This window comes from Esox lucius, chromosome 25, assembly GCF_011004845.1.
Source record: "Esox lucius isolate fEsoLuc1 chromosome 25, fEsoLuc1.pri, whole genome shotgun sequence".
NCBI lineage: Eukaryota > Metazoa > Chordata > Actinopteri > Esociformes > Esocidae > Esox > Esox lucius.
The window spans coordinates 13,043,766-13,173,746 of record NC_047593.1 but is presented as its reverse complement, the minus strand read 5'-3'; the positions used below and the strand labels follow the sequence as shown (position 1 = coordinate 13,173,746).

The 129,981-nt window shown below is 45.6% G+C and overlaps 4 protein-coding genes across 19 annotated transcripts; 1 reads left to right on the top strand and 3 right to left on the bottom strand.

Annotated features, from left to right (window-relative positions):
- The first annotated feature begins 53,287 nt into the window (after positions 1-53,287).
- On the top strand, positions 53,288-101,163 carry lef1 (lymphoid enhancer-binding factor 1). Of its 12 annotated transcripts, none has more exons than XM_020043960.3 (12): positions 53,288-54,274; positions 56,208-56,274; positions 57,855-57,979; positions 80,590-80,722; positions 83,848-83,938; positions 84,426-84,545; positions 85,167-85,332; positions 86,683-86,790; positions 89,197-89,245; positions 90,595-90,660; positions 91,304-91,347; positions 99,706-99,795. In XM_020043960.3, exons 1-11 carry the CDS (start codon positions 54,074-54,076, stop codon positions 91,336-91,338), a joined length of 1,161 nt encoding a protein of 386 aa, XP_019899519.1. In that variant the 5' UTR covers positions 53,288-54,073; the 3' UTR covers positions 91,339-91,347; positions 99,706-99,795. The 12 variants fall into 12 exon arrangements, with proteins under 12 accessions (XP_019899519.1, XP_019899518.1, XP_019899514.1 ...); XM_020043959.3 differs by having other exon boundaries at positions 85,158-85,332; XM_020043955.3 differs by having other exon boundaries at positions 53,291-54,274; positions 83,818-83,938.
- Positions 101,164-102,409: 1,246 nt separating this feature from the next.
- Positions 102,410-107,573, bottom strand: hadh (hydroxyacyl-CoA dehydrogenase). Its single transcript, NM_001303795.1, is given in 8 exon segments — positions 102,410-102,892; positions 103,107-103,223; positions 104,966-105,038; positions 105,243-105,332; positions 105,620-105,746; positions 106,223-106,380; positions 106,627-106,755; positions 107,384-107,573. Coding segments are annotated over 8 exon segments (930 nt in total). The 5' UTR covers positions 107,501-107,573; the 3' UTR covers positions 102,410-102,773.
- Positions 107,574-107,686: 113 nt separating this feature from the next.
- On the bottom strand, positions 107,687-112,750 carry LOC105020991 (cytochrome P450 2U1). The gene is made up of 6 exons (XM_010888414.3): positions 112,142-112,750; positions 110,722-111,040; positions 110,194-110,528; positions 109,825-109,986; positions 109,447-109,614; positions 107,687-109,010 (listed from the first exon to the last, which is right to left on the bottom strand). Exons 1-6 carry the CDS (start codon positions 112,578-112,580, stop codon positions 108,829-108,831), a joined length of 1,605 nt encoding a protein of 534 aa, XP_010886716.2. The 5' UTR covers positions 112,581-112,750; the 3' UTR covers positions 107,687-108,828.
- Positions 112,751-113,582: 832 nt separating this feature from the next.
- sgms2a (sphingomyelin synthase 2a) lies at positions 113,583-129,321 on the bottom strand. Of its 5 annotated transcripts, XM_010888417.3 has the most exons (7): positions 120,665-121,141; positions 120,136-120,262; positions 119,392-120,008; positions 119,018-119,135; positions 118,502-118,655; positions 118,260-118,426; positions 113,583-114,505 (listed from the first exon to the last, which is right to left on the bottom strand). In XM_010888417.3, the coding sequence occupies exons 3-7, from the start codon at positions 119,859-119,861 to the stop codon at positions 114,338-114,340; spliced, it is 1,077 nt and encodes a 358-aa protein (XP_010886719.1). In that variant the 5' UTR covers positions 119,862-120,008; positions 120,136-120,262; positions 120,665-121,141; the 3' UTR covers positions 113,583-114,337. The 5 variants fall into 5 exon arrangements, with proteins under 5 accessions (XP_010886719.1, XP_010886718.1, XP_010886717.1 ...); XM_010888416.3 differs by lacking the exons at positions 120,136-120,262; positions 120,665-121,141 and adding an exon at positions 129,119-129,321; XM_010888415.3 differs by lacking the exons at positions 120,136-120,262; positions 120,665-121,141 and adding an exon at positions 121,229-121,395.
- Between the last annotated feature and the right edge of the window lie 660 nt (positions 129,322-129,981).

Below are 129,981 nucleotides of genomic sequence, written 5' to 3'. Positions count from 1 at the left end.
ATTTCCTAACCTTAACCTCAATAACCCAACTTTTATGACTCAACTTAACCTTGCAATAAAGCCTGACCCTAACCATAACCTCATAAACCTAACTTTTATGGCTCAATTTAACCTAGCAATAAAACCTTAACCAGTAATATCTAGACCTAAAAAAAAAAATGCTAATTCTAACACTATCCCCAATTTTATGTTTTTCCCTAAACCTAACCCCGTTTCTCAGCCTTTTGTGCACCTACTGTACAGGGATAAACATTAGGCCTTGCCGTCAGTGTGCCTCAGTCATGACTAACTGGATGCCATAAAGTACCACGATATTGTGGTATACTGGGATGGTCAATTTGGACAATGAGTAAGACAACAGGTTAGTAATCGACTACATGTAACTTAATCTGATAACACAAATGATGTAACTATAATCAGCCAGTATAAAAATAATAATAATGATGGGATCTAAATCCTGCCTCTGGTTCGAGCCTGGGTATCAGTGTGGTTCGAGCCTGGGTATCAGTGTGGTTCGAGCCTGGGTATCAGTGTGGTTCGAGCCTGGGTATCAGTGTGGTTCGAGCCTGGGTATCAGTGTGGTTCGAGCCTGGGTATCAGTGTGGTTCGAGCCTGGGTATCAGTGTGGTTCGAGCCTGGGTATCAGTGTGGTTCGAGCCTGGGTATCAGTGTGGTTTGAGCCTGGGTATCAGTGTGGTTTGAGCCTGGGTATCAGTGTGGTTCGAGCCTGGGTATCAGTGTGGTTTGAGCCTGGGTATCAGTGTGGTTCGAGCCTGGGTATCAGTCTCGTTAGTTTACACCCCACTCTGTACTCCCTGTCATGGGCCTAACAGCACGGCCTATCATCGGTTTTCTGAAATGAAAACGTTATCATTAATGAACTTGAGGTCTCCCGCTAAGCAAACCAATGTTGTTTTGTTCCCCAGAGGAAATCAAGCTGTCAAACGTTGCCTTGTCACAAATAAGTTCTTGTCACAAATTAATACATACGGACGTACAACCACAAAATGTCTTAGCTCCAAATAAAACAACTTGCCTAGCTAACAACTGAAACGTTTTCACTGTTACTTATATTTGAGGCATGATGTTGTCAAAAAACATGAATGTTATGAGTACTTTCCCCCCCTGTAAATTCATTCCAAAATGAATGAATTCCAATACACACCATTAATACATTTATTTTGAAGGATTGTATTGGCACTGACATCCCTTTCTGCATTATACTCAGATATGTATCAGATACATATCCCCAAATACACATCGTATTCCATCAATAGACTACATGTATATTCACATTGATAGGGGTGAATGAGGTGCCACATTCAGAGGGCATTTATTATTTGAGCTGTGTTCATTGCTTTACTGATCTCCAAAAATCAGAAGACCCTGGAACCCTGTTTGACAGTAAAATACAGTAGCATATATTGAAATATTGCTAACTGTCAAACCTAATATCCCACACACACAATGATGGATTCAACTATTTAGGTTTTGAATCACACCGTTTCAATAATTTCAAATACTTTTTAAGTTATTTAAAAGCAATCGAACTACGTTACTCATTCTGGGGAACCCAAGGGATTACGTTACTGATTACCAAACATTTCACATTACTGTAATCAGTAACGGATTACATTTTTCAAGTAATCCGCCCTGCCCTGACGACAAGGTGCGGCCCGGTCCGCGGAGGCCGTCTTCTAAAGGTCCCCTACAACACGTGGGATAATCCCTTCGAAAACGAGGAGCCTCCATAAACCCGGGCCGCGCTGTGTTTCCTCTCCATCCTCTTATTGGCTGGGATGGGAAAGGGCAACACACCAACACGTCGATCGGCACCAGCCGAGTGGAGGATGGGGAGGTGACAACGGCTCCAGCCAACACCGCATTACGCCTGCTTACTGTGCTGTCGACTGAAAGGGGGAGACAGAGGGAGACACACAGAGAGAGGGGGGAGGGAGGGAGGGAGGGAGAGAAGGAGAGAGAGAACGAAGGAGGCAGAGAGAAAGAGGGCAATGGAAGCTCCCGGTCAGTGGTGGAGGGACTGCGTCTGGAGGAGGTAATCCTCAGTGATCTGCCCTAATCTGTCACAGATACGCGGCTGAATGGCAGCGGAGAGGAGAGGGGGAGAACTGGATTACAGCACCACGTCTGCATTAACTCAGCGGTCTTATCTATTAAACGCTCCGCTGCAAAAAACAGCTTCAGCGCGTACATCGGAGTGTGGTGGCGTACGCGTGAGGGAGTGAGTCTGTGTGTTTGCATGTGTGTCTGTGCTGCGCGCGTGTGTGTGTGCGTGTGTGCAGATGAGCTGAGCTCATTTTATGCCAGCAACACAGTCTCCAGACAGGCGTACTGCATGCACATACTGAGGAAATCAGCAGCACCATTCCCACTCAGTCTCCCAAACACTTTGGAAACTGAGCCTACATTCTGGCTCAACCTCTCATCAAGCCCCAACAATGACCATTCTCTCCAGGTTTCAAGGTCCTTCCCAGGGGATACAGTTTCCATCCTCACTTCTCTGATAGCAGCAGTGAGTGATTGGGCTTTTTGGAATTTGTCTCAACTGATGGGGAAACTGAGATATCAAATCTGTAGCCATTCCCTGTATCTCTCTCTCACTCCCTCTCTCTCTCTCTCTTTTCTACCACTGAACCCCAGCTGTAATTATGGTTTACATGATTAGTGTGGAAAAATAACTAATTGTCGGTTGTTGGGGATGAAAGTGTCTGCCTCACATGTTGAGTCACGCCCCAGCTCAGAGCGCTGAATTACATAGCAGTTAGCGCTGGGACACACACACACACACAGGTCACAGACAATAGACAGTTACTCAACATGACTCACACACACACACGTACAAACTTATAGAGATGGTTAAAATGTTATTTGTAGATTGATACTGTGTGACTCCCTAAAAATAAACAAACACTGAGGCCATTTCATGCAACAAACAGAAAACCAAACACACACACACACACATACATACACACACACACACACGTACACACACACACACACACACACACACACACATGCTCTCATGTTTATGTTTGAGAGATTAGCAATGATGAAAGAATGCCTTTTCATGTCTGGGCTAGAGGGCCTCCTCTGACGAACCCTCCACCCGTGCACCACACACACATACACACACACATACACACACATGCACACGCACTCACACACACACACATTTTAAGAATCTCTATTTTTGTGGGGACACTAAAAGTTATTCCCATTCAGAGTCTTCTTTTCTCTCAAACCTAACCACAAACAACTACACTTACCTTAACCCTTAAAACCCACACACAGACACACACAGACACACACAGACACACAAACACACCGGATGTTGTACATTCATATGACTCCGTATCAGTACATGTCTTTGTCATTGTAGAACAGTGGGGTATCACATAACGTCGCCCCCCCTGGTAATGCCAGGGACAGAGGGTACTGCCCGTCTGCCTTTGTTGGCAGAGTAATTGCACATGAACGCCCAGTGCCCAGGGATGACATTTGACCTCTCCCTCATCTCTCCTTCACGCTGTGACGGGCCGTGTTCATGAGGGTCAAGTGAATGCAGGTGGCTGTCGACGTCCAAGGTGATTTGTAGATAAGTGTCATGAGTAACAACACATTATAATTTTGGAGATCAGTCGGTTATCCACAATTTACCCAGGGTACATTGCTGGTTGTTTCTTTTAAACACAGCCAATATCTCTTCATCAGCTATAGGCCAAATAAAAGGCTGGCGGTCTGTGGTCTCTTTCCTTCTCAGTCATTCTGTCTTTCTCTCCTTCTCTGTAGTTCTCTCTTTCGCTTTCTTCTTTCTGTTCCTTGTTCTCTCTCGCTGTCTTTCTGTCTCCCAGCCATATGCTTGGCCATATTATTTTTTTTTCTCCCTCCTTTTTGTGGTGACAAGGATTATAATGTGATTTATTTATGTTGTGGTTTCCATGCCAGGAGCCAATGGTATCTCTCTCTATCTCTCCGTCACTTTATTCCTCTCTCACCCTCTCTCTCTCTCACGTCTTTTTCTCCATCCTTTTCCCCATCTCTGTCTTGGGCCAAGCGACAATCTATGTCTGAAGCCACTGGTGACTTTGTTCTTTTCCCCTTTCTCAATGTCAATTTCTGTCTTCCACTACATTTACTTGGCTCTCCTGCCATCTCTTTCTCCCTCTTTCAGCGGCCTGCTGATAGACAGGCAAAGTAAGAAAGCTGACTTATTTTGGTTGGGTCGTTACATCAAATCATGTCAAACTTTCTCATGCCCACCCCATTAAAAAAGTCTCTCCCAAAAACACACTAGCTGTGTTTCAAAAAGCATACTAAAATCCTGCATTCTCCCATTCTTTTATATGAGATCATCTAAGAACAACCAAGAGAGCATACTAGGTGAATGCAAAGCATTTAAAATCTGTTACATTTGAAACATACCTGTAAAGTTATTTCCTCATGACCATGCCAACTTGGCAGCATTTTTCTTCCATCATTTTGCGCTTGCCAGTGAATACGGCTATCAATGTCCTGCTCATTCCCTAAGACAAACAATGTCTACATTAACTTAGCTATAGTTAACTAATATTTACAAATAATGCTGTCACACTAGAGAACTTATGGTTAATGCTAGCTACCTTTAACAACATTAGCAAACGTAGCTACCTTCATTGCTAACATTAGCTACAGAAAAAAAATTGCTAACATTAGCTACAAAAAAAAAATTTAGCAAACAAAATGTAACCAGCCAATCTAGCTAATTATGTGAATAAAAGGGGACAATAAATATTAGGTTAATGTGCCCATTAGGTTGTTTGGGGAGGAAGATGCCCTGAACTCTAGATTTAGTTGGGCTAGAATTAGTCACAGTTATTCTAAACTTGTGTTGATGTAATAATGTAATAATGTTGACGTAATAATGTTCACATTTACATTTAAATAAATTGATGGGTCACATAGGATGGGTGACATAGGATGGGTACCTGGAGGCAAAAGTTATGACAATTTTGGCTGGAGTGAACCAGCATGTGACCTGTGGAGGGGCAGGTGGTGTAGGGCTGGACATGGGACCAGAGAGGCTAAACAGTAATATTTAAGGCCTGGCTGCCCACAGGATACCTGGGCCAAGAGCGTGGAAGGAGCCAATGGTCCGCGGGTCCCACAAACACTGTACGGCTAGCAAGAAGGAAGTGGGAGAGCAACGGATCCCGGTGCTATTATTTAAGGGAACAGTCTTCGCATGCCTTGTGGTCAAATCTGAGTTTTACAAAATAATCACCGATGTGGATTTGTATCAGAGGGCTTGGTGAGAGGTTAGATATACATTTTTGAAGTGGTGTTCATTTGTGTATTGCGTTGTATGTTGCAATTTGTTTGTGTACTGTGGAGGGTGTGACAGTGATGGTAAGCAATGTGGTTTTATGTCTCATTAAAGTAAAACAAAAAGTCTCCCCCTCGCTGTCTGACACTATTGGTGGTGGATAAAAGAATCTGGTGGTTGGAGAGGAGTGACATGCTCTGGCAATTTATTTCCTTTTAGAATTAATAGGAGGAACTTTTCCAAACAAAGCATGATTACTACTGGCCCGAAGATCCCTGACAGTTCCCCTTAAGTTCTTAGAGTTCCCAGAAATGTAATCTAAATCAATGGCAGTCCCACACTCACCTATTCAAACGAGGGAATTGGTCATTGTATTCGTAAACGTAAATCACAGATTTGTTTCAACGAGTGTTGTAGACACTATTGTGTTTAATGTACTTGAACAGTGAGCTCTTGTGTTTTCTTTGGCTGTCTGAGGAAACTCATGAGAGTTCCACTCAGATTGATAGACTGAGTGAAAGACAGGGAGCTAGTCACCCGTCCAAGTCATCCATTATTTGACTTTCGCCTCAGGACTTTTCAAGTCTATCTTCACCTCCTTGCCTTTGTGAATGAAAAACTTTCTTTGAAAAACATTCTTTAAAAATAAGAAAGAAAGACTACAACACAATGCAAGCAAGATTAACTAAGCCTAACCCTTTTATTTACAGGGTTAAATGTAAATAAAAACAGAATGCAAAGATGTGCACATCATTTAAACACAATTTTCAATAGAAAATAGTACAAAGACAACATATCAAATGATGAAACTGAGACATTTGATTGTTTCTTGAAAGATACATGCCCACTTTGTATATGATGCAAGCAATACATTTCAAAATAGTTGGGACAGACACAACAAAAGACTAGAAAAGTTGTGTAATGCTAATGTTTGGAGATCTCATCCTCTACAGTACCTAATATAATTGAAAGATTTAGAGAATACAGAGAAATCTCTGTAAGCAAGGGCCAAGGTCGAAAACCAATATTGGATGGCCGTGATCTTTGGGCCCTCAGGCAGTACTGCATTAAAACAGACACAATTCTGTAGTGGAAATCACTGCATGGGCTCAGGAATATTTCTGAAAACCATTGTCTGTGAACACAGTATGTTGCTGCATCCAGAAATCCACAAACAACCATGCAAAGAAGACACCATATATAAACAAGATCCAGAACCGCCGCTGACTTCACTGGGACCAAGTTCATTTAATAAGATGGACTGAGGCGAAATGGAAAACTGTTCTGTGGTCTGACAAATAAAAAATTTACATTATTTTGGGGATTTATGGACGCCACATCCTCCAGACTAAAGAGGAGAGAACCATGTGGATTCTTATCAGCGCACAGTTCAAAAGCCAGCATCCATGATGGTATGGGGGTGCATTAATGCACATGGCATGGGCGACTTGTACATCTGTGAAGGCACCATAGATGCTGAAGAACATATACAGATTTTGGAGCAACACATGCGCCCGTCCAAATGTTTTTTTCAGGGATGCCTTGCTTATTTCAGCAAGACAATGTCAAACCACATTCTGCACGTATTACAACAGCATGGCTCAGTAGTGAGAGTCTGTGTGCTAAACTGGCTGCCTGTAGTCCAGACCTGTCACTTATTGAAAACACTGAACTGTTGAGCAGCCAAAATCCTATATCAAGCAAGAATGGGAATACATTTCACTTTCAAAACTACAGCAATTGCTCTCTTCAGTTCCCAAATGCTTACCGAGTATTGGTAAAAGAAGAGGTGATGCAACACAGTGTTAAACATGCCCCTGTCCCAACTTTTTTTAAACCTGTTGCTGGCTGGGTATTTTCCCCCAATTTTTTTATTTCTGAGTTTCAACATTTGTCTTTGTGCTATTTTCAATTAATTATGCGTATGAATTATTTACACATCATTACATTCTGTTTTTATTTGCATTTTATACCGCGTCCCAACTTTTTTTGAAACGGGGATGTAACCAACATTACAGGATGCAAAAGATTTACCACATTTTATTACACCCATTTACATTAATTTGCGTTTGTTGTTGTTCCTGGGGAAAAGAGCCCATTAATCTATCAAACAGTGACACCTTTAGTATGATCCCATCCACCTCATCGATTCCGGGGCCCCTTCCTGTAAAACGTGCCTCAGGTCTTACCCCACGCTGTAAAATGGAAAGTACCTTTCTTTGTGTGCCTTAAGTTGCTGTGGAGCGTCTCTCTGCGGTTGGAGGCGATTGAAGACAGAAGAAAGAGGGTTGTGTTTGTCGGGATCGTGCGGGAAGCCACTGTTTAATTAACCAGGGATCCAGGCGGCAGCCATTACCTGTTGATTGTCTTGATAATCTCTGTAAACCGGGAAGTAAGGGAGGTGAAGTAGTCAACCTGGCAGAGAGAGACAGAGAGAGAGACAGAGAGAGAGAGAGACAGAGAGAGACATAGAGACAGAGACAGAGAGAGAGAGACAGAGAGAGACATAGAGACAGAGACAGACATAGAGACAGAGACAGAGAGAGAGAGACAGAGAGACAGAGAGAGACATAGAGACAGAGACAGAGAGACAGAGAGAGACAGAGAGACAGAGAGAGACAGAGAGAGACATAGAGACAGAGACAGAGAGAGAGACAGAGAGAGAGAGAGACAGAGAGACAGAGAGAGACAGAGAGAGAGAGAGACAGAGAGAGAGAGACAGAGAGAGAGAGACAGAGAGAGACAGAGAGACACCTCCCACTGAAACAACAGCCCAGAGGGCTTGGCCTGGTCCGCACAGTGTGATATACTATCCCTGACAGGTGATATAGGATCTTTGGCAGGTGCCGACCCTTTTGGATGTGTACAGCTGCATTGAAATGGGGGAGTCGAACGAGGGGTCTGGGGAGAAGGGGTGGGCCCTAACCAGGCCACAAGGCTGGTGAATCGCCGCCGCTGCCGACAGAGTTGGATTACAAACTATTCACCAGTCTGAATCCAAGAACGGGGGAGTCTTGGCGGAGTCGTGTTGCGCACGTGTAAACCCCCCCCCCCCTTTCCCCTGGCGACACCTCCACTCGCTGCCAGCGACACGTCGGAATGTGATGTTGTCTGACGGGCGACCTTCTTTCAGCGCGTCGTCAACGCCGACCGACAAACACAGAGTGGGTCGGGTATATGTGTAATGTGTGTTACACCCGCGGTGACCCCTGGGTCACAGCTTCAGCATTCCGTTGGTCTTTTGAGACCATGCCAGTCACGTTCTGGTGGATGTGCGCACATGTGTGTGTGTGTATGTGTTTGCAGGCCAAACTTCCATTAAGTAAATGTTGCCTTCTGGAAAGACGTCTTTCGTGCTTTGTGAGGACACAGGCCCAACACGTGTGTCCCAGTCATTCACAGCCAATGACTGCTACAACATGAGAAACAAACTCATTTGAACAAACATATTTCCTTTCAATCAAACTCCACCTCAAAACGTATAAACACATTCAGTCAACAATCTCCCCTTTAAAACCTATAGAAACAGTTAACCACCTCCCATTTAAAACCTATAGAAACAGTCAACAACCTCTCCTTTAAAACCTATAGAAACAGTCAGTCATCGACCTCACCATCATCTTCTAAACAACATACAAACATTTCTAAACATATTTCCCTGTATATACTCAAATATAAACTCCAATGATATGGCAGCAGCCTGAGAGTTCGAATGTCACCGAAAGATTGCTGGTTTGAATCCCAAGCCAACAATCTGTCATTGTGTGAATGAGTCAAGAGCTTCTGATTAATATATAACTCAAATGAAAGGTTTGCTCATTTTCTGAAGTGGAACACCATACAGTTTGATTCACAGACAAGATAGCACGCTTATTTTAGTAGAGTACACACAGACATGCACGCACACACACACACACATACACACGCACACACACACACACACATACCCACACAGTGTGTTGACATCTCTGGTATACCCAGGGAGCAGATGACACTAGCGCTGACCTCTCTGTAGTCTTCCTGTCCGGTAGCTGAACCTTGGCCTGACCAGCCTTATCTGGTCAAACTGGGCGGCAGGGGAACGGACAGACAGAGGCTTTGAAGCCACGCTTGTGTTGCGATGCAATCAGGCAGACCTCTTTGGGCTACAAACACCACCACCCCTCCCCACCCACCTCTGACACACAAACACAGAGACAGGCACACACACCTGACATTGTGGACTGAATAATATATTTCTATTTCTCTCTCTCTTATATATATATATATATATATATATATGTTATAGTATATTTATAGTAATAGGGAGAGACACAGGGAATGGACACAGTGCCAGTGTTCTGGGCCCTGGAGGATGTTTTATGAACAAAATAACAGAAAGAACATAAAATATAACTACAAATCGCTGGTTGGGGTAGAGTGTCCTGCTCATTTGTATCCCTCTTCGGCCAGAGCTGCTTTTCTGGGGCCCTTTTATCAAACCCCTGACAAGACTTGATTGGGGGCAGGTGTGCCATATAAATACATACCAATGTCCGGTAGCTGAACCTTGGCCTATATATATATATATATGGAGTTATATATACACATATACAGTATACATTTGGTGTCATCGCTCTCACACTCCCTCATACTGGTCACTGGAAGTTAAACATGGTACCTCATGGCGAAAATAATTGTTGCTCTACATAAATATGGCCTGGGCTACAAGATTGCCAAGATCCTGAAACTGAGAGGCAGCACGGTGGCCAAGACCATACAGCAGTTTAACACGACAGATTCCAGTAAGAACAGGCCTCGCCATGGTCGACCAAAGAAGTTGAGTGCACGTGGATCATATCCAGAGGTTGTCTTTGGGAAATAGACGTATGAGTGCTGCCAGCATTGCTGCAGAGGTTGAAGGGGTAGGGGGTCAGCTTGTCAGTGCTCAGACCATACATTGCACACTGCATCAAATTGGTCTAAATGGCTGTCATCCCAGAAGGAAGCCTCTTCTGAAGATGATGCACAAGAAAGCCTGTTTGCCGAAGACAAGGAGACTAAGGACACGGATTACTGAAAATAAACTTATTTGGTTCAGATGGTGTCAAGCATGTTTGGCGGCAACCAGGTGAGGAATACAAGTAGGCAAGTGTGTCTTGCCTACAGTCAAGCATGGTGGTGGGAGTGTCATGGTCATGGGATGCATGAGTGCTTGCCGGCACTGGGGAGCTACAGTTCATTGAGGGAACCATGAATGCCAACATGTACTGTGACATACTGAAGCAGAGCATGATCCCCTCCCTTTGGAGACTGGGCCGCAGGGCAGTATTCCAACATGATAACGACCCCAAACACACCTCCAAGACGACCACTGCCTTGCTAAAGACTCTGAGGATAAAGGTGATGGACTGGCCAAGCATGTCTCCAGACCTAAACCCTATTGAGCATTTGTGTGGTATCCTCAAACAGAAGGTGGAGGAGCGCAAGAAAATTATGGTGGCCACACAACATATTGACACTTTGGGCCCAATTTGGACATTTTCACTAAGGGGTGTACTCACTTTTGTTGCCAGCGGTTTAGACATAATGGCTGTGTGTTGTGTTATTTTGAGGGGAGAGCAAATCTACACTGTTATAGAAGCTGTACACTCACTACTTTACAATATAGCAAAGTGTCATTTCTTCAGTGTTGTCACATGAAGAGTTATAATCAAATATTTACATAAATGTGAGGGGTGTACTTTGTGAGATACTGTATATATGTGTGTGTGTGTATATACAACTCCACACCAAATTCTAGAATGTTCCCTGGTACACAAATGACCAGGAGACAAAAGGGGCCTGGAAGGTTTAGGGTTGAGGAGTGTGTTGAGCGTGTGTCACGTACAATCTTCTTCCTCCACAGTCATTTACAATCACAGAGGACATGTGAGAATCTCCCATGAAATCTGGAGTTGATAAGACTTCATCGGAGAAACCCAGGGGATTGGCCTCGTATTTTCCACCCTGGACAGTCAAATAAATAAAGATTATCTGAGAGACAGAGCATTTCCCATGGGCCATCCACTTACGGCTAGCAGTATGATACGCGGAGTCGAATATGCCGTCCAAATACTTCTTACTGGAAGACACCTGGACCATTTTCATATCTCCACACCAACCCCAAACAAATGGTACTGGTGCAGTTATTTGATCTTGGCACTGTCTTTTCCAGGAACCATGAGGCACTAAGACTGACCAGCTGGGTCTGTATAGTGCGGTCCAGTAGTGCGAAAAGCCTTTCTTTGGGTCCATCAATTTGATCTGTAAATGTTTTTTCTGGCGGGAATTATTAGACACTGATGACATAGTCATGGTTAATACCAAATGTACATTTAACATGTGTGTGTGTGTGTTCCAGAGGGTGGTGTGTGACTGGCTCTAATGCTGAATATCTATGGGACCATTTTATTTGGCCGAAATGTTGGGACGAGGTTCAGATAGTAGATGGGTTGTCTATTATTCAAGGACAAATATAATTGGGGCAGTTCTCATACGGACTGTCATTCTTTGGTGCCAAAATACATTACAGACTCTACAAATCTTACTTCTAGTGTGGCCGGTAACATCTAGATCGTCCTTAACAAAGAATCTACGAGAAATTTCCAGTTGGCCCAGTTTTTTTCTATTATTTCCCATTATGTAAAGTACTTTCTAATTTCATCTGTAGCGAACCACTTTGACGCTTTCATCCTCCGCTAACAGCTTCCACTACACGGGGAGGGAAACAATGCCCTGCGACTCACAGATATTGATTTGGATTAGTCTCTGTCACGTTCGAAGATTGCATAAATGAGAGCTCCTTCGCCCCCCCTCCACACCCATGCTGCACCCCTCCCTCTTCCCACGTGTCGTCCCCCCCCCCCCCCCCCCCGTGTCACGTCTCCCTGCTTCATCTTCCCTCTCACCCTTTGAAGTGTCTCCTTTCATTCTCGGCTTAATGGAATCCGCGGTGCTGCCGTTGCCTATCGCTGGCAGGATCACAGATCCGTCCTGGGGGGGTTCAGTGCGGTGCGTGCCTCCCGTCTGGCGAGTGGGTGCCGAGATACGGGCCGTGAAACCACGGGAGCCATCTCGAGGGGCCTCCGAGGGAACTCGTCTCCCACGCCCGACCCAGAGAGGCGGCTGCCAGGGGCCGCGCGGAAAGCGACGGGCGAGTGTTCGACAGCATCGTCCATCGGTGGTGCCAACAACGCCGACCTGCAGCGGAGGAGAAACCACCAGCAGTCGGCAATGAAAAAAATCAAGCTGCGGATTCCATCATCCTCAGTTTGACAGTTGGTTCAATATCTCCTCTCCCCGCCCCACCTTCACATCCACAGCCACGTGTAAGGAGGATTGGGTTGCATGTGGTAATGTCTGGTGGATACGGCAAGTTCCCACAGACCAAAGTGAAGGCTTTTAAATTCAGGTTGCATTGGGGCAATCAAAGGAGGATTTACGCTGCGTACGATCCCTTGCAACACCGGATGTCTTCTGGTAACCACGGCACCGGGGCAAGCCTCTGTGTGGTTTATGTCAGGCTTCAGGGCCACGACGCGTTTCGCCATTACAGGCCCAGCTAGACGCACACCATCCCGATCCAGGAGGGCGGTCCCGGCACATAAATCAAAGCAGGTGGTTTCCTCCTTCCTCCCTCCTCCCAAAATGTCTCCACCACAGGAGGGAGGGAGGAAGCGAGGGAGGCAAAGGGAGAGAGGAGGGAGTGAAGGAGCGGCGGAGAATGGAAGGCGATGTAGAGCAGGGAGTGAAGGAGCGCCGGAGAGTGGAAGGCGATGTAGCGCTCGCGGGCGCCGGGCAGGGTTATAAGAGCGCTGATAAAAGTTGGCCTGTAAATCAATTCCTCATCCCTTATCAAAGGCATATTTCAATCGGTGTGTACCATTTAACTAGCATGCTAGTAAAAAAAGAAAAGGAAAGAAAAAGACGGGCTCGGGGCTTCCATCTGTGTTGAAACTAAACACACACTCACACACTACGAGAACTGATCTGAGGCATGCTCTGAATTAGCCCTCAGCCATGTATTAATACAGCATTCAAAGACACAGGGAGTCATGTTCAAACACAATGCTATGAAGGGGAAAGCCCCTGTACTCTACTGAGCTTTAGGCCTATCCATCCATCCATCCATCCATCCATCCAAAGATACTCCAGGTTAATGAACCGTCTAATGCACATGTAACAGCACATACTGTGTTTTACAGTAGCTGTGGTTAGGTCCATAGGTGTTTTCCCCTGCTCGACTGGGCGTTTGCATCTATCTATGTTTTCTGTTTGTTTGATGTATGATGGATTTGATTGTTACTGCATAGTTAAGTTTTGTCCAACATTTCAAAGCGAGGGCATGGTGGAAATCTCTCTCTTCTGCCTGACTGGAAATGTTTTAGGTAATTCACTTGGCAACTAATATAACTTGGAATTTTTTCAATGAGGCACTTTGGTTCATATGAACTAAAATTTTAGTTGCTATATGATGTTTGCACAACTGCTAGATAGAATTACTAGGAGTCTATGGAAACGGTTAGCATGCTAACTATTCCTGTGTAGGCTTCACGTTTTTGTACATTTACTGGGCACAGATACAAAAAAATGGTATCCCCATTTTCATCAAACTCTGGAATGTACACCTCCGGAAAAAATTAAGAAATCACTGCACCTTTTTCTTTCTTTTCCAAAAAAGTCAAAAAGGAAGGTTTTGAGTGAGTAATAGATGGGTTAAAATTAAGAGACCACTGCAAATTGAACGCTTCTGTTCCTCACTCAAAACTTTTTTGGAAAGGAAAGAAAAAGGTGCAGTGGTCTCTTAATTTTTTCCGGGGGCTGCATATTCACTTCCAAAATCCTAAACTATACCTTTACATCCATCTGCTTGAGTGTGAGAGGGAAAGAGTGAGACTGCATGCATCCTTGCACCACTATGCTTGTGAGGACCAAAAAATATCTCCACAGGCTCATAAAAATGTGGGTACATTTCCCCAGGTTACATGGAAAAGAAGCCTATTTTAGGCTTAGTTTTAGCGTAAAAGTCAATATTGCGTTTAAGGGTTAGATTTAGTGTTACGTAAGTGTAATGTTAAAGTTATGTTCATCTTAGGGTTTAAGGAAAATACGATTTTAAAGAGATCAAATGTGCGTGTGTGTGGCCTATCTAATAGAACTATAACAGGGGCATTAGTGTAAAGAGATACTTGGTTCCCTGGAGACGTACTACCTAGAGGACCTCCTGCTTGGTTTGGAGCTTTGATGTTTCCGTCTGACCGATACACCCGGTGTGACGGTGAGGTGACAGACAGCCCCGCCATCTCCCGCTTTACTTTTCCTTCATGAACACACCCTGGACTTCTCTTGTGTCTGTGATTATCACTCACACCTGCTCCCAATCCGATCATTTGTATGTGTTTAAATGTTGCTCCTCATTTGTCGGTCATTGTTCCACGTCTTCCATGGTGCATGTCAGTGGTGCATGTCGTTTTGTACAAACCTTTACTTTACACTCAGCTTGTTTAATAGTGCTCTGTGTTTATGTTCTTATTAAACATCACATCGACTGCCACTCCGCATGCGCCTGGTTCCTCAATCTCCACCGCTACATATCTGTGGCACCCGGAGCTCAACGACATACCACTTCAAGACGGACTTCGACACGATATCATAAACACATCGTATGTGATCCCTGAAGACAGTGAATCCACAATGTTCACATTGAATACGGGATGCATCTCCCCAGGCGTCTGGGGGGTTTTCGACATCTAAAGGGACTTGACCCTGGAGTTGGATGTCAGAGCTGTACTCCCTCCGTCTCCATTTGGGTTTTCACCCGTTTGATTTATATTGTAGTGGTGAATTTGGTAACCGCTGATAATTGCGAAAGGATATTTCATTTTACTCGGATGCGCCAATCTAGAGTACGCATTCCCAACAGTCATTAAAAACAAGAGGTCAGAGGAGGCGTGAATTCTCACCTACACACCAAGTGAACTTTGAACCCAGCACTCAGAACTCACCAGTTTGTGAAAGACACACACCAAACACAAGCAAACACGCACACACACACGAGACAGAGCTCCCTTTCCAAAGCCCATCTGACTGCACATCCAGGCAGTAAGTGCTGGGTTTGAAAAGCCGGGTGGTTCAGGGACAAACACAGAGGGGATTGGGACCAGGCAAATGGGGGAACATTGAGCAGGCTGGCAGGCTTCTCCCCCCGTCCTGTAGCCCAGTATCAACAAGCGGGGCCCAGCTGTATTCATGTGGGAATAGAGGCCACCTGCCGTCTCGTCCTGCAGGCTTATTCTACTGCACTGCAAACATACCTGCACCGCTCAGGGAATGGGACAGTGGGGGGACAGGACACACACACACACACACAAACTTGTATGCACAAACGCACACACGTGCTCTCTCACGGATGAGCGAAGACACAGGCCCGGCCAGCCGTACTGAGGAGACGGATTCAATATTTGTTTTATTTTTTCCCCAAAATACCCTGAGATTTTCACCGGGCTGGTCTTTGAGTGCCGTTTGGGAGGGGTTTGCTTTTGAGACTTATCCCCTCTGTTTCATTTTCATCAGTTGAGCTCAGTCAACGACACATCAATCAGCCACGCACTCAGGGCGGCTACAGCCGGCAAGTTAGCCTGTATGGCTCACAGGTGCTAATGTCAGCGATAGATGGTGATAGGCTAGCGAGCACAGCACAGCAGTGCCTCGCCTCCCCGGTATTTTGGTAAATATTTGGGCCGGCGGTAACTGCCAGGAAGAAGTGAGTTTACAACTGCTAGGAGATTATACAGCACCGTACAGTTAGGTGATTAACCAGCAATTGAAGGGATACCTTTTGAAAATTACACTTCAAAGTGTCAGTGATTCGAATCATAGCGTGGTCACTGATGCAGATTTGTGGGTAAAAGGTTGTTGATATTGACCTCATATTAATCACAGTTCGAAGCTCCAGACAGACAGGCAGACAGACAGGTAGACAGTCTCCAGCCATAGCATTTAATCTGTCACCCTCTTTGTAGTGAAGACATTTTGTGTACTCTAGACTTTGCCGTCATCTGCAGGGTTCAGTTAATGGTTGGATTCATTTGGCCCCGCGGTGGCTTGGCAAGGGGTTTTGTGGGTTGGAAAAGCATTTAAGCTGGATTCACAGTGGGAATCCCCACAGAGCGAGAGGCCTAAACCGAGCATTACGGTGACTCTTTGAAGAGTGGGAAATACCAGTTGTTATGGTTCCCTAAGATGCGAGGCAGGAGACCATTGCGGGTTTGGACCTTTTCATTTTTGTCCTTGTGCAAATAAAACGGAATTTGAACCAAACACAAACATACACACAGGTACGCACACAAACACAAAACACTATGTATTGCAAATCCTGTGTGACATTCTGTAGATGTAACTGACAGACAGACACACACACACACACACACACACACACTGCGTTGAAGTGTAGAAGGCGGCCCGCCTCAGTTCTCCGAAGGCACTTTTCCTAATCTGATCCATGCAGCCGGCTGTGGTGTCCACTCATAACACCGGACCCCTCCAGAAGACACCGCGCAGGAGCTCCTCACAGGTGGCTGGCCCTCTGCCAGAACAGAAACTTACAGATATGGAAGCTGCCTACCTCTGAATGAGTCACACTCCGTTGGAGACCGTACAGCTAATCACACACACACACAAACACACACAAAGAGGGATAATTCCCTGTAGCCCACATGAAAGAGCGTGGCGGAGCGCCAAGCCTGGGCTACCTGGAGACAAAGTAGGGCATCACCTCTGGGGGTTTTGATGTTCATCTGGGACCCAGCATGCTGATGGATGGGGGCTACATGGGCCGGGCCTGATGTGTGTTTGCGCGCGCGCACCACATCTCTGCCAATGTGTGTGTTCTTACATCTGTGTGTGCATGTGTGCATGCCTGAATGTAAACCTGTGCCGACATCTGTTTGTGTGTGTGTGTGTGTGTGTGTGTGTGTGTGTGCATGTGTGTTGGAGCCTGCAAGCGGTGCTGCTCCCAGAGTGCCGCCTCGCCACAGACCTGCAATTAATCTCTTCGACATGCCTGTTCCCCCTGGGGGGGGGGGCGTGCTGTATTGATCCTGCCTCCCCCGGGGGGTCTGTACGTGCGTTCTGGGAGGTGGAGGCACCGGGGGGAGAGGGGCAGAGAGACGGGATCCACCGCTGGGAGAGCAGAGAGGGCCCCACGGACACAGGCGAAATCACCGGCAGAGACCTGGAGCCAGTCAACTCCTCCTTAATACAGCACAGTAGACTACAGTGGCAAACACACACCGGCAATAAGCTACAGGGTGTACAGCAACATTGAGATGGGTGAAGAAGGCAGTGGTGTCGACAGGCAAACTGTACTGTATGTAAAATCCCAGATGTCAGAGCTATATTCTTATCACCAGTTACAACAACACAAAACCCTCAGACATGGTGCGCAGCAACTGATATCATTAGCTTGTACTACCACACACCCACACACACACACACGTTAGTATTCAATGTTTGCCCAGGAGTAAATATCTAGCTGTAGGTGAGGGGAAAACTCAAAGAGGTTAGATATAAAGATCGGGGTCGGGTATTGAGGTTAAGGTATTTTCTTTTCCGTTATTATTCCAGATAGGTATGCTAACAACACGTTCGTATTTACCTCAACAACCTGGTAGCAGTTCAGGTTAACGGTCACGTTCACACGACAGGTTTTCACCAACGCTCTTGTCCAATAACCTACCATGCCGCCCAAGATATTGATTCTGAAAGGTAAAGATAAGGGGTTAAAATTGGTGGCTTAAATAAAGTATTTTCAAGGGTTGGATGCTCCCGATATCCCGCAACGGTTGGTTTTGAAACATAGGCGTTTTACCTACCTAGATCGAAGTCAGATAAGTACCACGCCCCCCCCCCCCCCCACCCCCCACACACGCACCTCATGTGCTCGGGGTACATTGGTTGTGAGGTGCACTACCAACGGGGTACAGTGGTAGCACGTGCTAATGATCTCGTCTGGAGGGACTGGGGTGGGGTGGGGTGGGGTGGGCGAGGTAGGAGAGGAGGGGATGCTTATCTTCACCCTGCCGCTGTGTTGTTCTTAATTAAAACTCCTATCAGTGGCTTTGAAGTTAATGAGTCAGTTTGGTTAGGAGAAAAAAGGAAGAGAGAAAATGAAGGGCTGATATACAGTGGTGTGTATTTGTAAGGCGCCACATACAGAACCGTTTTGGAATTCTCCGTTATTCGACACCATGTTCAACGTGCGTCGCTGAATGGAAGAGAAGGAAGCGGATTGTTGTCGCAGCAGCTGCGCGAAGAGACGCACAACGTCTGTCTTGTGCGTTATTAAACAGCCAACCAACCCAGAGGTGAAAACAAGTTAGAATATGTAATGTAAGTGATAAAGGAACGCAGCACAGCTCCTTCTACATTGTGGAACTTGAATGGGTTTAATCTTATCACTGGCTGGTGTTCACGGTTCCTGATGATTTTTCTCTCTCTTTTGCACCCTAGTCCCTCTCTCTCTCTATCATTCTCTCTCTCTCACTCTCTCTCTCTTTCTTTCCCTGCTCCCGGTGCTTTCAGTCCTCTCAGATTACAGTCAAATATTACAGTCCGTGACCAATCTCCAATTAACCAAATGTTGCTGGGGTACAGTATCGTCCGTGACTCCTTTCATGGCCCTTTAAATGTATTTTCAGGCACTGGAATATTTTCGGTGCATCTCAGAGTATGGTTGCTTGTTAAAACCGAACCCACTCACTTTTTGACTTGGCACCAATGTAAGCTTAACCCAAATATATCAATCTCACTGTAATATATTCGAAATAAGTGAAGACGAATTAACGGGAGCCTCGAAATCTATTTTATTCAAGTAAATTCTCACCGCAGTTCCACTTTTGAAAGACTGACCGATGCGTTTTATTTTTCATACGTGAGGAATTTGCAGTAAGACGAATGAAGCTTTGACCGGCCTTGACGACATCCCACAATCCGCCGGTCAACACGCCCAAGCCGTAGCCAATCCACACATTTCTTCCCTTTGGATGTTTTTTCCCTCCGACATGCCTTGGCAGCCCTGCCGGAGTTGCGTGACATGCGTTACGTGTCTATTATGATGTTAATGGGCCGTGTCTCATGCTCACATCCATATGCCGTCATTCTTTTAAATGCTAATTGGAAAATAATTAGAGGCTAAAGGTTTATTCTCTCTTCAAACAGCATGGGCTGAATAAATCACGGCCTGGCAGTAGAGCTGGTCATGGTTCTAACCACTGCCACAGTGCCAGAACCTTGGAGAGATCTTTCTTTTTCATTTTATTCAGATCTCCGTAATTTTTTCACATTTATTTTTCTTTAAATAGCATCGGGGCTTTTCCATCAATAAGTTGTGATTAGATTTTTTTGGGAGACGGTCTGAACAAATGTGTTAATGCAAGTCAACGGGCATCTGGATGGGACTTCTCCTCATCACACACAAACTTCTGTCAAGTTGGGAAAGTGCCATCAAAACTCAATCCCAATCTAGGCCTTTTTTTCTATTTTGGTACATGGCTCTGAGTTAACTTCTACTGCTTGTATTCAAGTGTACCTTTTATGTTGCCTTTGCATTGTTATCTGTGACATGTCTCTCGCTCTCTCTGTCTCTCTCTCTCTACCTCTCTTTTCCAGTCAGAGATGAACTTCAGAGATAGCCGAACGCTTCCTTCATTCTTCAACACCCCCCCCACCCCCCCAATTGTTTCTTGCCTTCAAAGTCGGTTTACCCTCTTTCACACCAGCTATCATTCACACAGCGATATTCTCTCTACATACCGTATTTTTGTACTTCAATGTTCATTTTCTACAAAAGGTGTTATTTTGGTGGAGAGTTGATAATGTCATGTGATTGATGAGAATAAGATGGATGACACTATTTAAAGCCAAAAGGACTCTACAATACAGACACCTCCAAAATGCCTGACATCTTTGGTAGAGATGAGAATAAATAACACAATAGACTATCCACATTGTACATTTCCAACATTTGTAATATAATGAGCTTTTCCTGATGCAACGGCATTAACTAAATTACACATTCCTAAATAAATACCTGTGTATTTGGTCAGGTGCAGATGTCTTGCTGCAGTATGGGTTTGAATATACCATAGCTTAGCACTATATGTCCAGGCACTCGCAATGGGTTGTGTGTATGAATAGCTCTTAGTTGTGGTATATAGGGCGTATATACCAAACACCTGTGTGCCTTATTGCTTACATATACCACAGCATTCAGCCAATCAGCATTCAGGATACAAAAAAAAACTTTTATAATTAGATTTTTAACTATTTTAAGACTGGTAATCAGATAATTAAGTCCGGGTGTGTCCTGGTGATCAGGAAGCAGGTTTGCATAATGGAGATGGGATGGAGCCGCATGGAAATGGAACCAAGCCGGAGCCACCAATCGCAGCAGGTTTAGAGCACAGGTGGAACTACAGGTACCAATCATTTGAGAAAATAAATGTATTATGTTTTCTCAGAGCAATTTTATTAGTATAAAATAATATAGTATAATAATGTATATTCATAGTAATATAATAACATATATTTGCTTTACTGGTGCAGTCTGGGACTTTTTCAATCCAGCTTGTAACCTTTTGTTTAATTCATAGAGCCTTTTTGTTCAGCTTTGTGGCAACCATTTGGGGTGTAATTGTATGCTAAACAACATTTCTGCAAAAAGAATATAGTACATTATACTGTATAATATTATTTATTAAGTGCATTTACTCATTTTAGAATGGAGCAAAGATACAATATGTAACAACTTGGAAACATTTCTGTTCATGTGTGAAAACTAACACTATGGACAATCTTGTTGTTAAAATAGTTTTTTGATAGGTCCGCAGCTCATAAATTCCATGTTACTTCCATTCAGAATACTTTTTCAATTTAATATATGCTTTTCTCACTGCTGGAACATCATTCGTCAGCATAACATATTTTCAAAAGAACAACAACTAAGGAAATTTAAAGATCTAAGAGAGAGAGGAACTTAGGTCATAGAAGACTTTGTTTTTATTTTTGTTGTTCCTGTAGTTCTTCAAAGGGCTAGCCGGGGCTTTAAACATCCCCAACGTTTCCTCCAATCGAACTGATAGCTATTTCCAAAACGAGGCAACACTGCACCTGGAAATTGGTTGTCTGGAGGCCGAAGGTGGAATATAATTCGCCTGAGCATCTTGAGAAAATGCATCTGCCGAAGGACACAAGGAGTCTTCACTAGGGTTAAACCTTTGTTCCTTAAGAGCCCCCCCCCAAGCCCCTCTCTCGGGTCCTGGCATCAGCGTAATTGGAGATCATTACGGTCCCACAATGCAACCCTCTCAAAGCTCTGTCTCCGTAATGGAAATGAATTGTGTTGTTTGGAGCATGGCAGCTTCTCGCAACAACAGAATGAAAACGGGGGGTATGGAGTGGCGGAGATGTAGAGAGGTGCGTCCTTTTCCCCAAATTGAAACAGAGTGGAGACATCACGTTCCGGGCACCTATTGGTTAGCCGAGCAGCCAAAACGAGACATATTATTGGCTTACGTTTGTAGCCCCGCGTTTTTGTTTTGTTTGGCTGTAGTGTGGTCGGGATAGTTTGGGGGGGAGGGGAAGGGGGGTCTCCCCTCTGCACACTTCAAAAGAATTTGTAACAAACCTAATTCATCACAAGCGTAGGATGAGCTTGTAAGAAAGATGAAAGTCAGTTGGCATGGAAACTGAAAGCACATCAGCGCTCGGGCGGGAGCACAAAAGACTGTCGGTGTTGCATTTTCTACGACAGGAAAGGATCCAGAATGGTTTTAAGTGCTATCATGACCTTCCCAAGAAAATTACCCAATCATGGCTAATTAGAATGCTCAATTTATATTTATTCTAGACTAGACCATGTTCATTATAGTTCTCCATGGATTATCAGTGTTCTGTACCAGGTGTATTGTTGCTTATACTGTTTTTCCCTATAGAACATTTTAAAACGTATGTGGATGGAAAAGGATGGTTCCCGATTACATTAGATTAATTAATAAAATAACCAATATCTAAATATATGTATAAAACAATATGTATCTAACTCTCTTAAGCATGGCGCGCAAACAAACACACACGCACACACACACACACACACAGGGTAGACATTAATTGGAGAGTAGTAAGCCAGCAGTATGTGTTACTTTCATCTCATCACAGAAAGGGGAATTCCACACATCACAGCTGCATAGACCTCCAATGTAGCATAACACACACTCACACACACACACACACTCACACACACATACTGTACATACATACAGCCTTGTTTCCAAAAAAGTTGGGACACTGCATAAATGCAAATAAAAATTGAATGCAACGATGTGCAAATCATTTATCCCTGTATTTAATTGAAAATAGTACAAAGACAACATATCAAATGTTAAAACTGGGAAAATGTATTGTTTTTGGAAAAATACATGCCATATTTACAATACTTTACAATACTCTGTATTGCTGTAGTTGCTGTAGTTTTCAAAGTGAAATGTTTTCCAATTATTGTTTGATACAGGATTTCAGCTGCTCAACAGGTCAGGGTCTTCTTTGTCGTATTTCTCAAATCATGTCTGTTTTTAACGGAGTGCTACCTGAGGGCCCAAATATCACGGCCATCCAATACTGGTTTTCAGCGTTGTCCCTTGCATAGAGAGATTTCTCCGGATTCTTTGAATCTTTTAATGATATTATGTACCGTAGATGATGAGATCCCCAAAACCTTAGCAATTTTACGTTGAGAAACATTATTCTTAAATTATTGCACTATTTGTCCATGCAGTCTTTCAGAGTGGTGATCCCCTCCCCATCCTCACTTCTGACAGACCCATCCTCGCTGGAATGATCTTTTAACACCCAATCATGTTACTGACCTGTTGCCAATTGACCTAATTAGTTGTGTAATATTCCACCAGGTATAGTTTTTTAGCGTTACACAACTTTTCCAGTCTTTTGTTGCCTCTGTCCCAACCTTTTTGACATATTGCTGGCATCAAATTCAAAGTGGGCATATATTTTTCAAGAAAAAATTAAATGTCTCAGTTTCAACATTTGATATGTTGTCTTTGTACTATTTCCGTTTGAATTTAGAGTTTAAAACATTTGCACATCATTGCATTCCGTTTTCATTTACATCTTCGCAGCATCCCAACTTCTTTGCAAATTACACATTGAGCAACAGAAAGGGTCATTACTGCACACTGAAATTTGTTTGAGAGTAAAAAGAATGTGAGAACAAAAAGTGAGAGAAAGAGTTTCTACTCCGCAAGCCAAACCAGCATACTGTAAGCATTTCCTGAACAAAAAGTGAAACACCAGCATTTTAAAAACAAAACCGCCAATCACTACCACTAAGTGCTGCCATATGAAAACACTATGGCCTCAAAACATCTACGGTCAAAACAATTCAATTGGAACTCTGAGCCCCTCTAAACAGGTAAACCACTAGCACCCCCCCCCTCTCCTGCTCAGACTCTCTCTCTCTTTCCCTCTATCTTTCCTCTCTCTGGAGTTTGATCTAACAGCACGCTGTATCCCGCAGTGTCACAAACACACAGTGGCGGCAGCTTGGCGGCTTCAAAGGGCATCAGAGACAGGTTTTTAAAAGGAAAATATGAAATATTCATTTTCCAGGACATAGAATGAAAATATAAATGAAATAAGTGTGGGGAGGGGGGGGGGGGTGGAGAAAATATGTGTATGTGTCATATGTGACAGTAAATTGCTCAAAACTAAAACCTTTGAGCTTGTCTATGTGTCAGTCCTTGTTTTTTTTCCCTTTTATTGTCGGATGCTAACAACTGTGAGGCTTTAGTAGATTCATGCAGTAATGCTCGGTTGGTTTGATCATTGTCTGAAATTTTTGATATTTCCAATGTTCAGACATCACAATGACCCAAGAATGAGTGAATGGGTGACAGAGCAAGGAGCCGAAAGGATTCAAAAAACAATTCTTACATTTCACACGTTGGTTATTTTGCAGACTGACTACAAAAAAATCTAAGAAAGTAAATGAGTGTCTAAATATAACGTTCTATACTTCTGAATATGGATTTTCATGTGAATCATTGCGGTGTGTTTCCAGACGTGTAAAAAGTACACAATAAAAGTATCTGTGTTCCACTGTGTTCACCAATTTAGGGAAGCTCATCTCTAAGTGATCCATTAAATAATGAGGGAGAACTTCCCTAAACTGGTGAACACAGCCTAATAATTTTCCTTTGTCCTCCTTACTCCACTGTGTATTCCTACCAGACTAATTGGTTACGGATAAAAGGAAAGTGTTATGACACAGTACAGATAAGACGGTAGGCATATGTTTTCCTTTAGTCTTCCAAATGAAAAGTGACACAGTTTTGTCTGAAAGAAATGTTGCTATAATAAATGATATATGACTAGGTACCTAGCCTACATCCTGATTAAATTGTTATCGATAAGAGTAAGGATTTATTTGTCAAACAGTAGCCAACCCCATCAACCCCATCCCTGTGCACTTTCACCACTCTAACAATCTTAACTTATTTAATATGAAGCCAAATATACTACTTTGGTCTTGGTGGGAGAAGAACGTATCAATGCGTGACATAAACTGTTTTTTTTATAATTTTTTTCGAAATGATGGTTATATTTGATCAATATTTGCTCAGTCAATTCCTCTGCCCTCTCTCGCACGGTTAATTTGACAGTCACAAAAAGACACTGCAAATTTTCCGTTGACATGACGTCTTTCTTTATACACTCTGACTTTACAAGCCTAACAAGGGGAGATTAAAAAAACATGGTTATTGTAGAAAAGGAATGACGCAGAAATGTTAAAAAATGTGGGAGTGTTGGATATTCTGAGTATCTAAAAAAGTGTTTTTCCAGTCACTTGGTTTGGAATCTTCTGCACACAAACACACATACACCCTCTTAATCATTAGACATCTCTAAAACTTCTTACTGTATGAGACCTCAGGGAGTCTTGCGCTGGCCAACTTTACTTTGTACGATCGAGACTCTTTCTGCCCTCAATTAAAAGTTTTTTCATTTCGTAGCTCGTTACGGCTCGGCATGAGCTCCTCGTTTTATTAAACTCGAGGTTCTCTGCCTTTTCCACAGTCCGTAATGAACTATCAACAAAATATCCCATTGGGTCTCAGTGTCAGGAGCAGCTTATCCTCACACCCTATTTAAAATAGGGCACTAAACAGGAAGCAGGCTGTCATTTGGGAGGAAGCCTTTGTGTCCCCCAACAAACTGAGGAGCGTTAACATCCCTCTCAAGTGATCTCATGTTGTTGATTATCAACATGATCTGGGATATTGATCTCACCCACTTAAAAGAAGTTACTGGATGTTGTTTTCTTCTTCTATCGCCTCATCCGTAAGCCTCTCTCTCATGGTCGCTTGTTTACAGCCGAATCGCTTCATAAACACAGATAGCCAACTCCAACTGAACACACACACACACAAACGCATACAAGCGCACACACACAACATTAAAAATCCCAAAGCAATTTGAAAACCAAACGCACGCAAACATCACTTTTTCTCTTCCCCCAACCCCCCCCCCCCCCCCCCCCGCTTCTTCTACTATGCACTTTGAAAAGGGGACAACTTAATCCTCCCCCATTTAAGAGGAATCACTTGTAAAACCCGAAAGACGAGAGTCGGGCTTCAAACTGGTAGGGGGGCAGGATGCTTCTTCGGTGTGACGGTGGTGACAACAGCTGGGGGCCGGAACTCCGTGAGGTCTCTTCAACGCGACATCAACGCACGACACCCCCACACTTGTCTCCTAAGTATCTGAAGGGGTCGAAGGACTTAGGGGATTACCCAGGGTGCCCCTGGTGAATACCGCGAGTGGGGGGGGGCGACCGCGCTGAGAGGAGGGATCAGGAGGGTAGATTTGGCAATCTTGGGGTACTGACGGCCCCATACCCCGAGGGAAACACCACCCTACGGCCCATCGCACTGCCCCGTCGGAGGGGTGTCAGCGTGTTCAGAGTGGTCAGGCTTGGATGAGCGTCATCACGTGATCGATCAGAGTGCAGAGTTTCAAAAGTTTCTTCTTCGTTTTTTCTCCCCATCAAATCCCAGTGTTGGTTTGACTTCGTTTTGACCTGCCATCAAATCCTGTTGCGCCCCCGACTTAAACACCTCGGACTGAACTAACAGACCTCCCATACCTGCCCCCAACTGACTCTTAGTGGGGTTTCCCCAACTGAATACTGTGACTACATGCCTCGCCAAACACCCTGAAACCATGGATTATGGGAGTTTTAGTCTATATTTCTCCCTCCCTCGCTTCCCCCTCCTTCTCTTTTCACTTGTCCCCCTTCCCTCTCAAACCGGTCTCTCCCTCCATCTGTCTATCTCTCTCTCTTCCCTGTCTCTCTCTCTTCCCTGTCTCTCTCTCTTCCCTGTCTCTCTCTCTTCTTCAGGAGACGCTCCAGGTCCAGTGTATTACTAGGCCAGTCCATGGTACCAGCCGGCACACGTTGAAAGGCAGGGTTGATACTCTTTAATGTGGCTCCAGAACCTGCTATCTGGTCCTCCGGGCTCCTAATGAGGTGCAGAACACACACACACATGCAGCCGCCAATGATCATTATCAGTGAAGGGGCATTATCCAAACACCCCCTAAGGAGACAGTGCTCCCACCCCATTCACCCTTCCACCACACCCCCCCCCACCCCCCCCTCCGCTACCTGGAAGTCATTGTAGCTCAGCAGGTAAACACCCGTCCAGTCTGGCCTACTCCCGCCAGTCATCTCAACCCTGGGCGACGACCCAGTCCACCACTTCACTGTCTGTCAGGGGACAGGGACTCACACGCCACACAGCCCAGAGGTGGACAGGTGCCATGGAAACAGTAGCTAGCTGATGGGCCGAGGTAATAACAGTAAGGTTTGATTGTAGAGCCGGGAATGAGAAGGGGATGAGAAGGGAATGAGAAGGGAATGAGAAGAGGGTGCCTTGGCTGGCAGTTTAACAGGGCAGGTAAAGGAAGCGGTCGAAGGAACGGATTGATGGGTTTGAAAGACGGTTGCGGTTAAACGGAGAGAGGGACGGGGATAGCTTGGAAGCCTTTTCACTTTCTGCTAACTAGCTCTGACAGAAATGCTACGGTGTTACACTGTTTGGTTTCAGATGTCGGCAAACCACGTCTCTGTAGCGTGAAGATCAGGTACCCCGGCTCCTCATCTCCCCACACACGCAAGATTAAACATTTTAGTTTGTACTCCTTCAAAACGAAATCAAGCCTTTCAATAACCGAATCTGGGCTTCCAGTTGCAGGCAAACAGAGACCAAGTGAAACGTCTGGGGAAGAGGTTGTTGCACACCACGCTCCCGAGGAAACCTTTGGGTCCGTCTGGGGAGCGAAGCTTAGCGAGGTAGCTAGACGTCAAGGGCATGCCCGAACTTGTAGTTAAATGTTTTATGTCGGCACACATTTAGCTTTATAACTGTTTTGATGACATAGATGCTTAGAACTCCCCAGAAGTGATACTGGATGATGAAGATTACCTCATAAAACCAAACATATAAAAGCGCCTAAGCCTGTCATTACCACACACCTTATTTTCCGTGTTCATCCCCAAAAACCTTTTTTGACCAAAACGAAACAAGGTGTGGTAGGGCTCAGTTAGCGCTTCTATAAAACGCCATTGCTTTTGCTATCAATAGCAGTTTCCAGCAGAATAGTCCTGACTTGATCAGCATTTGTGCCCTTTTGAAATAGTAAAGGCCTCCACTAGCAGAGATAGTGTGTGTGTGTGTGTGTGTGTGTGTCAGCGGTACTAATCCCCAACACCATCAAAGGAGTCAATAAACTGCCCTCCCCCCTGGATAGAGGAAAGTTGAAGGGAGGAACGGAGTGACACGAAGAGGAGCAGAGGAAAGGTTATGGGAGGAGAGGAGGAGAGGTGGAGAGAGGAGGTTAAGAGAGGAGAGGAGGAGAGGAAGGGAAGCGACCATTAGTTATCAGTCTGTCGTCCGACAGGCAGGGAGCCAGTGAGCGAAGGAGGTGGATCAGAGCAGAGCAGGATAATCTGATCTCATGCCTCCACTGGGTAAGACTACTAGATCTGGTCTGCTCAGGTCTTGGGCTGGAAACCAGAAGGACTTACAGTTGATTGCATTCATCTCGAGCGGCGAAAGAGTTGGGAATACACAGTGTTGCTGGTTCAAATCCCTAAGCCAAAAAGGTGAAAACAAATGTCGTCGTGCCGTTGAGCAGCGCATTTCAACCGAATTGTTCCTGTAAATTTCAGCAGACGGACAGAGACTCTGCTGTCCTGGCTTCAAGGTTCCACCACCGCGGACCCAAGACAGAGAAGAGCTTTGAAAGGGTCTGAGTGGGAGCTGCCCTCCTGTAGAGCTGGAGGCCAGGGGTGGCAGGACAACGTGTCTGTAGAGTTTGGACCTAGCCTGGAGGTAGAGAGGGGCAGTTCGCCCCGCTACTGTGGAAGTCAGCGTTGTGCAGACACGAGCTTCAGCTGGAAGCCAGTGGCCTGGAGTAGGGAAACCGGGGGGGGGGGTTGAACACCAGCGAGTTGCGATAGCCTGGACGTGAGACGGACGGGTTTGTGGCGCATGAACCGACCGGGGCGTCGCCACTCTGACGCCCTCCCGTCCGTCACCCCGCCCGCTGGCGGCAGTCTCTCTGGACCACAGCGAGGTAGAGCCGGCCTGGCTGGGCTCCTGCTAGATAGAGCAGAGCCTCACTAACATCCCCACACCAATGCGTCTGATCCTCCGCCAAACCAGAGACAGGGAGCCACCCCAGGGACCGACCTCCCCCCCCCCCCCCCGCCCCATGGCCCAAACGCCAGGGGGCGTGGTGCCCAGAGCTGGCATGAACACACGCGTGCAGATGTACATGTGCGCACGCGTGCACACACACACACACACACAGAGACGCACATGCCTGGCTCTGCCATGTCTCCCTCTGCCAGCAACCAGTACATAAACACAAGCGAGAGAGAGAGAGAGAGAGAGAGAGAAGACACAGAGAGAGAGAGAGAGAGAGAAGACAGAGAGAGAGAGAGAGAAAGGAGACACACAGAGAGAGAGAGAGAAGACAGAGAGAGAGAGAAAGAGGGAGAGAGAGAGAAGACAGACAGAGAGAGAGAGAGGACAGAGAGAGAGAGAGAGAGAGAGAAGACAGAGAGAGAGAAAGAGGGAGAGAGAAGACAGACAGAGAGAGAGAGAGAAAGAGAGAATCTCCATTGTGATGAGCCTAGTAATTAACGTGCAGCTGTGCATGTCGACCCTATGTGAGAGCAGAGATCAGGCGAAGTAGGCAGATTTCCCATCAGTCAGTGATTATGACACAGCAGGGCGAGTACTTCATTTAGCGCCATTAACCTGTGTGACTCGTGATCATCACAGTGTAGATTCAGTATCACAGCATTCAGGCACTGTTGATTAGAAGACGCTTCTACTACACACACGCAAACACGCACACATGCAAACCGTTTGGTGAGGGGTTTGGTAGCTCAGTCGTTGCTGCTCTCTCCGTGTTAAGACTCACCAAGCCAACGGTGTTCAGAGTTCACCTCCACTGCAAATAGGTACTCGTTGCTTTTTAATACAAGTCCCCATTTGGCCAACAAAGATAGTCGAAACACCCCCCCCCCCCCCCCCCCCCCCCCCGCCTTTTCTATTCTCACTTTGTTTACCGCCACTTACATGAAGCTGGAGCTGCCTGCCGCTAGGCGCTAGCTGCTGTAGCCAGACATTCACATGCCCATTCACATGCAGATGTCGCTAGGCTAAATCCCCATCTTGTTTTGTTTTCGGGGTGGCTCATTTTGTTCAGGCACTGCCCCCTCGCCCACCCTTCGCCACCCCGGGTTTGTCTCCCGTTGTTCAAGCTGCGAAGGAAACGTGACAACGAAAACGGAGGCGGTGCGGAGATCTTAATTGGTCGCACGGCGCTATATAATAAACCCCTCCACTCCCCCCTCCTGTCAATGGATGACTGATAAATATTTCATTGCGAACGTGAATCCTCATTCTCGTCCACCCCCCCTCAACTAAGCCCCTTCCACTTTGAGGTCGTCCCTCTGTTCACAACATCCATTAACAATAGGCTTGGCGCGAGACGCAATCCCCTGCTTCTGCTCTCTCTCACTCGCGTTCGCTCTCTCTCCTTTTCCGTGTAATGAGGTTCGTCGTCATCCTAAGAATTCATCCCTCACTATCAACCTGCCATGTACCATAGCCCCTGATGCCTTGCGTTGTCATAAAGGAGACAGCAAACACACACTCGAACCGTCCAAGTTTGTCCTTTTTCTCCTTCTATTTATGATCCGTGGCTTCCTTTCCCAGGCCAGACAGTGCTCCAACTTAAACCGTACTAGTGGTTACAACTCCTAATTATTTTATGCCCCTTGGTTCTCCGGGTACAGGACGACAAGAAAGTGTTGGCGGGAGAAGAAGAGAAGAGAGGAGATAAAGAAAAAAAATAAGAAGAAGAGAGAGAAGTGTGGTGATGATTGACAGCAACACTTCCCATAGGAACTCATTAAGGCTCCTGACTAAAAGCTAGTGGGCACGCTCAGTCTGCTTTCCTCTTCTCTTCTCCCGCCTCCTCCACGGTCCTCCTCTTCTTTTAGTCCTAACATTTAATCAGACAGAGAGGGTGAGAGAGAGAGACAGAGAGAGAGATACAACTGCAATATCTCTGCAGTTGCGTCGCTGCAGAAAAGAGAGCAAACTGAACTCGCTGTGCTCTTTATCTCATCTGATCTGACGCTCGCTTTTTTAAACACAGCGTTTTTTTCCCCTCGGCCTCCTCTTCTCCTTCATTTGGAGTTTAGTCCGGAAGGGTTTCTGCTCTGACTGTCTGCTCCCTCTCTTGTCCTCTCTTTTCCCTCTCTCCTGGGCTAACCGAGGAGGCAGTGGTGAGGGTTCCCGAAGTCTATTGAAGTGCTTCCGTCCTCTGAGAGAAGTTTAAAGGAACATTTCATCATCATGCTGTACTGTAGATCTTACTGTAGAGACATGGCTGGTTTGAAACATTTGCTCCCTTCAAAAGTTGTGCTTCATCCATTAACAATATACCAGGCAATCTGCTTGTCTGTTCAAAATGTAGTAGTTGGCACATGCAGTGTATAATTTGAATTATGTTTTTATGAGCTGGCATCACTTTGTCGAATGTTTAGAATGAAGTTCACAGTTGGAAAAGTACTGGAGTAGGTGTCAATTACGGTGAATTGCACCACTCGACCAGCTATAGAATTTCCTCACCACAATTGTAGACCACCAAAGAGGGAAAGGTGTGAAGAGATATATTCAATGCCCAGACATGACACATTGTGTGACGCTCGCAATTATGACCTGCCAATTAAACGGAGAGAAAGACCGGAGGAAGGATGGGAGAGATATGGCCCTCTAAGTTGGTAATCCGCCTTCAATTTAGGAGACGGTCAGACAGATCCTCAGAACATCGGACATGGTTCACTCACTGCTCCTCATTAGACATGTGTCTTGTCAGTGACACGCAACGCACACATACATACACACATACACATACATTCCTTTTCTGAGGGGCCTTTTGTCCCATTTGTACAAACGTGAAATTTGTACGTTCAAGCGGAAACATGACTTATTTCTCCATTCAAAGCTCCCAGCCAATGTAACATGTGGCCCGGGTTCCCATTCCAGTGTGACTGTCACGGCTTCGGGGGTTGAGAGGAGCAAGGAGGAACCGGAGAAGGCGTGATGGAATGAAGGTTTAATGTTTCTCAGCGAGAGAAATCAGTACTGGTATAACAAAGCGTTGAACAGCTCTTCCATTTAGTAGAGACAATTACACACAAAGACAGGGGGAGCAGAGGGAACATATATACCGGGGGAAACAGCGATGATGAGGAACAGGTGCACAAACGAGACACAGGTGAAATGTATGATGAAGACGGTGGCGTCAGAAAGCAGGTGACGTCGACCGCTGGGGCCCGCCCGCTGCAGGGGGAGGTGAACCAGCAGAGGTCGCAGTTGTCACAGTACCCCCCCCCTGACGCGCGGCCCCAGCCGCGCGACGACACCGGCCTCGGGGCCGACCCGGGGGGCGCGGAGCAGGGCGGTCCGGCCGACGCTGATGGAAGTCGCGGACAAGGACGGGAGCCAGGACGTCCTTCACCGGAACCCAGCTCCGCTCCTCCGGGCCGTACCCCTCCCACTCCACGAGGTACTGGAGGCCCCCCGCCCGGCGCCTCGAGTCGATGATGGAGCGGACAGAGTACGCCGGGGCCCCCTCGATGTCCAGAGGGGGAGGGGGCACCTCCCGCACCTCACACCCCTGGAGGGGACCATCCACCACCGGCCTGAGGAGAGACACATGAAACGAGGGGTTAATACGGTAGTCGGGGGGAAGGCGTAACCGATATGTTACCTCGTTGACTCTCCTCAGGACTTTAAAAGGCCCCACAAACCGCGGGGCCAGCTTCCGGCAGGGCAGGCGGAGGGGCAGGTCCCTGGACGAGAGCCAGACCCGGTCGCCCGGCCGATACACCGGGGCCTCCCCGCGGTGGCGGTCTGCATAGGTCTTTTGACGGCGGACAGCGAGCCGGAGGCGGGATTGTACTGCCTCCCATGTGCCCGCTGCCCGCCGGAACCAGTCGTCCACCGCAGGGGTACCGGTCTGGCTCGGCGTCCACGGCGCCAGGACCGGCTGGTAGCCCAGGACGCACTGGAACGGCGTCACGCCCGTGGAGGAGTGGTGCAGAGAATTCAGTGCGTATTCTGCCCACGGCAGAAACTCTGCCCACTCCCCCGGCCGGTCCTGGCAGTAGGACCGGAGGAACCTACCCACTTCTTGATTGACCCGTTCCACCTGCCCGTTGGACTGGGGATGGTAGCCCGAGGTCAGGCTGACCGAGATCCCCAGGTGCTGCATAAATGCCTTCCACACCCTAGACGTGAATTGGGGACCCCGGTCAGACACGATGTCCTCGGGCACCCCATAGTGCCGGAAGACGTGTGTGAACAGGGCCTCCGCGGTCTGTAGGGCAGTAGGAAGGCCGGGCAGAGGCAAGAGGCGGCAGGACTTCGAGAACCGATCCACAACGACCAGGATGGTGGTATGGCCCTGGGAAGGGGGGAGATCCGTCAAGAAATCAACAGAAATGTGGGACCATGGCCGTTGTGGAATGGGCAAGGGGTGCAACTTGCCCACAGGTAGGTGCCGGGGTGCCTTACTCTGGGCACACACCGAGCAGGAAGAGACGTATACCCTCACGTCCTTGGCTAAAGTGGGCCACCAGTACTTACCGGCCAGGGCGCGCACTGTTGGCCCGATGCCAGGATGACCGGAGGAGGGAGATGTATGCGCCCAGTAGATGAGGCGGTCGCGGACAGACGCCGGCACATACGTACGGCCCTCAGGGCATGCGGGCGGAGAGGGCTCGTCGCGCTGCGCTCCGGCGATGTCCGCGTCCAGTTCCCATACCACCGGTGCCACGATGCATGACTCCGGGAGCACGGGAGCATCATCCACTGGCCTCTCCCCCGTGTCATGCTGGCGGGACAGCGCGTCAGCCCCGACGTTCTTACTCCCCGGCCTGTAGGTGAGAGTAAACACAAACCGGGTGAAGAACATAGCCCACCTTGCCTGGCGAGGGGTCAGCCTCCTCGCTGCCCGCATGTACTCCAGGTTCCGGTGGTCAGTCCAGACGAGGAAAGGGTGTTTAGCCCCCTCTAACCAGTGCCTCCACGCCGACAGAGCTCGAACCACGGCCAGCAGCTCACGATCACCAATGTCGTAGTTCCGCTCCGCCGCACTGAGCTTCTGGGAGAAGAAGGCACAGGGACGGAGCGTGTTACGACACCCCGTCCGTTGGGAGAGGATGGCACCGAGCCCACAATCGGACGCGTCCACCTCCACGATGAACTGGAGCGACGGGTCGGGATGGGCCAGGACCGGAGCGGTGGTGAAACGGTGTTTCAGTTCCACAAACGCCCGCTCCGCGTCCACGGTCCACCGCAACCGGGTCGCCCCCCCCCTTCAGAAGGGAGGTGATCGGAGCCGCGACCTGGCTAAAGCCCCGGATAAACCTCCTATAGTAATTAGAGAAGCCTAAGAAACGTTGCACGTCCTTAACCGTGGTTGGGGTCGGCCAATTACGCACGGCGTCAATGTGAGGCTCCTCCATAGCCACACCTGTGCTGGAAAAGCGATATCCCAGGAAGGACACAGACGACTGGAAAAACAGACACTTCTCGGCTTTCACGTACAGGTCATGCTCCAGCAGTCGAGCCAGCACTCTGCGCACTAACGAGACATGTTTGGCGCGGGTGGCAGTGAATATCAAGATGTCATCAATATACACTACCACTCCTTCGCACAACAAGTCCCGGAATACGTCGTTGACGAATGACTGGAAGACTGAAGGAGCATTCATCAACCCGTACGGCATCACTAAATACTCGTAATGGCCAGACGTGGTACTAAAAGCGGTTTTCCACTCGTCTCCTTCCCGGATACGCACCAGGTTATAGGCACTCCTGAGGTCTAATTTAGTGAAAAAGCGGGCCCCGTGCATCCTCTCCACCTCCGCAGAGATCAAAGGGAGAGGGTAGCGGAACGGAATGGTGATCTTGTTCAGCGCCCGGTAATCGATGCACGGGCGCAAACCACCGTCCTTCTTTTTCACAAAAAAGAAACTCGAGGAGACCTGTGACTTGGAGGGCCTGATGTAGCCCTGTTCCAACGCTTCCGTAACGTAGGCGTTCATAGTCTCCGTTTCGGTGCGGGACAGTGGATACACGTGACCCTTCGGGAGTGCGGCTCCATCAACGAGGTCTATCGCACAATCCCCCAGCCGGTGTGGTGGCAACACAGCAGCCTTGGCTTTGGAGAAAACCGTAGCCAAGTCCCTGTATTCGGGGGGAATGGGCACGGCGGGCGCACTGTCTGGACTTTCCACCGAGGTCGAGCCAACGGAAACACCCAAACACCTACCCTGGCACTTCCGCGACCACCCCGACAGACGTCGACTAGACCAGGAGATGAAGGGGTCGTGTAGGGACAACCAGGGGAAACCTAAAACGACTGGGAACGTGGGTGAGTCGATGATGTGAAATGAAATGGTTTCGCTGTGTCGGCTGTCGGTAATCAGGAGGAGGGGAACAGTGCAACTCGTGACCAGACCTGACCCTAGTGGCCGGCTGTCTAAAGCTCTCACGGGCAGGGGGGTGGCGAGGACCTGGAGGGGTATGCGTGACCGCAGGGCAAAAGACCTATCCATGAAATTCCCAGCTGCGCCTGAGTCTACCAGCGCCTTACACCGGGAAATCAGCGGAAAGCCGGGGAACCTAAACAGGAACAGTGCACATAGAGAGGGAAGAGGTTAGTGGCGAATGTGCATGTGCTACCTGGGGTGACGCGGAAGTGCCATGCCTGTCGCCTCTCGACTCAGGGAGGGAGGTGCGGTGTGGTGCAGTAGTACGGCCTCGTCGCCCCTTGGAGGCACTCCGCACCTGCCCTCCCCGACGTCTGCCCGGCAGTGCAGCCGTCCCCAATTCCATGGGGACGGCGGTGTCAGGTTGGCAGGGTGGAACGGACGGGCCTCTTCCGGGACGTCCTCGGGCAGCCAGCAGGTTGTCGAGACGGATGGACATGTCAACCAGCTGATCGAAGGAGAGGGACACGTCTCGACAAGCCAGCTCCCTCCGGACGTCCTCGCGAAGGCTGCAACGGTAATGGTCGATTTGAGCCCGTTCGTTCCACCCTGATCCCGCTGCCAGGGTCCGGAACTCCAGTGCGAACTCCTGCGCCGACCTCGTCCCCTGCCGTAGGTGGAACAGCCGTTCACCCGCCTCTCTTCCTTCGTGTGGATGGTCGAACACGGCTCGGAAGCGGCGGGTGAACTCGGCGTAGCTGCCCTGGGTGGGCTGCTCGGTGTTCCAGACGGCGGTGGCCCACTCCAGGGCTTTTCCGGACAGGCAGGAGACGAGCGAGGTGATCTTCTGTGCCTCGGTCGGCGCAGGGTGCATCGCCTGGAGCGCGATGTCCAGCTGTAGAAGGAATCCCTGGCAGCGGTCCGCCGCCCCGTCGAAATCCCTGGGTAAGGGGAGATGCAGTGCCCCCATGCTCGGCGGCACGGCAGGGGCAGGCGGAGAAACGGCCGGTGCTGCGGGGGTCTGCTGGCTCAGCTCTAGGCGCTGCACCGCTTTTAAGACATTGTCCATTGCAGCGCCTAGGCTGGCCAGCATCGTTGAATGTACCTGGACCGCCTCCGCAACACCGACCTCGCCTGTGGCTCCCGTGGGCTCCATATCCTTGCTGTTGTATATTTGGTGTGTAATTCTGTCACGGCTTCGGGGGTTGAGAGGAGCAAGGAGGAACCGGAGAAGGCGTGATGGAATGAAGGTTTAATGTTTCTCAGCGAGAGAAATCAGTACTGGTATAACAAAGCGTTGAACAGCTCTTCCATTTAGTAGAGACAATTACACACAAAGACAGGGGGAGCAGAGGGAACATATATACCGGGGGAAACAGCGATGATGAGGAACAGGTGCACAAACGAGACACAGGTGAAATGTATGATGAAGACGGTGGCGTCAGAAAGCAGGTGACGTCGACCGCTGGGGCCCGCCCGCTGCAGGGGGAGGTGAACCAGCAGAGGTCGCAGTTGTCACAGTGACGCGCCAGCGCGTTCATCTGATGCAGTGTGCATCGCTGTACGTGCCCTGTTAGCATGGGCCTGTTAGCATGTGTCTGTAGGAGCAACACGTCTCTTCAAAGTTCACCCCTAGCTGCGAGGTGTTGTTCAATCTGCTCACTGAATCTCAGTTCACTGTTGCTTGAGATGGAACAGAATCCCGTGTTGACATGATGCTGTCTACTTACTAGTACTGTGAACCAATAGGAGGCTGTTGAAGCCGAGAGGGCAAAACCTAGGGAAGGTATCGAGAGCCAAGCGTGAGCCTGGGAGACCCTACTGGGCAATATTGGCACATTCTAACATGTTTCTGTAACGAAACGGCAGCCATGAAAGGTGATTTGAGGTGAGCTACTTGGCTAACATTAGCACAAAACGACAACACCGTATAGTGAATAGTCGTTAGGTGAGGCCACAGACGATATTTTCCTGTTCATCTGTGTTTTGATACGTATTTGGTGGTGCCTTCAAAACAACTCGGAAAATAGTTTTGAATGATCACATTAAGACACCATGGCATCCTCTTAGTGCTCTTAGAGTTCTCTGACCTGAAGAGGTGGCTCTTATTGGGGAAGGTTGTGGGGAGTTTTGTGCGTTCAATGACACAACATGCGCTGGTCATTACAAACTGTCTACATATGGAGCACACCACGTGGGAATGGGCAACATTGTTGGAATGAAATTGCCAGATAGTGTGTGATTCAGCTTTTTAACAGGTTAAGCCTAATAGTGGGTAAACACGATTGGGGTGATGTCAGTGTTGAGCTGGTTAGATGGAGCCAATGTTTTCTGACCTTTGTGAGAATTGTTTGTGACAGTTTGCTTCAGACTTTTGTTTTTGTGAGCTAATCATGAAATGGTATATAGAGAGTAATGTAGAGTAATGTACCGTCGTATTAGCTTCTTGTAACACAAGTTTTAAATTGGTTGTAAAATTTGAGAAAAGCAATGGCCCCGAGGGACACAACACTATCTTTGACTCTAGAGAAGCTTCTACTGAAAACGTTTTTTGAGCTTTAGATGATCAGCTGATTTACTCTCCAACCATGTGATGTAAAGTCAGAAGAAGTGAGTTTTTTCAATGCCAATTTAAGATCAATAACTGGGCTGAAATCTAACAAAATTTGTCAGCCAGTTATTAGTTGTCTGTGTTAGTGCTGTACATGTTAAGGGCTCTTCTCTACATGTTTGCTGACAGTCAGTAATTTACTCCTCTGAAAATGTCATAGTAGGTCTTGCCATCAATCAACCAAGCATTCAATTAACCAAGCATTCAATTAATCAAGCATTCAATTAAACAAGCAGTCAATTTACCAAACATTCAATTAACCAAGCTGTCAATTTACCAAGCATTCAATTAACCAAGCAGTAAATTTACCAAGAGCAGGCAGCATACTGATTGGGTGGCTGTTATTGCCTGCAAAGTGTGCTCCAGCGTTTGTGCTTCTTCACGCTTTGGTTAAAGATATGGCAAATAGGCTTGGCAATACAGTCTGCTACCATTCTCAACAGTTTCCCATCGAGATTGTCTATACCTAATGACATTCCCAAGGGACAACCATCTTTTGTCCACCTTTCCCACACCCAATGGCCCACATTAAAAGCTGTATCTGTTTTTCATCAGTGGATATTTTAATATTGTTGTCATTTCACTTCGGAGCGCAACATTACCAGTGAAATATTTGTAATAAAGGACCCATAAACTTCAGTGAAATATGGAAATGTAAAGTATTTAATTGTGTTGTGTAATTTATCTTGGTATGGTAAAATAATTATTAGAATCTAATTCTTCGTCTATTTTTTACATTTAGTTAAATAGTTTCTTAATTTAGCTAAGGGATGTCAACTAATGATCACAGTCGTTTGCCACGTTGGCCTGCATGTTTCATTTGAAGCATCATCAACCAGGGTGGTTTGTGGTTCTCACAGTTTAACAGAAGCATGTTTGTCAATAACTGGCATGAATAGTTTAACAAATACTTCTGCATCTGTTCTCTGCCTCTTACACATAAGATCAACATACTTTCTTTACATCTTCTACAACCACTCTTTGAAAACATTCTGTATGATCTCCTATAAATTGCTTCAGGCCCTGCCTATGGTATTTATTTTTCTTCTTCTTGTGATTGCAATCAAGTTATGATCACTGCAATCTAGTTCTAGAGATGCAGTTCTAGAGATTCTAGAGATACAGTCCTGGGGCATTCTTCAGCCATGTTTGTACATATATAATCGATAAAGGTTGGTGATTTGGCATCTGACCTATTAGAGGAGGTACAGCATAACGAATTGCGTGTACCTCTAATAAAAATGTCTGAGAGTTGTTGTCACGAGACAAATTCAAAGAGATGGTACGGGAAAAACTGTCAGAGGTTAGGATGTTGTTGTTGAAAACGTCCTCCATGGTTTTATCCACGATTACCACTATTTACGATCGTGTTTGGGCTGGGTTTTAAAGAGCCTAAAATAATTAATGATTTGAGCGATCATAAAAAACAAAACAATCTACTTTGGTGTTGGGCCAACGGTTAAATAAAAATGATTAAGAAGCAAGCAGAAGATCAATGGGAGTTTGTATCCTTCTCCAAATCCCCCTATGCTTTGTGTTTCCATTTGAAGTGCGAGAGTGAAGAGCTCACTCACTCTAAATCAAAGAGCTGTCAACTTCACCGCGGTTACTGGAGATAAAATTATTAGGTCTTCAGTTGGCTTTTTTTCAGGGGCTTGAACTTCAATGGACTCCGCTGTCTCACTCCTGAATACAACTTTCTGAGGACGTGTTTATTTAAATATTCTGATAATTTTTTACTACGCTGAGAGGCAACAGCAAAACAATATAAATACAATCCTCAAACAAAATGACAGTGCAAATATACACGGCGCAAAACAATAAAGTTGTTTCGCACGGTTCAAAACTATGTAAATACAGTACAAAACAATACAGATACAGAAAAAAAACCAATACAACTGGGCTGGTCCGATCTGTCAGCCTGAAGGCGCCACGGGAATTTCCGAGAGAGCCGCACATGCTTGCGTCAAAGGAAAGTTGTCTCAAACATGCGTGGAGTCGCCCGCTCAGTTCCTGAGTTGACCTCGTGTTAAGAAGAAAACTCGTCGAGATGAATGAGGGTGAGATCTCTCCGTCAGTGTTGGGAGCAGGATGCGGTCGACGAGTCAGAGTCGACGTGAGCACTCCGACAGATGCGCTCTGAGGTCACAAATGGCACACTACCCCCTGCATTGTGCAATACTACCTACAGGGCTCTGGTCAAACGTAGTGTACTATGTAGAGAATTAGGGTGCTGTCCCGGAGAAAACTCAAACAGCCAACCATAGTATCCTAATGACCACAGACTGACACTAACAATAGCCAACAGCAAAAGAAAAAACCTCTTCAGACGTCATTGCCCAAATAAACAACTTTGTGTGTGTTTGTTCAAGTAATTTTGTGTGTGTGCTATTGTGTCTTGAGTGTTTTTTTATGTCAGTGTCATTGTGTGCGACCATGGCTTTTGGCTGGAGCCTCTCTCCGGGCCCCGAAAAAGCCCTTCACCAATCAGATGGATTTCCCTGGCACGCTTTGGGAAGACCACAGAGGAACAAGGAAACCAATTCTGGGTGAACCGGGACCAAGCCAAAGCCACCAACCTCGTTGGTCCACTCAGCCATAGGCAGAGGCAGAACAGCGGTCCCAGGCTTTTGTGGGAACATTCAGATGTGGTCTTCTGTCCTTCCTGTATACAGTGAATCCTAAATCTCCTTTATGTCTTTTCCTCTCTCCTTATTTTCCATCCCTCTCCACTGTTCTAGCTTTCCTTTACCCATCCATCTCTCCTCCACTCTCCACTCCTCCGCCTCCTCTCCCGCTCACTCCCTCTCTCCCTCTCTGTCACTCGGCCCATCTGGGCTGTCTGGTGTGGCGGGGAACATGCCCCGTCCCCTCGTCCCCCTGTCCTCCCTGTTAGGGGTGCTCTGCGGGGCCCTGTGGGGACACAAAGGGAGGATTACTGCAGCTGCCAGTCACACTAAGACCCTCAGCCAGCCATCCGAGGGCCCAGCCCAGCGCCCATGTCCTCCTAAGCCCTCCTCAACGATCCTCGCTCTGCCACAAAGGGACATCATTAGACCAAACACAAAAGGTGCTCCTGCTCCCCCTGTCTTCTTATGGCTCTTAGGCAACACTGCAATCAGGAGCCGAAATATCATGATTAGGGGTGATGACGCTGGTTTGTAAATAGCGAAGGCAGTGTCCTCCGGTAGCGACTGGGAGGGGATGGGTACGGATGGCCCCGGTCCGTATTGACTAGAATAGTGCGCGAGGAAAATGAGCGCATAGTGATGTTTGCTTAGCTTTATGAAGTTCTGTGGAGTTGGTAGAAAGTTGGTAGAAAGATTACTTGCGATGCGTTTCTTTGGTAGTTAGGACTAATTAGATGGTAAATCCCTAACAAGCGTAATAAAAACATGTACGGCAGTCTTATTTAAGTTTCTTTGTGCAGATACTTCAATAAAAAATTGATTTAATTTGGATGGTTAACAATGTCAAAAATGTGAACTTTAAATAAATGAAGCGGCAAGACGTTATTTATTAAGCTTTCTTAATTAAACATTAAAAAGCTTTGTTTTAATTGGATTTTCAAAAAGATATCTCTCCATGTTGAGGCTCTTTGAAAATACCTTTTTTTCCACTGAGATCATTTCATTTGAACTTGAAATGAATTGTGGCAATACAAACACAAAGTATTCCCCACCCTTCACAGTGGACCTCAAACGGTTACAAGTATTCCACAAGGTTGGTCATGTCTGGTCATCACACAGCTTTGTCGATTCAAGACATTGGGAAGAAACAGGCCTCTAATTGGGTCGAGCTGCTCTGCTGATTCGTGCAGGTTTGTGTTCATCCCTTTCAGACCTGTGCCGAGATCCCTTACGATGGATCAGTCGGAAGAACCAGGCCCGATCCACTAACACACCACGCCACAGAGAAATACACAAGCAGGAACCCACAACTGGTGCCTGACACACGCATTGATGGAGCCGACACACATCTCCAGCGTGGTCATGGTGGTGGTGTTGTCGCTGTACATCGCCAGCCGACGTCTCTGTTCCCCTCTTTAGGGTGCTTGTAATATATACGTCGGCTTCCATAGCAACCCTAAAGCAGTGTTTTTTCTACGGAGCTTTAAGTGCAGCCAATGCGGCTTTATCGGACACACATACGCCAGGTTGCACCACCTACCTCCTGTACCCAGAATGCACCATCGTAAAGATCAAAGAGTCAACTAGATTGCTGTTTACATCAATACTTCTCAGGTATCCGTTACTGCGGTTGGGATCCAGAGGGAATCTCTGACTGGATGTTATGGCTTCAGCTTGATGTCTCCTGTGTATCTCTCTCTCTCTCAGACACACACGCACGCGCACACACACACACACACGCACACACACAATGTCCATTTCAGACCAAGACAAATCAGACAAGTTGTAGATGTGTGTGATTAAGGTTTTCTTGCCTTTTTTCTTTATTCTCTTAAATATCCTCAACATCTTAGAGTATCTATTTTAGCCTCATTAACCAGACAGATCACTTTATTCACCAGCGTTGTGGACATCTACTTCCAGTACAAAATGGTTTTGATTAGATGCCAAACTGGCTGTATAGTAACAGCTCACAGACCCAACACAACTCTTTCACAAGAGTTGGATTGTTAAAAATGCATTGGGACGTTGGATGCTTTATGGTTTTTGTCAAGGAGCCTGACTTTTCCATATCACTTCTTTTATCATTGACCAGGGGAATGCTTATAACCTGAGAACCGGTCTTTGAATGCGTGGGATTAAAGGGACGATATAAAATCATGACTCAAAGACTTGGTAAAAAAAAAGGATGGGGAATGCCTTTAAAGTCTTGAAGTCTGAACCAGTGGCAGTCCACAAAGACAGGAAACATTCACATGCTTTATGTGGGGGGGGGGGTGCTTTTGTCTGAGGAAACTAGTGAAAGCTTTGAATCCAAACCCTGGAGAGTTATATCATCAACTTGGTAGTCTTTTTCTCTCTCTCTCCCTCGGTCTACAATGCCCTTCTCAGGCATATCAAAAGAAGACCGGCTAAATTGGACAGAGATGAAAACACAAGTGGAGAAGTACACACGTTTATGATGTGGACGCCAAGACAAAGTGGGAACGTAACCGATTGGAGGACAACATGGAGGATCATGGGAGGCTAATACAGGACAAGCAGCAAGAAGAGCCAGGATGTAGTCTACTGACGCACAGGCAGGACCACCCCTCTACCCACAATCCCTTTGCCGACCACCTCCAGCCCCTCCCCTGGCCCCGCTTTCATCATTCAATTAGATTGTTTATTTACCCATAAGCCTGTCCTTCGGTGGTTGATGAAGACAGGATGCAAAAATAATCTAAAGTAAATATTTACAGAACGCCCGACTTTGCTAGCCGGTGAGGTAAAATTCCACGAAGAACAGGGCACTGGCTAAATCTCTCTCTCAGGGCGTATTGTGACTAGGCTTTATGAGGCAGGTGGCTGGGCTAGACGGGAGAAGGAAAGAGAAGAAGGTGTTTGCCGCAGGTTGTCCTCTGAGGCCTGACCAAAATTGATTTGTTAGGTTTCGGACCGAATGGAGATTTAGGCAATGACCGTGCGGAGGGCGAGGCAGTGTTTTTCCGATGTCCCCCCTGGCCCGCTTACAATCATACCTAGGCCCCCCCACACGCAACGCACACAGGAAGAAATATCACCTACGACCACTCACCGAACCTCAAGGAGACCTGCGAGGGAAAACATGACACTCCCAGTTTAGTGGCTGCCCCAAAACGAAGCACATGCAACCATGTAGAGACTGAAGCTGTCTTTGATCTCCTTGCAACCCAGACCCACAAACACAAACACACACACACACACACGTGCGCGTGGAGAGTCTCAAACGTTGACACAAATGAACTAATGCATGCTACGTGCACAGGCAACACAAACAACTGATGTTACAGAAATGGAATATACAAGGCATCGTGAACTTTTTCCTGGAACAAAGTGTGACAGTTACTAGGAAATGTCTTGATTTTATTGAAAAAAGATGGGAATGGAAAAGTGTGTTTTAATTATAATCATCACGTATTAACAAAATTAATTACAGCATAAGTAAATGATATAATCATAGTCGTTGTGTCTATCCAAGAACATGGGCTATTCTTTTACTGCTTCAGTCTAGGCCTGCCTAGACGAAATTACTCACATGTGAGGATCCCTTCATGTTGGGAGAGAGTAAAGAGAGAAAAAGAGAGGATGGAAGAGAGACACAGAGAGGTAGGAGAGGGAGAAAGAGAGAGGGAAGACAGGGAAGAGAGGAGAGATAAAAAGATGGCAGGGGAGGAAAGGTAACGGGGAAAAGGAATGGAAGAGAGGTAACAAAGAGGTATGGTACTAAAATGATTTTTTGAAATTAAAATAAATAAGTAACAGGCTAAAAAGAAGACAAAAGAACGCAGTCAGGGTCGTCGTCGTCAGTCTACTGAGACACACTGGAACGGAGCCCGAGAAAACATCTGATGCTATTTAAATATAACAAAGCCAGGGTGCCTAACTAAACCTGTCAAATTGGCTGCATGTGCCTGTGACTGGAAATGCTTTTCCCCTCCAGTAACAACTCCTGGGATTTTAGGAGTTTCCTTACACACAGAGAGACACAGAGCGAGAGGGGGGGGGGGTGAGAATGATAGAGAGAGTAAGAAAGAGAAAAGGATAGTGAGAGAGAGGACTTGACAGAGAAAGACAGAGAGTGAGAGAGAGAATCAATCAGTGGAATTCACCATCACACTCCAGTGACTGTGTTTGGTTAATACCCCAACAGACCAGCACACAAGGGGGGAGGTATCAAACTAAATTGGTTAATGTGAATCTGTTCTGAGGGTGTGTTGCGGACAAGCTGTGTTTGTGGATTTGATGGCAAGCATAGAAAAACAATACTTCTTCGTGCAGGGGGAGAAAAAAAAAAGGACGACATGTACACAAAGAGAGCTGAAGCGCAGACACAAAGCGGGCCAGACTGGGTTGTGTTTCCTGTTTAGCCCTGTGTGTTGATGTGACAAGACACCCAGGGCCATACTCCTGGCTCTCAATCCCGGGGCTCTTTCTGTTTGATCTCTCTCACAAACACACACACACACACACACACATCTACAGATCCACAGACACGTGCGCGTGGGAGAGGGGTTACGGAGGTGGCGGCTGTGTGCTGTGAGCTTGATTACTGACTGGACGGGGGCCTCTGACCACTCAGCAGGTCAGCTCTGACCCTTGACCCCCACACAGCAGGCCTTGACGCAACGTTCAGTGTTTTCTCCAAATAACACCGCTGGATGAAAGGAGCTGACAGCCCTGTGTGTGTGACAGAGTGTGGGTGTGTGCGGATGTGTGTGTGTGTGTGAGCGTGGATGCGTTAGAGCAAGGTTTTCCCCTTTGGATCTTGTGAATTTTGGTGCAACATAATGGTTTCAAGGAGAGGACAGGTAGCCCAGACTACAGTTTGGAGGTCAGAGGTGTGGAAGAGAGGAGAGACAGTCTCGGCTAAACAGTACAAAGGTCGGAAAAAGAGACAAGGCAGTCTCAACTAAACAGTTCAGAGATCTTAACGAGACAAGACAGTCTCAACTAAACAGTTCAGAAATCTGAAAGAGACAAGACAGTCTCAACTAAACAGTTCAGAGATCTAAAAAAGAGACAAGACAGTCTCAACTAAACAGTTCAGAGATCTGAAAGAGACAAGACAGTCTCAACTAAACAGTTCAGAGATCTGAAAGAGACAAGAGTCTCAACTAAAGAGTTCAGAGATCTGAAAGAGACAAGACAGTCTCAACTACACGGTACACAGGTCTGAGGAAGAGACCGACAATTTCAACTAAACAAGACAGAGGTCTCAAGAAGAGACAGTCTCAACTAAACAGCAATTAGATCTGATGTAGAGACAGACAGTCTCAACTAAACAATTCAATATTTTACAGAATTTGCTAAACACCACTGTTATCAGATTCTAAGGTCAAATGGTAAGGTAAAACATTTTGCTTTTTGGCCTCAAAGACCAGAGGTGGGCTTGGCAAAAAAGGAGAATGGTCTTGCAGAACAACCCTTCTCCCCACTCACTATTACAGTGAGGGTGGATCTGTGATGTTGTGGGATTTTTAGCCAGAAGTGCCAGAAGATTTTAGACCAAAATCAATTATCCAAAATAAAGACAATTAACTTTGGCAAAGGCCATTCCGTTTTCTAACCTGAACCTCATTGAAAACCTGTGGAGTGAGCTGAAGATGAGAGTCCAGAAGCGAGGACCAAACAGTCAGATGGATCTGGAGAGCTTCCCAACTCATCACATTATATGAGAAGACTCAATGCAGTTACCCTGGCAAGAATAGGTTTGCACAGGGGCCAATAATTGGGAAACATTTTTGAGGATAATATTTTATTATGAATATATTTGTTTTTTCTTTGAAAAATTAACCTGAATTAAAGTTTGGATTTCTCTAATATTCTGAGAATAAAATCAAGCTGATAAACAACAATTACATTTTTCATAGCTTTTTACTTTGCACCTATTGATCAAAGGTGCCAATAATTTGGCACTGTAAATATAGACAGAGCACTAATAGGCACACAAATATACAAAAAACAAAGGTTCAAGTTATTACACATAAACAATAAATCCTTTTTGAATCCTTTCATTTATCATGTTTGACATTCGTGGCAGGGTTGTGTCACAAATAAAGTTAATTTTGGGTAGTAACTTTCTAAATATTGGAGCACATTTTCTACACAAAATATACGCAAAGTGGAAACTAATCTTAAAACAACCTGGCTACCAATCAAGCTAGACAATAAACAGGTTAAAAGGTGATCCATCTACAAAAAAAAAAATATATCTGGATCCAGCAACGTCCTCCGAGATCTCGTCATCCCGCAGCTGAGAAGGAGGAAGTGGAAACCCATTTGAGGGGCAAGTCATAAGGGAGGGATCTCCAGCATTCTCATCCAATAGGGTTTTGAGAAAGAGACTGTCACTGTCAGCCAGTCTACTCTGTTCCAATCACAGCACCTGGGTCAGCCAAGGGTTAATCTGCCCATTTGCCTGTACAAGAGCGAGAGGAACAATACCCTGTACTGTGTGTGTGTGTGTGTGTGTGAAAGTGTGATTCAGAGAGGGAAGGAATGAGTGTGTGATTATGTGCCGTAGGCTTGCGTGGGCAGCTTTGAAACAGCAGCCCACAAAGCAGCAGTGCAGATGTGGACGTGTACTGTCATCGTGGAGTGTGTGTGTGTGCACAACTGTGTCTGTAAAGCGAGGAGTGATACTGCGCATACACACACACTTATTTTTTTGAAATTGCTTTCTGAGTAGGACCCGAGCATCACAAGACCCCTCTATGTACGCAAGTTCACGAACACAGACAGCAGCGCCCACTCCACCTGGCAGCTAGACAGCCCATGTCAGGTCAGAGCGATAGCTTCACAACCACTTTGCCTTTGCCAGCCTGGAAATCTACAGGGGCAACGGACTGCAGGACTGTGTGTTTGGCCAAGATGGCCCAATATCGGTGTATTCCTGTGACGGGCTGGTACTTACAGAGCTTTTCTTTAAAGGTTTGCTCTGTGTACGTTGCGTCCCATCTACAAAATGAACACCCGCCTCCGGCCTCACCTCGACTACAGCGGTGTCTTGTTTATGAATTGGTGCCATTGCTTAGACCCGTCTCACCTCCGCAGCAACCAGGTCGACAAGGTGGCCAGGTCTGGCGGGCCACGGGGAGATGACGAGCGGCAGACACGAAACAACGCGTGTGACCGACCGCTGCGTTCGACTCAGTTTCCCTTAACGGCAACTCTGCATCTCAGCAAACGGCGTCATTCTGAAACGTGCACCGGGATACGGAGCGGTCGGTGCAGTCCGGAGCAGTGAGGTTTCCGGGATACGGAGCGGTCGGTGCAGTCCGGAGCAGTGAGGCTTCTGGGATACGGAGCGGTCGGTGCAGTCCAGAGCAGTGAGGCTTCTGGGATACGGAGCGGTCGGTGCAGTCCGGAGCAGTGAGGCTTCCGGGATACGGAGCGGTCGGTGCAGTCCGGAGCAGTGAGGCTTCTGGGATACGGAGCGGTCGGTGCAGTCCGGAGCAGTGAGGCTTCCGGGATACGGAGCGGTCGGTGCAGTCCGGAGCAGTGAGGCTTCTGGGATATGGAGTGGTCGGTGCAGTCCGGAGCAGTGAGGTTTCCGGGATACGGAGCGGTCGGTGCAGTCCGGAGCAGTGTGGTTTCCGGGATACGGAGCGGTCGGTGCAGTCCGGAGCAGTGTGGTTTCCGGGATACGGAGCGGTCGGTGCAGTCCGGAGCAGTGAGGCTTCCGGGATACGGAGCGGTCGGTGCAGCCCGGAGCAGTGAGGTTTCCGGGATACGGAGCGGCCGGTGCAGTCCGGAGCAGTGAGGTTTCCGGGATAAGGAGCGGTCGGTGCAGTCTTGAGCAGTGAGGTTTCCGGGATACGGTGTAGTCGGTGCCGTCTGGAGCAGTGAGGTTTCCGGACTGTCCGCCGCTTCTGTCGCTGTACCAATCCGATACTGAGGAGTGTAGGCCGCCACGTTGGGATGAGGTGTTCCGTCAAGGACTGACGCCTCCGCGACTGGAAAGAGACCCCCGGCCCACCAGTGTATCAGAGGCGCTACTTCGGAAGGCTAGGACCACGCGAAGCTTCCTTAGACTTGGTGTGATCCTGTGTGAAGGGTGTGCTGTGCCATACATACTTGCGTCCATGCTAGTTCCTGGGCACACGTCTGTTTCTGTGACAACACTTCCCTTTGGAATTTATTTTGTATTAAATTTTTTCTTCAAGGTACACCTTGGTCTAACAAATCAAAAGTTCTTAACCATAAAAAAAAAAGGTAAGCATTGCATGACAACTGCCCCCCCCCCCCACACACACACCCCTCCGCCCCCGCTCTCTTGCTCCATCAAGGGGATAATTTTATTTTAATAACAGCACGTCTCTCAGCCAGTCTCCTGCCGGTGTCTACCATAAATCACTAGATCACAGGTCTGATTCTTCAGTACTGGCCCTGGTCTTGGCCTCGCATCCCGTCCCATACCCCCAAGACACTTTCCTCAACTTAAAAATCCACTTGTCTTCAAACCCGCCAATCAAAGAGGACTACAAATAATCACTCATCTTCACCTTAGCACCTCCCCCTCCGTTTAGATTTTTTTATGGTTGATAAATGGGGAACCTTCTCTTTAAAAACTTTAAGTGCACGTCTCTTTTCATCTTAATTAGATCTTTGTTTCCTGTCGTTTATTTTGGAGATAGCTGCAAGCATAGAGCTATAATTTATAGATCACGGGGAGTTGTTATGAGTGCAGCAGGTGGAATCTAGGAGGGCTGAGTGCTCACTCTAGTGCCAAAATTCTATGTCGGTACAGAGAGGATGTGGAGGCCCCCGGATAGAGTTAGCAGAGTTGACAAGCAGCCTAAGTGAGACACCAGGAATTTTTATAAGAAACGCATGCAAATATGTACACTCACACAAGACTGAGTAATTTCTCTTTGAAGTGTCTTCATTCATTTTTTTTTTTTTTTTAAAGGATAGCAAAAAATAACTGAGATTAAAATAGATCTATAGAGAACCTTGACCGATTAACTGGTAATCAGTGTTTTTTTCCACAGCTGAAAAGCTGGTATTTCGTCCAACACAACGCAAATTATTGTTATTCGGAAAACACTGAGAAATCAAGCCGCCCACCAAACAGTACACACGTTTTGGATTAAATCCCCAGGTAATGAGGGAGACCGGGTGGGTGAGAAGTGCCACAGGACTTCCAGGGGTGGCACTTAACATTGTTGAGGTTATTTGTCTTATCTCTTGATTGCCTCTTTTCTGTTTCTACGGTTGTAGCATGTCACAGATTAATTCTGATGGTCCATCCTATATCTCTACTGATTTCTTTGTAAAATAAATGCTCACATTGTTGTCTCTTTCTATTTTTTGGTAATTTTTTTCACCAAAACTGCTTCATAATAAAACATATTTGGAACAAAATATATATAACCTGTCATGCCTGGGTTATATATATATGTTTATTTATATTTATATACTGCAAACAGCATGTGTTTGTCCCACGTTACATGAGCTGAAATAAGCTTATTCCTCTGATGTGAAATGCATAGAAATGGGATGAATCAAATATATTAGTTACACGAACTGTAACTGACATTGTTTCATGTCGCAGTTATATTTCCGTTCAGTATGCATATATAAATATACAGATATATATATATATATATACACATACACACACACATATACACACACACACACACACACATACATATATATATATATATATATATATATATATATATATATATTCCTGTCCTTCCACCATTATAAATAATACGAACAGTATTATATAATATTGAATACAGTATGGCTAGAGCGTGAGAGACAACTAGATTCAGCTCACAACACAGCAGGAAGGCTTCCGTTTCATCTGAGATCCAGAGGGGTCACTCTTATGAACTCATTAGGCAAGAAATGCTAATGTTTTTCTTCTATTTTCTTTACCCCCTTCCTTTCTTTCCATCCATGTCTCATTCCACCAACTGTTTTTTAACATTCAGGACTGGAATTGGGGCTTCCGCTACAGCAGTGAATAGATGCAGTTGTCATGTTTACACGTGATTGTGAAGCGTGTGTGTGTCTGTGTCTGTGCTCTAGACATTATCATGACATGACACCATTAGCTAATAGAGGATGCTGCTTTTCTCACTGCCACGTTAGGCCAATGATAGGGATGGCACCATTTGCTATCAATTTCTTAAATGTTTTATTTAATAGAGAGAGTCTCATACGATCTTTGATCTCCTCATGATTTCTGTTTTCCTTATACATTTTTGAGAGTGAGATATTGAACTCTTTTGTGTCTAAACAAATGAGGAGCCTTCTTGAATGCACTCAGCCCTCTAAAGGCCATCCCCCAGTGGCCTTTAATCAGAGCCAGGAGAGATTCTCTGTAATGGCAGGCATACAGGTGGCTCAGACCTAGTCCCTCCTTTCTTTTTTTCTATTTCTCTTGTTCAATCTCATTCTATTCCCCCCCTTCTTCAGACGCGACTTAAAACATTCAGCTTTGACATCAGTTCATACAGTTACTTGTAAATGTAGTCTATAAAGGGTCTCAATGGTTAATAGTTTCATGCTGGCAGGGAATCAAACAATTAAGTGGATAGGCTGATTTGTAGAAAAAAACGTTCATTGCATATATAGGCCCAAAAAGCCTTTCTTTTTGGCAGTCATTCATGCAAGGACATTAATATTTTCGTATATAAATTGTGGGATTTGTTTAGATGCGTTAATACAATTCAAAGGACTTATACTATAACGAAAATTAACCAAGAATCTCTAGGAAGTGCAGAGCAAGGAAAGAGAAAGACGACACAGCGTCGAAAATAAGAAATTAAACGTTGAGGATATTTAATAAAAGGTTTGGTTGTATTCAGGTCTGTGTGTGTGTGTGTGTGTGTGTGTGTGTGTGTGTGTGTGTGTGTTTCTCAGCTTTCCGCTATACTCTGGAATGCGGCCAGTCTCGGGTCTTTTGAATCCACACTCGGGTTCCAAATCCAAAGCCTTTGATCTTTTTCGCTGTCTCCTTACCCGGAAGAGAACCCTTGCCTTCTCTCTCAGCTGGGATGAACGCACACGTGGAAATGTTGGCCCGACTCCACACTCATACCAAATTTAGTCATACAAAGGCGAAGGGAGCGCGAGGGGGGAAACCGGGGATGAAAGAGCCAGCCGCCAGAAAGATCAAAGGAAGCCGCGGCTCCGCCCGCTAACCCCACCTCCGTGCTTTATAAAGATCTGCCTCCTACTCCAAAGTTATTCTCACGCAATCTTTCCACACACACAGCTAGCTCCAGCATCACACTAGTTCATGTTTTTTCTTCTCTCTTTTCGTTCTCTCATAAAACATTTCCGAGCTCCCATGTAATTAATTTGCCTGTTCATTCTACTTTGTACTGTTTTATTAAAGATATTTCGCAAACACTACAAAGAACGATTAGATTTCTTGCTAGCTGTGCATTGAAATGTTGCAGCTTAACTATTGGACTATCCAATACATCATGATCACGACTATGGATGTTTTACAGACACGCAAAGTTTCCCCAATGTCCAGTAATAAACTATAAACTATCCAACTTTGCAGTCGAATTGCAGATTGCTATTCATCCTCACAATATCTGCTACTGCAAATAACCAAATGTCACCATTATGGTTCAATATGCAACATTTGTTATTATTAATTCATAGCCTATGGCTATTGGCTCTATTAAACACAGTAAGGGGGGAACGTGTTGTTTTCTTTTTGTGAGTAGGTTGAAATTTTGTATTTTGTTCATAGAAAAATCGCATCAGATAAATTGTTGTAAAGCGCTGAATTTACTAAGACAATTCCACGTAAATAATCGAACATCAATAAATAACAGAAACCCTCTACCTCCCTTTTATGGAATTTTTTTGATCAAAATACTTAATACTAATTGACAACGTTTGGGCTGAAGTATAATGTATGAGCTAAAGTATATTTTGAGCACAAACAACATTGCTATAAGGCCTTTTCATTCGTCTGTAATGTTCTTTATGCCAGAGTTCTTTATGCATGAATTCCAGAACATTCGCTCACAAACGACAGTATGTAATATATGTTGTGTAAGGTAAGACTCATTGGAACATACACTGAAAAAAAGGAGAGACGTTATCCATTCCCATGTCATTTCAATTTATGCACATGCACTAGCCTACATGATCCCCATAGAACAGTAATTGTAAGTAGGCCTATCCAAACCTTCCCTCTTTTATTTTATGTGATTGTTCCAACATCATGGTAGACTATGGAGTCGGTATGCTTATCATAGGCAGTGGTGTCAGCTTCATCACCGCTTGCAACCCGCCCCTAACTCCTTTTCCCGTCTACCTATTTGTTGTGAGCAGTGTATATTAAATCTCCCTACCCCTCACTCTCGGAGGAGTGTCAATCGGTGTGTTGTCAATCACAGCGGCGGCTACCCTTTCATCTCTATCCTCCTAGTCGCAGAGAGAGAGAGAGAGAGAGAGAGAGAGAGAGAGAGAGAGAGAGAGAGAGAGAGAGAGAGAGAGAGAGAGAGAGAGAGAAGGAGATCTACATTACTAACACACATACACAGTCGTTACATTACTCACGGAGCCGTGCTCCAGTTTGGAAGTCTGTCTAAAGCGCGTTGGCTTATCACGCATTCCTTTATCGTTTTGATATTTTTAATTACTTTCAATTCAGCTAGTTCAAGGATGTATGTTCAGTTTAACGGGGACACATAGCCTACGCGGTATTGTAACTGAGGAAAAATAAATACGTCCTCACAGTTTGCTACTTGTGGTAAACAGGCTACACCAGATAGTCACAGACCATCTTTTTAAATATTTCTTATTTTATTTTTCCACTCGACTTCACAAAAGGAAACACATTCTTACTGGACCACAGGACGAGGAAATATACGCAGAACTTTTTTCCACATGCATTTTGTTTGTTTCTTACCGGACCGTCAGTGGAACTCGCCGGTGGGTGCCCCCCTGTCTGCCAAATCTGACGGCTCATCTGACTCAAGTGGAGGTTTTGACTTCTGACGGTTAAAGAGCCGAACTGGCGAGTGCGTTGGTTTAAGCGTGCACTAAACATCCGCTTTTGTTGATAACATCTTACATTTCGGCTATTTAGAATCGGAATCATTGCCCCGGATCCACAATTCTTCAAAAACAACGACCACAACAAGGCACTCTCCTGTTGCTTAGCCAAAACCCAAACAGCGTGCTCGCACGCCTTTTCCTCGAGCTGCGGTTCACGTGAAACATTCTAGCGGTTTCCAGGAGCGTTTTCCCGGTTGTTGTGTGGATTTTGATAGTTCCTCCAGTTTGGGTAGTGCGGGTACTACTTTGACTGAATCAAAATGCCACAGTTAGCCGGTGGTGGTGGCGGCGGGGATCCTGAGCTATGTGCCACTGACGAAATGATTCCGTTCAAAGATGAGGGAGACCAAGAACAAATATTCGCAGAACTCAGTCACTCAGAGGAAGACGAGGGAGACTTGGCAGATATCAAGTCATCTTTAGTAAACGAGTCAGAGACGAGTCCAAACAGTAATCACGATGTAAGTATATTCCCTTCTGTTCTCATAAAAAACACAACAGGACTAAACGTTGCAAAACTTTCATATAGCCTTAATATGTCCATCAAATTTCATATTAATATATGTTAAATGGGGCCTAAACAAAATACTGCATTTCAGGTGTGTCATTTGTACATCCTCTTTAAATTAAGTTTAAGCGGATAAAATGACTGGATTTTAGGCCCAGCCGACCATGTTTAGGATTGTCGTTATTAAACAAGTAATGTGTAGCCTAATATTATTTGTACGATGTATAAATGTATTTGATCTGTAAATAGTAGCCATGTTCATTTGTTGACATTGTGTAATCAGTTGTAAACAGGGGCTCATAAATAACGCTAGTGCACGTGGCTGCAGAACTGTTTGAGATTGTGAATGATATCCCAAATAGGTCGAAATACCCCGGCCACAGAACAATTAAATAATAGCAAATATTATTATAAATTACAGCTAACTTATTTAAATTTATTTATTATAAATTGAATAAATCAAAAAGTATAAGATACATTAAATTATTTTATTGGTCATGGTGCATTCTTTTATTTGTCATATTAAATGTATTAGTCATATTTATTGTTATTATTAATGACTGTTATTTGTATTAATGGTGTAATAATTGTTTTGATAACAAAAAAAAAATTATCAGCAGTGAAAATTACAATCCCAATTCCAGGATTGCACCATTTTCTGTGGTTTAATTAAATAACCTTTCATTGGGCTCAATAATGTCGGCTGAGTAATATTATATATTTTCATGTTTTTGAACATATCAAATTCATAGCTGTTATAAAAAATAATATCTTTCATATTGAAACAACATGTCATCTTGGCAAAATGCACCTAACCCTGGCACCTTATAGATTATATTTGTGCACGTTCTCAATAGTGTTAACGCTTCCTCAATTCTGTAATTTCTGGGGCGATAATGGCCATTTCATGTAGAGGCACATTTTAAAAGCACTGAATTCAAATACTATTAAAGTGAATTCATTTCGTGTTATGAATGGAAATATTTAAAGAATATTTTTCCTCACGTCAACTTTTAGTAAAAGGTAATGCTGGTAGCTTTTTTTGTTTGTTCCAGTGGCATATATTATTACATTTATAAATGAGGCCTCATCTCAGGAGTGAATCATATATGTAAAAAAAAAAGGAATGCACTGTGCTGTAGTATAAAACTGTGGGACTAATATGCTCACGAGTTCCGTAGTCATTAGTAATCCCCCCCCCATCCTGCCTCAATGTATATTCTTTATCTGGGTTAGGCAGCTGAGCTCCAGATACTGCACGTGTGTGAAGATAAACCTAGCACAATTAGCTGTTGCCGTTTGTCATGAACCAATGTTAATGGAATTTGGGCAACTCCTGACTTTGGGCCGAGAACATACAATATAGTAACAGGAGCCGAGGAGGCCAATAAGACTGAGGCTGAATGTTAATTGAGAATCCAGTGAAGTTCTGTGACTCCCCTGGAAGCCACCCCGAGGGAGGTGAACTCCAAAAGGAGGTCTTTCTGCGCATTCCCATTTGAGACTGTGTGTGTGTGTGTGTTGGGGGGGGGGTGGTCATAGGAGTATTTTGTTAAAGCAGTCGACTACACAGCACACACTATCCCCACTTTTCTATTTTCTGAGGATTTTGAATTTGGGACTTTGCGTAAATTGGTTGGAGAGAATCAAAGCAGACTGATGGTTTGGAAAACAAGTTAATTTGTAGGCTCCTTAAGGACATGGTGCTTAATTAAGTGGCTCGTTGAGGGGTTGACACAGACCGCTTCGTCACCTCGCCGTGTGTGTGTGTGTGTGTGTGTCCTTAAGTCCAGGGACAAGCTGGTGTGTTTGTGCTTTTAAAGCGTGGGTGTTTTCTGAAGGTTTTCAACATTGTTTAACCCAATTTCTGTCTCCATCTCTCCCAGGGAACTAGACAATCCCAACTATCTCAAGACTCCTACCACGACAAACACAGAGACCATCAGGACGATGGTGAGTGACACACATGCCCAATCACATCCTCCATTTGACAGCATTACATATTTTTTTAGATCTGCAGTCCTATATGGGTCACACCCACTCCAGATAGCCGTTCCTCTGTAAAAATAAATGTATTTGATGTTTAAAAATATTCAACTCGGTATTTTAGAGGCAAGATGCTTATGGACATATTTTGTTTTAAAGGGAGACATGTACATCATAGACATAGGACAAAGTGCACTCAGAACCGATAATTTACATTTTCTATCGACCCCAGTAAATTCTGATGCAGAGAGAGATTAATGGATTCTGGTCAGGTCATGAACAGATATGCACTCATGACTGCTTGTTAGCCACAGTAGTGATGAGACAAGTAATGTCTAAATAAGTTAAAGCATCACATTTTCTTTATTTTTTTGCCGGGGGTTATGTAGAGTTTATTTCATTTTTATTTATTTTTAGCATTCCCAAAGGCTGCTGACCTTTTCATGGTTCTGGGTTCTCTGAAAAATGTAAGACTTCATTATGTATTGAGGTTGTTGTTTTGACATCAATAAAAACTTGTAAAAAGGTCTTGAAACGATGGGCTGTGAATTGTATGAGGCTCTGACACTATTAGTAAGGTAATGTCTCATATTCTTGTTGTTCACCGTCGGTATTGTCAGGGATGACATGTTGCTGCTGTGCGACATCGCCACGCTAATTTAACCACTTTGCCCGGCCCAGGCTGTATTCGCAGCCCATATACAGCTACAGGTCAGGATTGCAGCTCTATTCAAAGTGTGTCTCCTCTTTGTTCCCTTCGCAGCCGTCAATAGGACTTGCGCAAACCAAACTCCTTCTCCGCATCAACCCTGTGTTGCCTTCAATACACCAAACACTCACACTACCCACCCCACGCCCCCCCCCCCCGAAAGTGACAACTGCCGGCAGACAGCCACCAAGTCGTTTGTCGCGTGTGTTTTCTATTCATGGTGTGGGACGGACGGCCCACAAACATAAAGGCCCCCTCTTTAGGTGGGAGGCATTGGGGAACAGTAGAGGCGTCTCTTGTTTGGACACAGCCTGAGTGTTGCTCCTAATTGATGCTAATTGGCACAGAGGGACGCCATTGTTCCTCCGTATAATCCGTCCCTCCTCTCCAAGAGGGGCACGCTGGTGAAACAGGGGCCGCCGGGTCACGGCAGTCGTCAGCGACATCATTACAACGTCCGAGTGTGACATCACAGTCTCAAGGAGTTTATAGCCTCCAAATGCAACTGTCTTTGTAGGCTATTTGATGTATCAAAGCTGATCAACCCTTTAAAATAAGTATAGGTAGGCTGTAAACTCCTTGACACTTCCAAATGACTCTGGCCATTGTACTAGATCAGATGGTGGTTTGGAGAGGCTTTTTCATAATAAATCTTAACTGAGATCAATGTGCTTGAGTTTTCTGTCAGATCTTTCATTGCTCATCAATAAACAATTTGTGCCAAGTCTTGAGTCCGCATGAACGAATAGATCTCAAGTTAGATGTGGTTCTTAAAACTATAATGTAAATTGTAAAAAAGAAAATATATATTAAACCTTTGCTCTTGGATCATTTCCAGGGAAACACCAAGACATGTACAACAAAGGTCATCCATACTCTGGCTACCCGGGTTACATCATGATGACCAACATGAACGACTCTTACATGAATAATGGTTCCTTGTCGCCGACTATGCCCAGAACGGTGAGTTGCGTTGCACTACTTGATTCACTCACTCACAGCAAACCTTCAAGTTATTTATTCCCGTGTGCAAGGTGTATTTGACAAACGCATTTCTCTATTCTGAATTCTATGCTTGTGTGTAGAATCGTGACTTGAGTTGTCAGTTTATTCTTCGGTGCAGTGAGCCATGGGGCGCTTAGGGTGTAAGTGACTCTAATTAGTGAACTCCGTCAATGGATTTGTGCTTTTCACCGAATGACTCAAAGATCTGAATCAGCAAAGAGAGTTGAACTTTCCATCACCAGCCTTCATTGGCCACTTTGAAATCTAACGTGCTAATGCACAAGGTATTCACTAAAATGTACAATTTATAATAGTGAAATCAACGATTGATTCCTGTTTGTGCAGTTTATTTTAAAGATTCACACTTTCGATAGAAAAAAAATAAATGCATGTGACCTTTCTACCATAACTCCCACCAATTCCATTAACATGGCCTAGCGAAGACTGAGCAGCAACATCCCATCATTTGAAGAGGGAGTTTTGTGGGGAAATATCCAAGGTTTCCTTATGTCACTGCGCTCCTAGTCCCTATAACATAACAATATTAATTTCAGGCTGTAGGTCTGGATGCTGGCTTCCTGTGTCTGTGTCTGTCCAGTTTGCACATTTCCAGTCAGATGGAGGCAAAACGGCCTGACAGCAGCTGCCCACGCTAATCCTTTTGTGTGTGTGTGCGTGCGTGTGCGTGTGCGTGTGCGTGCGTGTGCGTGCGTGTGTGCGTGTGTGTGTGTGTGTGTGTGTGTGTGTGTGTGTGTGCGCGCGCGCGTGTGTCCGTGCGCGCATGCTGAAGACGCCTCTTCACTGGTGGTCTATGGCTCGCCATCTCGCAAAGCTGCGCCCTGCGCACCGACTAGAAGACACACACATACATGCGTATTGTTTAAGAACTAAAGACTTTTGTTTGCCTGTTCGTCTGTGTTGGTTTTGTCATGAAATTAAATGGAAGGGTTAGTCTGTGAAGCAATTCTGTGTGACTGTCCGACTATACAAATGGCCCCGGTACCGTCTTAGATTTTGTAAATGAGTCCCCTAATCATATACATTTTCTTCATCTTATGGACAATATTTTTTCAGGTTTGCACTGAATCATTCAACCTGGAGGAACTGACTCCTGTCCCTTCCCAGTGCTGCCTGGGCCGGTTTTAACACTCACTTTTATTTAATTCACTGTGGCTGCTTTGCTTGACCAATAAAACGGTAGTCAGTTTAATATATGTTCCTTGCACTTATCCAATAAAATGAAGCCGCTTTATGCGGTCATGCGAGTTGGAACATAGGTCCCTTTCTCTTTGTCCCATAGTTGATTGGTTGGATGTGAAATGTGTATGTGCCGATTGGCTGACTGTGAAATGTGTGTGCGCTGCTAATTGGTTGGCTGGCAAATGTGTTTGTGTTGATTGGCTGAATGTGAGACATGTACGTGCTGTTGATTGATTAGATGTGAAATGTGTATGCGCCGCATGGCTGTTGGATCTGAGCCTGCCGCCCACCACAACCTCCACCACAGTATCTGCAGGCAGGCCCAGGATCAGTTTTCGCCCAGATCAAAGGCACGTTCTCTCCCATTCGTTCCCCTCCTCCACCCCCCTCGCCAGTTTAGATTGATTTCCATTGGCCATGACATTCCTGTGCATGCGGCCCTACTGAACAGAACTGTCGGGAGTTGCTGATTGTCAGCAGATTTTTTTTTTTGGGGGTGGGGTGGGGGCGGGTGGAAGAAAGGAGCGAGCTATAGTACCTGTGGGGCACTGTGCTAGCTAGACCTTCTAAATCTTTCAGCGAGTAGATGTTTGTCCTTGGTTTGCCCTTGAGTGGTTCAGCAATCCCGGACTTGGTCTCGTGGCGTGCACTCTGGTTGTCCCAGTTGAGTCGATTTTAAAATGGAGGGAAGAGAGGATCTCTGTTGGATGTTTTACTAAATATCTGTGGCTGTTTGGTTTCTAGAAGCCGTTGTCCAGATTTAGAGACGAAGGGTGAGATGTGGGTGATCCCCCGTTGAGGACTTCTGTGTTCGTGCTCGCCGCGTGAGGCCTGTCTTGGAGTGACCGAGTTGACAACCTCGCCGGCCACTTCCCACCTTTTGAATCCACCCATTAGCCCGGTGGTGTAAATGCGTTCAGTGTTCTGTTTTAGGTAATGTCCACAGTTACTTGGGTTTTACTGTTGCATTTCGTGTTATTCAAATTGACCGTGCGCGTCCGATTGCTCATATCTAGCCGGAGGGCTGGAGTGTACAGGACTCTGTGAAAAGAGAGCGAGTTGTGTTCACTCTGTTTGGCCTCCATTTGGTTTTAGTGAAGACCACATTGCATGCCTGGGTGGGTGGGTGTCTGGGAATCAAGCTTTCACATCTCTCCGGTTAAAATCTCGGAATTAGCGGGCGAACACTTTTCTGCATGTTCATTAACTCAACGACTCTGTTCCCACTGTTATAAAACAGTATATTGCACATAAGGGAAAATGCTTAATGGCAAATAGTTTAAGCGTTGCGAAGCTGTAACAAGTGTAGCAGTTCAGGATGAGTGTGTTTTCGAAAAGACGAGCAGTGTTTCACTGGCTCTAGTCAAACCTTCTACATTTACCATCTGCCTGAACACCTGAATGGGAGCATCGCACTAGTTTGCCCGGCCCAACGACAGACAAAGCCATTTTCCAGCACTGCTTTACAACAATAACACTTTTCCATCGGCCTCTGAGCATGTGCATCCAATCTTCAGCCTTTAGGTGCAGCAGTTTGAGGGGATGGAATGGTCATAGCTGAATTAAGCTGTGCTTTTGGGGTGTGGACAGAGCCGAGAGAACACTTCCTAGGACCCCCCCCTCCCCCCCGCACTGTGTTGGCGGGTCCTTGTGGCGTGAGAGAGGAAAAACGTGACTGATCCTCCTAGGCGGCATATGTGGCAGCGTGGAATCAGTATCCCGGGCTTACCTAACAGGATTTACCCGGTCGGCCTTTTCCCTTTCCCCACCCCGCTCACTGTTCCCCGTGAGGTTCACTGCCTCCGACCGGGGCTTTGGTCAACAGCAGTGCCCTGATAGGGTGCCCCTCCCTGCCTCCGACCGGGGCTTTGGTCAACAGCAGTGCCCTGATAGGGTGCCCCTCCCTGCAGTACTTCCTGGGTGTGTGTGGGCGTGGCCCTGAGACCCAGCTCAGCACCCACCGTTGAAGAGCCCTCCGTGTCTCTGCGTGTCGTGTTCGGGTGGCGGTGTGACGCTCTGTGCGCAGCTCTTTCATCTACATCCGTGTTGGGGGGGGGGGGGTGGTTTGAGGCGCGTAGTCTGGAATATGGTTTTGTTGTGATTCGCAAAGCAGCTGGGGTCTATTTGATGTGTGACTCTACCATTGAAGTTCATTGCCTAGAATTGGCCTATAAAGACTTTTGCTATAATTCGTGATCCGATATTAGGTTTCAGTGAGTTCTTGGATATAGGGAGATATATATATATATATATATATATATATATATATATATATATATATATATATATATATATATATATATATATATATATATATATATATATATATATATATATATATATATATATATATATATATATATATATATATATATTTTGGTTAAATGTGAAGAACTAGAGGATCGTGGCGTAATGATTGTAATCGTGTGTGCGAGCATGCACTAACCGTAGACCTCACAGAACGTTCACTGTTCGGCGTCCCCCCTGGTCGGCGCCCCCCCCCCCCCCCCCCCCCCCGGTCTTCTGAAGTTTGCGGCTGGTTCTCAAATCCATATAGGCGGTCCTGTTGACACCGTGCGTCAGACCACTACTGTACTCTACAGCCAGGAGGTGGGCTGACACATTTATCCCACATGTTGCTCCCCATACCATAATGACTCCATGTGGCTGCAATCCCCTTATCAGCCCCTTTCATCTTTCTGAGTGGAGCTCGGTGAAATGATCCCCTTCCCGAATTGAAACGACTTGTGTGTGTGTGTGTGTGTTCTGCTTGTAAGATGAGAACGCAAAATGCGACCAGTCAAGGCTGCCTCAAGTCTTCCCGTAATTGGGTGTGAATTTGTGTTCCGATGTTGACGGGAAGTGTGACGGTGAACGCTGGCTGCCCTTTGTTTTGATTAGTTGTAGCTAGACAATGTCTTCATGTTGTCTAACCGAGCAATGGGGAAATGTGCTGAGAAGAAAATGTGTGTGTGTGTGTGTGTGCGGGTGGCACGTATTTGTGAGCGTTTGTTTTCACGCGCCCTAATGGGCTCACCAAATCGAGACACTCGTCATAACAAAGCAGCGATCATAGCGGAGGACGACGCGCCGGTCCTCCCCCCCATTCCCACTCCGTTCCCACATCCGACTGACATTGGGCTCCGCGGAGCCAGCCAGCCTGCCTGGGCACGGCCCGGGCCCAACCCCAGCCACCGCACCTGCCCAGGGGGCCTCACTCCTCACCGCCTGCCTTGTAAGAGCGGGGTGGGGGTGGGGGTGGGGGTAGGGCAGGCGTGTGCCTGCTTTGTGTGCTCAGTTTGGGGTGGGCTGTCAAGTTGGGCTGGGGTTGAGGCTTTGTTTTGTCTCTGTGTGGCGTCTGTTGTCGTCGCTCCGGCTGGTTGTTTTGACTCCCGGGCACTCACAAGGGACCCCCAGTGAAAGTTCCTCCGGTCCCCGGACCGCTGGGCCCCTATTGAAGGCGCTCCGTGGGAGCTTGGCTAGCAGGGCTCCTAGCCTCCACCAAAACACTGCTGATAAGACCCCTCCGCCAAGCCAAAAACAACACCCTGTTGTTTTGGTTGTGATTCACATTGACGCTGCGCAACTAGAAATGAATAGGATGTTTGGATCGGAAGCCTTTTTGAAAAGCCAGTAAATGTCAAGACCCTTTCTAGTTTGTTTGAATACACGTCAAAATGCTCCAGACTTTTCTTCATACTTAATAAGTGAATGTATTTCAGAAGCCTTTTTTTGGACGTATGTAGTTTTGTTACGTCACGTTCGGGGTGGACCTCAGAAAGATGGCTAACGCGGACCCCGTTACATCCCGGATCCTGCCTTAGTCCCTCAAACAGCTCATCGTGTGAATTCGTTTTTTAGGCCTTGGTTTCTACCAAAATAAATATTTAGACTTAAATAGTCAGTCGTAATAAGCTGGTCTACTGTAAACCCTTCCAGTCCAGTCCACTGTGGTGACTTTGTCCAGGACAATGGGTGCCGCAGGGGGCAAATATGGCTTCAAATCCACCGGCCACTCCGGACTTCAGAGAGAGCCAGCAAACAGCCCCGACTTTGTCCTAGTTGGGAGGCCCTAATCAATAGCCTCTCTGTTACCAAGTAGTTCCTCTTGATTCTCCCCTCTCAGTCTCCGTTATTCGGTTCAGATTGGAGTTATTTATCTGTTAGCGTGATGGTGTGTGAGAGCCGCGCAGCCTCTGTGTATCCATTGTGGCTGAAAGCATGCATCCGGTCCCTTCTGGTGTGTGAGGGTGGGCACGGCCTGCGTTGGGATGGTACAAAGGGCCACTCTGCTTGCCTCACCCAACCACTGGGCTTTATAAGCTCTTAAATGGATAGATGGATGTTATAGCTCTCTTCTTTTTTCCTTGTCCTTCAAACACACACACACACACAGTATAAACTTGCAGAGTGAGGGAGGATTGGGGGGTGGTGGTGTCTGCTATCAATTCCGTCTGTGTGGTCTCAGCCATTAAAAAAACACCCAGGTCTTTGAATGGTGGAGGAAAAAAAAAAGGCTGTTTTAAATTTTTGGGAAACCCATAAAAGTTTGTCGCTCCTTTCATATCAGCCTTGGAATTGAAAACAAATGCTGCATTCTTCCCCCCTTCTTCTTCTCAACTGCCCAATTATAGAGTTGTGAAAATAAAAATAAGCCCATACTGTCTCTCGCTATCCCGCATCCTTGCGTGCTTTCTCTCCTCCGTCATCCCTCCATTTTCCCTAGCCCGTCTATCCCTCCTTTGTCATCCTCTTTTTTTGTTATTTTCTTCCCTTTATTTTTGAAGAAAGTGTGTTTGTGTGTGTGTGTGTGTGTGTGTGGGGGGGGGGGGGGGATCACTGATGTCAAAGTCAAAACCAAGAGCATTAAGAAAACTGGCGAAATGCAATACAGCTGCAATCCGACATGACGCTGGAAAACAGGTCTGAGGAGCAGAGAGCCTCGCCGTATTCCCAGGGCGCGCAACTGCTCCCGGCCTCGGCTTTGATCTCTTCAAAGCTCCAGCCTCCTACTAGATGGAGTCCTGGCTGCCGCTCGCGCTGGAGAGGGGGGGGGTGCGGGGGGGGGGGTTGTCGGGGGAGGAGGAGGAGGAGGAGGAGGGGGGGGGATTGGGGACGGGGGAGGTCGTCTTTTCCTTCTTTTCCTTTCCAGGACTGAAATCAATCACAGTGCCGAGTGTAATTCAACAGGGCCAGATTAGTGACTCTGTTACCTGAGTGACTCACTGGGTCTGTAGTCTCTGAGGTTCACCAGCCTGCCAGGGGAAGCTAGGACGGGCCACTGGGGGGGTGGGGGGGGGGGGGGGGGGGGGTGAGTGCGAGAGGGGTGCTGAAAAGCAGGCCGTCATGCTGCCGTCCAGCAGAGCAGAAAATCAGGGCACAATGGAGTGATTACACTTGCAGATGTAGCCATATTTATGACCAAAGCAAGCGGAGGGAGAGAGTGAGACAGTGAGACAGTGATTGCCACGGAGCTCCAGCTAGCTAGCTCAGTCGCTAACGAGCGCGGTTCCTTTTGTGTTGAGGCTTGTGCCTGGTGTGCCTGCCCCCCCCCCCCCCCCCCCCCCCGTCCTTCTTTAGTGCCATATCTCTAGCTCTCATACCAGGCACTTCAGATGGCCCCCAAACGCCCAGGCTTGGCCCAGGCGTGGGCCTCAGGCGCCTAATTTGCCATGGCTGGAGAGAGGCTTGGGAGAGAGAAGCTGGAGAGATACTTTGGCTGCAGGTCACAGAGAGAGGAGGAAAACAGCTGAACTAGAATGGGACTTGGCGTGTCTCTCGGTTCGCCTGTCTCTCTTTCTTATTCTCACTCTCTTGTTGCGATTCTATGAGTCTGGCCGATCCTATAATACAGGGCACACCATGTTGTGGCTCCGCAGCAGGCCCTGAGTCACGTTTTGTTGTCCAGATTTTGCTAAAATGTTAGTCTTTGCAAGTGATTATGGCCACCTACTTCATTCTGTTTGGTGTCCTGTAACCGTCAGAACTGACTATAATATTGATACATACCAGAGGCTGTATGACCTGATTATATGGGACATATACGCTTTTTATGAGCCTGTTTAGACTACAATAACTAATTTGTTTACATAATACGCAAATACAGTTGTCTATTCACCGAGACCTTGTCTTTAGACCTCAACAGCCACAGGGAGGTGACATGCGACAATTGACACTCACTTGTTTACACTTAAAAAAAAGAAATCTCCGACGCAAATCTTGGCAACGAGTCTCGTGGTTTTAAAACACTATGTCCTCTTACCCATTCACTCCTCCTTTCTGTCCCTCCCCACACTTTCCCTCTCCTTTTCTCGCGGTAATGCTGATGTCACAGGGAAGAAAACCGCTCTTTGTTTATCGGCGCTTGGCGGCAAGTCACTTGATGCCGGGTGATGAAATGCACAAAAATATCCAGAAAGAATGTGTTCATCTGAGCAGCTCCACTGCGTTCTGTTCCGCGCCCCCCTCTACCCCCCTTTTCCTCCTGTCCTCTCCTTCCTTTGATCATCGTCTTCATCTGGGGCTACACTGGTAGTGATGGTAGGGAAGGCTCTTATTTTCCCCTGGGGGGCACATTAAGGAAATTAGCTTTACACTCGTTGTTAGGACAATGAAGATATGGATGTCCATGATGGTACTTTTCACAAGCAGACACAAAAGACTGAAATGGGATGGATTGGATTTTCTTTGTCTCAAATGTATTATTTTTTTTTTTATAAGGAGTAGGCTGCGTATGAACAAAAGAAATACAAAAAACAAATAATAAAAGTTGAAATTTCATCACTGTTGTTGTCAGGCACATTTTGTAGCCACCGTCACCCGGCATGGAACTAATAGTTTTTCCAGGGGCCACTGCCCATCCGCTCAGGGACCCAGGTGAGGCGTTTCATGTCCCCCATCAGGAGAGACTTCAGAGGGGCGTCCTTGCCTTTGAGCTCCCCTTCATCAAACAAGGCATCCAAATACCAAATCGATCCAGAGCCCCGACCTCAGTCCCACCCGCCACGGACCTATCTTTGAGATGAAAGCGGATGGAAAAATCATCCCCCACACACTTCCGCCGCCCAAAAAACTGGCACAAAAAAAAAGGAATGAGGCGAAGGGGACACTTCAATCACCATTTCAACCAATTCTGTCCTTCATGTCAGACAGACAGACAGACAGACAGACATGTCTTCATGTCAGCCCGACAGACAGACAGGTCTTCATGTCAGACAGACAGACAGGTCTTCATGTCCTCTGCTTAGACAGTGATGGACGGCTTTAAAGATGATGGGATATGACAGGTTCATAGACGTTTCACAGAGGTTCTTCTTTACATAAAAGTCCACTGTGCGCAAGTCTGGCTTTAGTTAATCCATATCGCTGATAGTGTAACACAGCAGAGAGAACTGGGAAGAGGTGCCGACAAAGGCTGCACTAGTCTCCCACAGGAGTGCTCTGTTTTCTGTTTGTTCCTGATCAGATTATGGAATTTTTTTTTTTTTTTTATATGTGGGGGTGTATGTTGTAATGGTATACAGCAGTGACATTGGTGTCCAATTAAAGAGTTGGGAATCTCTATGGTCTCATGCTATCTCTTGCACTGCTGGGGTCAGTGAAAATTACATTTTGATTGGCCTTGTAGTTACTCCCCTTGAGCCTGAATTTAGTGAGACTAAGACACAAAGAAAACACTGTACACTCCAGTCAGTTTCAAGGGCCATGGTAAATGGAATTATAGCTGCGCTGCATTGTGATCATTTCCCCGTCATTCCGCGTGTGTGTCTATTTCAAGTGTAGTGTCAGATGAATGGCACTCTCTCCAGGCTGTTTATGTCGGAGACCGTGCAGTGTCTTTCTCCACAGTTGGGATTTGAATATATCACGGACAAAGGCAGGCGATAACCATTTCTGAAGAAGTGGCCGAAAGAATGGTCTGGCCTCGTTGGAGACAATTTTTACACAGTCCTTGTTCTGTTTGTGTTAGGCCTCTACGAAAGCGTCTCACAAACGTAACTGACGGGGGGCGGGGCCTGGACTGGTTTGATCTCAAAGAGGTTTGGGTGAAGTAGTCTTGGGTGCTGCGCAAACAGCACCCTGTTTCTTTTGTCAGGCCCTCCTCTTGACCAGAACCTAATGGGCCTTATGTTACAAGTGTAGGGAATAGCGTTCCATTGGGGACTCGTGCCTAGTCACACATGGGTGGAGAATAGCCATTTGTTTCCGAGGGGATTACGCCTTTAGAATAGCTTTGTATTCATTCAGATCTGAGACTGGCCGTGCGTGCGCGCGCCCGCCCGCAAAGCAGAGAAAATGTTGGGGTTTTAATGACTAATACCAGCCTGAAAAGCAGCAGTTCAGTCAGCGTCTCACCCGTTAATCCGTAAACCAAGAGTTGCACCCAAACAGCAGTGGGCAGCTTGTCAGGCCTATTGTATGACTGTCCTTCACTTAGAAAGAAAAAAAATAATACAGAAATGGTTTGTCACCAGATCCACGGACAACCGATTTGGCTTGTGAAGATAATGACTGGGCGTGTAGCTCAATCTTGATACTGGGATAGAGTGAAAGTACATTTGTGCAGTGCCCTCTGGAATAATTGGGCCCCTTGGTAAAGATCAGGAAAAAACTACTATGAAAAACTGCAATTGATGTTTAGCAAAAAATATAAGTCAAACCTTTTAATTGAGGTGGAATTGATCAAAGATTTTCTTTCTCAAAACCTGTGTCACGATAATTGGCAACCCTGCATTTAGTACTATGTGGACCCTCCCCATGCCTAGATAACAGCACTGAGTCGTCTCCTGTAATATTTGATGAGGTGGGAGAACACATAGCGAGGGTTCTGACTCCATTCATCCATGCCGAATCTCTCTGGATTCAGAGTCTTTGATCCCTGCCTGTGGACTCTTCTTCAGCTCACCCCACAGGTTTTCAGTGTGCTTTAGGTCAGTGGCCATCGCAAAAGCTCGATTCTGTGGTCAGTGCACCATTTTTGTGTGCGTCTGGAGGAATGCTGTGGATCATTATCCTGCTGAAAGATCCAACGACGACCTAGTTTTACCCTCCTGGCAAAAGTAGCAAGATTTTTCTCTCTTGGTACTTGATATAGTCCATGTTGCCATGTATCCTAACCAGGTTCCCTGAGCTTTTGGAAACAAAACAGCCTACAACATTACACACCAACCACCATATTTCACAGTGGGGATTACGTTATTTTCTGCAAGAACATCCCTCTTTTTACGTCAAACCCGTCCCTGGTGTTTGTGGCCCAAAAGCTCTATTCATGTCTCATCTGATTTATAAAGGCTGGTTCCAATCAAAGTTCCTGTTACGTTTAACAAATGCCAGGCATTGACGTTTATGTCTTCATGAGAGTAGAGGCTTTCTTCTGGCAAAACATCCAAATAGCTTGTTGCTATGTTGGTGCTGTATAATTACAGTTTTGGAGACTTGGTGACCCCAAAATATACAACCAACTTCTTCAATTCTCCAATGCTGATCCATGGAGACCCCCCCCCCCCCCCACACAACCATCCTGAATGTGTGGGGCCCCCCCAAAAAAGTGTTGCACTAATAGTTGAGATGGGTATTTTCAGTTGTGTTGCTATTATTATAATTTTTTTGAGTCTTTGCCTAATTAATGAAGGAAAACAACCTTTTGTCTAATTTCATTCGTTTTCTCAGACGTTTCCCATGTTGATGGATGACAAAGGGAGCAAGGAACTTGTCACCTTATATATTGATAACCCAGTTAAACAGGAAGCTATGGATGAGATCCTTAAAAAAATACATCAGTGGGAATCTACTTCCATTAGATTTGATTAATAAGAATTCCTAGGCGTGCCAATAGTCATGACGAGACTGTTCCATGAAAAAAATATTATTTAGAATTCGTTTTTTCCCTGAACCATTTCAACTCAGGTTGGATTTCTGTTATTTTGTGTTTAAGATCAAGCTGATAACAAGCAATGACACATTTGAAAGCTGTTTTTGCTCATTTTTACCTATTGGACCAATAATTTCAGTGCGCACTGTATGTTGTAGTACTGTGTGTTTTGATACATGACATTTACAATTTTAACTGACTCAAGTTCTGTCTGTGAAATGACTCCCACAGTAATTTAATAGCCTGCTGAAGTCTATTACATGGCTGATAGCTTTAGGCAGTGGGAGTTTGAGGCTAGGGGGCTGTCCTCTTCAAAAAGCGGAGCTGCACTGAGGTGAAAAAGGGCAGTGGTCATGTGACAATGAGGTCAGAAGTTCACATGCAATGGAGATGGCCATGGCTCTAGGGGCAGAACGGAGTAGCTATGGTTGAATCATGTGTAAAATGCTAGTCAGAAAGCTCTGTGGAGGCATTGACTAACAATCTGCTCTTTTTGTTTTGTACTGCTCTTTTTGGTGAGTGCCAGGAACCTAATTCTATACTGTGAAAGAGATGTTTATTTGGATTGTGGATTTTCATGCTAATTTCTGCCCAAAACAACTGCAGAATCTTCAAAATATCTGCACAAATTACAAATGATTTAATTTACAGTCCCATCAGTTTGAAGGCCACATTAAACAGTTGGTGTATCTTCACTGCAGAAACAACAAATGGAAGGGGCGGCTCATTGTGTTTGAAGCGCACATTTAATTTAAAATCAGAATGAAGTTATGTTCGTGCAGTCTGATTTATTTAGCCAGGTAAAACTGTTATTTTGGCTGGTTGATTCTCTTTTCAGTGACCTAAAATCACATGAGCCATGGAAAAGATTCAGAATCACTATTTTTTTAACACATCATATACATCCACTTGCAATAAGATTGAAAACAACCCCCCCCCCCCCCCCCCCCCCCCCAATCTAAATTACACCACAGATGTATTTCCCCGCCTTGCAATTAAATAAAGGAAAACGTTGCTAGTTAGCTTTGTCATTGAATTAAGCTGCCCACCACAGTGACTTGGTGTTTACCTCCCTGAGGGATGGGGGTGGGGGTGGGGGGTGTGTGTGTGTGTGTGTGTGTGTGTGTGAGAAACTAGGTCAATAAACTACAAGCCAGCTCAAGCTGCACCCATTGAAATCATACCAGCTCCTCTCCTCAACGTGTGCAGTTTCAAACCTCCTTGTAAACTCTTCCTTCATCGTCCTCCACATTTAATTCGAGGTCATTTAGAAGACACTCTTATCCGGAGCACGTACCATTTTTGTAATGCCACCTCTTGGGAATTGAACTCACAACCCACATGTGCCATGCTCTACCAATGGAGCTTGTGAATTGGACCCCACACCCAATACCTGTTCATTCCTACGAAACCAAGGTCGTCATCACTCTGTTCACGTGTTTAGGTTACCACTTGATGGCCGGTGTTTAAGAGTTGGAATTTCAATATTTATTTGGTTTCCTCAGAGGCTGTTGTTAGCATGCAGATAGCACGTTGAGGTGAGCTGGACCCCTAGAAGTTAGTAGTTAGTATGGTGCAAGTTAGAATGGCGAAGTTAGTAGCTAATATGGCAGTAGGTAGTATGGAACTGGTTAATATGGCAACAAGCTAGCTGTCTCCTGCCTCTAGCTCTTTCTTCTCCACAGGTAGAGCCATACAAAAAGACCCTCGCCACGGCAACCAGACTCCATTTTTCTCCCCTCAACTCTGAGCTCCCAAATCCAAACTGACAGCCATTCATGCCCAGAATACCTGGCTGAGAGCAGAGAGGGGAAACTCTATCTAGGCGTAGCAGGCAAATCCTCTCTTGTTCCTGGGATTCTAAAACATGGTGCATGTGGCTGACTTCCTCAGCACTTCTCCCTCATTCTGTCGTGTTCCTCTCACCTTTCTCTCTCATCTCTCAATTTCTCTCCTTCTGTTATTTAGTTGTAAGATGCCGGCTTGGGTTTTTAGCGAGCGTTAAACATTAGCTGGTGCTGCATTTTCATTTGTGTTACTCTCTTCGGGCCCTTGCCCGCTAGCTTTCATTGTTGTGAATGTGGCGCTAACTTGGCATGAATGCGACGAACGCTTGGCGTGAATGTAGCTACTCAGCACTCTGCAGTCCAAAGCTGGGTTTCTAATGATAAATCATGCGGAGTGCTAATACAGCAGCTGGCTAGTGGCTAAAAATAGATGGACAGGAAGAAAAAAGAAAAGATGATTGCTAATAAAACGCGGTGCCGGACCAACATGCACCATTTAATCTTACAGTCTGCTTTACTGGATTTTGGATTTCAACCAGGGTTCTCGAGTTCTGTTTTTCTTCAGTATTTCTGCCTTACTAGCTGATATCGTGGCCATTTACACGAGTTACTGTGTACTAGATTTTTGGTTTTTAGACTAAAGTTTCACTTGCAGGTGAAGTGTGTTTGTGTGTGCCTCTTGTGCATAAACTATGCTTGTAAGAAGGGCTGCCGTCATTGGTGTGACTCATTCATTCTGGGGGTTTTCCATGTGCCGCTGTGTCTGTCTAGGCTTGTAAACGTCGGGCAGCGATTATGTTACACGTTTGTGTGCGTTTGTGTACGTGTGCATTTGTAATTTTTTTGTCTGTGTTAGTGCTCGAGCACACACGCTTGCCAGGCCTGGTCAGCAAAGGGGGCGGGGCAACCAGGCCTGCTGACAGTGGCTCTTCAGTGGAATGTCGGCCTTCTCCTCAGGTCTTTGATGTGACCTGGTCCCACTGTGATTATGAGGACCGCGCCCGCCTCAAGGTGAACATCCCACAGTGCGCCCCGGGCTGTTCCAGAACTCTTCCCACACACACACACACACTTTTCCCAAAACACCACCCCTCTGATATTTCTAAACAGGTGTCCAACATTCACCTGAAATGCCTCTCAGGATCCCAAGATGAGAGCAGTCGTAACCTGTTTTTAGGTACTGTTTTAAATTCTGTAGGGAATTTCAGTAGCCTTGCTGTTCTCCCCATAGAGAGGTCCTTTGGGGACTTTCTTGTTTTAACTTGGTGTTTCCAGTAGGCTAGTTGCCCAACACACAAGGAACTGACAGTCTTTTTAAAGTTTGAGGATAGCACACCTGGGTGTTTTCATCTGAGCGGGCCTATTTCACACAAATTACCTCAACTGGCACCTGGATAATGGGAATACGACAGGCAGTGTGATTGGTTTGCTTTAATGGGCAGGACACCTTCGAAGCCAGAGGGTCAATGTTTTGGGTTGTGACCCAACCCCCCCCCCCAGCCTTCCGTCAAAAAACTTCAGTCTGAAAACTCAAAGATGTTGGACAATATGCCTACTTCATCTGTATCCTTTTCAGAGCTTCTGTTGGTGGAATGGAAGACACTTGGCTGTAAACAATCCCCTTGTTTTCATATTCTGCGCGTGCATGTGTGCGCATGCACGTTTGTGCGCACTGGTGAAGTCTCTGATTTATTGGCCTTGTGCCATAACCATAGTTTTGTGTGTGTGTGTGTGTGTGTGTGTGGGTATGACATTGGTGTTTGTTTTGTGGGCTGTGTGTTTAGCATTTCGCCATATGCTGTTCATGTGGTGTCTCAGTGTGTGTGTTGATTTCAGCGTTTGATGTGTGCATTCCCCCCAGGCGTTTGTTGTTTAGAGGGCCCTTGTGAACAGTGACAGTGTGACTGGGCTCTTCAGACATCGGCTTTACACTGTAATTCAGTCAAATCCACTGTAGCATTTTTAAACTGGATTTGGTCAATGTAAATAAATGCCACGGTGCGGCAAGAACACCGGAGTCAGTGTTCATCTGAACGTTTCCTGAATATGGACGGACACTTGTGTAACCGTTTCAGGGCAGCGACGGGCTGGCTTCGGACTCCAGTCCAAACTAAAGTTCTGACTGAAGCCATGAAACTGGGGAGAGAGGTGTGTGGGGGAGGAGGGGGGCCGTCGTGTACATTTCTCTCTGCGGTCGACTTGTTTCCTCCGCTCGTCTCCAGCCCCTCGTTCATGCGTTCGTTCCCCTCATTACTCCGGGCGCGTGGCACTCCCCCGTTCTCCTCCCACAATCACTGGCTGGCGGCATGGCTTTCTTCTCCTATTAATTGGGTTTCGTTACATTAAGCCCCCTGGCCAAAAGGCCATCCTGCCAATAAAACATTCCATTTTTAACACTTCTCTGAAAGCGGGGCTGACCGACTGGGGGAATGGTAATTGGTTATTTATTTAAGCTTCACCCGGCTTGGCGGTTAGCGCTGTGTTTTGGTGGAGAGGTATTGGGGAGAGGAGAGGGGTGGACCTTCCCTCTCTGGGGCCTGTAAAGGAAGAAAACCGGAGGTGGGCGTTGGGAAGGGGTGTGTTTGTCCACCTTTGTTGCGCAAAGGTCAGGCATCTTACACAAGCGCGCACACGCGCGCACACGCACTTAGGCACACATTCCCTCCCCTCGTCTCTGAGAATGAACACCTGGCCAGACTGTGTCTGTCTCCATGGGGCTTTAGTACCGGCCACGCCCACGCTTCTCTCACTGCCTCAATCACTCACTTAGTCCCCAGCCCTGCCTCCCCCGCTCTGACTCCCTTGCTGCTCTGTCTCCCAAAAATTCAATTCAATAGGTACTTTATTCTCATGAATGGATAGTTTATTAATGCCAAAGCAAACATATATATTTAGGCAGCAATACACTGCAAAATAATCCTCCAAAAATAAGTACAAATAAAAAATTTTAAAAATGAGGAAAATGCTTGAAATAAGTAAAAACTATTCACCTATGGGGTGAGAAAATGTTCCTTGTACCATGACAGGAATTTCTGGAAACATGATTTCAGACACAAAAACAAATCTGAAGAATCCTTCTATTTTTGTTTTGAGACTTAAAAAAGCTTGCTGTCTTTTCCTAAGAATCAACGTGTGCCTGAATTACAAAATGTTCCTTGTTTTCATGGTTCAGGTTTATGATTAAGTTGCTTCTTGACAATAACCTGAGTAGGCATTTTGGATAGAGATTTTGATTTGTCGCATCTCTGTCCCTCTCTCTTTGTCTCTCTCTGTCCCTCTCTTCTCTCTCCCTTTTTGTTTCTGTCTCTTTCACCTTCAGTTCAGTAGCTGCTTTATTAGCCTGGATTGATGGTTGCCACTATTCCCAAATATAACATGTTTAGACAGCAATAAAAATACAATATCAACAAAAACGATTAACAATAAAAATCAGAATCTCTACCACTGTTTCTCAACTCTATGAATTTTCTAATATTTTTCCAGTAGCTCTGTTCTATTAATTCTAATTCTGTGGCGCTGTGCCTATGACCTATACTATTTGGAGTCATGAGGGGCTCTGTCTGAACACAAGGCAGGAGTCGGGTTCTGGGCTGTATTGGGTTTCTTCCCTCCTTGGTTTGTCATCTAATCCGCCTCCCAATAGGGACTGAAGTGGCTTGTTACGATCCGGACTTCAATGTCCATGGTAGGGATTTTCCTTTAATGCGCTAGTGTGTCCTGGCTCTGTGTGCCTTGTCATCAGACCGTTCCACCGGAGTCCATAAAGTCATGTGAGGCCAAGCAGGTGTGCAGCGGTCCAGACGCAGGACTAGCATGGCTAACAAAGCTTCAGAAAGAGTAATAGGGAATCAAACTAGTGGTCTTTCTTAGGCATGTTCCTGGTGTGTCTGCCGTCACTGGTCTCTGTGTTCCTCTGTCTCTCTGAGGGAACTTGACTGTGGCACCGCTAGTTTGTGTGTTCAGGTGAGGCTGCTGAAAGGGCTCGGGCTGCATAGCGGAACTGTGAGGAGAAGTCTTATTTTTATTTATTTTTCAGTCAGAGGATTTAGCAGCATGGGAAGTCATGGGAATCCTTCACTGCCTCTTTACCCTCCCAGTCCCCATCTCTTGTGGAAAAACTCACGTGGTTTCTGCACACAGTTGATTGTAGCTGCGGGCGGGCCGAGTCCTCATTGCATATAAATTACAGAAGTGGGAAGCGATTATTATAAACTTCCCACATTTTTCCTTTTTTTCGTTCTTCCTCCCTCCCTCACTCGACAGAAGTAGGATAATTGAGTACAAAAGGCGAGCGGTGGGGGGGGGGGGGGGGGCAGAGTGAGAGACGCCAGGCAGGGAGAGAGACGGGGGGAGAGGATGGGGGAGAGTGTGGAGAATCCCTTCCCATCTGAGTGACTGTATGGAAGGGTTAGCCAACTGTCGACTAGCACTGTACACATTGGAAAGGGCTCTGTAGATCTAGGTTCGAGCATGTGTGTGGGTGGAGACGGTTTTTGGAGCAATTGACACCTTTTAGTAATGTGATACCCTCACTGTTCCTACTCCCATTCACAAGGGGGCGATAGCCGAGAGTGGTGGAGCGCTAACCTTAGGCTAGAATAATTGCAGATTCGCTAGCCTTTTTGGCTTCACAAACCTCAATGGGAAATATTCAGATTTTATAATTGTTTTAAATTGCAAACATTGTCTGGTTTTAACTTATATAAAAAATAAAATATATATATATATATATATATATATGACTTCCCAGGTTGAAATGCTGCTTGAATGTATTCACTCCCAAACCATCTAAAAATAGAACGTCATCAAGACCTACTTGGCTACAGCAGATCACTAGTCATTACGGCTAAAACAAAATAGCATTTTGAGTGGTTTATTTTTGTTTGGTTTACTGTTTGAACATTTGCCTAGGTTATATGTAAATATCTACTTCAGGCTACATTAATACATATGCCTATTACAGCCAGATCAGATTAGAACCAACCAACAATACTGGCCCAACAGCTTCTCAAGAAATGACAGGGTGCATTCCAATATTCAGCTCCATGTTAATTGGACAACAAACAATAGTGTACTGGCGTCGCGAAAGAAACAATGCACTGCATTATGTTCCAAAACCTTCGTCCTCTCTAGCAGTAGAAAGTATATAAATTCAGGGTGCCATGATGAACCTGAATCCAACCCCCCTCGAACAGTAGTAGTGTCAAACGTAGACAGAACCGCAGTGTATCCTTCTAACCAACCTCTCCTAGCACCTCAACCCACCTTGCTGTTCCACACATGCAGCCACGAGCACTCTGACAAGCACGCTAAAGCATTGGGCTGTTACAAAGGAAAGCGTCAGAGCTAGAGTTTCTCCTGCCAGCCCCAGTTCCGCGCAATAAATTTCTCCCCAAACCACATCTGAAGCATCTTTCAGTAGGACGGCCAAGCCTGGTTATAGAATTCTGAAATGGAACGTTTCTTGAAAAATTCTCTGTCTCACTAATATGAATAGAAATGAAACCTAAGCCTATTATTTCTTCCCCGACAATAAATAGGAGACCTCCATCCCGCCACTCAGCCGCCTTGGAGTTTGAACTGTCGTCACGGGGATGAGAATGGCCGGCAAAATTGCGGTGACACTGTGTAACCCTTCACGGTTGCGGTCAAGTCAGAGCTGTCCAACCACTTCCTCTGAGAGCTTAGAAGAAAAAACATTCTGTTTATAATGGACGGAAAGCGCAGCTGGTCCAAAATGGCGGCTTCATGGTGGTGCCTCGAACAACTTTTCTCGGGGGAACATGTCGTTCTCCCCTGATCATTATGTAAGGCAATCCCTGTTGCGGTAATGAGAAGGTTTTCCTGTTGGCATATAGTGATCTGCGTGCAGACATTTTGGTGCTGGCTACTAGTAGAGATATGGTTATTGATCCCTTGCCTCATACAGATTTCCCTAAATGCTGTGTCGGTCACAGAAGCCTGCAGGTTTCACTGGTGGATTTAGCCTTTAGCACACAATAGAGGCACAGTTTATTAAGAAGTTGAGAGAAATGGGCTGTGACAGCTGCAACTGGGATTGTACAAAAGAGGTCTTCTTCAGTGTGGTGAAGGCTAGGGCAATTCACAACAGCCTGCTTTCTCAGGCTAAGGAGTCCGCCTGCAAGCAGACTGCATCGGTTTATATATATAGATATATAGTGAAGCGTTTGATATATGTTTGCGTGTCTATGGCTGTCATTGACTCATTTGCATATATGGTTTAGAACCCACCCCTTCCACTCTCTCCCGGTCCTTTTCCCTCTGTCAGAGAAGAGAGCTTGAAGATTGGAGAGCTTAAATGAAAATTCTCCATTCAGGTTCTTATCTCATTTCCACAGGGAAGCAAATGGGAGCTGAAAGGCGTAAAATGAAGAGAAGAGGGGCTAGGATGGTATCGTTTTAGCCCCAGCTAGTATAGGCACATCGCTGGCTGCCGCAGGCATGGTTCAGGCACTCTATTAGGGGATAGGGGCCCCACGATTAGGCCTGTTTAGCCCTTTCTGGTCCTCAAGGTAGGATAAAGAGCCATTAAAGCTACTCCAGCACACAGATTATCCTGTAACCCTTGACCCCAGCTGACCTGGGGTAGCCAGGTTTCACCTGGTTTTCAGACGTCAGAATTTCAGAGCCAGGGATTAGGGACTAATTAGTCAATATTAGTGAGCTAATTTGGGTTGTTTGAAGTTGGATTGAGATTCCATCTCTGCTTATTCTTTACATTTTTACCATTAGTGTTTTTCACCCTTTTCTTAAATGCATTTTAAGAAAAGATTCAGTCCAACGGTAGTTTGAGGAAGACAAGCGGGGGGGTTGTTGATGCTTAACCCAGCCCCCCCCCCCCCCCCGACACCGACACCCTCCAGCCCAGCCCACCACACTACTTAACCCCTGGTTAGGAATGGTGGTGGTGGGGTGAGAGTTGTGGGGGAGGTGCCAGGCTGTGAGGGGTCTGGTCCAGGAACAGGACATTCCACTGTGGCCCCTACCAATTAGCATACTGGGAATGTCGCATCAGCACGGATCATCTCACTACAAATCCACACAGTGAACGTAGCCTAGCGCAGATCCGTATTGTATGCAAAACACCCACTGAGTGATACCTTTAGCTAGCATTTTGATGCAGTGAGCCGGTTGGGGCCTGTCCGAACGCCACTGGATTGGTTGACGTCGTCAGAGGAGTCCTATCGCCTTTGAAACATAACACGTCACACGTCAACCCATTGTCCCCGCGCACTGGAAGGGAGTGATGGTTTTCTGGTGCGCCCTCTGGAAGTGTGCAAAGGGAGGGCTGCTTTGCACTCTGGCAGTCGTGGCTCAGTGCTGGTGCTCTCTGTGAATAGCGGGTTTAACATGGCTAAGCAGTACCATGTGTTCAGTTCTGTTGGAGCGTGTAAGCGACCGGGGGTTTGGGGCCGGGGCCGGCCAGGGCCATTCTGGCCGGTGGGGCGGGGCTGGTGTGTGAAAGGGGGGGCGCGGGTGTCTGAGTCAGCCCCGGGGGTGCTGGGGGAAGGGGCGCTGCGCTGACGTGATTAACACTGCCTTTTGGTTCTACCGCAGACGGCCTTACGATACCCCCCCCCCCCCCCGTTCTCCCCTCCATCCCTCTTCTCTCCTCCTTCCTCTGTAATGAACTCCTCTTATTCACTGGCTAATGACTGCCTTTGATCTCTCCGCTCACTAAGACCTCTGCTCTAACTCTGCCCTGTGGGTCTCTCTCGCTCGCTCGCTCTCTTTTTTTTTTCTTCTTTTCTTCCACTCTCCCCCTTCACCCCCCCCCCCCCCCCCCCCCCGCCCCCGCCCCCCCAGGCAGACAGACACACCGACAGTTAGGGCGGTACTGGTTGAGCAAGACTAAATTAAGTTCTGAGGTGCTGCAGAAAAGCCTGGACTGAAGATAATATGTATCTATATACTGGCCAAAAGTTTACGGACACCCGCTCATGGCGCGACTTCCAAAGTCAGGGCCGTTAATATGGAGTCAATCCACAGCCTCTTCTCTTCTGGAAAGGCTTTGCACCAGATGTGCGAACAATCAGCCACAAGAGCATGAGTGAGGTCAGGCACTGACGTCGGGCGATAAGGAATCGTTCCAACTCATCCCAGCGGTGTTTGAAGGTGTTGAGGTCAGAGCTCTGTGCGGGCCAGTCAAGCGTCATTTTACTTTTTGGTTCACTTTCAGAGACTCGTTACCAAGCGCTTCCCTGCAAACCTTAACGTTCTGGACGCTCTTGTTGTTTTCTAAAATGTGTTGGAAATGTATTGCTGTGTTGGCGTTCGATTACGATTTGAGCAGATCTTGTTGCGGGGCTATCATCAGTCAGCTCTTGTAGTCCGTGTAGTGAAACCATGAATGATGGCAAGCGAGAACAGCAAATCAATGACAGCGCACATTTACAGATCCACAACTCATGGTTCGCAGAGTGATCTAAAAAGGCCAAAGAAAGATCTGGTAAGGCACGAAGCGCACACATCTCCCTCCGCCTCATGCAGCTGCCGAGGCAGAGAGTGCAATGAACAGAGGGCGGAGTTACACTTGTCCGGAAACAATAACAGTTATTTATTAAATAATTATGCATTTAGTCTGGCACGTCACAACCCACTGTTTCCACATGCACCCGCAGTGGGTTACCACCAATAGTTGAATAAAGGCTGCTCTAGAGAATGCGTTCACCCTGCTCAGGTCCGATCGCAGAGAACTTTACTGCTCAATCACAGCTTTGGGGTTTATTGGTGTTATGTCTCTACCAGTTTTCCACTAACGGGTTTGGGCCTTTGATGGACTGCTGCCGAGATTCTGGCTGGTTTACTTGCATATAAACTCTGAATCTCTTTTAGAGTGGCCTTTGAGTCCTTAATCACCTCCCTGACCAAGGCCCTTCTTACCTGGTTACTTAGTTTGGCCGGACGATCACTTCTGGAAGATTCTTGGAGTCTTGGTTCCAAACTTCTTGAGTTTCACAATAATGGAGCCCATTGTGCTCCTGTGAACTGTCAATGCTTTAGCAAGGTTTTTAGAACCTTCCACAGATCGATGCCTCGACACAGTTCTATCTCTGTGGACTACAAGGATTACCTCAGCTAGGTTTTTGCTCAGTTTTTCGAAAAGCACTGCAAAGTGTGAGACCTTATAGAGGCAGCTGTGGTCTTTGCTAAATCTAGTCCAATCAATTGAATTTGACACAGGTGGATTCCAATCATGTTTTTGAGAGACATCTCAAAGATAAGAGACCTCTCATTGCAAAGGGTGTAAATACTTGAGAGATTTAAGTTTTTCCTTTTAAATAAACTGGCACATATTTCTAAAAATGTGTTTTCAATTTCTCATTATGAATTATAATGTGTAGATTAATTGCTCAGATGATATTTAATCAATTATAAATGTAATCTTTAACACAACAAAATGTGGAGAAGGTGAAGGCATCTGAACTTTGAGGAGGCTGTGTGTGCGTGCGTATGGGTGGGCGGGCAGGCAGGCGTGCGTATACAGTGTGTGTGTGTGTGTGTATAATATATATTTGTGTATCTGTATAAATAAATATAATTAAATTATCTTTATTTTACCATCAATCTTTTTGTGTTTGAGTGTGTTGCTACACAAATCCCCAAAAGGCTATACCCTAGTCATGTGACCGAGGTTCAGGACTCCGTGTGTCTCATCATTTTGTCTCCCCCCTCTCTCCCTCCTCCAGTCCAATAAGGTTCCTGTGGTGCAGCCGTCACATGCGGTCCACCCGCTCACCCCACTCATCACATACAGCGACGAGCATTTCGCCCCCGGGCCCCACTCCGGACACCACCCCCAGGACGTCAACCCCAAACAAGGTGGGTGTGCCCCCCCCCCCCCGCCCGCCCTCCGCTCCGCCCCACCCTCCTTTGGTCCGCCCACCAGATCAGGAGAGGGCGGCATTCATAGCCCGGCGTGTGTGACATGACCGGAGCGGGGAGTATACAACACCTGTGAACTAGGGCAGATGCTGAGGTCACACTGCGTTCAGCACTACCTCCCATCCCCACATAGAGGCGTCCGGCCAGTGGAGGGTGTCAGTGGGAGATGTAGCGTTCACACACACACACACACACACACACAGTGTCGTGTCTCCCACTGTCATAGCACGCAGCCATGTCTCAGTCTCAACACACTATGCACGCTCTTTCTCTCTGTTCATTACTCCCCATCTTTCTGTCTCACTGTCTTTGACAGCCTTTCTATGTCTGTGTCTCTCACTCTGATGCTCTCTCTTTTTTCCTTGTCTCTCTTTCTCTCTCCCTGTCTCTCTCTTTCTCCCCGTCTCTTTCTCTCTGTGTGCCCTCATGTAAATACATTATAAGAAAATCCCTGATGGCAGTAGAGCACAGAGGCTGTTTGACGGCCCAGGTGCAGTCATGGTGAGACTGAGACTGAGGTTTATGTATCTGTGGCCTGGCAGCTGCCCTCCAGCTGCCCTCCAACTGCCCTCCATATGTGCCACCCCCATCTTCCTTCCCTACTGCTCCCCTCTTCCTTCCCCCCCCCCCCCCCCCCCCCCCCCGCCCACCACTTCAAAGCAGGAGGTTGACCAGACAGGATGCGATGTCTGATGACGGGGCAGTTTGGTAAATAATCCAATATGGCCGTGCCGTACAGCAAGTCCATCCAGGCTAGGAGACGTTTGGTACAGTGTGTGGGCCTGCTGATTTACCACAGTGTAATGTGACACAATACATAGAACAGCTCTGGAAAGATCGTCACCTCCTCCCTTGTTACGAAAACGAGGACTCGTTTGATTTATTCACGCTCGCAGTCGACAAGACTAATTACGCAGGATGTATAGTTGCAATCAGACTTTAAAACACAAGACACTACATTCAATTAAAGGCCCGGCTTTCGGAGAGGAGAAAAAAGACTGTCCAAAGGGCTCTGTTTTCTATTTTGGTCTTGGTGCGAGTGGATTTAGTGAAAGAGAGTTGATGATAAAAACTGCAGTTGTATTCAAAAGCCCTGGAGGAGATATGAGGCTAAATCGACCCTCATGCTGCTTTAGTCTCTTCTGGGTCCACGTAGGAGAGATCTTCTAGAGGAATTAGCTGTAAATGAAGTCCCCTGACATTTCCAGGCCTAAATACTGTGAACGTAGTTAGGACTGGCTAAAGATGCTTAAGAAGCAAGGAGGGCAGTCCCGATCCACACACCCCACCCCCCTCTCTCTCCCCCCTCTCTCTCATCCTCTCCTACTCCCTCTAATTTTCATTGACCAATCGGATCTCTGCCCTCCTTAGCGGAATCAGGACTTTGATCTTCTCGTTAATTATGAAAAACAATCATGGATTTTCTCATTATGGGGCCTAATAAGCTTTAATACTTGCAGTGCGGTGATGCTGTTTCGAAGGTCGAACTCCAGAGCCCTTTGAACATGTGGGTTTCAGCCCTTCACATTCTAATTTAAGACACAGCGAACTAGTACTTGAAGCAATATTTAAAATGCACCATATCCCGCGACGGGAACGTATTTGAGTACAAGGTAACTGTAGGTGTGGACAAGGGGATGTAAGTGGTTGACGTTAACGAGGTAAGACTTGGAGTAACTGAGCACCTTTCTAGTGCCGCGAGAGCCAGCGTGAACCCGCTAAACTGCCACCTCCTTCCCTCCGTCTGTCACTCCCACCCGCCTACGCCTCCCTCTCCTCCTAGGGCCATGGGAGTGCTCTGAGACGGCGGTGTGGTGGATTAGCGGGCAGTGGCGTGTTGGAATCCGGCGTTGCTACAGTAGCTTTGGAGACATAAGCCTCCTCTCTGCCCCTCCGAGGGGTAAGAGCCCTCTAGACCGCCGAGGGAGAGAGAAAGAGAGACGAGGAGAGAGAGAGGGAGAGACAGACTGGGTCCATATGGGATTAGGCGATAGTGTTAATCTGGAGGCCCTTGCCTTCTTTTCTTCGTCTCGGTGTGTGTGTGTGCGCCCGCGAATATCACCGCGGGGCCTTTAACACATCAGTCCCTGAGCCCGGCTGCCAGTTTGACACATCCATTCACCAGGGAACTTATTTTCCTTCGACACCTCCCTTTTGACCTTGAAGCCCACGAGGTCTGGTGTTGACTAGAAAAGCGCAGGAGAAAGAGGAGCCGGTGACAGTAAAGGGCTCTGGGAATTCTATAAACGGGGATTATTAGAGAGAGCACAGAGACGCGGGCCATAATTAACACCCTGTTCAGCTTCTAAACGGACTGGGGGAACCAGAAGGCTGAATGGGCCAAATATGAGCCTTTTTATTTTTTTGCAGGGGTCACTGACAGGTCATCGTCAGCTACAATCAGCTCGCCAGAATATTTTGCAATTGACATACTTCACTTCAAGTATTACTGTCAGACACAGCGGAGGTGATCAAATCATTGACGTTACTGATGTTTGAATTTTTTTTGCAAGTTAATTTGTAACCGATCTTTCTGGGCTCCCTCACTATATTTCATGTTATTGATGCACTCACGCGCACGCTGAATGTCAACACACTGTACAGACATTGTCATCTAGTGTTTAGTGCAGGATTAAACCATTAAACCTAGCAGGACACACACCACACAATATTTATGAAATTATTTTAATAAAATGTGTTTCATAACAATTATGGCCAGTAATGTACAGCATCTAGAAAATAGACTCCTGACTAGGGGCTTGATTAAATTTTAATTCCACACCCAAATTCTAATTCGCTGCAGTTCTTTTCAGTTTGGAATTGGAATTAGAATTTGCATCCTGGAGTCTCCCATAACAGTCCACCACGCTGTCGTAGTATGGTTGTAGTCTTGCTTTAACCTGGTTGACAGTTTCCTCAGGAGGTCACAGAATGTCTGTTCTGAGTCTGTGCTCGGTCATTGTGTGTGTGTGTGTGTGTGCATTCATGCATGGTCAGGTCATTGAGAGTGTGTTCTGTTCCTTCTCATACAGGACAGTACCACTCATCCTGTCTCTCTACAGGCCTACAGCGGCACCATCCTGGACCCGACATGCCCAACTTCTACTCTCTCTCACCGGGAGGAGTGGGACAGATCACCCCCCCACTGGGATGGTACGTCTTGGACCACACACATATAAGATGACACCCCCTTCTCCACACGGCCAGGGCGCCCATGACCTCTGACACGTTGCAGCTTCCAGCTAGCCTCTTCATGTAGGCCTGTCACCTGAACGCTGTTATCATGGCCCCCGCTCCCCAATGTCAGTATCGCCAGTTCACGCTGATAACCCAGGCTAACCCTAAACCAGGCTAACCCTAAACCAGGTTGTATAGACCAGAGCAGTGAGTTTCCCCTGTGGTCTGACGGCAGTCTACTGCTGCTGTAGGTGCATCAGTCCGATACTGGTAGGACAAGGGGTTCTGCCCAGGCTGTCTGGAGGCCCTCGTGGCCTGGTGTCCTCCTCTCCCCTCCACTTAGTCCAAACAGGACTAAATTCTTGTTCCAGATTATTGTATGGAACAAGAATTGACTTTAATAAAGTAAATGCATTGGTTCTTGTTCCAGTTTCTAAAGTAGATTGATGGGTTCTTGTTCCAGGTTCTCCCACCATATGGTCCCAGGTCCCCCTGGGCCACACGCCACGGGGATCCCTCATCCGGCCATCGTCAACCCCCAGGTCAAACACGAGCCCCAGCATGACAACGACCTGATGCACATGTGAGTCCCCCAAACAGTGGTTCTGTCCGGGCCTTTTTTAACCCAGGGACGTCCCACACACACACTTCTCCATTCTATTTGGTGTTCAGCGTAGTTCCAGGTATTTGTTCCCTGAACCACACAGCAGCCCCGCCCCCCTCCTCCTATTAACTTGATGTGAGGAGATAAGCAACAAGGGGCCTCTGGGAACTGATAAAGGCCCCACCATGCTTCATTTGGCCCTTGGCATCACAACCTGCATACCAACTGATAGTTCCCGCCTAAAAGTGTCACACACACACTTCAAGGTCGTGTGTGTGTGTGTGTGTGTGTGTGATCGGTCTGAGGGGAACGGATTGGTTACCATTACTGGTGATGAAGTAATCTCTCGCTCCGCATGAAAGCCCCAAGACGGTACGACCGCACATGATTAAAAGCTTCTGGCATCGTGGCAACCCCTCGCACGCACCCTTGCTCCCCATTGGCTGGGTCGCAACAGACCCGTTTCGACTTTTGTTCTCACACTCGAGAGGCCGGCCCACTTTTTTAGTTTTTTTTTTTTTTTTTGCAGCAACCCGTCATTCCCTTCTTCTTCTTTACCTCCCTTCCTTGTTTTTTTTTTCTCGCCAATTGTTTTGCCAGGAAGCCCCAGCACCACGAACAGAGGAAGGACCAGGAGCCCAAGAGGCCCCACATCAAGAAGCCACTGAACGCCTTCATGCTCTACATGAAGGAGATGAGGGCCAACGTGGTGGCAGAGTGCACGCTGAAGGAGAGCGCCGCCATCAACCAGATCCTGGGACGCCGGGTACGTATGGGCACGGCGACGCAACCTGGGGCCGAGCACTCAAAGGGAGAACGCTTGACTACCCACCCCTCCCATAGGGGGCGCTGGCCGTGGTGGCCTACACTGCAAAAATGCTTCCTCAGAAATTAGGAAAGAAAATGCTCAAATCGAGCAAATGTCTTTCAATGGGGTGAGACTGTAAATGCTGAAATTATGCAACATTCTCTATTTTAGGTACAACCTGATTCTTAGAATAAAAACATTTTTTTTTTTTATCTTATTAAAAGAATATCAGGCTTGTTCTGATTTTTTGTTTGTCAGAATTTCTGTCTATGTTGCTTTTTGGTTTGTTACAGGCAGCATTTTCTAACCCCAGTGTATTTATGTATGTTACATTTTATTTAGCTTATTTTTAAGGAAGCAGTTTTTGCACTGTAACATTAGAAATAGAATTGATAGAATGTGTGTAGAATTTATGTATTTTGGAACACATGTTCTATTTTATATTAGCCCAAGCCTAAACTGATTGACAATGAGGCCCCATCCGGTTATTCTGTAATCAATAACCCCCTGATCCCATCTGTCATTCAGCTTTAGGGCTTCCAGATCATAGAAATAGAATCCATAGAGCAGGCCCCTTCATTAAGTCAATAATGGCTTAAGGTTTGAACTGGCAGCCAGTGTGTCAATGGTTTAAGCTTTTCCTACAGATTCAATTTCTTTGAGTTTTCCTTCAGCTCTGTCACATCAAAGTCCTTCAAGGGATGAATAATGATGACCACTTCCTTGTCCTAACCTGTTACCCATCATTACGACGATTGACTCTCGCTGCCTGACTGACGGGCGGAAACCTAACGACATTGGCTTTCTACAAAACCATAAATAACAATAGTAATGGCGCGGTGTGGAAATGACTAAATGTGTTCCCTTTGAGATGGGCAAAAAGAGAGGCCGCCCGAATTGAAAGCCTTTACAGAAAGCCCTGGAGGTTGGGCCAGCCACAGCAAAGCCCCGTTTGTGGCCTATGTTCAGTAATTGCTCGTTGACATAGTTTGAAGCAAAAGCGTCGCTAAATTGGAACCAGTGTTTTGATATGAAATCAATGTTTTTTCTCTTTCTCTGTCAGTGTGTGTCTCTCTCACTCTTCCCATATGTTAATCTCTTCATCATGTTCACTTCTTTTTTTTCATTTTGAAGTTAAAAAGGTCTGGGGTTTTTTTCCCCGTTCCAAAACACAAGCATGCGTGTCTTTGGAGGGAACTTGAAAGTGCATGCTAGTAATTGACTGTGTACTGTTTTGTTTTTTCCCCACACTCTCTCTCTCTCTCTCTCTCCCCCTCTTTTGTAATCTTCCTCCTTGTGCTAAAACAGTGGCATGCTTTATCTCGGGAAGAGCAAGCTAAGTATTACGAATTAGCCCGTAAGGAACGGCAGCTTCACATGCAGCTCTACCCCGGCTGGTCCGCCAGAGACAATTATGTAAGTATCATATGGAAACACATTGGCAGCGGAGAGGTGTGTGTGTGTGTGGTGTTTGCGTGTTTGCGTGCGTGTGTGTGATATCTACTGTGTCCTTCCACACCTGGGTTCAAATGAAGTGTGAGATTCTAGTTACTGGGGCAGATCGATGGGGGCCTGAACTTGTTGAAGTGTACATTGAAGTACATTTTTTTTTGGCCCCCTTTAGTTTTGATATACAGCAGTTCTGTATATTAGCAGAATAAAGCAGAATGCCTTTGTTTTTATAAAGGCAGTTGTTGCTACATGCTAATGGACGTTAGCCTGTTCCATAATAATAGTGGCATTTTGTTCTACTCTCCCGTTTCCTATTGTGTAAAACATAGCCCTCTAATTCCCTTTCATTGTTACCACCATAATGGATTGTAGTATCAGAAACACTGTTATGTGACATCGTGAGCTGAGGGTGTGTAATGGCCGCGGTCTTCTTTGATGTTCCATCTCAATGTGAAGGCCTCGGATATGTAAACAAAGCTGATGCCCCTGCCAAAAGAGAGAGAGTGTGTCTTTGTCCCTTGTGTGTGTGTGTGTGTGTGTGTGCGCGTGCGTGACTGTGAACGTGACAGTATGCTAGTGCCTGCCGTCGTTTAAAAAGTGTGGCTCCAGCACTCGCTGTCACTCCACCACCCGGAGGGTCCCTTCGCGGTGTTCACCTGCCTCCCCTCCGGACAGCCCCGCCACCCCTCCCCTTCAGCCTCCGTGGCCCGGGCCGCGCCACGCTGGGAAACGCACTGCAGCCGGACACCCCGGTGTAGATAGCGGGAATAGGCTAAAGAAACCAAAGCCATGGAAATTGCCGTGGAGTTTGTCTCTGCTACCAGGCCGGCAAATGTTGCTGTCAGTGTCAACACAGCAAGGGAAGAATTTAACCACCGCTGCCAATTGCTGTATGCTAGCCATGCTACCAGCTAACTGTATGCTAGCCATGCTACCAGCTAACTGTATGCTAGCCATGCTACCAGCTAACTGTATGCTAGCCATGCTACCAGCTAACTGTATGCTAGCCATGCTACCAGCTAACGCGACTGTGGGGAGGGGACCTCTTAACCTGAAATATACACTTTGTAAGATACTTTCAATTTAATGCAGCAGAAATAGTCTAAACATGTCCATACATCCAATGACTACAAAGTCTAAGTTCATTTGACCTCCTCACTTCATGGGTAGCGTAGTGCAGTACAGGACTACACCGACCAGAAAGTCAGCACCAGGCCTGTATACATTCCGTTGCTCCTAGCCCATTGGTGTTGCCGGGCTGGAAAGGACTACTCTGAAATCCGATGTCCAGAAAATCCAGGGAGGGATCCGCAGGGACACGTGTCATTAGCCCGAGCCGAGTTCCAACCGCTGCTTTTTAGGGAGAACGGACCGCCTGTTGAAGACGGCGCGTGTCCCTGAGCCGGAATCATCCGCGTTTCACCACCGCCGCCGAGACCGGTGTCTTGGAGAGAAACTCGCATCCGTTCTGTCACCGCACACGTTTAACACCAAACACAGCACCCTTCCAACACAAACTAAGCCCTTTACAGTGCTGTACCTCACTAAACACACACACACACACACTGTCACAGAGCCTTGTGCTCATCATCGTGCCCCCCCCCCCCGTCTGCCACAACAGTGTGAGAGGAACCCAGATTAGCCCATCATGAATAAGTGGATTAACAGTCTTTGCAGCAGGAAACCAAAGTGCTGTTCATATTTGACCAGAATGACTGTTCCACTGCTATCTTTCCCCATAGTCCCCCTCCCTGGGGGATTTGGCTATAAGCTATAAATCCATACACTTTTACTCAGCACAGCAGCGTGATCAGCACTCACTGGTGGTGGTGGGGGGGAGGGGGTGAGAGGAGCTGACTGACGCTCTCCATGGAAATCAGACACAAACCAGCTGTCCAAACTAATGTTTACAGTCGGTGTGTTTTAATTAGATATCAATATTTGGAATTAGGAGACATGACACTCTAGCTGCCACGCTTGAAGTCTCTATGGATAGGGATGGGTGCGTTTCGTTCACGCTAGGCTGTTAGGGAGTGCACACGGAATCCAGTAGGAAAGAGGGACGGGCCTGCCTCCCGCTCCTGATTGGTGGCCACGGCCGGGGCTCAGAACACAACATCCCAGTACAGATCACCTGGTAAGGGAAAGGACACTCAAGCTTCGCTGCTATAGGCAGGGCCTGAGATGGTCCGGCCCCTCTTGACTGATCCCAGCGTGGGCGATTGGCTGCGGGCCCCGGAGAGCGAGGGGCGTCGGTTGGCTGTCGGCTGTGGGATGAGTGAACAGGCCAAACGGCTGCAGGACTAAGTGTGGTGGAGTGAGGGTGAGTGCTGGAGCCACACTTTAAGCGTTCACCTGGATATTTTCTAGGGAAAGAAGAAGAAGCGGAAGAGGGAGAAGATCCAGGAACCGGCTGCAGGTAATTAACTTCCTCCCTTTTTACCTCCCTCTCTCTCCGTCCCTTTTCACCGCCTCTCCGGTTGTTGTTCTACAAAGTGATGGGCGCTCTGTTTGTGCTTCAGGAGCACTCTAGTCAGTTGGGTTAATGTTTCCCACACCAGCCGTCTCTCGATAGGATAAGTATTCCCTCTCCTCCTTGAAAGTTGTTCATATTCTGCTGTGTTAGAGTGGGATTGACATGGATTTCATTGTGAGTCAATACATCTAAGAAACACCCGCTGACCTTTGACCCTTGCGGTGGGGGCTAATGTCCTTAAGAACTTGCCTTGTTTGTGAAATGTCTACCGGATTATTCTCCTCAAGGTGTCTGGGATAAGTGGACCAACATCGATTTCCAGTTCGGCTAGATATTTTCAAGCATATTGAAGTTACGTGGCCACTTGGGAACCATCCCCTGTCTTCCTGGAAGGAAACTCCATTATAGATTCGACTTTGGTGTTGGTTATTGTCCTGAAAGGGGATTTCCTCTCCCAGTGTCTGGTCTAAAGCCGACTGAAGCAGGTTTTCCTCCAGCCTTTGCCGGTGTCTAGCATACCCAGACTGTGATGCAGCCACTGTAATTGTTAAAAATGAGGCAGTTACTTAATGTGGTGTTTTGGGTTTTGTCCCCAAAACAATACGGCAAAAAAGTAGATATCTTGTTGTTTATAGCTGGTTGTGGAAATGTTTTCTTTACGCTGTTCATTGGGGTCTCACTTCAATACAGGTGATCCATTGTCAGTTTTCTCTGCTCACAGCGTGGAACTTTTTAGATGTTTTAGAATAACCAAGGGCCACACTGAACTCCCGGAGACGTTTTGTTTCACGTTCTGCAGCTCAGTTCAGAAGGACAACTGCGCGGTTCAACACACCGTCCAAAGCATAATTATTAACTCTGGCTTGCTGAAAGAGACATTCGATATCTTAATGGTTATTGGTACCCATCTGCCCACCCCCAATTTAGTTTAGATCAGCCGCACCAAAGGAAATCTCAATTAAATGCATTTCGGTCCCACTTTGAAACGCAATAAAAACGACAAGGAAACAAGACTGGTGAATTACTGTTACAGTCCTGCTAGCAAACACTACATGGACCCCGAGCAACAAAAAAAGGTCCCACTGTGCAACATACCCCTGTGATCCTGATATAACCCTAACCAGGTGTTGTCAACACTAGTCACCGCCAGTCACAACAAATCAGGAGGCCTGAATTCAGCCATGCCGCTAGTTTGAGTATGATAATCTGGGTTAGGTTCACCTGGGTTATGCATGAAACATTTCAGCCCCATCCAGTCCTAACCACCTCCCCCCCTCCTCCTTCTCCTCCAGACCCCCATAGACCTCCATTTGAACCCTCAGCCCTCGCTAGAGTGGGCTTTCAGAACCAACATGCAGGTACCAATGTACCCCCTCCTTCCTTCCCTCCCTTTCTCCCTTCCTTCATCCATCTATGTGTTGTTGTCGTCCCCCCCCCGAACCCCCTCGACTCAATGCACCAACTTTGGGATTAGTCTGTTCATTCTGGTGGACCTCTTCACTGCTCCTTTGCCTGCTCCACCCATCTTCTGCTGATGTCTCTACCACTCTGCTCTCAGATTGGCCCGGCCAAACGCTACTAATACTGATTTGGTACTGTGACCCGTAGAACAACTTGTAATAATAACTCTGGGGGGGGGGGGGGGGGGGGGTGTTACATGGCCAGTCCACCACGGCAAGGGCTTGTCCTTGTGCAACAGAGCCATTCCTCAGCCGTGGTGTATTGGCCATATACCACGGCAGACCCACCGGGGACCTTTTCTCATGTCACAAACTGGTTGGCTAACGTGACTCTGTTGTTGTTGTCGTACCCACGGTGCAACAGGCTTGTTTACCTCGGCTTTTACCCAATCACCATCCAGGGTCCAAGCAACCCAGTTTGTAATACCATTTGAACACGTGTTACCGATCGATGTTGATAGTTTCTGCCGAGGCTTCTCCTCACCTGCACGTGTCTCATGTAAAGGCCCAATTTTTTTTTAAAAGATGCAATCTTCTGCAGGTACAGGCCAGAGAATGAAAACGGCGTACATCTGAGCGTGAATGGTAAGACAAAACCCCTCTAAGCAATCCTCCCGTCTGGTCTTGTAATGTGTGTTAAACCTTGTATACAACTCAGACTAATCCTAAAGGGTGGGCCGTCACTGTGATCTGTGTGTGATTGGTTATGGTACCGAGGTGGGAGGGGACAGCCTGTGAGTTCTGGGCTCTGGATGGATGTAGACCCTGTCACTCCAACGGCCGTCTCATATCTGCTTACTGAGATCCTTGACTGAAGGCGTGAATGTGGCGCGACTGGGATGCCAAAGTCGACGTCGAAAGGTGAAAATGGTCAAAGTGTTTTCCACGTTATGGAACATGTTTTTTTATTTTTCTTTGAGTCTGGCGTCACAGCACCAGATATTCCCGGAGGAGTGGTGGTCTGATCTTTAGGTCCAGATGTTTTGGTTTAACCCCAGCGTGAGTCTCGGCCCATATGATCAGCACGTGTTTTGTTCAACCCAACATGGAAAGGAGACAAGATTGGTCAGGGCTACATCTGTCTTCGCTGGGAGCAGCGGGGGAAAAGCAATGAAACTCCTCAAAAACCCTGTCGATTTAGATGGCTTTTAGTGCTCTGTCTTTGTGAACATGGAAGGTTGTAACAAGCTTTAGTGACTCCTACCAACCTATCACTGTGATCAGAATAGTCTCACACGAATGCAAGCGCTCTGTTAGTGTTCCGTCACTTTAAAATTAGTGTCTCTACAGCCTCTTGCTCTCTCTGTCCAAGGTTGGTGTTATCCTAAAAATGCCAAACTTTGTCTGGTTCGACGTCTGATCCCAAAATCAAATGGAGAACCAGACAAAGGCTTTCTGCTTGGTTGATTCATGACCCGGTGGCTCCCTCTCTGAACCCAAATTGGACCGCTTTTCTCTAATTCAGGGCACCCTGCACCACCACTGGCTCTTTTCAAAGACGGAAAGACTTTATCTGTGATCCAATAATTAACTGGGTGCAGGCGAGACGGGATGGACACCACAGCTGATTTAATGTGACAACCTTAAACTCATATGCATAATACCAGGGAAAACTGCCACAACTCCTCAATTTATGTAGATCCCAGTGAGTCTGGATTGAGGCTGGAATATGGCACGGCCGACGCCTGGTAGAAATCATTTAAATTAAACATATTTGTCTTTTTATATCCACCCCGTCTCCGGATCGAACCCCTGTGAGACGTCTGACGTGGGTTTTGTGCCGCCGCGGGTTTATCCGTTTTCACTCTTAAAGGACACTTTGATGTCATCGTTTATGTGGATTCATATTAATGATAGCCGGGTATTTCTTTGCAGGATGCGCAATGAGGGAAAACCAATCAAGCCCCAATGCAGCCTTTTAAAATGCATTTTTAAATCAGCCTGTCTATTTTTTGAACATAGTTTATTGAAAAAGAAAATGTTAAACCCTTTGCCATGACACTCCAAATTGAGCTACATCGTGTCTCTCTAACATCTGATTGGAGTCCACGCGTGTCCACTCAAAATCGTTTGACATGAATTACAAAGGCACACCTGCATATTCAACAAACAACGTGTGTGAAATGACTCATTACTCCAAAAAAAAAAAACGGAATCAAAGAAGATGTGGGGAGATTAAAAGGGTCTGGATGATTTCTAAATGCACTGTATATTAATATTTATCACCCTGACATTCCTTCGGCCTTTGTTCCCAAAGGCTGGTTGTGTGGGTGTTTACGAAAACAATTTGATGATTTTGTTTACTTCAGTAGATGACTGATTGGTTGAGCTTCCTTTTTACCCAGCTGACCAATCATCGATCTGTTATAATCAAATCAAGGCCGGTAACATAATTCAGTTGGCGGACAGTGCTGTTCCGACCCAAACTGCCTGAAATTCCAGGAGTTTTTTTTTCTTCTTCTCCCAAACAGCTCTTAAACAAAAGGACCTTTCATAATTTTAACCATTTCAGTGTTACTCCGACCTGAGTGTGGAAATATGATCCCAGAAATCATGTTTCATCGTTCTTCCTGGCATATCGGTTGGTATTCGTATTCATCGTTAGTACCACTGAATGCCGTCTGTTCGGCAGCGTTTCATTTCGTTACTCTATCCGTTATGTCAGACTAGACCCACCACACAGCTTGACTCTAACCCAGCACTCACACAGCTCAGAGTTGAGCTATTACTTTGACATTTAGTATTTCCTCCTCTTTCTTTTTCCTTCCCCTGTTCTCCTTTCCTTTCTCTTATTCGCTCCCTGTTGTGCGATCTCTCTCTCTCTCTCTCTCTCTCTCTCTCTCTCTCTAGCTCAACCTCTTTCCCCTCGTTTTCTCTCCCTTGCCCTCTCTCTCGCCCTCTCCCCTGTTCTGTCGTTCTCCTGCCCGTCTTTTGCTCGCTCACTCTGTCTTTCCTCCTGTCTGATACTTATAAACTTTTTTTTTTTTTGCTCTGTCACTGAGTCATTATCCCTCCCTCCCTCTGCTAAGCTCATTGTCTGACTAAGCCGGTCTGATTTACAGGCCTTTGAGATGTGTATCTGTCCGGGACACACGCCCTCAAGGCGTTCTACTTTAGCCACTGGGCATCGTTTCTCGCTCAGGGAGGGAGACGACTCATAACAAAGGTGGCCTTTCAATCCATCGAAACTGCGTGGGCTAGGAGTCGCAAACACTCGTAAAACCTCTCCGCCACTGTCGCTGTGTCATCCCAGTCCAATTCATACGAACGTGCCATTCCGTGCCACCCTGTAACCGGATAGCTCTGCGAAAGCAAACTTGTTTTATACTTTTGCGAGAGTCGTGTGAATTTGTAGTGGTAGGTTTTTCAATTTGTCTTGTTTTTCCCTTTGGGACATCAATCTTAGGTGTCTGAATAGTGTGTATTCAAACAGCCTGGTGAGGCAATACAGAAAATAGTCAATTTGTGACGGGAGCCCAGGTTGGTGTGTTTCTGTAGGGAGCAGGTGAAAGAGTAGACTTCTGAGAATATGCATCCACACAGTGTGAAAGAAAGTGGTGGGGGTGTGTGTGGCCAGAATTCAGCTGTCAGGCTTGATGAGCGAGAGGGGAAAAGAAAGTGATGGGGAGGGAAAACAAAAAATAAAATCCCCCTTTGTGCCGGAGAGTACTCCCCTCCCTCTCTAACCCTCAGTCTTCTCTCATCCCTCTCTCTATAACTGTCATCCCTAATGTCTTTAACTGTCATCCCTCTCTCTGTAGCAGCCAGCCACTCTCTCTGGCTGCTTTCATATAAGCTTCAGAGTCCTGCCTCCATCTCCCCGTGCCGGGTCAGGTTGGCGCTGGTTGCCTCACGGCTACAGCCTGGTGCCTCTAAAAACACACACCTAAGTGTTCTTACTGACTTGGGATACTTGTAATGGAACTAGGGTCTTGGTTAGCTCTAGAGTCTCAAGGTCTTACGCTGAGTGCCTCAGCAGAGGAGATGGGCGGTCCAGTTTTTACAAGTATAATTTACCAAGAAAATATGAGTGGCCTTTGCATAGACCACCGCAGCTAATGTTAGGTGTGGGTTAGGAAATCAAAACGGAAACGTTTCCCCTCAACTCCCTTTCTTCTCTCTCTATACATCTCCCTCGGGGGGGGGGGGGGATGGGGGGGAATACAACTTCAGCACTTCTGGTCTTCCAGGGGTTTAGTAGCGGAATGCCAAACACTAAACTATGCAGGCGTGTCTTCCCCAATCATTGGAACGACCGACCGGGACTTGGCTTTCAACATTTCATCCAACATTCTTGAGACGCTGCTCCCCATAGGGCCTGATCAAATGTAGTGCACAGCCGAGGCAGCAGATCGCCATTTAGGACGCGCGTTGTGCGAGTCCCCTGTAGCACGTGGCTGTTTTAGTCTGCAGGTTTGTTTTGGTTCAGACACTACTGTGCCAGAGTCTGGCCAGATGCAGGGGCGAGGGTCCTCCTCTCTCCCTCCACCTCCTCTGCTCCCCGAGGCTCCTTGAGGCGCAGCAGTTTTCAGGCGGTGGCGTAACCTCGCACCACCCATCTGAGTGTTCGCGTTGCTATCTCAGGATCAAGAAAGACCCGGAGGTACCAGAAAGAGACAGGAAGAGGAGAAAGAGGCCGCAGGAAAGCTCTCTTCTTTTTTTTTTCTTTTTTTAATCTATTTTTACTTTACTCTCTTTAACCCAGGAAACTCTGTTTTGGAGTTTTTACTTGGGCTGAACTAAATCTGGCTTCTATTGTAGACGCCCCCCCCCCCCCTCGTCTTCCTCCTCCTGCTCGTCCCTTTTTCCCCCTCCCTCCCTCCCGATGGTGAGTGCGAACGGCGGTGGAGCTCCTTTGAAGCACGGCCGCAGCAAAGGGAGCAGTCATTGTGAGGGCCCTTTGATAGAGCCGCCCCCCCCGGTCCCAAGCTCCAGCTCCCACCGTGCCGTGCAGCGCCGGTCCAGACTTGAGCAGCTCGGGCCCCCAGCGAAGCCGCTTCAGATGTGGGGGCCCGGGGATCTCGCGCCTCAGACCTCCACTTTTGCACCCACCTTCCCCAGTGACTCCAGCACATGCCTGAGGTTTCCTCCACTATTCCCTCCCCCCGCAAACATCCCAGTGGTTGATATCACTCTTGTCGTCACCAGCCCACAAAGACGGAGCAGTGCCCCCCCCCCCCCCCTCGACGTCTGGTTAGGGGTTTGAAATAACTAGTATAGACTTGAGTTGCCATGGGTTACCATGAGTTTTAATATTCAGTGTCTCCTGGCCAAAGAAAGTGCTGACAGGACCAGCCATTTGTTTACAACAATCCATTTTCATTTCATGACTCACTTTGCTTTTACTGCCTTCCTCCTTAAGCTGACGTTTGCCAGTTGTGGCAGTGTCTCTGTTTAATGGGCAGAGACGGACTGCCTGACCTGAGAGGGTGATGCTGAACAAAACCTCAGTTAAACCCGTCACACTAAGTTCACTGACTAAACTGAGCAGTCAGACTAAGGCAAGGCTGGCTATCTCCATCTCATTCAACGGACTTTGTGGACTGAACGTGAATGTGCTGTCTCTGTCACTGGGTGGATTTCTTTTCCTTTACTTTCAGCCAGGGCATAGTTAGATTCTGACCCTCCAGATGAATTGGCCAAGAATATTTGAATTTATAAGAACAAATACAAGAATTGGGGGTTTCTAAGGACATGAAATTCTCGATTTTGGATGAAATCTCTGAACCTATTTTGAAAACTCATAAGAACATTTGTCGGTCTGTGTCTCTGGTGTGTGCGTGCATATGCGTCGGTCTGTGTGTGTGTGTGTGTGTGCGCATATGCGTAGGTCTGTGTGCGTGCGTGTCAGTCTCTGTGTGCGTGCATGTGTGTCGGTCTGTGTGTACGTGTGTGTGCGTGCATATGCGTCGGTCTGTGTGCGTGCATGCGTGCGTGTCGGTCTCTCTCTGTGTGCGTGCATGTGTGTCGGTCTGTGTGTGTGTGTGCGCGCATATGCGTCTGTGTGTGTGCGCGCATATGCGTCTGTGTGTGTGCGCGCATATGCGTCTGTGTGTGCGCGCGCATATGCGTCTGTGTGTGCGCGCGCATATGCGTCTGTGTGTGCGCGCGCATATGCGTCTGTGTGTGCGCGCGCATATGCGTCTGTGTGTGCGCGCGCATATGCGTCTGTGTGTGCGCGCGCATATGCGTCTGTGTGTGCGCGCGCATATGCGTCTGTGTGTGCGCGCGCATATGCGTCTGTGTGTGCGCGCGCATATGCGTCTGTGTGTGCGCGCGCATATGCGTCTGTGTGTGCGCGCGCATATGCGTCTGTGCGTGCGCGCATATGCGTCTGTGCGTGCGTGCCGGTCTCTCTGTGCGTGCTTGCCGGTCTCTCTGTGCGTGCTTGCCGGTCTCTCTGTGCGTGCGTGTCGGTCTCTCTGTGCGTGCGTGTCGGTCTCTCTGTGCGTGCGTGTCGGTCTCTCTGTGCGTGCGTGTCGGTCTCTCTGTGCGTGCGTGTCGGTCTCTCTGTGTGCGCGCGTGCGTGCCGGTCTCTCTGTGTGCGCGCGTGCGTGCCGGTCTCTGTGTGCGCGTGCGTGCCGGTCTCTGTGTGCGCGTGCGTGCCGGTCTCTGTGTGCGCGTGCGTGCCGGTCTCTGTGTGCGCGTGTGTGTCGGTCTCTGTGTGCGTGCGTGTGTGCCGGTCTCTGTGTGCGTGCGTGTGTGTCGGTCTCTGTGTGCGCGCATGCATGCGTGTCGGTCTCTGTGTGTGTGCGAGCGTGCGTGCGTGTGTGTCTGTGTGTGTGTGTGTTGGTCAGTCTGTCTGTCTGATAAAGTCTACACTCCTGCCTGTGCTGGAGACTTCTTGCTCCAGTTGGCTTATTTCTTCAGTAATTTGTCTGCCGTGTTTTCCTTTTTAATGGCACCAAAAGAACCCCAAAAGTGCTGCAGCAGCATGGGGGGGTGAGGGGGGTGTAAGGGGGACAGGACGGGCCCAGCTGCGGGCTCTTTGATTTGCCTCAGGGAGGTGGAGGCGGCGATTGAGAGACGCGGGGCCGTGCCAGTTATCTTAACCTCCCACACTTCAAAGACCCAGGGCCCGGGCCCCGTCGGTCTCAGTCTCCCCCCCCACACATCCCCTCCCTGGGCCAAGGAGAGAGCTGGCCAGGGCCCGGCCTCCACTGGAACAGAGCAGCGTTTCATTTCCTGCAAAGAAGTCCAGCCGGCATTCCTGAGCGCTAACTGTGGGGGGTGGGGGGGGGTAGAAGGGGACAGGGGAGGGGTCAAGTTGCTCCTGAATCCCGGCGTTTGTGTGCGTCGGTGTCGGGTGGGTTTCGCTGTGAAGACCTGGCACGATGCCACCCTGCCCCGACACCACCGTAACACCTCCACCCGCCCCGAGCCTCCCCCCCAGGCAGGAAGGACTTGGCGGGTGCTTTTCATCTTGTGGCCGGGGGGAAGGGGGCGCTGGGCTGGGGCACTGGGGCTTGAGGGCTGGGCTCTCAGATCCTGGGATGAAAAGGGGGCAGTGAGGTAAATAAACGCAACAGGGGCTCCTCTCTCTCCCTCTGCAACTCTCCCCCACCTCCACGCGGGCAGCTCAGGGTCAGTCCTCCCTGGGAAAGGCGGTCTCTGTCCCGCTTCCTTTCATCCACATGTGGTAAAGCAGTCTGCGTGCGTGTGTGCGTGTGCGCGTGTTAGAAGTCGCACAGCTCCACTGACTCTACCCATGAAAACACACTACTTCTCTGCACCTCACCACAAAAGAGCAGTCCATCCATTAATACACTTTTTCTTTTCTCCCCCCCTCGCTCTCCAGTCGGACATTCACCTCTGAATCCCCCCCCCCCCCTTCTGACTTTGATCAGCAATTCCATTTGAGGCACGAAAATAACCGACACCGTCTGTCCGGCTATAACTGAAGCTAACTCGGTTACGACCAGAATCCACCGCGCCCCGTGGTTTGACAAACTATTTCCTGGTTATGGACGGAGGCCGGCGGGGCTGTTTAGAAGGCCCTGGGGAGTGGACCCAGTCTGAGAAGACTTTATGCTCCTCGCTTTCCAAACATGGCGGTGGGCCTCCATAGACACACACTGCTGACAAAACCAACACTGTGTGTGTTGTGTAATTAGGCAGGGCTATTTAAAATCCAAAAACATTTGGAGCCCACGGTGGTCCGGCGATGGGCCGCAGCTTCAGGTACGCATGTGCTACTGCAGCCGGGGTTTGAATCCGGCCCATTTCTCTTTCAGCTAAAACACTCCCATCTTTCCCTGCTGTTTCCGTCTAACCCAGTTTAAAATGGCCCGATGTAGAGTCTGTTCCGAGGCGGCCCTTAAGCCAAAAAGTCTGCCCTCTTCTTCCCTGCAACTTCAAGAGTTTTTTTCCGCCTTGGGACACAAATGGCATAGGTGCGGGTGAACAATCCAACTGAGGGCCAAAGGGAAGGAGATGGTTTGGGAGTTAGCCAGTGTCTAGTGGTGGGTAGACTCTCCGACTGGGGGGCCCAGGGTGGGCGAGGGCAGGGGGAGCCAGCTGGGTCACAGTGACCTGAAGTCAGCGAGGGAGATCAAAGCCAGCCCACACCCTGTCACTAACCTATAACCTACTGTTCAGACGGCAAAGCCATTACCGCTCTCTGAAGACGGCTGAACTCTCACTCCTCCAGGTCCTCTGGTGTGCTTGTGTGCTTGTGTGCGTGCGTGCGTGCGTGCGTGCGCGCAGGATGGCAGGCGAGCATTGTGAGGCGTGTGCGGTTGCTGAAATCAAAGGACGTAGCGGTGGCTGTATGGTGGGATGTGAGAAGCGGTCTGCTTTCTGATGATGTCAGTGTGCTGGTGTGATTAAATGCATGCAACCCATTTCATAGTTTCAGGGAGGGATTCCCTCCCCGCCCCGAGACTGAACCGCCGTCGGTTCTGTCCACTGAGCTGACCGACATTTCTCCTCTTTCTCCTCCAGGAGGGAAACGGAACGCTTTCTCCGCGCCGGGCAAAGCGAAGGCAGCAACTACGGGCTCCATGTTGGAGATGGAGGCCTGCTAGATCCCACAAACCTTTTCTGTCCCCCCTACGCCGACCTGGAAGACTCAGCCCCCCTTTCTCAGAGGAACACCCCCGCCCATCCCAAGCTTGACTTTATACTCCGTGCAGTGACTTGCCTAGCAGCTGCAGAGACTGAATAAAACAAGACAATCACTACTTCTGAAGAGCGTCAACCAGCGTCTCGCCCAAACGCCCTATAACCCTCTCCACAGCCAACGGAAAAAGATGAACCCGAAATATTCTTTGTTCTCCTGCTTTCGTTTTTTTTTCTTACGAATCCGCTTCGTCGCCATCCACGGCAAATGCACTGAAAACATTTCAGCGATTTCCGGTTGTCCAGCGCACACACTTCAGCACCCTAACACACACATCACCTGCTCCTAAGTTATTTTTTAAGTTATTTGTCACCCCCGTTCCTTTCCTTTGTACAGCCCCACTATGTTTGACCCTCAACACTCCCCGGTTCCCCGTCACTGGATTTGAGGCCACACCCCCCCCCCCCCCCCAACACATCTTTAGACTGACTGCACTATGACAAGGAAGAGGGAGGGATGTCAATCACGTGTTGTCAAGGAAACATCCTGTCAAGGCTCCTATCTTCCATTTTGATTTTTATCAATGACCAGTTGGTGCAAAATAGGATCAACGATTTATGATTATAGCTTTTACTTTTGGGTTGGAATTAATTTTGAATGCCTTTTTGTATTTTGAACTTTGTTTCAATTTCTTGGTGTATATTTTCAGTGATTTTAATTATTTTACCTTTTTATATATATACTGGTATATATGAAAATAAGCTTTGGACACAGGAAAGCCATTTTTTTTCTTGTTGAAGCGTCTTGCAGAAAAAAATAAAATTAAGGCTTCTTTTCATAACTATTTGTAACAAATAGTGACCTCGACTTAAGTCTTGCTCAGATGTAAAATAAAGCTCAATACGTGTACTTTGTAAGGAAACTGTCAGGATATGTCACTTTTCTTGGTATTTTTGCAGGCAATGTTAGGACACAGGCAAGAGTGGCTGCTCAGAGGCCTATATTTTATTGTTCTAAAGTGACAAATGAAGCAGATATATATATTTACCCCAGCACTTGGCAGTTTTTCTTTTATTGCGATCGACCTTTGTCTCTCCTATTTCTGGTAGCTATTAGTGTGGTCTTTTTACCCATGTTGTTATTCCATGCAAGACTTTCTGTAACATTTTGATTTTACGCTCTATTTTTAGTACTACTTGATGCATTTTTTTTTTATCCATTGTCATATTTTGAATCACTGTCATCTTGGTAAAAGCAATTTGCTTCCCAAGGTGTCACATTTTAACTGTTTCAACATGTTTTGTTTTTTTAAAGAAAAATAAAAAGGCATCATTGGCTCATTTGATTGGTGACCTGCATTATGTAGGAAAAGGTTTCCTCGACAGACATGGAGCCTAGTCATGGACTTAAAAAGCTTATTAGAAAAGGATTCATTAAGCACTTTTTTTGTTTTATTTAGGGCTAGGCTTAATCTGGTCTAGAAAACCAAGCCACTGTGTGTTTACAATTATATGCCACTAGATAATCTTCTAGTCTTCCGACTGATAGGCCTATCTAAGGTGTCACAGCATTTGCCAATACTGCCACTTAGTGGTCCTGCTTGGAACTGCAGAGCCAAGTGAAATTATTGAATACAGCGCGGTCAAATCTCAAGAGGGAAACTTCAAAAGATAACATATAAAACAGACCATCAATTAAAACTCCAGAAGCGAGCCGAGCCCCGGGCTATGACCGTACAGCATTAAGGTTATGCTAATGAAATGAGAAATCTACATCATCTAGGGTCTATAGTAGGGCTGTCCAACCCTGATCCTGGAGCTCTACCTTGTTGGTTTTCTTTCCAAGCCCAGTTGTGACAAACCAGATTTTTTCTATTAATCTAGCTAGTTATTAGAATCAGATGTAATAGATTAGGGTTCGAGAGAACCCATGGGACAGTAGCTCTCCAAGAACAGTTGGGCAGCCCTGATATAGAGCATGGCCTGTTTTTCAAATGTTAAAGAAATCCATGGAATCAGGTGAGGGCGCATGCGTCCTTCAGGTTCCTTTAAATATTATACATTTACTGTAAAATTATTCTTTTTAAATATCCATATTTCTTCCCCTCGTTGTAACTAAATGATAGTAAAGATGGTGACATCAAAGGAACCCCTTTTTCTAAACAGTATTGGAAATTAGCAGTTTCAGGGATTGACCTGCCCTGTTAATCTCTAGGTTTTACCAGTATATGGCACTGTGTTTCAGGGATTTACAACCTGTCCATATTAATCTGTTTTACCAGTATATGAGAGTGTGTTTCAGGGATTTACAACCTGTCCTGTTAATCTCTAGGCTTTACCAGTATATGTTTCAGGGATTTACGACAGGTCCACGTTAATCTCTAGGTTTTACCAGTATATGGCAGTGTGTTTCAGGGATTGACCTGTCCTGTTAATCTCTAGGTTTTACTAGTAAATGGTGGTGTTTCAGGGACTTAAGTCCTGCCCATGTTAATCTTTAGGGTAAACTAGTATATGACAGTGTGTTGTCATAGTGCTCTTATTAGGCTACATTGGGGCAAAAATGTAGAGTAAAAATCAAAGGGAAGCATTTGGATGTCAGTTTATTACCAACAACTTTTACTTACAAACCACATCTAAAGATGACATTCAGAATATACATTGCCAGTCGTAACACCAGTCTACTCTTCTTCAGAAAGGCACTGAGGTTTCACAGCAGCTGCATTTCATTTGTATATTAAGCGTTACGTTCAAGTTCACCGGCTTGTTCTCCCAGAGTTAAACAAGGGCGGTGCAAATGCGCCCGTCAAGGCTGTGTTCATTAAGCAACAAAAGGACAACAACAGAAAAAAATTCTGAAATTAAATGGATTATCATGTCCAAAAAGAAACGCAAAGTTCTTGTTTTCAATTTCAAAACCGTCTGTCCTGACTAACAGGACCCTGGTGGAGTCACTTGTACTTGTAGAAGCCCTCTCCCGTCTTCTTGCCAAACTTGCCCTCAGACACCAGTTTTTTTAGCACTTCACTGGGCTGCATCAGGGGGTTGTCCGGGTCCTTCTCAGCCCAGCCTGAAATCAAGTGGTCGTCAATGGGTTTACACCTGCATCTACTTTACGAGGCCCAGTTTTGAAAGACTACTCTAGTTCAACATTCTGCCAACCAAACACTTTTACACAAACTGCAGTTGGGCTATTGGTTAACGTAGGCTTCAGTTAATAGGTTTCGCCATCAGGTTGTGATGGTTAGTCTGTAGAAACACACTGAAGCGGTCGAAACGCTCACCGTCTATGATGAACTTAACCGTGTCCAGTCCTACGTAGTCCAGCAGCTCAAAGGGCCCCATGGGGTACCCAGCGCCCAGCTTCATGGCAATATCGATGTCTTCCTTCGATCCGTGGCCTGACGGGAAGCACAGCGCGCACACACTCAGGCATTGGATTTCAATGAGGGAGGGAAATACACCGCTCAGAAAAATGAAGGGAACACGTAATCATCACAGAATAACACCAAGTCAGTTAAACTTCAGGGAGATCAATCTGTCCAGTTAGGAGGCATAAGCGATTGTGTTTTGGTGCAAATGAAAGTGAAAACAGGTGCACTGGAGAGGCAACAGCAGGACAACCCCCAAAAAGGGAATGGTTTTGCAGGTGGTGGCCACAGGCAATTGCTCTCTCCTTTTCCTTCCCGACTGATTCTTCTCTAGTTTTGCTAGTGTCCTTGTCACTACTGGTAGCATGAGACGGTGCCTGCAGCCCATTCAGGGTGCACAGGTAGTCCGGTTCCTCCAGGATGGCATATCCACACGTGCCGTCGCAAGAAGGTTTGCTCTGTCTCCCAGTACAGTCTTGAGCATGGAGGAGATACCAGGAGATGGGCTGTTACACGAGGAGTGCTGGACAGGGTCATAGAAGGGCATCAACCCAGCAGCAAGACCAGCATATTCTCCTTTGTGTGAAGAACAGGAGGAGCACTGCCCTAAAAAAAGACCTCCAGCACACCATCCGCCATCTCATCAGCAGCATGCCCAGACTTTGTCGGGAGAGCATACAGGCACATGGGGGCCATACACACTACTGAGTCACATTATGAGTTGCTGTTATGAAATTCATACAAGTTGGAACAGCCTGTTATTTCAATTGTTTACTTAGATTTTCGCTGTGTTTGAATCCAGCCCTCAATCGGTTGGTGATTTTGGTTTCCACTGACCGTTGTTGTGTCCGTTTGTTCTCAACGAATTACACAATGAACAGTAAAGATTTTTGATCTTTAATATATTTCCTTCACCGAGACCCAATGTGTGATTTAAGTGTTCCCTTCATTTTTTGGAGGAGTGTAGTTTCTGATACAGAACGGTCATTTTCAGCAGCCATGAATACCACTGAATGTTCCATCACTTTTTGACCACACCTCCGGAGTCTTGCCTCTGTAGGTAGTTGACAGTGGTAGATGTCCTGAAAGCCTTACGCTAGCCAAAGCTACCTTTGTACATTTGTCAGATGCTCTCATGCAGAGTAAATTAAAGGAGTAATTAAGTTTCAGTACCATGCTCCAGGGCACAGTCACAGATTGTTTACCCTTGTCAACTTGTTGATCAGAACCAATTATTACTCTGGAATGACACTCACAGAAACCAGTGCTTGAGTCTGATTCAGGGTACTCTGCTAATCCTATTTCCTGCTAAAGCTATATTGTTATGTGTTGGACAACATCATTGTTGATATCACAGTAGATATTTCAATATTTCTTAAAATTTCACACAAACTATATTCAATCAGTTGTCTAGTAGTTCTAAAACATTGTGAACCAAATACCAACTGCTACATTTGTGAACATTTTTAGAGAGAATATTTCAACAGAATCAGCTTTTTTTTGGGTATCTATTATTAAAAAAAAAATAGAATAGGGCCTAATCTATCTGGATTTAAATTTTTAATGCATAGTGAAATAAATAATCAATGTTCTAATTTCTTTTTATATCAGAAAGTTGATTTAATTGCAAAAGACCAACAACCTTTAATCTGGGTAAGACGATGGGCTCCCATCACTGAATCAGGTCCAAAAAGTTACTTTCTGACCAAATATACATGGGCATTTGTGTTCAAAGGAAAACGCCTGCAGAATTGATATCAAATGGACTGTACCTCTCTCAAGGAGTCGGATGGCCTCCATCATGTAGGGCACGAGCAGACGGTTCACAATAAACCCAGGGGTGTCCTGACAAAGAACAGACCACACTTTGGTTGGAGAAACGTCTAAATAGCACCATGTTTCTTAAAAGACCTCACGTTTTATCATTCATTAGACGGAGATGATGAGGAAAAACCTACCGACAGACTGCTGGACCACCAGAGGCCACAAATACCTTTTTATTTAAAAGTTATGGCCATTTGGCTACAGGAACAAACAGGAGAAGCGTACCTTGCAGGACACCGGTGTCTTGCCCAGGGCTTTGCTGAATGCAAGGAGGGAATCAAAGGTCTCCTGGCTAGTTGCAGATGTTCCAATCACCTGAAGATGACAAGGAAACCAAACAAAATCTTTTAACGTAATCTTGCAGATCGCGGGAACAACCACAGAGGCATTTTCAATCAACCTGCATGTGTTTCAAATCCAGCATCTCCATTAAGGTCGTCACGATAAATTGAATGTCTCAAGTAATTTGAGGCTGCTTCTATTAAAGTAATTAGAAGGCTGCTTCTATTAAATACAAAATAAAAAAAGAATGGTGAACGTTGGGGATGTTTAATGCGCACGTTAAAGGTAGTGCAAAACCAAACGTAAACCAAAAACTGTACCTCCACCAGCTTCATCATGGGGACGGGGTTGAAGAAGTGTAGGCCCCCGAACCTGTCCAGCCTCCCAGTGGAACTGGCTATGTCGGTGATGGGCAGAGAGGATGTGTTGCTGGCGAAAATGGTATGTCTAAAAATGGAGGATCCAAAAACAACAGGAAATCAACAGCAGGCGACACCCATGAGGTACACCCAAATTAACATTCTTGATGTTGGCTTTACAACGCATTTCCCTTTGAAATATTCAACTTTAATTAAAATAGTCTTAATTAAAACAGTCTATTTTAAGCCCAAGGGTAACAGCAGTGGCAATGTAATAAATAAAAATGAAAACAGGAGGACTGCTATATTTACACGCACACAGGCAACCCAAACCAATTGAAATACTGGTTCAACAAAATACAGGCCCCGATTTTAAAACGCATTTGCCCCGTCCTGTAATTATCTGCAAAGTCCCAGGTAGTGGCGACGGGACAGCGCCGACGTAACCGAGGACAAGGTTTATATTCGAACCTTGATGATTAACCTAGAGACCAGAAGCCTTGAGTCGAATGCTGAAGTCTGCCAGTCTGGTGGGAGAATCGAGCACTGGCTGGTCACACTTACGCAGGGGCCACCTTGTCCAGGGCACCAAACAGGCCCTGCTTGATCTTCAAGTTCTCCACGATCGCCTCCAGCACCAGGTCTGTGCTCTCCGCTGCCGACATGGCGTCTGTCGATGTCGACACGTTGGCCATTACCGTGGCGATGAACTCTGCTCCGGCCTGAAATGGGCACAGCAACTGTACTGTTCTGCGGGGGAGTGGATGTGTATCTTGCCAGCAGATTTATTTTAGAGGGAAATATGAATCTTGATTGCGTAGCCCCGTTAGCATTTTTGACATCTGGTTCCCATAAAACACTGAGCCAATGTTCAACTGAATGTTAACCAGACATTTGAGGTACAAATGTTGTGTGTGTGTGTGTGTGTGTGTGTAGAACCCCATTCAAATATGGTTAATTATATCCACCTCTTGCTTGTCAGCAAACTTCTTCTTCGCCACTCTCTTCAGACTGCCCTCTATCCCCATGGTAGATTTCTTTAAGATTTCCTCGTTTGTGTCCACTAGTACCACTGAATGACCCGTTGTAGCCGCAACCTAAAAAAGGAGGGGCATCGGTGTGAGGGACAGCACAGGTGTTGTCGAACGCTTACTTATATAGGGAAATATAGTGTCTGCTTAAATTAAGGGCTTGACATTTGACAAAGAAGTATCATAATGAGAGTCTAAAGGCAGAGGAAGCCAGGTGTGTATCTACATCCTCGTGACTACCAACAGTGAGGGTACACTTCAAGCATTATAATGTTTTAAATGAACAACCAAAGCTTCTTGGCCAGTTGTTAGTACCCGGAAGTAAAAATTAACTTAACTCGTTGAAAATGAACCCCGAGTTGGGCATGCTCAGTTACACAATAAACGGTGCTTTCAGTCCTGCTAGTGAAATATGTGGATTGCTTGATTTGCTGTGCGAAACGGGGTAAACAAACTGTGCCATTAACTAGCTGTCACCATTTGAGCAAGTAAACGACAATTTACATAACGTAAAGTTAGCAAAGTCTTCAAGTCTGCAACCGTATACATTTACATAACTGCACGGGTGTCATTGCTGCCTTCTTAACTGGCTAGTGCAATGGAGCTACTGACCGTACTCGTCTAGCAACGTCATTAGCTTAGCTGCAGCAGTTAGCAAGCTAATCTTAGCAAACAATGTCTGTCGACAAGTTACCTGGGCGATACCTGCCCCCATTAGTCCACCACCGATGATCGTTACATGTTTGATCGCTGCATTTCGGAATGCAGATGAGGAGAGTCTTCTGATTCCTTGATGAGTGACGAAAGCCATGTTTTGGTAGGGGCAGAAGACCGCACTAGAATGAAGGAGATGATTGTGGCTGCGCTACAGGCAGACGGACTGTGTGAAAGGTCATTCTGGGCGGCTGTCACGTGACCTATCGACGCATTCCCATGACCTTTCACACACATCTGATAAAATCTGGTAAGGTGATTAAATGAGACAATAACTATTAATACATAATATTAACACTAACATAATATATTGTATCCTATCAAACTAGTAATATGTCTACTGATACAATGAATACAGTTGCATTAACACTTCATATTTTACTTCATTGTAACTTTGAAGTTCAATTTAAGTTTATTTATGAAATGTATTGAGCACAGATTCAATCTGAAAAATGAAGTTCTTGTAACATGGCACACAGCATCTACGTAGTAAGAACTAAGAAATATATAAAGCAAAAATATATCAATAATATACTTAAGTGTAAACTAGCAGCAATTTGTATAATGGGGAATATGAACAATTTGGTTAGAAGCACTGACTATTACAAATATGTAAATAACGTGTACATGGAAAGACATCATAGCAGCTGGAAAGTTAATTTGTGATCAATATGATCAAAGATCAGTGTTGCTGGTTGAGGAACCTTATGGCCTGAGGGGAATTTTTTTTTGTGAGTCTGGAAGTGTGTGCCTTGATGCCCCGGTAACACCTACCAGGCAGAAGCAGTGTGAACAGACCATAGCCTGGGCTGTAGTCTTTGTTGATGTTCCGTGATTTCCTAAGGCATTGTGTATGGTAGATGCCTTGCACGGAGGGAAGATGGCAGCCGGTGACGTGAATTTATCCAAACAAATCACTCATATTCCCATAATGTATTCGGTTACTCAGAAAGGTTAAAAAAACTAATTGTGCAAAAAGTTAGTTATTCCTAGCTCAAAGTATGTATGTATAGTTAAAATATTACGTTTAAACGTAAAAAATTAAAGCGGTTAAAATAAATATTATGTTCTTCCCTGAAGAAATTCCCTGAACACATTTTCAGCATCAAAATTAGTAAAATGGACATAAACACTGCATGGTAACAAATAATATTGCTTTGGTAACAGTACCGAATTAGGTAAAATTCAAATGATAATAATATGCTCAAATAAAAAAATGTCATGTTAAGATATTGGCAATATACAAAACATTTTTTTTTTTTACAAGTAACATTCTTTCAAAAAAGTTTTAAATGTACTTTTTTTAGTATCATTTTTTTTGGTATCAATATTATGGAATAAAAAGAACATTAACACTGCATGGTTGCATTTTCTGTTAGCAAGTACAATTAGGATAAAACTGATTGTGTTAGTAGTCCGCTAGCCTTACTGCCGGGGTTTCACAGTCAGAGTGAATGGGCAGGGAGCCAAGGTGAGGCCGAAGCGGCCGTGCATAGGAGGAGAGGGAAGCCCCTCTGGCAGTCTGCAATGGAAGGCCTGCAGCAGACTGGTGAACATCAGGAACAGCTCGATCTTCGCTAGCTGCTCTCCCATGCAGACCCTCCGACCTGAGAAGGACAGTGAGAAAAGCACCACGTCAACATTTAGCAAAATGTCTGGGAAGAAAATAAATCCAGACCTATGTGTTGGTGGGCATGGCGTCTGGCAGGAGCGAAGTGAATGGGTAGACAGGAAAATGCTATTCCAACGATGATTTCTAAGATTTTTAAGCCGTCAATATGTCGCAAAAGGCAATATGTTTTTTGTTACAGTTCTAGTAAGTGGTGCTGAGCACATAAAAGAAAACATTATTTATACTGTGGGCCAAGTTCCTGCCACCAGTGCAATTTCTCCTGAATCGATTAAAACACAGTGCCAACAAATATAGAGCAAAAACCAAATTACTTTTATACTTACTAATTTGCTAGAATGCTTGCAAGAATGCTTGCTCAAGAGAAACACAGATGGCTTGACTCCAGGCGAGTTAGCTGCGTTATGACCTACCTATTCCAAACGGCATGAAACACGCTTTCCTCAGGAGCTTCCCCTGGTCGTCTAGGAAACGTGATGGTTTGAAGTCATCCGGCTTGTCCCACACAGTGGGGTCTCTATGGACTGACCATAGGTTGGGGACAATCACAGTGCCCTTGGGGATTGTATAGCCACGGAACTCTGCAACACAATAACACAAGTCCGGTTCTTACAGGTTCCTTTTCCTTTACCTTGCCGTAGCAAGTTTTAGCCTGGTGGAACTGGCTGATCGTGTTGTCGGTAAAGTACATTTGTTACAGCTTCAATAATCCTTAGCAAAACATTCAGGTTCTACCATCTAATTGGAATTACTAGTATGGCATTATATGTGCATGGTGTCCCTCTGCTCACCTGTGGTCTCTGAGGCCATGTGAGGTATAGCCAGGGGGACCACCACAGTCATTCTCTGGACCTCCATGATGGTGGCCTCAGTGAACGGCAGACTCCCTTTGTCCGTCAGAGATGGGACCCTGTCTGGGCCCACCACCGCATCGATCTCAGCCTGCACCTTCTCTGTGGTGTAAAAAAAATTGAATAAAAAAAGTGTATTAAGGAGGTAAGTCACTAAATAAGTTAGGAAGAACACAACCGAATCTAAGTTACTTAATACGAGGGGTTCTCTTCAGGTTGAAATCATTAAGATTACATGGTTCGATGTCTCTCTAAGTTCATCTATTAAGCCATGTTTGCAGCTGAACAGACTGCCGGACAGTGGTTTACCTTGGACCTCTGGATAAACAGCCATGTAGAGCAGCATCCACAGCACTGTGTTAGCGGTGGTATCAGTGCCAGCGATGAAAAGATCCCCCACGATATAGAAAAGGTAGTCCTCTGAGAAGCTACTGTCCATCTCGCCCGCAGCCTGCTGGGCATCTATCTCCAGCAAGTACATGTCTATGAGATCTCGGGGGTTGTCTGGGTCCAATGTCTCCCTGTGCCTTTTGATGATCTCCTTGAGGAAAGTGGTGATGTCTTTTTCCACCTGACGTACCTCTTTGAAGACACCAAAGGGCAGGTGGTATAGAGGGGGAAACACGTTGATGAGGAATGCTGCGCTGTTAGTAAAAAATAACAGAAAAATATTTTTTGGTGAGAATAGTAGTTTGGCCCCAAAGTCCTTAAGGAACCCGGGATCAGAAACCAGCAGCCCACTGGTTGGTTACCAGTTCAGTTCCCAGGTCTTTCACTCGGCCTAAGACATGAACCTTCCAACTACTGGTCAACCTATCTACACTTTTATCTACCTACCTGTTTATGATGATCTCCAAGCCGTGGGCCATCAGTTCCAGCAAAGCGCCGAACTCACGGTCACTGTGGTGGAAATGCTGTCCCAGGGCAATGTTGGAGATGACATTGGACACCGCGTTGGTGATCAGAGAGGTTGGGTCCACCCCCAAACACTTATGATCTTCTCTGCTGAGGTGCAGCAGTTCACGTTTCACCACGGCCAGACCCTTCTGGACACAGGACTCTAGGCTCTGGTTGCCAAATCCGAAGTTTCGCAGTGTGGTATGGCAGAACTTTCGCTGCCTCCTCCATACCGGGCCATATGGTGCAAAAACAATGCCTTTGGTTTAGAAAACAGATAAGAGAGGTAAACTACATAAAAAGCCATGTAATAGTATTTATACAGTGTCTTCGAGCAGTATTCAGACCCATGCACTCTCAAAATGTTGTTATTTATTAAAATAAAATCCATTAATCTACACTCAGTACCCCATGACTAAATGGAAGATGTTCTCCTTGAAAGAAAAAAAAAATAAGAGAAATGTATGGATTTTCTTTTGAAGCGATCACTGCTTTGAGTCTTCTTGAGTATGCTTCTATAAGATTTGCACACCTGGATTTGAGCAGTTTCTTGGACTTCATGACTTGGTTTTTACTCTGATAAGCACTGGTAAGGGTGGAACCTTATAAACACTGCTCAAAAAAATGAAGGGAACACGTAATCATCACAGTATAACACCCAGTCAATTAAACTTCAGGGATATCAATCTATCCAGTTAGGAAGTATAAGCGATTGTGAATCAATGTCACCTGGTTTGGTGCAAATGAAAGTGACAACAGGTGCACTGGAGAGGCTACAGCAAGACAACCCCAAAAAAGGGAATTTATAATTTTTTTTGATCTGTATTGATACGGGCCTTTTTTAAATGTTGTCCAGTTGATTGAATTTGCCTCAGGTGGACTCCCAGACAAGTTCTGAGTGGAAGGATGAGTGGAATCCGGATGCATCTGGGCTCAATTTGGAGTGTCATGGCCAAGGGTCTGAATACATATGTACATGAGATATTCCAGGTTTGCATTATTTTTGATAAATTGGCAGTATATCAAAAAACGTATTTTTGCTTTGTCATTGTGATACTGGGTGTAGATTAATAAAAAATATTTAAACTATTAGGACCTTTTTGATCAAGACAAGGTCAGTTATATACAGAAAATTACGCATCAAGACTGATGTGTCTATGACCAATACTGAGAAAGATATTGGAGATTCACAGAATGAAACGCAATTTAACGAATTTATTCAATATTCACGCATTTTTTTTACGAAAACAAACGTACAATCAGGCCAGCTGTAATTAGAAGAACGTGCACCCATTTTGAAGTATTTATGAGCATCTATGTATACTTCAGTACGGATAAGTTGTGTGAAACACCACCATACCTTTGCGCTTTGTCATGATTGTGACGGTTGGAATTTCTGGTCTGTCAGAAAACACATCTGCTCGGTTCAAGAGGGCGTCCCTGACAACGTCATAGCCGTTTAGCACAACCACCAGCTGACTCCCTACCCAAATGCTGTAGAGGTTGCCGTAAACTTGAGCTTGTTCTGTCAGAAAGACTTGAGGTGATTTTTCCATCTTTTGGAAGTTCTCTGCTTTCCGGCCTCCAAAATGACGTAAGATGACATTGAAAACCAGAAACCCCCCAATATTGCCAACTATGGGCCATGGTTTAGGGCCAGGGGGAATATTGGAGAAATCTTTGCGTTTACGAATTAAGTGCATTATGTAAAATACTCCCACAAACACCGTGAAGGCCAGAATGCAGACACGCGACGACGCAGAAGTGGGAAGAAGATCGTACCACAATTCCATAACCATGATGTGTTTATCTATAGCTACACGCACAATACATTTTTGTAATACATATTATCGAGTTCAATGTTTTTCAAGCTGTTATTAGTGTATACCGAAAGGTCAAACCCGTTTATGCACAAGCGTCTGAAATGTTCTTCCTTGTTTGTGGTGAGAGCGAAAGACGCACACGTCATTCCTATTGGTGCTTTGATTGATGACGGCGAAGGGGGTTGACTCTAGCAAGTCAGCTTCTCTCCACCCCTTACCATACCTCTATGTACGTAACCCATTTGTTGCCAATCTTTACGCAGACATGCTGTATAACAAGATTGGTAGCAAAATACGTAAGGATAAAAACGACGGTGTTGTATTTGCAATAAGGCAACCTTATAAAGACCCAGTCTACGATTTTGGACCGCTTTTTATTTTTTTTTAAGTAGCGCTGTAGAGCCAAAAAGGGTCTCGAATTATACTGCGTCATGCATGTGCCGATTTATGGACAATGTCATCCAAACCACCAAGTTGGAATATCATGGCTAACTGAGATATGATATTGATTCTACCTATTATGCATATATAAACATATTAGACATCCAACCCAAAATAGGCCTGCATTTTAACTGAACTACATTCTTGATGATGGTGAATTATTTTACTTGCTATGGCTGACCTGGGGTTAAGCACTTAATTTGTTTGCAATAACTGGAAGTTGCCTTGGATTCTAATTGACGTAAATGCTAACGTGAAAGAAATGAAATACCGAATTATGACAAACAGTAACATGATATATTAAACAGGGTCCATGTCAAAAAAAATAAAAATACGTCCTACTTACCCACATACTTAATACGAATTACCAAATATCCAGACACTTCATCAGGTAATATCTGCACTTTGATTGGAAAACATCTTTATTATGAAGGTATAAATTGCACAATTGAATCTACAAATTTGAATCAGATAACAATGTTAAATAGTGTCCAGTAAATGGAAAATGGCGACAAAATAATGAAAATGACAAAGCTGTCATACAGGAACGTTTAATACAGCCAGAAAGAATATCTTACTCTTGTAGACTAAAGGCACATTGAATGCAATGGATAAAAAATTATAAACTGTTTTCAGAACAAACATATCAAAGCTTGCAATTTAAAATTGCATGCATTAGTATTTAAAGGCACGTTTTGGAAATTATAAATACATCGTACTTCAAATCTATATGAAATTCATTTATATGTTATTATTTATAGCTCTATAAAATAATATTTTCATTTTGGAGATCTCAGTCAAGCTGCCAGTAAGTGGCAAAATGGATTCATCCGAACATTTGGACTTCTTCAGTTTTTTACAGTAACATAAAACATTTTGCAATTAACAAGTAAACATAGAATAAATTACTCTAGTGGTGAAGTACATACGAACCTAATGTGGATGTTATTCTTCTCACAAACCTTTCCTAATGAGCCTTAACATCCTCAAACTTTAAATATTGATCATATAACAGTCTTTGATCTGGGCTACATAAGTCTTATGACCATACAGAGAACATTGACCTATGATCCAAAAACCCGTGTCTATACTTCATGAATACAAAAATCAGTTTGCAGTTCGGGTCAGAAAAGCAACACTGGTGGTGAGTGTCTGGACTTGTTCAATAAGCACCAAACAAGAAAAGAAAATAACAGACTGAAACAGGGAGGAACTGTGAACATGCCGTTTTGTATTTTAATGAACACGACCCTGATTGGACTGAGGTGTTGGGACTTCTCCGTAAGCAGGCTCTACACCGCATTGTACTTTTTACAGGAGTTCTTAAGGCAGGCAGGGGGCCAGGTGATTGGCCAGCAGAAGGCGCAGGGCACCTGGGTCTGCACATTCCTCTCAAAGAAGTTGAACACAGGGTTCCACCAGGTGTTGGTGAGGTAATTGTTCGCTGAGCACCGCAGACCCTGAGCAAAAAAGATAAGTTGGCATTAGCTCCTTTTGGGTTATACTGCACAAACAACAAAAAAAGCTGACAAAGAGTCTTTGAAATATAAATAAACTCACTTCAAGTTGAAATTAAAAAAAACATTGTTTTTGCTTTATACAGCTCCAACACCATTATCAACGATATGTGACTGGTAAACCTGATCACTAGGTGGTGCTAATTTGTATGAATCCAGAACCCATCAGAACCAACAGGAACCCTCAACAGCTTCTGACCCAAAACCTCCACAACACTCACCAGTGCCAGCACATTATGGATCTGATTTGTTTTGGGTGCAATATGTGTAATTTAATAACCAATAAACATTTCTGGCTGCACTGGTGAGAGTTGTAATGTGGAAATCTCTGGCACGACGTGTCAGCTGTGGTTTTCCACCACTAGGGGGGGCTGACACCATGCCAAAAGTTCTAGAACCTCACACAATATTATGGTAACACTGCTTTAAATGAGCAACCAAGGCTTGGTGAAATTCAACTGAAGCATCAAGACTGTCGCGTTACCATTACGTAGATGATTGTGTTAACATTTTTCTGTCATCTAATAGACTTCTTTCAAGGTGAATCCCCACACGCGGCTTTAGCGCCATCCATCATGATCCTGAGCAGGCCTAATGGATCAGGATGACGCTGTGCTCTGAACTTTCTGCCACACTACTTTCATGACTCAGAGTGCTTCTGGCATCGCTCACACCACCAGACCCCTCCACTGACACATGCACACACACACACAGACACGCACAGGCCTAGTTCTTACACACTCCCAGGGTTTGTCTGAGAGCAACCTCTACAGTGTTTCAGTCCACCCCAGATGTTAATAAATTACCTTCACAAAACATTATGTCCCTGTAGACTCCTAATGGCATGATGTAATGGGGTTAAAGCTAGCATCCTTAATTGAAACCATAACAACCAACAACCCTGCCTCTGTTTTGGTAGAACGCAGTGAAAATGGAACCAATTTGACATTCATAAATGGAGCGATGGATGCAAGGACTCACCATCCCTGATATAAATTATGGTTTAAGCCTTGTTTTCAGGCTAATCCAAAAAATGTCTATGAAATGGGATCTATGCATAGCAGAAGCAATTCTTTGTTTATCCTAATTTTGTTATTTGTTGATATAATGTTCTTTTGCATCTGTTTTAGGCTGAGCTATTTGCTATGATGTGGCAAAGTCTAAATACATATATTTATTTATAACTTTAACAGTTTACAAGGATGCCGAAAAGTAAGTAGAAAAATGTTCTGAACAAAATGGATGGGTCTTGTTAGCATGATTTGTTTAAGTGAAGCACTTCCTCCCAGCCTTTTTATAACAGGGATTACAGTACAAGCAGAACTTCTTAGGATGCTGGGAACAGCGGAACACATTTTCGACTTTTCAAATGCATGCCTGCTGTTGAAGCTGTTTGTTCTTATCTACTGAGCAGTTTCACATTTACAGAATTGCTCTTCAAGTAACCCACTTGATTACATGTACTTTATATTGTATATATATTGTAAAACATATCCATTTAGAAGTCTGTTTTTGCCCATTTTTATTAGTCCACCCAAAACTTTATGCAGAAACTCCATCACACAGTGCCATTTTAAGAAAGACCACGGGATTCGCCGATATGAGCTTAGTGTAAATAAATCAGGCTCCACTGCAAAACATGGGTGTGCGATGGGCAAGATGGAGATGTCTCCACTCTCTTTATGATGAATGGTTATTTTTCAGAGGTATGTTTGGAGCAGAAGAAAAATAAATCAAACAGTTTTTAGGCCTAGTGTAAACATAACTGGATATGGGCTTATGGCACGAACCATGGTTTCAACTAAATTTGATATTACTGATCTCTATAAATACATAACAATTAAAATCACAACATTTAAACTGAAATCTGCCTTTTGCTGAGCCATGGAAAAGAGCACCTTTTATGTCAAAGGAAACAGACTTCAGGAAGGATTTGCCCACCTGAATTATTGGCACCCTTGGAAAATAAGAACAAAAAAGGCTGAGAAGTACACAAAAAATATCATATTAAGGTTACCAGAAAAGAAATATATATATATATATATATATTTAGCAAACTCCAGACACTAACATTTATGGTTTAGTGACAGCATTTTTGTTTTTGGTAACCTTTCAAGACTCCAACGTATCTCAATGTAAATACTGGGGAGAAGTCGAGTCATATCAGTCTGAAAACACCTGCTGACAGTTATACCTTACTTGATAAAGACTCCTTTCCTGACCTGAACTTGACCAAGCTGGGCACAATCGACTTATGCTGACATTTTACAAGACTCTCTCTTTAATATCCCACTAGAACCCTGAGCAATCTTTGAGTTGCAGAATGATTTAGTTTGAGGCCTCAAAAGTGAATAGAAACAAATTATGCCAATTTTCAATTTGACTCTAATCCTCTAAAAAGGAAAAACATTAAAAGAACATGTAAAAGGAAATGGTCCCACTCATACTTGAATTATCTGGTGGGTCTTTCATCAAGTTGGACGAGGTGTGCAATAATTACTCTGGTGGCAGAATGATTTAAAAAGAGGGAAGCCCTCTCAATGTCATAATCAGACAGCATCAACACCATTCGATTGGATGTCCTACCATGTCCGAATCACTAACTTATTGTGCTGCCAATTGCAACACCTATTATTTTCTTGAAAAACATCGGAACATGCTTGCTACATTCATTCCAAATGGTAGGATTGCTATAATCCAAATCATTGTACTGCATTTTCCATAAAGCCTTGGGCAATCTAATTTGAAACTGGTTTATTTGACAGCTGAGCACTGTTCATTTCGACAGTGGTTTGAATGAAACAGCGTTAGTCTGAAAATGAAGCTGCCGAGGTGCTGAATGAAATATCAACCAGCCTGTGGGCAAAAGTACTTACTATATTTTTCTGATAATCCTGTAATCATGAACTACATAAATGTGCTATTAAATATGTGAAACTGTACAGATTTATGAAATAGAGAAGGCCTCTATTATATAATCCACAATGCCTATGTAAGACTTAGTCAGAAAAGGGAACCACTTTTATTTGATGTCTTTGTTACAAGGAGATGCTGTTCTAGTTTGACCCCCAACAGAAGAAGCATTGACTCCCAGGTTCGGAGTTCTACACAATTCTCCCTGTGCAGCAAACACTGGACAAATCAAAGCACCAAAGATTGGGACTATTTTGTCAGTGGTCTGATGGGGTACTACGGTTGAACTAAGTCAATGAGGCATTTATATAGATAATATTATGGATATGATTGAATCATCGCACCATCTACTGTCTCATCTACTATATGATAGGATCATCGCACCATCTACTGTCTCATCTACTATATGATAGGATCATCTCACCATCTACTGTCTCATCTACTATATGATAGGATCATCGCACCATCTACTGTCTCATCTACTATATGATAGGATCATCTCACCATCTACTGTCTCATCTACTATATGATAGGATCATCTCACCATCTACTGTCTCATCTACTATATGATAGGATCATCTCACCATCTACTGTCTCATCTACTATATGATAGGATCATCTCACCATCTACTGTCTCATCTACTATATGATAGGATCATCTCACCATCTACTGTCTCATCTACTATAAGATAGGATCATCTCACCATCTACTGTCTCATCTACTAAATGATAAGATCATCTCACCATCTACTGTCTCATCTACTAAATGATAAGATCATCTCACCGGGACGTTGGCCATGGTGTGGTACCACCAGAAGAGCCGTGAGGTGATGAAGTAGGCCACCACCACGTCCACACTGTAGTGTTCATGGGCCACCAGGATACACACGACCCCCACGGCAGCCAGCAGCCAGCACATCAGGTGGTACCACCAGAACGTCCGCGGGGAGTCTGGAGCAGGAGAAAGGGGAGGTCAGACCGTCTCTTAACGGGAGAAGCCCCGGCGCGTGCCCCGTGTGGACTTACACTCCTTGACGAACAGGTAGGTGAGGGTCAGCATGACGGTGTGGCCACTGTAGAGGAAGTCCCCGCACATGAGGTGGGAGCCCGTGATGGACAGGCCGCCCCCAGAGATCAACTGCAACACGCGCTGCATCTTTGCCTGCGAGTCTCCATATAGCTGGGAGAAAGAGGAGGAGGAACGAGAACAAAGAGAGTAGGAGGTGGACATCGGTTTGACAGTATCCGGTGTGAATCTGAGACATAAAAAACATCACTAGATCTCAAAAAAGAAACATATGTTGTACGGCGTTCACCTAAACCTGTGTTGTCGGTCCGAATCGTACCTATCCAATGAAATCCCATTAAAACGCTCATCTCCAGTGACATCACATAGACCTCCTTCGATCTCTGCAGCACGTTTTTCGAAACTCATGCAATAACGTTCAGTGGCTTGGATTCCCATCCTGGGTCAGAAATGGCTTTTTTCACAGGCAGCTCAGTACTCGTTCCAGACAGATCCAATCTGAGAGCCACACTTACCTTGGGGGCGCAGGTGAAATGGTTGCCGGGTACAGGAAGGGTGGTGATGTACATGGTGACACAGCGGTACAGATAGAGGGTGCCAATCAGAAAGAAGAACCTCCGACCCGCGATTGACCTGGAAACCCGCACGGGGAGGGGGAGGGGGGGGGGGGGGGTTGAAAATAAGAGATTTTCACCAAATAGCCCACTTCTAATTCTGAAATATTGGCAATTACATTTTTTCCACGTGCTGCAGAAACCTTAAAACCCGGTAGGGCTGTCTAATACTGCATAAGTGTGAATTTTGCCTAACATTTGATCAGAGGACCAGGCTACAATTGGACGTGCGCGAGGAAAGGCTTTGACACATCCCCAGATAACTCATCTCTTACTTGTATTTGAGGAAGATCCACTGAATTATCCAGATCCCCACCAGCAGCATGCCGTTGATCTCCGTGACGGTGAACGCCCACTTGACCCGGTCGACGTAGTCGAAAAACTTATCCGGCAGCGGCGGGCTGCTCTCCTTCTCCGGGACCCTCTCGTGGACCGCCGTGATGACCACGGTGGTCAGCACCAGGTTGAAGAGGGCGTAGAAGAACGCGATGGCGGTCTTCCACCACTCCGCCGGCAGCCGGTTGCCCCTGGCGTCGGGCAGCGAGATCTTGACGTAGTCCCCGTGGTGGCCGATGACTTTGCGGAGGCACTGTTTGGCCTTGCAGGCGTCGGGGTTGTCCAGGCCGTTGTGCCCATGTTTAGGGCAGTTGGCGTTGGGGAGGACACCGAGGTCTCCGGCGAGAACTCCTCCCTCGCCTTCCATGCCCGGGTCCAGGTGGGAGGCAGTCGGGTCCACAAGAGCCATCGTTCAACACTGTCTAAACGCACGGCGGTGCCAACAAAGAACGCTCTGGTTCACCCAAAGTCAACAAGTGCCTCTGAGGACCGTGGTTTAATAGAAAATATTTTGCTGGTTTTAGGATTTGGTTTGACTGAGGCAACAGTATCCCCCCTGGGGATAGAAAAGACACGACAGGAAATCAGTTTCACAAACAACACATATAAGTTGATATGGACATAAGCCCCTTTCCACATCACAGGCAACAAGGGGAGCCATTTTGGGTCACTGCGTGCTTTACCCCAGTAGAAACGAGAAACGAGAAAGGAGACACTGGAGAGATGAGCCGTAATGGATGGATGGAAAGTCTGAGGATAATCGCTGGCTAATGTTCCCTAATTTTCTTCAATTTCACTGGAGACAGACATCTGTGGGAAACCTTATGGCTCATTATAATTCCCATTATTGGGGAAACGACAAGCAGGCACTTGGTAACTTGCACTAATATCCACCAACATTGCATTAGCATTGGACTGCTAAATACACAGAATACCCTTAATAATACCAGATGACCACCTAAAATCATCATTTGGAAATGCATGTCTGTCTCTTTTGATGTAGGGACATCAACTATTATATCACAAGTTTATGTTCCGTGATGGGCATACAGTTTAAATAAAAAAGTATCATCCCCGTAAACAAATGCCAAACAAATGTCCAGGCAAAGACATTACAGTTGTTTCAAAATAGAAAGGACGATGCCATATTCAGTTACATTTTGTGTGTGTATGTGTGATCCTTAAAATAGTAACAACATTAATTAAACGAACCGTTTAAAAGTATTAATGTTCTGGACGTTTGCGGTTATTGAAAAATCCGCCTTGACGTCACTGGAGAAAGTCAACCAGATACATATTGGCAAAAAGCCATTGGAGCAACTCCAGCAACAATAAATATATAGTTTTGTTCTGTAGAAATATACATAAGAACTACAAATATAAACGCATCTCTCTTGAGCATCACAGGCGTTGGACTTGGATATGATCAATACAATTAGTTCTCATTTACAACATTGTCAATTGGTGGCTATAACTTGACTTGCTTTAAATAGACCAAATCACGCTTTACCCAGTTAATTACCGTAAAAGAAACATGGTAGCAGTTACAGTATCCGACTAACATTAAACCCAACAAATGTAGCAAAGGAAATCTGTAAAACTGCAACACAAAACAACATGATATGCCAATAACGGATAAAACTACAATAACAGTTAGATCAATTTTAGCGATCTTTTAACAAGTACTGGAGCAGCTATTAAGTTTACTAGCATACGTTTTATGCCTAAATAAGACGTTGGTGTGTTCATAAAACAGCAACGATCCGTGTTACTTACAAATGGCGACAACATATGGGCTTTATATACTTAGGATGAGATCACATTCAGGATTATCGATCTGTAGCTACTCCGCTAGTATAATTAGCTAACTGTCAACAACAAACTACTTCCTGTTTTAGACGTTTCGTCTGCATTTAGAACTCCTGGAATTACGAATTAGCTATTGGAATTACGTTCATATAAACCGCCCCAACAGTCATCATCTCGTAGACATTGACTGCAGAACTATTTAAAAATATGAAATAGGTACAAAAATCTCTGTGGAATTATTCAATAAAATGTTTTGCAAACGTAAAAAAAAAATTTTTTTTCATGCTTCTTTAGAGTTGAGACTCATCCCCTATGTTTTCATGCTTCTGTGGAGCTGAAACTCATCCTCAATGTTTTCATGTTTTCTTACTTTCAAATTAATGGTTTATCACACTGCAACCATGCAAAGAGTGACCATTGCTTTCGGGGCAAAAGTTTTTAACCTATTATTTTGTCTGGGCCATAATGTGCCCACGCCTACTCTAGACCATGGTAAGCAAATCAGTGTTGTGTACAGTATTTATAGATATCTTAAATATGTTTCCAAATTGCCAAAATGATTAAACCGAGAATTACCCGGCGCCAAAATACACTTAGGTAAATACATTATGTATGTTCTAGTTTAGAATTTGCAGGAGATATAACATTTATAATACATTTTTTAAATATAATCTCAGACATTTTATGCTTTATTGGAATGGTAAATCTTTGTCATGTTGGTTCACAGACTAACTGCGACACAGTGTGGTTTAGTGGTTGCTCCGTAACTGACCGAAAGGCCCTGCAACAGAGGGTTGAAAACCACCCAGCACATCACAGGTACCCAGCAAGCGGTGTCTGCGGAGGGTGCGCGGCATCACCAGAGACCCTTCACACTTATGCCACAAACTGTTTGCCCTCCTACCATCTGGCAGGGGGTACAGGTTTCTCTGTTCTCACTCCAGCTGGCTCAGGAACAGTTTCTTTCCATCTACTGTAACCCTGCTAAACTCTGTGACCCATCACTAACCACACCCACCCTTTAACTACTGGACTGTGTCACTCTGCCTTACAAAGTCTGATTAGGACGTTTTCAGTTGTCTACAGGAAAGTGTCATTGCTGCTATTCCTGTATTTCATTTGCACATGCCGACTTGCACCTTAAACTTGCCTTCGTTGCACATTCAGAACTGCCATTGTACTTGCATTTTCTATTGTTACACACGTCTACCTCGGGAACCTCATTGCTGCTATCCCTGCATTTCAGCTGCACATGCTACCCTACTCCTTCAATTTGCATCCATTGCAAATTCAGAATGCTGTTGAGAATTGCCACTTATACCCGCACAACTATTTATCCCACTTGTACATACATTATACTTAATACTTGTACATTTTCTCCTCCATTTGCTTCCATTGCACATTTAGAATTGCCCTATGTAATGCAATTACATTAATCTATACATTCCACTTGTAAATACATACACTTAATTATTGTACATTTTCTGCCCTCTTCTCTTTGCACTTCTGGTTAGACTCAAACTGCATTTCGTTGTACTGTACTTGTTCCATGACAACAACGTTGAATCTAATCTAATGTTCCCATTTTGGCTTGTGGGCCATTACCCTTCGTGTCATACACCATGGATTAATGTTTGGAGATATGGGAAAGTAAACAAAGATTGCTTGAAAGTAAATAAGATGATTGTGGCACAGGTCGATCAATGGAAGATCCCGTAACTGTAAATGCTTCATGAAAGGTTGAATGGACACACTATACTGTATACTGTGGGACATAAACAGAGAGGTGTTCATAGGCAACTCAAGTCTGCTTTTACTTTAACTTTATGCCTGCTAGTTATTTGCCTACAAATGGTGTCCCAGGTCTGAATAAGTGGTTGATTAGAAGTGGATGAAAACCACAAGTGTTTGGTCCCTCCAGGACTAGGGTTGAATAGCTCTATTCAGCTTGAATAATGTTGACAATAAAGTAGATCTAGCATTTTATTCTCTCTCTCCTAATGTAAACCAGCACTTAGAGGTACGGTAAAGAGAGACAGACAGGGATTTAGGAAAGAGATGGGGCAAAGAGAGGAGGGAGTATCTGTAGAATGTCTCAGAACCTAAGGACTTGGTCATACAAGGAGGGCCTGCCAATCAGAGGTGCTCCGCACCATTGGACAAGAACACATAATCCCATTGTAGGACCTGAAGGACCCTGGACCTTCTGTCTGACAGTAACACACAACCCCATTGTAGGACCTACTCATGAAGGGCCCTGGACCTTCAGTCTGACAGTAACACACAACCCCATTGTAGGACATACTCATGAAGGGCCCTGGACCTTCAGTCTGACAGTAACACACAACCCCATTGTAGGACCTACTCATGAAGGGCCCTGGACCTTCAGTCTGACAGTAACACACAACCCCATTGTAGGACCTACTCATGAAGGGCCCTGGACCTTCAGTCTGACAGTAACACACAACCCCATTGTAGGACATACTCATGAAGGGCCCTGGACCTTCAGTCTGACAGTAACACACAAACATCATGTGTGCAACAGAAATGTTCATTTGCAGTTACATATACTAACAAACACTACACAGTATTTTAAAGCTACTTTGGGCAACAAAAGAAAGGAGCCCAACCCATCGCCTATCCTGTTAGTGAATCTGGCTTGATTGAAGATCATTTGAGTTCTTTAGACACATCTAGGCTATAATCTCAGACTTCAAGGTATACTGGCTGCATCAATCCTCTGCCATTGGGTGTGTTGGTGACCGAGAACACAGGTATATTATGATAATAATAATTATTATAATAATATAAAATGCCATTTAGCAGATGTTCTTGTCAAAAGCCCCTCACAGTGGATAATAAAATAAGTTTTACATACGTGAGAACGTGCATTTTACTAATGGGAGAACATGCATTTTACATATGGGAGAATATGCATTTTACTTATGGGTTGCCCCAGCACACACCTCCACTCACCCACCTACACCCACACACACCCACACACACACACACACACACACACACACACACACGGCTGTCTGGACGGTGGTAAGGTCAGCCCAACACACCATCGGATCACGCAGACCATTTATTAGGGTATTTAATGACCATCATGGGGATGGAATAGTATTTACAGTGGATATAAAAAGTCTACACACCCCAGTTAAAATGCCAGGTTTTTGTGATGTAAAAGAATGAGACAAAGAGAAATCATGTCAGAACCTTTTCTACCTTTAATGTGACCTATAATGTGAATAATTCTATTGAAAAACAAACTGAAATCTTTGAGGGGGAAAAATTTTAAACTCACAATAACCTGGTTGCATAAGTGTGCACACCCTCTTATAACTGGGGATGTGGCTGTGTTCAGAATTAACCAATAAAATTCAAACTTATGTTAAATAGAAGTTATTACACACCTGTAATGACTTCTATTTCAGTTCTGACATGATTTATCTTCATCTTATTCTTTTACATCACAAAAACCTGCCATTTTAACAGGGGTGTGTAGACTTTTTATATCCACTGTATCGGATATTGTTTGCATTTGCATGTTTTATTAAATGTACATCTGGAAACAATGGGGGCCTTCTTACTAAGGGAGTATGCTAGCACAAGTGCGTACACAAAATTTGAATAGCAAAGCAGAATACTTTATACATGACCCCAAAAAGACACTGCTCGCTGTGCAGTAGAAAAGGGTTGTTATACTAGTATTTCAAGGCAGCATGAACATGAAAAAAGAACATGGATTGGACACCCAGGAAAATGTACTATACAGGTCTCATCTCTGCCTGCGCCTGCTCTCTACCTGCTCTCTTTTCCATTAATGATGTGAGTGCGTTTCAGGAATGGCCTTTCCCACCCATTTTCTTTCACTTCAAAAGCTTCTGCCGCCTTTTAAGAGCTCCATTAACATGCCTCCCTATCTCTCCGGCTCCCACAATGCATCTTTATGACTGTTAATTAAGGATGTATACAGAATGTCATGTTGACTTACAAACAAAGGGCATATCAGAAAAGGAAGAGAATGTATGCGAAATAGAGCCGCTGGACTTCACTCAAAAAGAGCATCAATTTCCTCTAAATCTATTTTGAAAAGTGAATGTTACTGCAAATTTTGTATCTGGTTTCAGTTCAAACAAATCAGTTAATCGCAAAAGGTTCACTTTCTCGTATATAATTAGGTTTGGAGTGGATGGGGGTGAGCAAGAGCTACTTGTTTGGCTGTTGGTCTGGACATTTCTCCATCAGAAATACTAAATCAGTGAATTCCCCAGACAAATAACCCCATCAAATGCAAGAGACAAATTGTTACTTTATAAATACATCACCCCATGTCCTCTCCTTCTGTAGCACTGAAGCTTATCCTCAATGTTTTCATGCTTCTGTAGAGTTGAGACTCATCCCCTATGTTTTCATGCTTCTGTGGAGCTGAAACTCATCCTCAATGTTTTCATGCTTCTGTAGAGCTGAGACTCGTCCTCAATGTTTTCGTGCTTCTGTAGAGCTGAGACGCATCCTCAATGTTTTCATGCTTCTGTGGAGCTGAGACTCATCCTCAATGTTTTCATGCTTCTGTGGAGCTGAGACTCATCCTCAATGTTTTCATGCTTCTGTGGAGCTGAGACTCATCCTCAATGTTTTCATGCTTCTGTGGAGCTGAGAAGCATCCTCAATGTTTTCATGCTTCTGTGGAGCTGAGACGCATCCTCAATGTTTTCATGCTTCTGTGGAGCTGAGAAGCATCCTCAATGTTTTCATGCTTCTGTGGAGCTGAGACTCATCCTCAATGTTTTCATGCTTCTGTGGAGCTGAGAAGCATCCTCAATGTTTTCATGCTTCTGTGGAGCTGAGACTCATCCTCAATGTTTTCATGCTTCTGTGGAGCTGAGACTCATCCTCAATGTTTTCATGCTTCTGTGGAGCTGAGAAGCATCCTCAATGTTTTCATGCTTCTGTGGAGCTGAGACGCATCCTCAATGTTTTCATGCTTCTGTGGAGCTGAGACTCATCCTCAATGTTTTCATGCTTCTATAGAGCTGAGGCCTATCCTCAATGTTTTCATAGTTCGTTAAATGATATTTATCAACGACAGGTCTCCCAATGCTCCCTCAAGGTCACAGGCTGCCCAGAGACCATCATGAAGGCTGAAGGTCTATAATTCTGTCTTCTATATTTTTCAGAGGACATCGGAGATACATATTTCTTTCTTTCATATGTAGCGGATCTCTGCCTGTATATTTAAATAAACATGTAAGTTCAACAGAATCTTTCCACCAGGTTAGCAAATTTTCCGTTGTCCCTCCCAGCCGTGAGTACAGTGTCATCTTCCCACCCATCTTACTGATTCACCCAGTGTCTACAGGGACGAGTGGTGATGGAAAACTGGCAGCGGAAACCTATTCCACATGTTCACAGACAGAGTAATGGAGGGCTTGGCTTACTCCACTCCCTATGTTAGCTGCTAGCTATTTCTAGAGGAGCCACCCCTGTCGCCCTGAAGGCTGTACTTTACTCTAGAGGGGCCCCGCCAGTGCTGCTGCTGTTTCTGGGGTCCACGTACATAATGACATGTTACACTGTTCCAATTCACCATCAAAGGAATTGGTTAAAAATACAGCAGAGTCACAACCAGAAGTGACCCAGCCCTGTGGGGATCGGAGCGCTTTTATTCTGAAGTGAAGGACATGTACAATGCTGTATAGCAAGGTTTTCAACATAATTAGAAATTAACGATAAACTGAAACAAACACCCTCACGATGCTATGTTTAACCTACGTTTTAATTTCTTTTTCTTTTTTCCCCCACACACACCGCTGCTTCTTCTGGTCTTGCAGACACTGAAACACACAATTCAAGACTTTTCCAGAATATTCTAAAATCTGTTTTAAAAGCTGTTTAATGTAATGTCAGAGAATATATTTCATAGGGAGCAGTGAGTGGATTTATGTTTATATGAGAGCAGTTAATTATGCATGTTTAGACAGTGACGCAGCAGATACAGGTCTCTCTGGAATCCCTGTTTTGAAAGGCAACAAACAACATTTCTGTTGGTGAAGTAGGCAATACTTTTCTCTGTTTTCAGCATCAGAACTGCCTATTTCTGACTTCAAAAAATAGTTGTGTGGGTAACTGGCTAAATTACACATTATATTATTTGTTCTTTCAACATGTAGTCCATGACATTTTAAAGAAGTATACATTATACTTCTTTCAAAAGGTAGATGAGGTGTAGTGGAGTATTTTTATTTTTCTAAGGGGAGCTTTAGGTAAATGTAAACTTCTTTCAATGTGAAGTAATTGGCCGTTTGATAAACTCTGTTTTAAAAATGTTTCCAAACACTAAACTAAATAGCGAGAACAGGGTCATATGTAAACCAAAATGTGGAATTTAGCATGTTAAACACAAAAACAACGCTCCTATTCAGAATATGGCAGGTCTGATTTCCAAAAGGAAAGTATTCAAACCTCATCTGGACCTGGCAAAGAAGTATTTCACTACATAAAACAATGTCTAGATATACATGTGAACCTAAAAACAATTCCAAAAAACTTTTAAATGACTAGTTGAACTAAATGTAGTTCTTTAGTCTGCAGCGTTAAAAGTTTGGTTGATTCAAACAAACACAAATCTGAATTCCAACAAAACTTCAGAACAGTGCGATGGGATTTTAATACTCTTTCACCTGCAAGGAATCAATGACAGGACAAAGCAATACCCTATACAGTAAACGTATACCTTAGAAGGCCAATAGGGGCGTGTTTCGGATCAGCTAAAACTACTCTGTAACGCCCTAGTTAATTAGCCACATATGGGTGGGCGTCTGCTTGTAATTTCAGGGTATTGCAGACTCATAGCACTCCAATATTACAGGGAATGTGCCGGGTGGATCTGTGTCTGTGAGCCCAGCAGCTGGTCTCACCATTGACTATTTAGCCCTGGTTAGTCAGTAGGAAATGGGCCCCCCACATGCATAAACCACAGGCTTCTGAAATGGGCAGGAGACTAGGCTGAGGAAAGGGTTCCACCAAGGACTTCTAATTTGAAAGGTTTTCAAGGTCTATAGTGTCTCTTGTGATTAAGAGAATGGAAGCCCATTTGCAATTGCAATGTAACATCTTCTGTGCCTCAATGGCTTGCATGTGATACTGTATAGGATTGTGCCCAAAATCAAAGTAAACAGGAAAATACTGTCACAGTGGTGCAAGAAATGCTTCAATGTGCCTTGGCATACAGTAGATTCTAGAAGTGTCTGGAACATAACTGAAGGGATGCAATACCACTACTACAAGAAAAAGTCCATGTTGTGTTATAGTTGATGGAAAACATTCTCAGTGCCTGCTACAGAATTTCTCGTAAGTGTTAAGTGAAGTTGAGATACATGATCCAAAACACAGTTTCAATTGAGTTTAATTTCCTTATTCTCCCACTGTGTTTCCATTATTTTTGCCAGTTTCCTGTATATTGCTAGCATGGTTAAAAATAGCATCACCTGTTGAATAGTGTGCATTGTCTACAGAATGTTATCTCATAATGAATGAAGGAAACTGCTCTCTTGCCTTTGAAACAGTACGTCCTCATGACATCATCATTCCATAAATAAGAAAAAAGCTAGTCTTGAGCAACTAGCGTCTTCGTTTACTTCAGTGTGAATCAAAGAATCCTGCTCTTAAAAAACGTTTTTATCATTTGTCATCACTCTATTGTCACCATAAGAACTGTCCGACAAAAGAGTGATACCTGGTTAGCAACATTCGACTTCCCATCTTTATTCCATATGCAATTCATATGCATACAGAACATGTATTTGGCAAAAATGCATTTCAAATAGAACATAACGTTGACTAACGTACCGGTCTTGGTCTGGGTCCTCGCAGTTATGCAGCTCGTTCTTTCTGCGTTCAAACTCCTACTATGTTTACACGGTTGGAATGATGGCTGTCTTTGAGCGTGTGCTCCTCCCAAAGACACACATACAGTCATTGGTTCAGCCTCTCACCATTTTTACAGTACAGCCACAGATAGCTGCAGAAACTGGAGCCAAAACGTGTTCTGCTTTTTTATTTAAAACTAAATATTTAGCATAAATATATTTAACAGCAAGATAGAGGATACCATTTCTCTTATCAAGTGGTAGACGATGAGGCACCCGTAAGAACACACCAATTCAAACATTTTCAAATGCATATGAATATATGCATATGAATATGCATTTAAATATTATTTCCATACTTTAAATAATTAATAGTAAATTACACAAAAACAATCACGTAGCAAACATCAAAGACATGGTTATGCTTTATTTAGGTCAGATTGTTCGCCCTTCAAAAGAGGTAGGCTAAGCCTTTGCTTTGCCAACTAGGCCTAAATGATTAAGAGAAAAAGGCTATTTATTCCCATGCCTGTCCTGTAATGAGGACATTGAATAAGTACGTATAGCCAGCCACAGTTCTTTGATGTGTAAGTGGGCGTTTTCCACAGCAGACTTGTCTGCATGGGTCTCCCTAAAAACACGGCATTTCGACAAGTATACATATTGGTGGGCGTGGCTTATACTAAACACAGTACATTCAGGCAAAGTTTTTCAGGTGAGATACTGGAATATCTACAGATTAAGCACATTTTACAGATTTCATAGAATATCACCGTTTTATGCTTGCTGAATTGTCTATCCAAAAAAAAAATGAATGAGATGACATGGAAAGCTCGGCTGTTA

Bases quoted from the DNA above. Each gene is read 5' to 3' on its own strand.
- LOC105020991 (XM_010888414.3), bottom strand. From the start codon at position 112,580: ATGGTTATGGAATTGTGGTACGATCTTCTTCCCACTTCTGCGTCGTCG. The intron at 109,987-110,193 runs GTAAACCACTGT...TTTACACCACAG, and splicing joins TGTTTATCCAGAGGTCCAAG to AGAAGGTGCAGGCTGAGATC. The intron at 109,011-109,446 runs GTAGGTCATAAC...TGTCCTTCTCAG, and splicing joins TTTCATGCCGTTTGGAATAG to GTCGGAGGGTCTGCATGGGA.
- sgms2a (XM_010888416.3), bottom strand. From the start codon at position 119,861: ATGGCTCTTGTGGACCCGACTGCCTCCCACCTGGACCCGGGCATGGAA. The intron at 118,656-119,017 runs GTAAGTGTGGCT...TCTTTCTCCCAG, and splicing joins ATTTCACCTGCGCCCCCAAG to CTATATGGAGACTCGCAGGC. The intron at 114,506-118,259 runs GTGAGATGATCT...TTTTTTGCTCAG, and splicing joins ACACCATGGCCAACGTCCCG to GGTCTGCGGTGCTCAGCGAA.
- lef1 (XM_020043953.3), top strand. From the start codon at position 54,074: ATGCCACAGTTAGCCGGTGGTGGTGGCGGCGGGGATCCTGAGCTATGT. The intron at 84,546-85,157 runs GTGAGTCCCCCA...TCTCGCCAATTG, and splicing joins GACAACGACCTGATGCACAT to TTTTGCCAGGAAGCCCCAGC. The intron at 89,246-90,594 runs GTAATTAACTTC...CTTCTCCTCCAG, and splicing joins GATCCAGGAACCGGCTGCAG to ACCCCCATAGACCTCCATTT.